The sequence below is a fragment of the Prionailurus bengalensis genome, chromosome B1, assembly GCF_016509475.1.
Source record: "Prionailurus bengalensis isolate Pbe53 chromosome B1, Fcat_Pben_1.1_paternal_pri, whole genome shotgun sequence".
In the NCBI taxonomy this organism is placed as follows: domain Eukaryota; kingdom Metazoa; phylum Chordata; class Mammalia; order Carnivora; family Felidae; genus Prionailurus; species Prionailurus bengalensis.
In genome coordinates this window covers 85,985,449-86,129,627 of record NC_057344.1, presented here as the reverse complement: position 1 = coordinate 86,129,627, position 144,179 = coordinate 85,985,449, and the positions used below count along the sequence as shown (strand labels likewise).

Below are 144,179 nucleotides of genomic sequence, written 5' to 3'. Positions count from 1 at the left end.
GCTGATGGCTCAGAGCCTGGAGCCTGTTTCCGATTCTGTGTCTCCCTCTCTCTCTGCCCCTCCACCGTTCATGCTCTGTCTCTCTCTGTCCCAAAAATAAATAAACGTTGAAAAAAAAATTAAAAAAAAAAGGAATCAGGTTTAGGAGGTTTTAGATACAATTAGTTCTTCTAGACCACCATGCCAAGCAACTTGCCCTCAGATATTTTTATTTCATCTTCCCAACAGATCTTTAGGATAAGCTCTGTAATTCCCATTCCCATAGATGGCCACTTGCAGCACAAGAGCCAGTGGCTCTTATGAGGTGATGTTAAGAGTAGACTATACACCTTTTACATCAACTCCAAAACTGAACCACAGAGATGCTTGCAAGAAATGTTAAAATACAGAGTTGGGTTGTGGCCAGTGATGCTTGTTAGACAAAAATATTAAAATTTATTTCAACAAAAACCTCTTCAGATTGGAGAAACAATGTTCTAAATGAAATTAATACCCTGAAACATAAAAATACAGAGACATCACCTCTAAAGAAACTTCTTTATTTTTTTAAAAAAATTTCTTTTTATGAAGAAACTTCTGTAAGAAGGATGAACTCCAAAATACCTCTGAAGGCCATATCAATTTTCTCCCAAAATGAAAACTACATTGTATTTTCTTCTAATTTGCTGCCTGTTGTACCTAAAGAAACTCAAAACTCACAAGTCTATCATCAAGGATGAGTAACAAGGAATTCTGGGCTCTTTCCATAACTTGAGGACCTGTTTCTTCTACAGCTTTAAGGGGACTTGAACTGACTTAAATTAGTTGTCATCAGACTCTAGACCAGACACAGGCTGTTTCTGAGCAGGGACACAAGCAAAGCCCTCATCCCTTAGTAGCAAGCCTTTCTCTTGCTATCTGCCTTCACGAGAAAAGGAGAAAAACAGCCTGGACAAATCCATGCTTCAAACTAAGGACACTTTGATCTGCTTTTGCTGTGATGAGTGTTACTAACTATCCTGAAAATTTCTAATCTTAACCACTTATTTTAAAACAAACTACAGACAGGTTTTTCCTTCCTTCTGATTGTTGCAAAGTTCAGTGAAACAGTGAAAAAGAAAAGGTAGGACTCCAAAATAGCTACAAAAAAATACCTGGTTGATTTTTAAAAACACGATTGTTATTGTGCCATTTACTTCTACTGATGCTTCTTCCATGCCGGCTAGTGTGGTTCTCTTCCATTTTGACTTATAGGCACCCTATCATTTTATGAGACAGACATTTTGTAGTATTTCCCTGAAATAATTGTGTAAGGGAGGAGGAAGAAAAATGGGAATTTGTCACAGAACTAAAGATTATTCAAGTTAGAGATTTGGGGGAGAGGCAGTCCGTAATGAGCCCTGCGTGTCACTATATGCTCTTGCTGGCATGCTAAGAAGTCTTTATCCAGACCGTTTCTTGGGGTGCATTTGCAGAATGCAACTTTAAGGGTTGAGGTAATGCCTCCCCCTGGTTTAAGAGCAAGCTTGCTTCCACTAGCCGTAAAAGCAATGGACTCCCTGAGTTCAGTATTCCTCCCTGTACTGTAACCCCCTGTGTGTGCAGGCACCTACCTGGGTCCCTCAGCCTCCCCACCGTGGGACTTGGGGAATGTGGAGGACAGAAGCAAGCCAGCGTGAAGCTCACGTTGCTGGTGAACTATCCCTAATAGAGTTCTCGGACTCTGACCAGGCATCTCCTGTCTCCTTCCAGCATTCATGAATTCATAGCAGGCTAACTTGTTAGCCTTTAAGTAACATAAAATCTCAGAGCCTGACAGAGGAACTCTCCCGAGTTGGTTATTTTTAGCATAAACAGTTACTAGGGAAACAAAAGTATGAGAATCATGCTTGTATATTGGAAGTAGGAAAATACATTAGCACTCTTAGCCTTGCTAGTAAGGCATTCTGGTACAAAATATCAGTTTCACTATTACCCTGACACCTATGCATGTCAAAGAATCACTTTGTCTTATTAAAACAGAATCCCCTTTATGCTCCCAGAGCCCAATGATTACTGTTGATTTTAAAGCAAAGTGTTTTATGAAGATGTAGTGGAGCATGCACCCAGCCAAAATGATTAATAATCGTAGATTTGCATATAGAGAACCACAGAAACCCAAAATCTTAAAAGCGGGAATGGAGTGGCACAAAGATCAATCACTGAGGAAAGCTTTCAGGACCTATGGCAGGCCTGTTACTAAGGGCTAGATGGTCAGACACAACCAAACCATCAAAGGTTGACTCTTAAATATGGGAATCTCTGTTATCACTCACTGGTAGTGTTCTTTGATAAATGCAGTGGTATTTTATATAATATTAGAGAAGCAGAATTAACTTTATTACAATCCTTCACTTCAGGAAACAGGAGTCTATAGAAAAGTGACTCATCCCCTACAGATTTATGGTCAATTTCAAATATTTGGATATTCTACAGTATTTAGCTTATAATAAACCCTGAACTAAAATTTTCAACTAGTAAATATACGAAGAATTGAATGGACAAATATAGATTGAGCCAGAGCTGGAACCCAGGCTTCCTCTTATTCAAACCAATGCTTGTTGCAGTGCTGATAGATCAGGCTTTCCAAACCAGTCATTTGCATACCATCATCACACTTTTTGCCACATTAAATTAACCCTTTAATTAACGTTATTTCTGAACATACCTTTGTTTTAGGCAACAACATCTGCAAGTTGAGGGTCGGTTGTATTATTTTTCAATTACAATAAAATATGCAACGATTTTTAGAGGCTAATCTTGCACAGCCAGAGGTATAAGCACCAATCTTTGGGAAACTGATTAAACATTACTTTGTGTAGAGCAAAATGAGCATCAAGACTGCAGAATCATTCCCAGTTACTTTCAGTTTTGCCATAAAGTCCAAAGCTTGATTCCATGAAGACCCTGAAGTCCTTCTGAATTCTCATTTGAGAAATTCTAAAAATACACTGGCAATTTCTTACTTTTTCTCTATTAAACCAATGAATGAAAATAACTCTAATCAAATTAGCCAACTACTGGTTATTATCAAGAAATTATAATGTTGAAAAAAGTATACATGAACAGCTTAATTTACCAAATAGCAGCATGGTATACTCTTAAGTCTAGTTTTGAAATCAAGTTTCAACAAGTAGAGTATATTCTTGACTCACCAAATTTAGGACATCACTCATTCTCCAATGAATTCAATAACCTTTCAAGGGAAAAAAATAAGTAAAAAGGAAAATGTGAGTTCTTATTTAGGAACGAGATGAAACACACTTTGCAAATTAATGAGCTTAAAGTATCAGGGAACACACCTGGCTACACTTGAAAGTTATCAAAATGCCTCCATTTAGCATATTTCACTTTAAAATATCCCCAGAATGTTTAGAACTCTCTAATTGCTTAAGTTAGAAGTTTCATGTTCATGATGAGATTATGTCAGGCTGAAACATCAAAATGATCTTGGAAGTTCTCTACTATTTATCATTTCTTCCTTACATAATACATTGTTCTGTAACAATAGTTTTCAATTTAGAGTTCCCCATTCTTTACGAAGAGTATTTTACTTTTATGCTTTTATTTAGATGGTTATAAATTAATATATGCATATCCCAGATAACAAATGTTCATCTTATAATCAAATATTTCTGTGCAATTTCAGTGGTTTCTATTTGTACATGTATGTTTGCCTTATTCAGAAGAAGGGAATTTTTGTGGCTATTTTTAAACCATTTTTTAATTGAAAAATATAATGCAAATATGGAGCATTTATTTTTATATAAAAATAAATGTATAGCTTAATGAATGGTTTACTCAGGGCTAGTTTGGTAAAATTTCAACTTCCTTTTTCTATCCACTTGGGTGTACTGTTCTTTTTTGTTATATTTTTGTTATTTCAAGGGTTTTTCTTCTTTTTTTTCTTTTTTCTTTTTTTATACGGTATTTTTTTAAGTTTATTTATTTATTTTGAGAGAGAGAGACAGACAGAGCACACAAGTGGAGGAGGGGCAGAGAGAGAGGAAGAGAAAGGAAATCCCAATGTGCGGCTCAAACCCACAAATGAGAGATCTTGACCTAAGCCGAAGTCAAAAGCTGGACACTTAACCGACTGAGCCACCCAGGCCCTATCAAGGGTTTTTTTTCTACATTCAAGGGCAGAACTTAATTATCAGTAACACTGTTTTATCAAATTTGCAATATTTTGTGATTGATATATTGCTAACTTTAGGATTATCATTTGGTACGTTCTCTCTTTTGAGATAGTTTTTCTAAAGACTTCTTTTAAACTCTAAAATATCTTACAAGATATATGTTTGGTTCCAGAATTTTTTAAAAGGCAAATGCTCTAAAATAATCATATTCTACTTGATGACAATCATTTTCTTGCATCTTTTCAGTGATTTTAGCATCCAAAATAAACCATAGATTTTTTTGTCTGTTTTTGAAAATATGTATTTAAAAATTTTTTTTCTTAATGTTCATTCATTTTTAAGAGACAGAAAGAGACAGAGCGTGAGTTGAGGAGTGGCAGAGAGAGAGGGAGACACAGAATCCAAAGCAGGCTCCAGGTTCCAAACTGTCAGCACAGAGCCCTGCATGGGATATGAACCCACAAACTGTGAGATCATGACCCGAGCTGAAGTTGGATGCTTAACCAACTGAGTCACCCAGGTGCCCCTAAAAGTATGTATTTTAAGTGTCCTTTTATCTACAGGTTTTCTTTGCATTCTTTTCCCCACCCAGTGCATTTTATTTTCTTTTTGTTGAAGAAAAGGGCTTTTTGTTTGTTGTTTTTGTCGTTTTCTTGATAGCCAAATTTTGCTAATTTTGTCCAGGTGGTAGATTTACCATATTTCTCTCTGACCTCTGTTTTCCTGTTAAATTGCTACTTTATGGGCTTGATCAGGTCAGGTTGCAATTTCTTTTCCTTTTTTGGTGGGGGCAGGCAGGCAAGACTATTTCATAGGTGGTGGTACATTCTTCTTCCATCAGGAAATAAATGTCGTTTGGTGCGTTCCCTTTGCAATTTAGTGGTATTGGTGCTCTAGATTAGTGTTTCTCAGAGGTCGTTCTCATTGTATCCCAACCCCCAGGGCCTTTGAGACATTATTTTCCTAACCACACCCTCCCCTTATGAAATTGTCTTTGCGAAGCTTGGAAAACCATTATTTCTTCAAGTATTTTTTAGAACCAGACTCTCCTTCCTTTCCTTCTGGGACTCTGATGACACAAGATGGTATCTCTTTTGTTGTCTTTCATTCCTGAGGCTGATTGGTTTGTTTTTCCCTTCATTTTTTCCCCTTTAGTTCAAATTGCACCATTTCTACTGAGGTTTCCTCAAGTTCACCAACTCTTTCCTCTTTCACCTCCATCGTACCACTGATTCTTCAGTTTCACATTTCAGTTACTTTATGTTTCAGTTATAAAGTTTCCATTTGGTTCGTATTCATAGCTTTTATTATGTTACTTATACTCTCAATTGTAACCTCTGTTTCAGGATTTTTCATGATTGCTTGTTCAAATACTTCTTAATAGCTGCCTAAAATCTTTTCTGGATATTTTCAACATTTGTGTCATCTTAGTGTTGGTATCTGTTGACTGTTATACCCATGTGAATTGAGATTTCATAGTTCTTCATAAACTGAATAATTGTGGATTGGATCCTGGACATTTTGACTATTAGATCATGAGACCCTGGGTCTGGTTTAAATCCTATGGAAAACGTTAATAGTTTTGTTTTAGTGGGAATTTGAGTTGGTTAGATTGAGGCAGCAAGTTCCAACCCACACCTTCTTTGGGCTGTGGTTTCAAAGTCACTTCAAATTGGAAAGTCTATGCAGTGCTTTATTTTTACTTAATTCTAATGATCCTGATAATAGTTCAATAAAGTTGGTTTTATGATACTTACTTTACAGATAAAAAGAGAAGTTTGAATTCAGCTATCACTAGCTGTATGATATTGGACAATTTAAGCCTTAAGTTCATCTCCAAAATGGGATGGATAATACCTACATCATTGGATTGTTTGAGAACTGAGTAAAATAACACATGTAGCATATCTAGCATACTTCAAACCCTAAAGAAATCCTGGATAGTCTTCTCATTTAAAAAAAAAAAAATCACTCTCAGGGCTCCTGGGTGGCTCAGTTGGTTGAGCGTCCGACTCTTGATCTTGGCTCAGGTCCTGATCTCACGGTTCATGGGATTGAGGCCCATGCTGGGCTCTGCACTGGTGGCAAGGAGCCTGCTTGGGATTCTCTCGCTCTCGCTCTCTGCCCTGCCCCCACTCTCTCTCTTTCTCTTGCAAAAGAAATAAACATTAAAAAAAAATCAGTTGCAGGGGCACCTGGGTGGCTTAGTCAGTTAAGCATCCGACTTTGACCTCTCCCCCGACTCATGCTCTGTCTCTGTCTCTCTCTCTCAAAAATAAATAAATAAATAAATTTTTAAAATCAATTTCAGTGGGAAAAAATAATATATAATCAAATACAAACAATTTAAGTTACAGAAGATGACTTTTGACAGTCATATACACATGTAACCACCACTCCAATAAAAATATATAGAACATTTCCACTACAACAGAAAGTTCTCTCAGGCCCCTCTGTGGTCAACTCTTATCTGTCCTCAACCCCAGGCAACCACTAATCCAACTATTATAATAAATAAGTTTTGTCTGCTCTAGAGCTTTATATTAATAAAATCATACAGTTTGCACATTTTCTATCTGGCTGTTTTCACTCAGCATAATACACTTCAGATTCATCCATATTGGTAGTTTGTTACTTTCTATTGCTGACAAGCTTTATTCCATTATTTTACTGGGATGTCTTTCCATTATTGATTGAAAGAGTTCTTAGAAATTCTGAGTTCAAGTCCTTTGTTAGATCACGTATTATGATTTTTTTCCCAGTCTATACATTGTCTTCATTTTCAAAATGGTGTCTTTCAAAGAGCAGGGTCACCTGGGTGGATAGGTTGGTTAAGCATCCAAATTGGGCTCAGGTCATGATCTCACAGTTGGTGAGTTCGAGCCCCACATGGGCTCTGTACTGACAGCTCAGAGCCTGGAGCCTGCTTTGCAGATTCTGTGTCTCCCTGTCTCTCTCTGCCCCTCCCCCACTCATGCTCTGTCTCTCTCTTCTTCAAAAATAAACATTAAAAAGAAGAGCAAAAATTATTAATATTTATAACATTAAATTAATCATTTTGTTCTTTTATGTGTGTGTGTGTGGCCTTTCACAAAAAATTCTGCCAACACCAAAGGGATGAAGACTTTTTTCTTTGACCTCTTCTAGAAGATTTACAGTTTAAGCTTTTATGTTGTAATTTATGATCCATTCAGAATTAACAGTTCTCTGTATGCTATAAGGTAGGGATCGAGGTTCATTTTTTTCCCTTCAACTGATATTCAGTTGTTCTAGCACCATTTATGGAAAAAAATGTATCCTTTCTCATGAAAGGTACCATTGTGAAAATCAATTGACCATATTATGTGTGGGTTTATTCCTAGATTCTATTCTATTTCATTTGCCTGTGTGTCTATAACAATACTCCATTTATTTTATTGCTTTAACTTTATAATAAGACTTGAAATAAGGTAGTATAAGTCCTCTAACTTTATGGTTCTATTACAACATTGTTATTCTGTATCTTTTGTTTTTCCATATGAATTTTAGGATCAGCTTTAGACCATAATCTGTGAGAAAAGTGAAAGTTCTGGGGTCAGGAATAACAACTGTTCAGACCCTCTGTCTAGGAGCAATTGTTGGATTCGACCTCCTAAAAACTTGCAAAGGACTTTTGTGTCTATGTTCAGTTTTATGTCTTTTAATGTTTTTGTCTAGTTTTGGAATCAGGGTAACACTGTTCTTATACAATGAATTGGAAAGTGTTCTTTCTTATTTTATTGTCTGGAAGAGTTTGTGTAGAATTTATATACTTACTTAATTTCTAAATTTTTCACAAATATCTTTGTTATTGATTTCTAGTTTAGTTCTTTTGTCAGAAGAGAAAATATTTTATATGATTTCAATGATCTTACTTATTTTTTTAATTTCAATCATTTTAAATGTGTTGAGGTTTGTTTCATGATAGAGAATATGATCCATTTTCTTGAATACTCCATGTACATTTGAAAAGAAGTTATGTTCTAGTGGAATTTTTTATAAGTGCCAACTAGGTGAAATTGGTTGATAGGCTTTTTAAGGTCTTCTATAACAATAGTTCCCAAATTTTCCCGCACTCTGTTGAAATCACCTTTGTATCTTCCCAAAATATCAATGCCTGTATCTGAACCCTTGAGATTGTGACTTAAGAAGTAGGGGGTGTAGCCTGTTCTTTAGAATTCTTAAGAGATTCCCAGGTGATTCTAATGTGCAAGCCAAGCTTGGGACTTGAGTTCCTTACTAATTTTCTTTTTTTATATAATTGAAAAAATTTTAATGTTTTATTTATTTTTGAGAGAGAGAGGGAGTATGTGAGCAGGGGAGGGGCAGAGAGAGAGGAAGACACAGAATCTGAAGCAGGCTCCAGGCTCTGAGCTGTCAGCACAGAGCCCTACACGGGGCTCGAACTCACAAACTGTGAGATCATGACCTGAGCCCAAGTTGGATGCTTAACCAACTGAACCACCCAGGCGCCCCTAATTTTCTGTATATGTGTATTTATTTTACAAATTACAGAGAGGGGAGTGATGAACTCTTCAGCTGCACTGTGGGTTGGTTTCTTATTTCAATCCTACCAGTTTTTGCTTCAGTGCTAGTTTATAGCACTATTAGGATTTTTCATATTCTTTTTAAATTTTTTTTTAACATTTACTCATTTTTGAGAGACAGAGCATGAGCAGGGGAGGGTCAGAGAGAGAGAGGGAGACACAGAATCCAGAGCAGGCTCCAGGCTCTGAACTGTCAGCACAGAGCCTGACATGGGGCTCAAACTCAAGAGCCGTGAGATCATGACCTGAGCCAAAGTCGGATGCCTAACTAACCAAGGTGCCCCTCATTACCACATTTAAAAATGTTGCTTATAAAATAGAATTAGCATATGATCCAGTAATTCTACTTCTGGATATACACCCAAAAGAATTGAAGGCAGGGTCTCAAAGAGATATTTGCACACATCATTGTCATAGTAGCATTCACAATAGCTCAAAGTTGGAAGCAACCCAAGTATCCATTGACAGATGTATAGAAAAACAAAATGTGCTCTATACATAAATGTAATGTTATTCTGTTTTCAAAAGGAAGGAAATTCTGACACATGCCACAATATGGATGACCCTTGAGGATGTTATGATTAGTGAAAAGTCAGTCACAAAAAAATAAATACTGAAAGAGATTCCACATACATGAAGTACCTACAGTAGTCATATTCATAGAGACAGAAAGAATGGCAGTTGCCAGGTGCTGGAGGGAGAGATAAATGAGGAGTTGCTTTTTAATGGGTATAAAGTTTCAGCTTTGCAAGATGAAAAGTGTTCTGGAGACTGGTTGCATGGCAATGTGAATATAATTAACACTATTGAACTGTACAATTTCAAATAGTTAAGATGAGGGGCGCCTGGGTAGCTCAGCCAGTTGAGCATCTGACTCTTGATTTCAGGTCAGGCCATGAACTCTAGGATTGGGGGCTGGAGTCTGACGGGGCTCCATGCTGAGTGTAGAGCCTGCTTGGGATTCTCTCTCTCTCCCTCTACCCCTCTCCCCCTGCTCGTGTACCATGCTCTCTTTCTCTAAAACAAATCAAAAATAAAATAAGAAGATGGTACTTTTTTTGTTATTTGTATTTTATACTATAAACATCATGTATATTTTATGCTCTAACAACAACAAAGTTTCTTTTAATACTTCTTAGTCTTGGTGTTCTGCAGTTTCATCAGGATGTGTCCAGGTATGAAATTCTTTATTTTAAATCTGTTCAAGAATTAAGTGCTTCTTGATTCTGAGCATTCAAATATGCCACAGTCCTGAAAAATTCTTAGTTATTATTCTTTGAATACTGCTCACACCCATTGTCTGTAATTTCTCTTTTTGACACTCCTACTGGATATACACTGGATCTTTCTTATTTTCCATTTATTTAGCTCCTGTGTTGCATTCTAGTATATTTTCTCAAATTATGTCACATAGTTCCAGCCAAATATACAGTTCTCAAATACTGAATGGAAGATTTTTAGATATATATACACATATATATGTATATACATATATATACATATATACACACACATATATGTATATATACACACACACACACACACACACACATATATATATATATATATATATATATATATATATATATACATATATTCTTAAAAGGATTAAGGCGGTATGTCAGCAAACTGAACCCTAAGTGAAAAATCAAGAAACAGGCAGACATAGGCTCACCTCTACAACTCAGGAGAATGTGCCAGAGCCAAAACAATATGGTATTACTACCCTGTACTCAACAAATATTAAACACAAGCAGGATGCTGCTTTGTGTCAAGTGCTAGATATCAATGAATGCTATCAAGCCAGATTACATTACATCCCAAAGCCTGGCCACAGCATTTCACACTGAATGTATGACCTTGAGCAAGACATTTATTTATTCTTAAGCTTCAGTTTCTTTCTGTGGGTTGCTGTGAGAATCAAAATGAGAGAAGGTGAGCGAAAGTTCTATATATCAAAGTACTGTTAAAGTATTTTCTCAATTCTAAAATATTATTAAATGGTCAGGTGCACTATGGATTTAATAATCGTTTGGAAAGGAGGCGGAGAGGAACAATCCACTAGGGGTATTTGGGAAATTTAAAAATATGGAAAAGTTTGCTTTTTGAATTGAGGTACTACAGTATTATACTGGCTTTATCTATCTTTCACGCCCACAAATACCCTTTTCTTAACTCTGAATGATTTCTCTCTCCCCCGGCATTTGGTTTTACCAACCTCCTTCCTGACAGCTGTCAGAATTTTCCACACTGTATTTCTGACCCCAATTTTCAGGCTCCTGCTGAGACTGAAGGGCTGCTTTCCTGGGACTAGCTTTCTCACGCCTAACTTCGCCTCTGTACTGCCATTGGCTGTTGTTTTTCCTGGACCCGCCCACATCAGCCTCAATCCTGATTGGATGCCAACGTCCTTTTGTTATGGCAAAAGGTGGATCCCTGGGCTTCGACAAAGGACGATTGGGGCGTCGTACAGCTAATGCGCAGGCGTGCCTTCTTGAGTGGGGATTGGTGGGAGACGGGGCAGGACGGGGCGGGACAGGGCGGGACTCCCGTTTCCGCGCACGCTCTGTGGGCGCAGAGGGCGGAGCTGCCGGTACCGGTTGGTGAAAGTGTTGGGGCCTGAGGCGTCCTCCCTATCCCTCCCACTCCCAGCGCCTCCAAAGGCAGGTGAGGACAGTCTTGGGCGGCGGAGGGCCTGGCCTCGAGCTATTGGAGTTTGCGGCCACGGTACAGCCAAGGGACTGGAGGGCGGGGTAGACTGGACGCGATCCGGCGCACCAGGGGCCCGGGAAGAGCGGCCTCGGGCCTGGGCATTTGGTGGGCGGAGGAGGCCTGGCTGTTTGCAGAGCCCCTGCGCAACCTCCGTTTCATCTTCTCATTATTGAGCCTAGAGGTTCCTTTGGGGAGGGGCTGCTTTCATCTCTGAGGCGGACGTTCTGCCGCCTTCTCACCGTCTCTTCTGAGTCGAAGGCCGTTGTCCAGCCTCCCGCCCTGATTGGGACGGCGGAGGGGCGTTTGGGTGGAATGGCACCTGGCACGCCTGGACTAGTCCGTGGGTGCTCTGCCGAGAGCCTGCAGGTTGTGGGGAGAGGATGCCAAGGCGGGGAGGGTGGCGAGTGAGCGATAAATAAGGGCTTGGCGACGGCTTTCCAGGGGCTGAAAGCAGCTCCCGGGTTAGTTTCTACTTGGGATTTAGGGTCCTGCTGAGCAAGTTTTGGGGAGTTAGGATTGAAAAGGAGAGAGAAGATACATTTCTGAAAGGCAGGACTTTTGTTACACAATATAGCGAGACCGCTATTATGACGTAACAATGTTAAAATGCTGTGCTGCCAACACCGTAAGTCTGTACCTGAAGATCCAAAGCTGTGCCTATATATTGTTGCCGTACTCAATTGATTAAATTCACGGTAGCTAGTCATTCTCTGGGACTCTAGCTTCCGTTCCTGTCCTCATTGGACCAATCAAATCAATTCCTTAATCTTGTAGAATCTCAAACTGCATTTATCTAACCAGAACAATTCAGAACTTGAAGGAGCCTGAACAGATAAACTCATGTTGAAAGTTGATACAGCTTGAAGGGAATGAAATTTATCTTCAGTTGCTTAGTAAAATATCAAAGGGATTTAACATCAAAGATTGCAAAATATCTGGAAAACTGAGATTAGGGCTGTTATTAAAGTTTTTTTGCCATTATATAGTGGAAAAGCAGGAACTTTATAGTTAGACCTGCCTTCAAATTCTTGGTACAAACATTGGCTGTGAAGTCTAAGGCAGATACATAGCCTTTCTGAGATATAGCATCCACAAACATAAATTACGATGCCCTGTTGATTTGATGAATACGAACTAATAATATATGTAAAGCATTTAGTTGATTAACGCACAGTCAGTTTTAGATGCAGAAAAGTTGGTTGCATGTCAGTCTTAACTCTCAAAATGTTAGGTCTCAGATGTGAGCATACCTGGAATGGTAAACTAGCCTGGGTACTCCTGGCTCTGGCAGTAACTACTTCTGTGATTTTGTGATGTTGGGTAAGCCATTATTACTTTTGGCCTTGGTTTGTTTATTGGTGAAATGAGGCAGCTAGACCAGATGATTTTTCCAAAATTTCTTTTTGTGGCCTGAATTAGAGTCAAAAGGGAGAGAAGATAACAGCTAATATTATTCAATACCTTCTTTGTACAAGGTACCATTGCAAGCACGTTATATGTATGAACTCATTAAATTCTTGACAACAAAACTATGAGGTATATACTCTTATCCTCATTTTACAGATGAGGAAACTGAGGCTGAGGTATAACCTTGCTCGAGGTTCCAGAGCTTATAAATAGCAGAGCTAGGATTTAAATACAGGTAATAAAAATTTATGTTCTTAATCACTGTGCTACACTGCCTCTTAACAGTGGTACTATTCAGGGTACTATAAAAGAAGGTAGAGGTCTACTTTGGTAAAACAGTAGTCTTTGGTCACAAGTGTGTGGGCATGGAAGATAGGTCCGTCCTAATGTTTGTCACACTTCCTGACCCTTGTTCTCTCCATACCTTTTACATCCAGGACTTAAATTATCAAAATAGTTCTAGGTTCTCTTCCACTGACCAAGGCTAGATGAAGATAGGCATCAAAATTTACTGCAATTTGTTTTGTTTTGTTTTGGTTTTAATATGAAATTTATTGTCAGATTGGTTTCCATACAACACCCAGTACTCATCCCGTAAGGTGCCCTCCTCAATGCCCATCACCCACCCTCTCCTCCCTCCCACCCCCCATCAACCCTCAGTTTATTCTCAGTTTTTAAGAGTCTCTTATGTTTTGGCTCTCTCCCTCTCTAACTTTTTTTTTTCCTTCCTATCCCACATGGTCTTCTGTTAAGTTTCTCAGGATCCACATAAGAGTGAAACCATATGGTATCTGTCTTTCTCTGTATGACTTATTTCACTTAGCATAACACTCTCCAGTTCCATCCACGTTGCTACAAAAGGCCATATTTCATTCTTTCTCATTGCCAGGTAGTATTCCATTGTGCATATAAACCACAATTTCTTTATCCATTCATCAGTTGATGGACATTTAGTCTCTTTCCATAATTTGGCTATCGTTGAGCGTGCTGCTATAAACATTGGGGTACAAGTGCCCCTATGCATCAGCACTTGCATCCCTTGGAAAATTTACTGCAATTTTTGAGAAACACTTCTGAGATCCAATCTAGGCTTGAGTCAGAGTTGACAAATCTCAGAACCGTAATCATTTTGGAACTAAGGCAGCCTTAGGAAAAACAGATCAGCCTTAGCACCCCACATTCATTTCAGTGTCCTCACACTTGAGATACTTTGGTCCGGATTTTCTTTTCACATCAGATTTGCATTTATGTATAGGAACAGAAGAATTGACAGTGAACTCTAAAAAGTGCATTTCACATGAAATGGATTGATATGATAGCAACTATAGATTAAAAAACATTTTATAGTTGAAAAACTCAGTCTAATGTGCTAATGTAGACATCATGAAGTTTGAAGATTGATCTTATTTTGAAAGAAAAAATCTGTGGCTAAATTGCTTTGATACAAAGAGCTCAATGAACCTTCTGATCTTATATATAAAATAAATCAGTTTGTTACTCTAAATTTACTGAAAGAACTTGAATATATGCAAGAAAGCATTTTGAGGCCAGGCTATTTAATCATATCATAATAAGAGAAAATTGTTATTTGTCTTTTTTGTTGTTGTGCAGAGGCAGCTGGCAATACTCCTGTCTCTTTTATTAAAGAATCATGAATACCCTTTTGTACAAGGCTGCCACATACAGTAGGGCAGATTTTGCACCGTGCAAGACTCAAGTGCAGTCTTACATGGACTATGATATGAATGGTGTTCTCTCAGGTTGTGTTGTCGATCCCATAGCACTGTCCTTGTGCCTGCCTGGCTTCTGTGGCATTGACACCCCAGTCTTCAGTGTGTGTTTCTAAGCTTCATTTTTCCTCTAATCCCCCTCCACCCCATTTTTCTGCCTTTTTTTCCTTCATTTTTTCAGATGAAGTCAAACTGTTGATAAACCATACTAAGATTTTCTATTGTTTGGTTTACATGTGGCCAAAATTTCAGAAACTGGCTTCATGATTACATTGATCAGTTTGGAACAGTTTGCTTTTGTAGATTTTTTACTTTTCGTGTTAGATTGAAACATAAGCAAGAAAAATATACCATATCCCTATACGAAATCTGATATCAAAGTCATTTGTATTGATTGTATGATTATCTGTTGCTTGGCTTATGTATCTTACAACGCTTCTCATTTGTCATGAAAATTTTGTTTTAGCTGTATTTTTAAAAGCAAATATTAGAGATTTGAAGTACTTTTTGTATATTACTTAGCAGGGGAAATAGCCAAGCTGCAGGCTATTGTTGGCTGAGTACTCTCAAGATCACTTTTGCTTTTGGCTGTGGCCTATGTCATCCCTCCCAGACCTGTGTTAGCCAGGTCAGTGGTTGAAATGGTAGGAGAATTGCAAGTGTCAAATAAAGTTTTCACTGTTAACACTCTTCCTCTTCAGTTGTAAAGAGATATGTTGGTGATTGAATGGAGAGGGATAATTTTTGAAGTGTGGGCTTCGCATATTATAGTAAGTTGAATAAAGAATTTTTGGGGGCGCCTGGGTGGCTCAGTCAGCTGAGTGTGGAACTCTTGATTTCCGCTCAGGTCATGATCTCCTGGTTTCTGAGTTTGAGCCCTGCATCTGGCTCCATGCTGATGGGGCAGGGCCTGAGATATTCCCTCTCTCTCTCTCTCTCTGCCCCTCCCCCACTCACACATGCATGCACACTGTCTCTCAAAATAAATGAAACTTTAAAATAAATAAATAATTTTTAAGAAGAGTTTTAGTAATTAGTCTACTTGGATTTATGTAGATGTACCGATACATATTACATATTAACATATTATGTGTATATATTATTAATATATATTTAATTAATTACATATGTATTCTCAGGTTCCTTGCACTTCAGAGATATTTTATATATATATTACATATGTACATATACTACGTATGTATGTATATATATAATGCACATGTAATATGTATATAACACGTACATATATCACAAATATATGTGTCAACTTTCTCTGAAGTACACAGAACCTGAGAATTAAAACCATGTGAATAACATATGAAGGGGAGAGTAACTAATTCTAGAGAAGTAGAAAGATGTCAGAAGACTTGGGAGTAGATTTATTAAGCATGAAATCAATTTTACATCATTTGTAGCTAGTTAATTCTTTAATAATGCTATGTGTAGGATGTTTAATGTCTTTCTTTTTTAGAATAATACGTGATGTCTTATTTCAGAGATAGTTCATATGTACGTACACTGAGCATTTTATCTTCACATTCATGCCAGTATCTGAAAACTCTTTAATGTGATTCTAGTTCTAGAATGTCGACATCCTTGTTCAGTAGGTCTGGGTTCCACTGTTTAGTATATGGAAGCATAACAATGCTTTGGGTATAAGAGGTGCTCCATAAATAATTTGTTGAAAGAGTAACAATATTGACAGGTCTAAATTGCTTCAGTGAGTAGGTTAGATTGGTGACCAGTAATAATCTGGTTTATTTAATAACTCTTGAACACACCGAATATGAAATGAATGTTAGCTATAGAGCACAACGTATTTCATAAGAATTTTATGCTTTAATATTTTGAAACCTTTTATAGGAACAATAAAATGTTAACGTTTTACTTATTCACATCCTAATTTTGTTTTAACTATAACTAGGATGTAACAGGTTGATATTTTCATTTATCCCACATTAATGTTTCAGATAACTAGTATTTTTCTCTTGAACGTTATCAATAAAAAGTTTTAAACAGTATATATAAAATAATACTTTAATGATGAAAAATATTTTTAAACACATATGTTTTCATCCCTACTATCATCCTTAATAGAAGAGCTTTTTTTATTTTGCTGTTCTCTTTATTTGTATTTATGTATATTTTACATGATTTACATCAATGAATACACCATTTTATAAACATTCTTCTATGTTATTATAGTCATCCTAATTATTTTTAGTACCCACTCAATTAGAAACTACAGTAATTACAGACTGAATGGACAGTTTATGTTGTTTCCAATTTGGTGGGTTGTAAATAAGGTCGAAGTGAAGATTTTATGTATATAATTTTTCCTTCTTTGTAATTTTCCTTAGGCTAAATTTCCAAGAGCAAAATTGCTTAGTAGAAAATATTTAAATGTTTTTATGAGTGTAATTTATTACCATACTGCTTTCTAAGAAGATACATATTTAAAATTTGTGTCTAATATTTTGTATTTGTTCTTCCATAACTTTGCTACTATTGATCATTATCTCCTTTAAAAAATTTTGATAAATGTACAATGGTATGTTATTGCTATATGTGTCGGTTTCTTTTTCTTATTGCAGACGATTCATCAAGGATTTTGTATCCAAGGCCCAAAAGTTTGTTACCCGAGATGATGAATGCTGACATGGATGGTATGTTCTTTATTTTCCTTTTTGTATGTTCCTGGTTTTGTGGATGCTTTTGGCTTAATACAGCAACAGAAAGAACAGAGAAGCAATATTTAGAGGGGTTGGATTTGGCTAATTTACTGACTTATATACTGTCTAGTTCTAGAAAGAATTGATGTTGGCAACACATATCTGCCATGTGGGCATATAACTTTTTCCTTTACAGGGTTCTTGTGTAAGGCAAGTAAGATAACAAAGATGAAACATTTTGTATGACTTTAAGTGCTGCACTACACAAATGGTACCTAACGTTAATTAATAGTCAATGCAAACCTTTGTATTACAGCAGTTGATGCTGAAAATCAGGTGGAACTGGAGGAAAAAACGCGACTTATTAATCAAGTGTTGGAACTTCAACACACACTTGAAGGTGAGCCTCCATTTTGTAGTTTTCTTGAATAACATCCACTTAGTTGAAATTGTAAGCATTTATGTTGCTAAATTTTGTTACCGTGCCCCCAGTTTTTGAAAGTATAAACTTCAAAGTCCATTTCGATAATGTTTTCCCCCTCCTGCCTGCATCTTTGGCTGGTGATTTTAAAGAAGAGGTGTGCTTCAATGAGAAAGTCAAATAGTGTTCTTATGCATCCCTCTGGGTTTAAGGTAATGCTGTTTATTACATGAGAGCCCCCTTTTAAGCATTGTGTTATTACTAAGTCCACTTTAATAAAGCTTATATTAAAATAAAAAGTGTTTTAGCTTCAGAGATTAAAAGTAAATTGATCTGAGGTTTGTTTTCATTTTCTAAATGTCTTGCATAAAATTAATGCTACCAGTGAAACATCTTGTTTTTTTTAATGTTTATTTATTTTTGAGAGGGAGTGCGAGAGTGAGCAGGGGAGAACCAGAGAGGGGGACAGGGGATCTGAAGCAGGCTCTGCACTGACAGCAGCATGCCCAATGTGGGGCTCAAACTCACAAACCCTGAGATTGTGACTTGAGCCAAAGTTGGATGTTCAACCAAGCGAGCCACCCGGGTGTCCTGAAACATCTCGGTTTTTAGTGAAATTAAGAGGTTGTGGGTTTTTTTTTTTTTTTCTTTTGTAACAGCAGGGTGAGCAGATCGTGTCATTTCACTGGCTTCCTATTTCACAGTTAATAAAAGCCAGGTTACTCTCTGGAAACCTGTTACTTTTTACCTTTCAGAGTCAGTCATGTCACACTGTCTGCCTCATACATTCTGCCTCAGACACTGGCCTCCTTGCTGTTCTTTCAGCATGCTTCTACTTAGGGTCTTGAATCTTTCCCTTAGGTGTTTGCGTTCTGTATGGCTCATTTCCTTCCTTTAGGTCTCTGGTCAAATTCCCTTTATCAAAATAGCTATCCCTGACTGTACTATATAAAAGGGCAACTTCAGGGGCTCCTGGGTGGCTCAGTCAGTTGAGCATCCAATTTCAGCTCAGGTCATGATCTCACGGTCTGTGAGTTCGGGCCCTGAGTCAGGCTCTGGGCTGACAGCTCAGAACCTGGAGCCTGCTTCGGATTCTGTGTCTCCCTCTCTCTCTGCTCCTCCCCTGCTCACGCTCTATCTCTGTCTCTCTCAAAAATAAATAAACATTAAAAAAAATTTCAAAGGGCAACTTCCCTTTTGCTTCCTACCACTCTTACCCTTCTTTTTTTTCCTTTTACTTGGGACCCCCTAAATGCACATGTGTTCACATGCATATTAGAATGTAAGCTCTGGGAAGGCAAGGGCTTTTGTTACTGTTGCCTCTAGAACAGTGCCTGACTCTTAGAGGGCACCCAATACTTAGTTGTTAAGTGAATGAATGGAGATGATGTTTTATTTGATCATTAGGAACTGTGTCTTTTGAATTTCTTACTAAGGTAAAAATGCAAAATATTTCATTGCTTGGAAACTGACTTTCTATAGTCCGTGTATAAAGCAAGTTGTATTTGCCTGCCACATTTTCTGAAGCGTTTCTAGCAAACATGTTAGTTTTTATGTTAAGGCATGAACCAAAATTCACATTTTGGTGAAAAAACTGAGTCTGTATTTTTTAGAAATAACCATTTAAAGAAATAACCACCCAACATAAATGCTGTTTACCAAGAATAACATTTAGTCTAATGTGAAATCACTTTTTAAGAATTTTAGCTATTGACCGGCACTCAGTTTACTTTGTTCACCTGAATTCTAAAGTTACTTGAATTTAAAAACAGAAAATTTAAAGATCATGTTATCTATTTTAAGAATGAATCTTAAGTCTTTTATGATATGGAGTCATTGCCATTATTTTATTGATAATGGGCTTTTTTATTTTTAATATAGACCTCTCCGCAAGAGTAGATGCAGTTAAGGAAGAAAATCTGAAGCTAAAATCAGAAAACCAAGTTCTTGGACAATATATAGAAAACCTCATGTCAGCTTCTAGTGTTTTTCAAACAACTGACACAAAAAGCAAAAGAAAGTAAGGGATTGACATCCCTTCTGTTTTATGGAATTGCTGCTGATCTTTTTTTCTTTAAAACTTGGATAGGTTCAAAAAGTTATAGTACTTTTGTTTGTGGCTTAATTGAATATTTATGAAGATAATATCAGATCTAGGCAAAATTAAGAGCATAACAGAAGACTTCCATGAGCTTGTGTATAATATGTTAGTCTATGAAAATGTGCTAATGTATTGTAGAGACTTTATAATTAGAAATGCATATATTTATGAAACTTGAAAATGAATGTTTTATCAAATTTGCTTTGATTTATAGGTTTAGCACTGTCTTTTCTTATAGGCATATTAAGAGATACAAGAAAATAACCACCGTGTTGTGAAAAGTGACCAAAATCATGTACTGAACGCACAGCTTTATGTACCCTGTCTACCATGTTGTGCCTCTTCTCCATTTGCTTCTTCCTTCCCATTTCCCTTCCCCTAAGGAAAAAATTGGTTTCACATTTGTAAAAGTAATTTTACTAGTTAATCATCTGTGAGAGTAACCTGAGCTTGAATTGTTGAAACTTAACCAAAATAAGACGCTTTCTCAGTTAGGGCTTGTCATAGTTAGTAATAAGATAGGATTGTTGGTTTGTCTTTAATTGATTGAAAACAGAGGCCATAAATATGAAGACTTTTCTTTGCAACTGAGTTATCAAATTGGGAAGGTCTGTTGTTAAAAACTTCCTTTTGCACAGCTAATGCACTTGGTATCTGAAAAGATGAGCTCCGGTTATATGTTTGAAATAGAACAGAAATGGGATGGGAAAGGTACTGGGCAAACAGTAGTAACCAGCTCCAAATGTTTTCACTCCAGATTCGTGTGATCTGTGGCACAGACGATATCTTTTGGGGAATATATGAATATGAAAGTAGATTAAATGTGACTAACCCTTAGGTCAACCACACCTAGAAGAGAACAGTTACAAAGAGTTTAGTCTCAAGGTTTCTTTGTGGTACCCAGCAGATCAACTTTTGCAAAATCCCTTGAGGGTGTATTAGTGTCAGAATCATGAACAAAATGGAGGAGTTTTACGTGTATACTAAGTGATATTTTCTCAGTATTTTAATCTCACTACTTCCCCAGAATTTTCTGTAAACCTAACTACTTGGTTTGCAGAGTTTTAGTCACTCTTTGACAGTTTCAAGAAATTTAGTTTGTAGATTCCATTTGGTAAGAAAATTAATATCAGAAGTAATGTTAAAATGTTAAATAGGAAGAGAGATCCGCTAATATAGTTTTGGTTATTAGATTTGGGCTACTTTTAATCATGGAATAATCTTAACGTTTGTATTGGTGTAAGATTCGATGAATGACTTCAGCTGTATGAATATAATAGTTATACTGCAAACATTTTGCATCCCTTTTGTGACCTAATTTACAAACATTTAAACTTGTGTTCCAGTTTTGCTTTACTGTTTAATAAAAACCTGTTTCAGAGATTGTGTGTGTGTTAATATAGTAACTGTGGTGTGTATAATGACGTAGTGGTGTATCCAGGGTTGTTCAAAGCTACAGGATAAGTAGCATATCTTATTTAAGTACCAGTTACTTTATGTTTAGGGGAATATTTTTATTAAAACAAATGTTAGAGGATATTAAGAGGATATTATACATTGATTTTTATTTTTAAAAACATTTTTTTAATGTTTATTTATATTTGAGAGAGAGACACACAGAGCATGAGCAGCGGAGGGGCAGAGAGAGAGGGAGACAACAGAATCTGAAGCAGGCTCCAGGCTCTGAGCTCTCAGCACAGAGCCAGACGCGAGCTCAGACTCAAACCACAAGATCATGACCTGAGCCGAAGTTGGATGCTTAACCAAATGAGCCCACCCAGGTGTCCCTGTACATGAATTTTTAAAATAAAAGCAAAGAATTCAGAGGAAGATCCAAGATTGTCAGGGAAAAGGTGGTTGTAATGTTTAGGTTAGGCTAAGCTCCTGTAGCAAGAATGCATTGATAATATAGAAGTTTTTCTCCCAACTAACGGTTGTGAGGTAAGCATTGCAAGCTAGTGGACTTTGTTCCACATATGACTCGGGGGCTTGAATGGAGGATAGCTCTGCCACTTTCAAACATGGCTTCATGGGACACATTTGCAAGGTTTTAAGTGTTGGGCCTGTTGGCACGTAGGTTTTCTCACATTCCAATGGCATGGAGACTTCATTACATCTAGATGGAGAAGCTGAGAGATGTAGTCTTTGGCTGGAAGCCATATTCCAGCTACAACTTTCTTACCATAGAAGCACATAGAGGATTTTGGTAGCAACTCGCAGCCACAGCCATAGCCCTTTTCTCTTGCTATTATTAAGTCTCTGTGCACAACCTTCTTCCTGCACAAAGAACATACTCAACCCGTCCTTACCAGTTACTGATTCAGCTCAAAATCCAGGATCTCTATTAAGGTCCATCAGTTTTAGATGTGGCTTCTAAATAGTGTGACGACGTCTAAACTGATGGGCAAATTATTTGCTCTCACCCTCACTTCTTCCCATTTATAATGGTGTGGTGAGGTCAGAAAACCCAAATAAAAACTCTCAACTTGGAAAGAGGAATAAAGGGAAATGTATTGATTCAAACCAACTGTGGGATATTTCTGGGAGACCCTGAGAAGAGTCTGTCTCTGATGGTGGAGAAGGAAGTTCCTTGATCAGATCCTGATTCTGCTCTCTGGCAAGGGAGTCCCTTGTTTATTACCCTCAATGGCTTCCAGTCTGGAAAATTATTCCTTATCCATTTCCCTCCAGGGCTCTAAGTAGGGGCTAGGAGTGTGCCCTTAATGGGAGACATGAAAACAGTCCACTTCCTGTTGGCATGAGCTTGGTGCCCATTGTTTTAAGGCCACGCTCACATTTCCTTGGCAGTAAAATTCCCACAAAAATGTAGCTTTTTGGTCTATACAGCTCTAGTTCCACCTGTTAGGAACCACAATCAAGCACTTTTCTAGACCAAATTCTCAAAGTATTTTTCATCACAGGACCCTGCCTCTCTTTAATGGAGGCTACCTTGAGACCAACTGAAAATAAGACTGCTCTGGGAATGCTACACCCAGATTATCACTGCAGGCCTAGATCCCTTTGTGTGGCTTAACCAAGTGGCGGGGAGGTCTTGCTGGGCTTGCCACCCCCACCTCCCACACCTCAAAAATAAAACAATCCTTTTTTGTTATTCAGGGTACAGAGGCACTTGGCTCTTCTAATCCTTTGAGGTTCCTAATACTGGTGTTTATTCCATCTCTGCTTAGAGACTAGTAAATTCTTTCTTGTGATGCCTTGCTAAAAGCATCAAGGACCAGGCAATTCATTGCACATTCTGACTTTTCCAACTGCTACCCATAGAGCTATCATCTCAGTAGGTGACAAAATGTTACCTGAGGGGAGCCTGGGTAGCTTGGTCGGTTAAGCGTCTGACTCTTGATTTCAGCTTAGCTCATGGTCTCCCAGTTTGTGGGTTTGTGGATTCAAGTCCAGTGTCAGGCTCTGTGCTGACAGCATGGAGCCTGCTTGGGATTCTCTGTCTCCCTATCTCTGCCTTCCCCCACTTGCATGCACTCTCTTTCTGAAATAAACATAAAAATATTTTTTAAAAATGTTACCTGAAATACAAGTCCTACCTGCTTGTCATGTGAATGGTAAATCAATGCTATACGTTGTTTTTCTTGTAACAGTATCCTACTTCAGGCTATCAATTTCTGTATTAGAAATATAGATGTGCACAGGAACTGTGTCTAGCTTCTGACATAGACTCTCTTTGACCAAATTTTAAGCAGACCTTTTCAACCGGGCCTCTCATAGGCCCTGTCTTTGGCCTATTGCCAGTTTTCAAAAGAATCCTGCTAAGTCAACTTAGAGAGGATTCCCTCCCCCGCCCCACCCTCTGTATCTGATCACCTTGGTCTGCCTCCAGCAAGAATCGCATTAAGTCAGTTTAGCAAGCATTCCCCTACCCTTGGTGTCTCCTCTTAGCAGTTTTCCATCTATGAACCCTCCCCGCATTCTGCTCAATGACTTTAAATTGCCAGCCATCTTTACTGTATTTGGAGTTGAGCAAAGTGTCTCTCCCCTACTCTGACAGTCTTGGGCACCTATTGTAGCTAGAACAGTCCTCCTCACTGTCTTAACAAGTGTCAGGATACTTTTTTCTGTAATACTTCTAGTGTAAATGCCGGTGGAGTGATGATTGGCAGGGAAAATGAGCATATCCCTTTTCCTCAGTGGCCCCCAGTGGGACTTACCTCAATACTGATAATATTCTATCCAGAATTTGTCCTCTCTGTATTACCTTTGGACTTTATTTGTAGCAAGTTAACTATGGATCACAATCCCTTATCTGGAATTCTTGGGACTAGATGTTTCAGAAATTGGACTTTTTCAGATTCCATAAAGTGTTATATTGTTTTAGGCTGCACTTGTAATCCAACACATTTACATTTTTGTATCAAATATATGAATTTAATAAGCATGATAAATGCTATAAAAAAGCCAGTCAGGGTCAGGTTTGGTTGCCAAATGAATTTTGGTGTCAAGCATGAAAACACTTTTGCTTTTCACAGATTTTTTTGATGTTTTTGAATTATATGTGTAGCAACAAAAATTTTTGCAGAAAAGTAACCAAAATCATCTAAACATGTAACCCCCACCAGTTTATAGTGTCACATTTCTGTTCCTGTCCATTACTCTTCCGTTTGATCTAGTCCTTTTTCCAAAAGATAAATGAGAAGTGAATTATAGAATCCCAAATTAACTTTGCGGTCCAAAACAAAGCAAAATTGATCTTAATTCTTTAGAAAGTAAAACCTTTCTTCACTTTTCCCAGTAACTTTTTCTCTCTTTTGAGGTAACACCCTCTAGTGGTTGTCTGCAGGTATTTCTTCAATCTGAAATTATCAAAATTACCAGCAAAGACAAAGAGATTACTTAAGATCACTTGCAAATTATGAAAGAACAGAAAATATCATTACATTCAAGTTTGTTTAAGAATCCTAAGAGAGACAGGGCACCTGGGTGGCTCAGTCGGTTAAGCATCCGACTTTGGCTCAGGTCATGATCTCACGGTTTGTGATTTGAGCCCCACATCGGGCTCTGTGCTGACAGCTCAGAGTCTGGAGCCTGCTTCAGATTCTGTGTCTCCCGCTCTCTCTGCCCCTCCTGCACTCACACTCTGTCTCTCCCTCAAAAATGAATAAACATTAAAAAAAAATCAGAAGAATGACTTAGCTGACTCTTAGCTACTCTATCTGAAAAACAATACTATAGTTTATTTCTCTTTAAATCATAGAGATTCATGGCATTTAAACCCAAATTTACCATAACAGGAACTTTATACTGGCCTTAGGATCTAATTTACCTTATAATGGAGGTGGATGCTGATGGGTGGTGACAAATAAAGAACATTACAATTAATATATAATGTATTTAACTTGTTTTAGATTCTATATGCGATTCATTGATGGCTTACTTAAATGTTTAGTCTAAGTTATTAAAACTTGAGAATACTCCCAAATTTCACAGAGAATGTAAAATGTATTCAGTTAACAAGCACCACCTATGTGGGAAGATACTACGGTAGGTTAAAAGACCCAATCATCCTACTGCCCATCTTTCTCCAAAACTATACCATGACTCTTCCATGCATGTATATTTCCAGAGACAAACTCCAGATGCATTCTCAAATACATTTCCTCTCCCATCGGCCTACCGCATCTGACATGTTGAATTAAGGATTTTATCTCCTAAATCTTCCACACAATGGAAATCCATGGGAGGTAAAATTTGGGATGATAATATTAAAGTTAATGTAGAAATGCTATTATTCATTTACATAAGAGATATGAGTAGTTATCTGATATTAGCCATGTGACAGTTCATCCCTAAATCCTACTATAGGCACGAATGAAGAGAATGAAAAAACTTTAGATGCCTAAAGTATAATATACTTATGTTTTAACTTTCTAAATAGTTTTCGTTGAATACAAAACTATTTTTGGATTCATGTTCTAAATTTCTAAGATACGTTAAATTCACTGCTAGGGGTTAAATTGTAACACGTAAACAGTTCCATCCTGTGTCTCTTGCAAATGTGTCCTGACTCTTCAAAAAGGCTACTAATTCAAGTAATATGTGTCTTCCTAGAGAAATGACCAATGGAGTCAAAGTTATCTTACAAAGATATTCAAGTGGGTTGCCTGGGTGGCTTAGTCTGTTAAGGGTCCAACTTTGGCTCAGGTCATGATCTCTCAGTTCATGAGTTCGAGCCCCACATTGGGCTCTGTGCTGACAGCTCAGGGCCTGGAGCCTGCTTCAGATTCTGTGTCTCCCTCTCTCTGCCCCTACCCCATTCCCACTGTGTCCCTCTCTCCCTCAAAATAAATAAACGTTAAAAAAACTTTTAAAAAAAGGTATTCAAGGAAAAGGAATCTATTTTAGCCTGCTCAAGTTAAAAAGCCTCTAAAAAGGCCAACTAAAATAAAGAAAAGCAAAATACACTTATTTTTCTTTATTAGAGAAAAGGATAAAATTTAAGTCATTTTTAAACAAAGTCAGATTAGGATGGTAAAAGGAAAAAAGCCATCTTGTTATTAAGGAAGACTCAATGCTTTGTCTACTGCATGGATCTGGTATACGTTTGTTTGTACGGGTTTAAGTTTTGGTTAAACCTATCAGCCATGATACGTCCACGGAGGGTACAGCCACAGGAAGTAGCAGTGAGCTGGCAAAACTGGTTGCTCAGATGTTAGCACTGCAAGCTCATGGGGTTTAACTAAACACTGAAGTTAAAATGAATCTGCAACCAAGAAAGTAAAAAAACAAAACAAAACAAAAAAAACTTTAATCAATATTTAGAAATAAATGTTCACATACAAGACACTTGTTAGGCTAGAAGGTTTCCATAAACTTACGGAAGGATTTATGTCCTGAAGTAGCGGTTTACTTTTGGAAACATTCTCTAGAATCACTCAGTGTGTCTAGTTCATTTGGACATTCCAAATACAAAGTAAGAAAGGGAGTCCTTGCCAGGTTTTTTTGTATAAAGTTCAGGTAGTGTTAAATAAATACAAAATATGGTTAACTATGTATTAAGATTTTCTGCCATCAAATTATGAAAGTCAGTACACAGCAAAGAGAATAAAGCACCTATTTTCACTCTCTAAAATAAGGAGTGAATAGTATTACTGGCTGTTTGGCTTAATTTTAGTAAAAAAGAGAAGACAGACACTCATTTTACTTATACATACGCTCTAACTATACTACTGGGGAGCAGGCTGTATGGGAACTTAGCTGGGGCTTGCCCAAGAATGGGGGTGTATATGTCCATGAAGAAATCCAAAATACTACCCAACTAGTGTGATATTACCGGACTAGTTCCCTAGATAGCTAGCATTAAAGTGGTTCTGTGGTCTCAAAGATTCAGATCCTCTTCCAAAGGGCCTAACCTGTTCCCCAAACATAAAAAGTTCTTAAGATATTTTAAATGGAATGGCACAGCTCCACTATGATGCACTTCTGTGATTTCTGATAACTACTTTAAAAAGAGGAGCAATATCTACTATCTACTTTAGAGACGGCTTTGAAGCCAGATGATATAACAGACTTAAAATGGATTTGAATTTTAGGAAAAAAGCAAGATAAAAATACAAAGCATTGATATTAGAATTTCTTAATGACAAGAAAAAAGAAAATAATTTCAAGCCCCCTCCCCAATAATTTTCCTATTCAAGAGGGTACAATTTAAAGAAGAAAAAATGTTTAAATTTTCTTTTCAAGAGCGATGTATGCATAAGCAATCTTCTGAGCAGGGTAAAAGCCATTCTGGCATAAAACAATTATAAAAGCTGAAAAAACATCTGTACACCATTTTATTTTGATGAAGCTATTATCTTTGTATTCAGATGTAAAATACGATGCACTACTAACCAGTGATTCTGCGAATGACACTTAGACATTTGTTTTGTTGGCTCGTCAACAAAACACCTCTTTAACGGAATCTATAATTTAAGCGAACAATGGACCATAACTATAATTTGACACAACTAGGCAAATGGGGGCCACATACGACACTTTCAGTTGTTGATAGAATCAAACAAGCATGCAGAAACTTTATTGCGTTTAGCTCTGTACAACAGAACACACTCTCGTTTTCGTTGTACAACTGCCGGTTATATTGTCGTCGAGCTGTTTTAAGAGGAAATTCCAGTAACTGATTTTCCAATAGCCGTGAAGCTGCTGCATATTATTTTGCTCTGTACAAACCAAAACTTCTTTCTCCAAACTATTAAAACTCTGTAACGTCTAATGACATTATTCTGTTAAATCTGATATACAACGTGCCACTCTTTTTTATTCTAAATTCAAAGACCAGGTAACTTCAAAGTTTTTTTTTTTTTCCTCCTGAAAAGAAAGACTAAAATAAATGTCTGAAAGAATAACATTGCTAGGTATTAGAAAAATGTGCAGGTGACTCAAGTTCAGATATGGCACACTGATTTTAGAATGCCAAATGTCTCGCTCACGAATTAAAAATACTTGAATTTAGTTTATTCCTTTCGCACTCTTCTTTTGCGTACTGACTTCACTGGCCCATCTCCAGATCCTGTGCTCTCATCTGCTTCCTTCATCTGGAGAAAGAATTATGCAAATGTTTATTTTCATACAATGGGTAACTAGTAGATAGTAGTAAATATTTCTTATTCTTTAAAATGTAACAATCAGGGGCGCCTGGGTGGCTCAGTCGGTTAAGCGTCCGACTTCGGCTCATGATCTCGCGGTCTGCGAGTTCGAGCCCCGCGTCAGCCTCTGGGCTGATGGCTCAGAGCCTGGAGCCTGCTTCCGATTCTGTGTTTCCCTCTCTCTCTGCCCCTCCCCCATTCATGCTGTGTGTCTCTCTCTGTCTCAAAAATAAATAAACGTTAAAAAAAAAAAATTAAAAAAAAATGTAACAATCAAACGCTACCTTATATGTGTTCTTTAATTCATGAAGCTGATCAAAAATGTGTACATAAATTAATGTGTTTTGTTCATCTTTTGGCATGATTACATTTTAGAATAACTCTGCTTACCAAATATGCATCTGACAAGAAATACTGCTAACAACTCTACTCATGATTTTATTTTATCATTTAGAATTTAATCTCAGTGTCATGGTTAACTAAAGGTTGTATGACATTTTCATTGTGGGATAGTCAACACTAACTTCATCACAATAGTTCCATAAGTAATGAATTGCTGAGCTGGATTTATAGAGACTTTTTCAGAACTTCTGGCATACAGTACTTTGAGAAAAATTAGGAGGCAGAAAAGGAAACATCAGATTTATAATTTGGGGTTTTTCTTTCCTTACCCTCCCAGAACAAGCATTCATACATGAATTAAACTTGTGTAACAAAATAAAATAATGAAGGGGGCGCCTGGGTGGCTCAGTTGGTTAAGCATCTGACTTCAGCTCAGGTCATGATCTCATAGTCTGTGAGTTTCAGCCCTGCATTGGATGATCTCGAGCCCTGCTTCACATGAGCCCTGCTTCTCTCTCTCTCTCTCTCTCTCTCTCTCTCTGCCCCTTGTGGGATTCTCTTTCTCTCTCCCTCTCTCTCTCTGCCTCTCACTCATTTGCCCCCCCTTCTCAAAAAAAAAAAAAAAAAATGAAGGTATTATATGGTGTTATACAAAACACTTACTACTTTTCAAGGTCATACTATATAAAAAGTTGGCTAATTTTAGCTCACTGACATAAAAGAAGAGTAAAAGACAAAGACAGAATTCAGGTTTTTTTGTTTTGTTTTGTTTTTCTAAAAGCGAGAGAGCAAGCAGGGGAGGGGCAGAGAGAGAAGGAGAGAGAGAATCCTAACCAAGCGCCACACCCAGCATGGAGCCCAACGTGGGACTCCATCCCACAACCGTAAGATTGTGACCTGAGCCAAAATCAAAAGCCAGATGCTTAACCGACTGAGCCGCCCAGGTGCCCCAAGATATTTTTAAAGGTGCACAAAATATTTTGTGAAGAAAATATAACTAGACACATATTCAAATGAATGAGTGCAAGTATTATTATTATTAAGAGAGTGACAGGGGAAACAATGACTATTTAAAATCCTATCCTGCAGGAAATTATCTTCACCCAGCTTCCTCTAGATACAGATATTCAGACTAAGGTTCCCCTAAAACCTCACGAGGCAATGAAGACCAGTCACCAAGTATATATACTGAATAAGCTTTAGAAAACAGGTAACAATGAAACAAGTTTGAGAGTTCTTCAAACTCACAAAATAGAAACTTTATGTCATCCCATGTAGTAGACCAGGCAAAACTGTGCTTTTACCCTACCAGCACTGAGTAATGAGGGTGGTGAGGATGGTGACTGGGGTAAGATCACGTAGCTCCTAAGGGCTAGCAAACAGAGAAAATAGGCCTTTGGTACATGCTGGGCAAAAAGAGAAAGCTCTGGTTCTGACTCATATCCTGGATGGTTTCGGATTCCATAACTGCCTAAAAAGAGGCACTGTGGAAAGTTCTGTTATATATCAGGATACAAAAAGGGGTAGACGGATCAAATTAATGGGAAAACTAGTTTATTAAAGCTTTGAAAAAAAACAAACCACCGTATCAGGCAGATAATACTCAACTACTCAATGAATGAAATATTACAAAATGTGACAATAAATTATTCAGACAAAAAGAATGTTTTTACAATAGGTGTAAAGAAAACTGTCTTATAATAAACAGAATTACCTTTTAAATATTCAAGTGGTCTGTTTATAATCATTTTCAACAGAATACTTTAATGATAAAGTCATAATATTTTACAGATGCAGCTCTCTGGATTTTGTAAACCCCACACTTTATGCTGTTTCTTATCAGGGGTTAAGATGATTAAATTATTTTCTTGCCTTCTTTATGGATACATTTTATTTATTTATTTTTAATTTAAAAAAAATTTTTTTAACATTTATTTATTTTTGAGACAGAGAGAGACAGAGCATGAATGGGGGAGGGTCAGAGAGAGGGAGACACAGAATCTGAAACAGGCTCCAGGCTCCGAGCTGTCAGCACAGAGCCCGACGCGGGGCTTGAACTCACGGACCGCGAGATCATGACCTGAGCCGAAGTCGGCCGCCCAACCGACTGAGCCACCCAGGCGCCCCTATGGATACATTTTAAAAACAATATGGAGGCTCCTATGAAACCTGGGATAAACACGGAAAAAATTCTCCACAAACCAGACTGCTTTTACTAAAATAGTTGATGGATAACAATCATACATAAAAAATGGTTTATCTTCCGTTAAAGAGCTGCTTACCTCATCCTCTGATCCAGATTTATTTGATTTATTACCTTCGTCTTGTCCTTCAATGATTTCAATTTCTTCTTCACTCTTTTCCTCAGGTTCACCTTCCTCTTCTAGAATATAGATTTTTATTACAGGCAAAGACTTGAATTAGAATTTTGCTACTGAGAAGTATTGTATGTAGTAAGAGGGATTTATTTAGATTCCAATATTTAAAAGCAATTTCTACTATTAGAAATTTCTAAAAATTAATGCAAACACTCATTATTTTACCATATTTTATAAATAAATCATCATATTTAAGGGAAGGGACAGGCTTAAGAAATTCTTAAGCATTTAGTTTACATGTAATATGAAAAGCAAATGTATCTGTGTGTATGTGTATATATATGGACACACATTGTCATATATATAATATATGTAAATATACATGTGTGTGTATTTTTTTGAGAGTACGATTTTTAAGTCAACTCTTTCATCAACTCTTAAGTTAAAAACAGTGCTCAAGGCGTAATTTAAGTTGTAGGGGGCTCAATCTGGAACCTGACTTGGGACACCTGGCAAATATCAATAGTTTTATTTCTACCTAGATGAGTGAAAGAAAGTCTCAATGGAGACCCACCAAAAAGCCTCAGTTCTTCAGTTCTAACATCTTTAGGAGTTTTAGTGTAGGGTGGGAAGGAGACATATAATTCAGCAATCCTTCTGGGACATTAAATTACTCATTCTGTATGATAGACTATCTGATAGACGACAGCCACTGAAAGACTTGCTATTGAATTTGTTTCCGCAATCACCTGCCTTAAACCTAGTCCTCTCCTTGAGAGGCTGTGCTCTCTGTACCTCCCATCTCATCTATGTTCTTGGAGGTAAGAAAAGTCCCTGCAAAAAGCTAGGACACACTGGATCCAGGCTCCCAAGCAACTGAAAGATAGCTAAATCTCTTTCTTCTTAGAGAACAAAAACTGTAAGCAGATGGCTATCAGGGTGCAAACCCAGGCCAGGGGCCATCACTCCTCTCTGCCCCAGGCATGCACCTTCTGGGGATTCAGAAGGTACATATTTGACAATAAGCAAGTGCAACAGCTATTGTTTACTAGATAATCTGCTCTTTTTACAAGCTTTGCTGTGGGGGGGGGGGGGGAGGGAAGGACTCCCGTTATAACTCTATATCATTATCCTACCTTTTTCAAGACTTTCACCATCACTTTGCTTTTTTTCTTCTCCCAAGTCGACTGGTTTCTCCAGGATGGCTTTCTTTTCCTTCACTTCTTGCTCTAGTGCTCCCTTTGTTTGTGGTTTACATATGTCAGTTTTTTTATACTCTGACTCTTCATATTTTTTCTGTAGTAGTTTAACAGAAGCTATTTTTAGTGAAAGCAAAGCCCTATTTTTTAAAAAGTTTTTTTTTTTGCAATAACTGATATTAAACATAGTGAACACAGTAAAAACTTACAGGAAATTTATTTAGCTTATTACTCTTAAGAAATCACTTGCTCAATTCATAGGACTCCTACATACTAAGAGATTTATTTTAAGTTGAAGGAAATTCAATTTCTTTACCTTGACTTTTCTTGGCCAACAAAATAAAGCAATTAATGCTACTGGAAGCCCTGCCGTCACAAGATAAATGAGCCAAAGCCATGGGCGCTCTTCAGCAGCTACCATTAACTGTTTAAATACACCAGGCTATAGAAGAAATAGGCATAAACATGAAATTCAGATTTTATGAACATTCATTAGGAAATACAATCTATTAAAAACAACTTACTTTATGTAGGTGTTTCATATTAAGAAGTGATGAACTTCTAAGTGAAAAATACTTTATTTTCCCATCTTATGCACTGTACAATTTAAACTCTATTAGCATGTATCACTGTTTGAAACTTTGTAGTAGAAGATATGTTACTACGTAGGTAGAAATTACTAACTTACCAGCAAGAATTATGACAATTTTATTTTTTAGTAAACTTCAGGATAGAACTCCTCTCTATGGATGTATTCTCTTTCATTTAGAAGTATATAATGCTCTGATAACTATTTATTTATTTATTTATTTATGAGAGAGAGAGAGAGAGAGAGAGAGAGACAGCAAGGGAGAGACACAGAGAGAGGGAGACACAGAATCCGAAGCAGTCTCTGCATTGTCAATGCAGAGCCCAACGCACGGCTCAAACCCACACAGCGAGATCATGTCCTGAGCCAAAATCAAGAGTTGGATGCTTAACCAACTGAGCCACCAGGTGCCCCTCATTCTTTACTTTTAAAGAACTTATTAATAAGATCAACCTGGGAATTACTGGGTTTTCTTTTTTATTAACAAATTTCATACACAAGGAAATTGTTTCTCTTATTAAAATAAAATATAAATTCATTAAAAGCTTTAGTTAAGAAAGTTTCAAAGTGAAAATCTCTTTACCTACTCTTTTGATGGCTTTTGCTAATGTCCAAAGAAACCAAACGTGAGGTACTTTTCTTTACAGTAATTGATTTTAAAGATAAATTCTCCAAGATGCATTGTGTTGAAATACTTAATGTTTCTAAATAGTGTTAAGATTTGGGTAAAAAATACTGGAACACAATTTAATAATAATAAATTTTAAAGTTCCCTGTACTCCTCTAAGTGAAAAGTAGTTACAATGAATAAAGAATAATATTTAGATTACTGTTACTACTTAGGCCTTGAATTGATAAGGTGACAAAGATATTAAGTAGTCTCCTTATAAATAGCAAGTAAGCAATTAAATCACATTATGCTATCATAATTTAATGAATGAAAAATGTACACACATACAGTTCATTATATAGTTCATGATGAAGTTATAATATAGTAAAGCTAAGTATTTTATCTACATAAAATTATTTAAGTATATTTCTTTGGCATTTACTAATGACTACATATTTATTTACCTTTTAGGGCCATTTGTATAACCTATAACCAGGACGAAGTCTTATTATTATTCTATGGTAAATACTGTACCTCATTAGCATTTGCTATCATTATTTTCACTCCCCAACCATCTGCAGCCCAGCGATCTGCTATTTCCTTTTCTGAACAGATAATAAAATTATCAAAGTAGATATTAGAGGTCATAGACCAAAGCTCTAAACCAAGAGCACGGAAAGAAGTCAGAAGAAATGGATGATCATCCTCAAAATAATCTGGGTTAGGAATTTTTCGAGGACTCCAGATTCCCTGGAAGAAAAAATAATTAAAGACATTTTCAAATAAAACAATGTCATTATAAATGCTATTCAAGAAGTTGTTGCTGTTGAATGAAATCAGCAGTACTATTTGGAGAAAAAAGAAAATCTTATCTGATGTTAATTCATCAGCAAGTCATTGGAAAGAAAAACTTTTCTTCTCATTCTGTACACAATATTCCCTATGAATAAAACTGACTTTAAACTCCAAAAACGGCAAAGTGAAAATCCAACACACAAAGAAACTTGAGTAATTAAATTTCACAAGTGATACCATTATAGACAATATTTTTTACCTTTAGCAAAGTTATTAAAAGCAAGAAGTCATTAAAATTGCCCAAATCAGAGAGATTACTGTATGCTAAATATGAAGCCATTCCTTTAACATATACCAATGATGGGTATGGATATGTTTTTCTGCACCTCAGAAAAAAATTCAACATAAAAGTTCCACAAATCTTAAATGATTAAACTCAGCCAAATCAAAAAAATTCAACAATATGATTACTGACTCACTCACTCTTCCATCATGTATGTCTATTCTGCACCAGGCACTATGCCAGATACTAGGGATAGAGTGATGATCAAGAGAGACATGGTTCCTCTATTATTAAATTTAAAGTAGTGAAAGAGACAGACATTTAAAAAGTTACCAAAATAAGCATTCTGTGATAAATGCTATGAAAAAAAACCTCACAGGCAACAATTAGAATATGCAATTGCCTATGTATAATAAATGTTAGAAAATGTCAATGAATAATTAGATAAAACTACAGGGTTAAATGCATAACATAGAGATTCGACCCCAAAATCCAGGCACACTCAAAAGACATCTGATATTATTGAAAAAAAGCCAAAGTTTAATAACACCAGAAAATAAGGAGTACATCAATTAAGCACAGGCATCAATTACTAAAATGTACAATGTGAGGTCTCCTGATCAGAACTCATTTCTTATATTTAATTCTAAACTGGAACTTGGTTCCAGAGTGATCATCGATTAACAGAGAAAAATATAGTATGAAGTGACTAATGTTTAGTCCTTAATATTATTCCTCCAGAAAATTACATAAAGAATATTTTACTTTTCTTTTTTTAAAGTAGACTATGCCCAATGTGGGGCTTGTACTTATGTGACCCCAACAGTCACATGCTCTATGCACTGAGCTGGCCACTGCCCCAAGAATACTTTACTTTTTTTTTTTTTTTTAATGCAGACTTAGACTCAGTAGGTTTGAGACCTGAGATTCTGCATTTCTTTTTGTTTGTTTATTTATTTAAAAGTTTATTTATTGTGTGTGAGAGAGAGAGAGAACGAGTAGGGGAGGGGCAGAGAGAGAGGGAGAGAAAAAGAATCCCAAGTAGGCTCTGCACTGTCCGTGCACAGCCTGATGCGGGGCTCAAACTCATGAACCCATGAGACCATGACCTGAGCTGAAATCAAGAGTTAGACGCTTGACCCACTGAGCCACCCAGGCACCCCAAAGTTTATCTATTTTGAGAGAGAGAGAGTATGAGCAGGAGAGGGGCAGAGCAGTTCTAAGCAGTCTCCATGCCCTCAGCACAGAGCCCCACACGGGGCTCGATCCCATAAACCATGGGAGATGGACCCCAGCTGAAATCAAGAGTCAGATTCCCAAATGACTGAGCCACCTAGGCGCCCCAAGAGTACTCTACTTTTTAAAATAAATTAGGGGCACCTGGGTGACTCAGTTAAGCGTCTGACTTCAGCTCAGGTCATGATCTCATGGTTCATGAGTTCGAGCCCCGTGTCCGTCTCTGTGCTGACAGCTCAGAGCCTAGAGCCTGCTTCAGAGTCTGTGTCTCCCTCTCTGTCTGCCCCTCCCCTGCTCACACTCTGTCTCTTTCTCAAAACATAAATAAACATTAAAAAATGTTTTAAATAAATAAATTAGTTGGAGTCTATTTTCTTTTACTTTTTTTTTTTTTTTAAGTTTCTTTATTCTGTGGGAGAGTGAGAGAGAGTGACTGTGCACGTACTGGGGAGGGACAGAGAGCGAGGGAGAGAGAGAATCCCAAGCAGGTTCTGTGCTGTCAGTGCAGAGCCCCATGTGGGGCTTGAACTCACGAACCTTGAGATAATGACCTGAACTGAAACAAAAGCCAGACACTTAACCAACTGAGTGCCACCCAGGCACCCCTCCTTTGGCTTAAGATAGCTAAAGTATACCATTACAAATCAAATTTCTAAAAGTTAACACAGCATTATCAATAACTAAATATATAATAGAAATATCACAGCATTTTAAACTTTACTATGGAATTGGAAGAAGTGGGTTATTACCTGGTAGTTAGGATTATCTATCATTGGAGGTCTCCACACTCCTTTGTATTTGGGGTTATCTATCATGGGAGGTGTCCACTCACCACACCCAATTTGACATGCTGGATTAGAAATACGAGGTGCCTCCCATTCTCCATCCATGTCTTCATTCCTTAGGAAATTAGAACAAAGCAAATATAGTAACCTCACGTCTCTCCTGTCAGTCAGTCAGTAACAAAAAGCAAGTAAGAAATGGATGAAATTGACAGCTGAGGATGAAGAGTGTTTGTTTACCAGTCATCAGGTTTCTCAGCATTAGGATCTGGAATAAATTTTGGTTCATCATCAAGCCAGCCATCAGGCTTCACAGCACTTAAATCTTCTATTTGGGCAGGTTCACTTTCATCCCTGAAAATACAGTATTTTGTGTCAAGTATTAGTTATTCAAAAAGTTTAAAAATGCATATGTTACAGAAGTCAGAAGATACCAAAAGGTATTTCCTACCCTTCTGTCTTTGTGTCTACTATCTCCCCATTTCTCATCCACCAAAATCTTCTGCTAACTTGTTACTTTCTTGTGTATATATTCCCTGTTGTGCCCCATGCATACATGCACATAGGTATATACTGGGTTTTTTTACACAAATGATAGCATTCTATACAGAGTATGTTTTTGTTTACTTAAAAATTCATCAATTCATCAACAAACACATATTAGAAGCCTACTATGTGCCAAGACTGCTCTGTGAGCCCTGTTTTATATAATATATATCTGCTTCATTCTTAACTGTTGTACAGTTTTCTAATTTGTGGCGATACCATAATTTATTTAGACTACTCTTGAGGGACATTTAGTATTTCTAAAAATTTACTATTACAAATAATTCTATAATGAATATCCTGGAATATATTAGAAATTAACGTGAAATTAGCTGTCTGAATTGAAAATATTTTTTCCTGTTTCTCATGTATTTTTTGATATAGTTTATGATAGGTGTTTTTTTGGTTATACTCAATTCATTTTCTGTAGTTGAAATTTATTAATATTTTCTTTTATGATTCTTAAATTTTATGTCATATTAGGAAAGGTCTTCCTTACTCTAATATTATTCTTTTTTAAACTCTCCATATTTAATTCTATTACTTTTATATTTTCATTAAAAATTATACCTAGAAAATAAATTCTCAAGTATATAAACATAATCATAGTAAGTACTGAATAAAACTACTAGTATAATTTTCATCTTTATAGAAAAGTACAAATTTTAAACAAGAGGTTACATGTAATTTTTCAAACAGATCTACTAACAAAATAAACTCAAATAATCAACTCTCTATATGTAAAGACTTATACTTGCCTGCTATCACTTTTGAGTCTCTCAGGGCTCAGAGTAACTAGAATTTAAAATTTAAGGGAGCATTTCCTTTATCAGTTTATAAAACAAATTCTAACATGCATCACCAATCAGAAAGAGCTTATTAGTAGCAGTTTCTTTCATTTCAGGGCAAACTTACTTCCCAGGCTTACTCTTTATAGGTAAAGAAATATGAAACAATGGAAGAAAATCCACATGGAGGGAGGTACTCCTACCATTTCTGAAAGTATGAATTCATGAAAATTATGCATTAATAGTGACTTTTTATTTATTAAAAACAACCATACTGTTATTTCTTCCTTGCAGAAGTTACTTCCCTATGATACTATTTGCTTGAATGCAAAGACATTTTTATGATAAATCAGGATCTCTCTTTATCTACAAGAGAATTAACAAGGAAACACTTTTGGTTATCCAGGAGCAACACTCAATTTCTGAGTCAGTAGTAACCCCAATGTTTACACACAAGAGCTTGAAGAAATGGAGTCGACACTTTCTAAAATGAAGCAGAGAGAGAAAAATTGGCTTAAAAAAGTGAACAGACACTCAGTGACCTGTGAGACAACATAAAGCAGTCTTACATTTACTTGGTGTCTCAAAAAGAGAGATGGAGAGGCACATATAAATATTTACAGAAATAAAGGCTAGGAGGTGCCTGGATGGCTCAGTCAGTTGGTGAGTGGCCCACTCCTGATTTTGGCTCAGGTCATGATCCCAGGGTCATGGGATTGAGCCCTGCATTGGGCCCCCTGCACTGTGTGTGGAGCCTGCTTAGGATTCTCTCTCCCTCAGCCCCATTCCCCCACTTGGCCGCACTCTCTCGCTCTAAAAGTGAAATGGAAAAAATACTGAAAAAAAAATGAGGACAAGTATTATCCAAAGTTGATACAAACTATACAGTCACATTCCAAAAAGCTGGAAAGCAAGGCAAGCATACACACACACACACACACACACACACACACAACCACACCACAACACTATCTAATTGTTGAAAACTAGTAACAATAAATCTTAACACCAAACAGAAAAAAAAATTATATATTAGGTAAAGGAGAAAAAGGATGAGAATAACAACTGACTTCTCATTGGAAACAACGCAAGCCTCAAGACAACTCAAGAAATGACTTTAAAAATAATTATCAACCTATAATGGTGAAAACACCTTTCAAAAATTAAGGAAAATAGGGGTACCTGGGTGGCTCAGTTGGCTAAGAGTCCCACTTTGGCTCAGGTCATGATCTCACGGTCAGTGAGTTCGAGCCCCACGTCGGGCTCTGTGCTGACAGCTCAGAGCCTGGAGCCTGCTTTGGATTCTGTGTCTCCCTCTCTCTCTGTCCCTCCCCTGCTCATGCTCGCTCTCTCTCTCTCTCTCTCTCTCTCTCTCTCTCTCTCTCTCTTTCTCTCAAAAATAAATAAACATTTTAAAAAATTAAGGAAAATAAAGAAATTTTCAGATACCTAAAAGTTGAGAGGATTCAATGACAGCAGACATGTACCAATACATTGAGAGAATTTTTATCAGGCAGAAGAAAAATAGTAACAGATGAAAATATGTATCTACACAAAAAGAGTATCCTAAGTGGTAACTATGTGGGTAAATAAAACAACTTTTCCCCTAATAACTGTCTGACTAAAATATACTGAGTGAAGAATAAATGTGTGTGGCCTTCATAGGATAGACATAAATGTATGATAATAGCACAAAGAATGGAGGAGAAAATGACAAGACCCTGATAAGATTAACTTAGACATAAAGTGATATAATATTAGTTGAGAGTAGACTGAAGTCAGTTAGAAATGCAAAATTCTGTAAACCCTAGAGCAACCACTAAAACAATAAACCACAGAGGAAAAGGCAATATGCCAACAGGAAAGAAAGAATACAAGACTAAAAATAAAATAAAACAAAATAACTCAATCTAAAAGAAGTCAGGAAAAATATTTTATAAAGTACCACAGAATATATGGGACAAACAACACAAGTGGCAAGAAAACAAGTATGTTTCCATCCAATCATATTAATAATTACATTAAATGTAGACAATTTAAAACACTCCAATTAAAACACACGAACCACATATAGGTTGCCTACAAGAAAATGACTTTAAAAATAAAGGCATATATAGGTTAAACAAAGGAAAATATTCAATGGAAATATGATTTAAAAGAAACCAGAAGTGTTTGTTGACTTAGTATAAGACTAAGTAGACATCAAGACAAGAGTATTACAAGAGTTTATAAAGAAGGATATTATTCTATAATTAAAAAATGGTTAGTTCCTCAAGAGGTCATGAAGTACTACGAATAGAAATAGTGACAGATCTTCAAATACATGAAGCAAAACTAACAGAACTCAAAGGGGATACCAATCCATCAAAAGATTAAAAGAAAAATTTTTTTTTTCAACGTTTATTTATTTTTGGGACAGAGAGAGACAGAGCATGAATGGGGGAGGGGCAGAGAGAGAGGGAGACACAGAATCGGAAACAGGCTCCAGGCTCTGAGCCATCAGCCCAGAGCCCGACGCGGGGCTCGAACTCAGGGACCGCGAGATCGTGACCTGGCTGAAGTCGGACGCTTAACCGACTGCGCCACCCAGGCGCCCCAATCAAAAGATTTTAAAACTCTTCTCTCAGTAAGAGAATAGACTGAAAACCAGTAAATATGTAGATGCTTTCAACAACCCTGATGCAACTGACATTTGTAAATTTTCTGACCACAGAATTAAAAATTTGGAGTCAAAATGAAAATCATATCTGGAAAATCCATAAATAATTGCCAACAAAGCAACACATTTAAAAACACATGGATTAAAGAAAAAAATCACTAATGAAATTAGAAAACGGTATGAACTGAATGTTATTGTAAGTGACATATATTTGTAAAACACACTTAAAGCAGTGTTTAGAGAAAATTTACAGCTGCTTCTGTCAGAAAAGATTTTCTAAATAAGGCCAAAAAAAAAAAAAAATGAAGCAAATTAAGTCCAAAGTAAGAAGAAGGAAACAAATAACAAAATTTAACAAAGGTCAATAGAGGGAAAAAAAAATAAAACAAAAGCCAGTTCTTCAAAAAGGTCAATAAAATCGATAAACCTGTAGCTAGATTCATCAAGAAAAAAACACAAATTACCATATTATTAGTAAAATAAAAGTTATCATCATAGATCATTATAGACATTAATGATGATAAGAGGTGCTGGCACAATTAGACATCCTTATTTTTAAAAACTGATCTTGATTTAGATCTCACACTATATACAATTAACTTAGAACAGAGTTTTAGTCAAAATTATTTGTCTAGGAAAAAAAAAAGCAAATCTTTGTGGCACTCATTTGGGCAAAGATTTCTTAGGTAAGACAATCAAATCATGAATCATCAAAGACAAATATCTCACTGTTCCCGAGTTCAAGCCCCGTGTTGGGCTCTGTGCTGACAGCTCAGAGCCTGGAGCCAATTTCAAGTTCTGTGTCTCCCTCTCTCTCTCTGCCCCTCCCCTGCTTGCACTCTTTCTCTCAAAAATAAACATTAAAAAAAAAAATTTAAGAATCCAGCAAATATAAAAAGGGCAACACTTGCTGACCAAGTGGACTGCAAGTTTAGTCTAGTATTGAAAATCAATCAATATAATTCACCATACTAAGCGAATAAAAGAGGGGCACCTGGGTGGCTCAGTTAGTTCAGTGTCTGACTCTTGATTTTGGTTCAGGTCATGATCTCACCGTCAGGGGATCGAGCCCTACGTTGGGCTCCACGCGGAGCATGGAGTCTGCTTAAGATTCTCTATTACCCTGTCCCCCCTTACTTTCTTTCTCTAAAATTTTTTAAAAAAGAAGAAAAGAGAAAACCCACATGGTCATCTCAATGCATGCACAAAAGTACTTTACAAAATCCAACACCCAATCATGGAAAAAAACAAAACTCTTAGTAAACTAAGAAAAGAACTTTTAAAAATCATACTTAGTGGGGCACCTGGGTTGCTTAATCAGTTAAGCATCTTACTTCAGCTTAGGTCATGATCTTGAGGTTTCTGAGTTCAAGCCCTGTATCGGGCTCTGTGCTGACAGCTCAGAACCTGGAGCCTGCTTTATATTCTGTGTCTCCCTCTCTCTCTGCCCCTCTCCCACTCACACTCTGTTTCTCTCTCTCTCTCTCTCAAAAATAAATAGCAAAACCATACTTAATATTTACACCTTTGTGTAGTTCCCTCCTAAATGTACCAGGCAGAGTTAGTCTTGTGACAAACAGAATACAGCTGAAGTGATGACACGTCACTTCTGAGATTAGGTTATAAAAAGATGTTACAAGTCCTGTGGCTGTGCTCTCTCCTCCTCTGGGGTCACTCCCTCTGGGGAGGGGGGGCATCAGCTACGTCATGAGCACACTAAGGAGAGGCCCAAGTGGCAAGGCACTGAAACTTCTTGACAACAGCCACGTTAGCCAGTTAAAAAACAAAGCAGATCCTCCAGTAGCCAGAGTCAGACCTTCAGATGAATGCTGAACTCTGACCTCAGGAGAGAGCCTGAGCCAGAACCAGTAGGCTAGCCACACCCAGATTCCTGATCCTTAGGAACTCTGTGAGTTAGAGTGAGTTAGCAGGCATCTCTCACCATCTGAACTCAAAGCTATGGGAACTCAGGAACTGAATACATTTCTTTTAAGGCAAATACTCATAATCCTATAGAATGAAAACAACACAAATACTCAGCTAAGGGATTTAGTACGAGTGAATCCTATATGGCTTTAGAAGATGCTGAACATATGTCTATTTTAAAACCAGTAATCATTAACTGAAAAAATTAACTATATAAGATGTGCACACACATACATGATAAAGATCAAACTAGGAATTAAAATTAAAGTGTCGGTGTCTTAGATTCATGGAATGCCCCCCACCCACAGCATTGGAAACATAAAAAAAAATATTGAAAAAATGTTGAAAAAATATTAATTAAAATGAAAATTAAGATAATTAAAAGGCAAGGAAATACAAAGTCTATTTTAGAAAATTATTTCACCCCAAATAGTCAAAATAAGTAATTTTGATGTTAAAGGAATATGTTTCACTGGTTGTAAACTTCACTTATATGTAATATCTCATTACTGAATTATACCAACTAATGCTTTGCTACTGAATTCTTTGCTTACCAGTCTTCTGGTTTGACAGCAGAAAGATCAGGGATTTTTGCTCTTTCATCCCATTCATCAGGCTTTTTGTCACTGGGATCTTCAATTTCTTTGGGAGGATTGATAGGAGGAACCACATCTTCTAGTAGGCTTCCTTGGTTTACAACTATTTGATCAATTAATACTTCAAATGTGTCATCTGGATTCATCACTAAAGACCAATTTAAATAAATAACACCTATAATGACTGACATTTTAAAAATAATCTTCTAAATAAAAAACTACCCTAAATTTCATGAGTAGAATTTTTTATTAACCAGAAATAGAGGAATTATAATCAAATATTAAATCAAAATATGCTGAGATCACTAGGTACAGTGCTTCCTAAAACCAAAAGGAAAAATTTGTCTTAAGTAATAATTTAATAAAATGCTCCATTACTTCTCAAATAAGGAATATCCAATAGCTAACTCAGTTTGGGACTCACACAACCAGTGAGCTTCACTTTTTTATTATCACAGAAGTCAACCCAATCTTCTTCAGTATTTTAAAATAACTTTTTTGAAACTATCTCAAACTTCAAAACTTGCAAGTACACTATGAAGAACTTTATTTTTTCATGAACCACTTGAAATTAATTTACTAACCTCATACACATCATCCCTGAATGTTTTAATGTATATTTCCTACAAACAAGGACATTCTCCTATATAACTTCAATCTAGTCACCCAAAGCAGGAAATTAACATTGATGCATGACTACCATTTCCTAGAAAATTTTCAAGTTAATGATATTTCAAATTCAATGATGCATACACTGTAGTGTAAAATATCTTAAGGTTGATGGAAAATATTCAAGTCTACACATATGTTTGTTTGGAGGTGAATGTTAGCTCTCTAAAAGTACCCAAGCCAGGGGCACCTGGATAGCTCAGTTGGTTAAGCATCTGACTCTTGATTTCAGATCAGGTCATAATCTCACAGTTGTGAGATCAAGCCCAGCATGGAGCTTGCTTAAGATTCTCTCTTTCCAGGGGCACCTGGGTGGCTGATTTGGTTAAGCATCTGACTTCGGCTCAGATCATGATCTCACAGCTCTTGAGTTCAAGCCCCATGTCGGGCTCTGTGCGGACAGCTCGGAGCCTGGAGCCTGCTTCAGATTCTGTGTCTCTCTCTCTCTGCCCCTTCCCCATCCCCACTCATGCTCTGTCTCTCTCTCAAAAATAAACATTAAAAAAGTTAAAAAAAAAAAAAGAGATTCACTCTCTCCTTCTCCTTCTGCTCCTCCCCCATCTCTAAAACTAATTAACTAACTATCCAAGCCAAGTTTCATAAAGGACCCCTTATCCATTGTAATGACAAAATAAAAGCTCTCTCCACTGTAAACTTGGGTGGTATGGTCACTGGGTAAATTTTAGATCTTTGGAAGGAATGTTAGATGAAAATAGATGTCTAACATGTGCTTTTCAGTAAGCTAAAGAAGTAGGAGCTATCAATGAATGTCAGGATTGTCCTGACTTAGTTAGTAAGCGGGCTACCACGTTCTGAAGAAATAGTTCTAAAGCAAGAACAATCTCTAGAGGTTTCAGTAAAAACAATGCCAAATTACTTATACCAAAATCAAATACTGTAATTTATATACAAATTCATATAATGCAACACTCTGTGTTTTCTCCCTTTTTTCTCCAATATTTCCTCTTCTACTGCAGCTGAGATTATAAAACTATATTACTACATAGGGAAAAAGTCAAGATTTAAGCAGAGCTAAGAGTAAGATCTTAAATGTAAAAAAGTACTAGATTCTTCCTAATTCAAAAAAGGCATTTCTCAAGAAAAATCTTGAAAAGAATGTTCTGAATAAATTCTGCAACTGAAATGTTTAAAAATTACCGTGAAAAAACAAAAAAGCACATGACAAATCTTAATATGTGAAAAGACACCTTTGTCTAAAACTGTATTAAAATATTTTAAATGAATTTACAATAAAAGACATTGGATTTTATGCCTTTAAAGGTGTACTCTGTAAAGTTCTTAGAACAACTATAAAATAATGTTACAAAAATATATTAGTAGTACAGGAAAAAATTAAAAAAAATTTTTTTTAACATTTATTTATTATTGAGAGACAGAGGGACACAGAGCATGATCAGGGGAGGGGTAGAGGGAGGGGGAGACACAGAATCTGAAGTAGGCTCCAGGCTCTGAGCTGTCAGCACAGAGCTGACGTGGGGCTCAAACTCACAAACTGCGAGATCATGACCTGAGCCAAAGGCAGTCAGTCACCCAACCAACTGAGCCACCCAGGCACCCCTACAGGAAAAATTTTTAAAGTCATTCAATAATCCTAGTACTACAAAGTTTTTGTGTATAGTAGTAAGAAAGCAAGTGTTTAAGAGTCAGCCTTGAATTTCAATTCTAGATCTACCAATTACTTTTATTTCCTAGAGCGAGTTACTTAACCTAAGTTAAGGTACAATAGAAAGAAACTGTTCACCTCACATGATGGTTCTAAACCAAGTACCTAGCACAGAGCATGGTATGTATCAGGTGACTAATGACAATTAGTTCTTTTTTTTTCCTGGTCTTTCTATTTGCTTGCATAATTTGCCTAGTGGCCCCTACAATAATCTACTTCCACTTTATATCTCATTTTCTTTTAACATTTTAATATTGTAAACATTTTCCCTTGTTGCTAAATATTTTCATAGTTATCATTTTTGTACTGCATATAAAATTCCTACTATAACATTTGGGTTGCTTTAAATTTACAGTATTATTTCCACACATAGCTCATTTTCTTTCTTTTGGATTATTTTCTTTGGATAAATTCCCTAAAATGGAATTGTGGTTTCAAAACACATAATCCTCTTACAGTCTTTGATATATTATACCAAGTTGCTTTTCCCCAAATTTGTACAAAGTCTAATGAAATTTATTTGTTCTATTCTAGTTATAACTTCTCATTACTTTTACTTTACGTTCCCCAAAGCATCCAGTTCTATTTTCCAACTTTAGAAAAAGCTCTTTGATATAAATGCGGACATTAAAAATAAAATTGGTCATTGCCTTGGCAGACAACTTCAATGTTTCTGCAACTGAAGTCTTTGGAAAGAGAACTGAAATATCTTAGTCTTGGATAGAGCTGTCCTTCAGATTCTGACACGCTGTGATCTTAAATAATCATCGACACATCAAAGCTCCATAACTGTATGTACTTGGGAAGAGGAGAATCAATTCCTTACAACGTTCCTCCCACTCAATGTCTATGCAAACTCCTATTTACAAAGTAAAGCTAAGTACGTTAATATAATGGTTGCTCAATACTTTCCCTTTCCAAGTTTAAATATGTGCCACAACTACCATGAGGTAGGAAGTAACAATAATTCAACTACTTGTAAAGTCCAAGTTTCTTAGCTTGGCATCAAGGACTTTTTCCTTTTTAATCTTTTCTATTCTTATAGTACCACTAATGTCCTATCACCTCAAATTTCCTTTTCTTCTCCTATCTTCCAGGTTCCATCTACATTTCAAGACTAGTTAATATATAATCTCTAAGTTTTCTCTGGGGGCGCCTGGGTGGCTCAGTTGGTTGAGCATCCAACTTTGGCTCAGGTCATGATCTCGCAGCCTGTGAGTTCAAGCCCCACGTCAGGCTCTGTGCTGACAGCTCAGAGCCTGGAGCCTACTTCAGATTCTGTGTCTCCTTCTCTCTCTGCCCTTCCCCCACTCATGCTCCCACTCTCTCTCTCTCTCTCTCTCTTTCTCAAATAAATAAACATTAAAAAAAATTAAAGATAAAAAAACAAAACGTTTTCTCTGTGTCTACAAACTGGAAGTAATATTGATTTTGAACTCTTAACTGTACCTCATCTGCACCTCTCATATGGCATTTTACTTTCTACCTGCACTATATGCATTATAATTATCCTAAAAAGATAAGCGCCTCAAGGGTAGGATCAATGTTTATTTCTCCCAAATCCCTTGCCATGAAATAAAGGTAGTCAGCAAATATTTTTGAATTAATGAATGAATTAAAAGGATATACCAAGGGTATAAAGATGAGTCTTCCTGTCTGTAAAGAACTTTTTAAGGTCTACATCTGGAGGTTTGGCATGTTTCTCTTCAAAAACTCCAGTTTTGGGATGTTTATGTCTGAAGATAAAATGAAGTTTATAATCTTCTCCACATTTATCTGGTCCAAACATAATGGTATAGGATGTTTTATCATAAAAGTTTTCCTTCAAAGAGAGATGAGTGTAGGGATTAGTCCAGAATTAGAGTATTTAATGAATTTTTCTATTCTATCCAACCGGGTAGAGGTTATGAAGATCTATTGAATGGTAATTCACCAAAGAATCATTTGACACAAGTGACAATAAAGGATGTGGAAAAAAGTTTTACTTCAAAAATAGATTTTTTAAAAATGCACATGCTACTTCTTGAAGATGTAGGAGATGCTGAAACCACCCTAGCAACATCTTAATAAACTTGAATTACTTTATTAAATGAAATCTGAACTATTAATATTTTGTTCAGAAAATTTAAGCATAGAGAAAAGCACACTAATGACCTTAATGATTACCCATTACTATTTTTCAAGAAGATACCAGAAAATGACCTTCCTGAGCACATGATGAAGAGAGACTCAGACATAAAAACAGACACAGAGACATGCTCCCTATCTTACTACCAGTAATTTCTCTTTATCTGGCATGGCCTATTGGTTCAAAGCATGGGATCCGTTGTCAGATAGTGGGATGCAAATGCTACCACTGCCACTTAACCAGCTGTATATGGCCCTGAACAAATTTCTTAGTTTTGCTATAGTCCTGTTTCATCACCTCTCAAGTATGGAGATAATAATAGTACCTACCTTAAAGGTTTCTCTGAGGACTTACTGAGTTAATCAGGTAAAGTGCTTAGAAAAATACCTGGCACTTAATTTCATTATGTCATTATAGCTTTGAGTGACAGTCACCTTTCAATACCCAAAACCTTCAACATATACTACAAACGGCCTCCCCTTTACCTAACTCTATTATGTTTCACGGCCTCGGCATAGCCATGCATTCTAACAAATATCTCATTGATGCCTCATTTATCTTATGTCCATTATATGCAGAAGCCCTGATACAGCCCCCTATAGGAGAATGCTACAAGAAACACCTCCAACCTTCAAAACAGTGCTAATACACTTGCTTCATTATGAAAATATTTTTAACCTGTTATTTTTGGGGACTGCCAACTCCTGAACTGGCCCACCTTTTATATTTGGTGGTTTGACCATTTTGTTTTACTGCTTTGCTCCATTATTTTACTTCTGTGAACAAACTTATGATTCTTAATTTGTAAAGAAAATAACTCTAAGCTGATCTTCCCATGACATTTATAAGCACCATGTTATTTTTTTACTTATAGACACAGCAAACTATTATTTTGCTAAAGATTACAAAACTGATGCCATCAAGTAACATAGCTGCATATGAAACTGGAAGGCGCACTCTGAAAGCTATACAGACTCATTTGGACAAAGATTTTTAAGGTTCTTTTCAATTTCAGTTAAAATAAAAATTTCAGCTTTATCAATTGCTTCTTAAAAATATTATAAACTTTAATACGGTTTTCTTAAACATTAAAATATCATACCAGATTCAAACCATCAGTGTCTGCTAGGAGTTTAATGTATGCACCTCCACAATCAATACCATCTTGAAAATTTACTTCATATCTAAATGAAGGGAAAAAGAATCATACTGCTGATAAATAAAAAATTACTAATCGCTCTTCAAACCGAATGTATTATTCTCAATTCATTTAAACATAAATGTTTTACATTACCAGAAGCTCATATAAAGCATATCCACAACGTGTAGGGAATAAGCAGACATGCTTTTTCTATGCACATTCTTAAAATATTAATAGAATGATTATAATCAACTATAGAAAAGTCAGCCAACTTGTTGCCATAATTTTTTCCATCAAAACTGCTGAATTAAGAATAAGATACTTTAAAACTAGAACAGGAAACTTCAAAGTCAGATAAGGTGTACACTATACATATTTCTTTATAAACTAAAAAACAAAAACTATGAGGACGATAGCTACAGCAATAGATTTCTAAGAAATTGCTGATAGATCTTAGATACCCAGTTCACTAATCTGTATTGTAGTTCAACTACACCTACATGTTAAATAGCTCCTCCATTTAATTAAATACTTCCAGCAAAGAGATTTCATAATCTCAGTCAATAACCTGGAGTACTTCACACCTCAATGGCCAGGAAATGCAGAAAAACAACTGGAAGAATGAACCGACATGAGAGCCTTTTCATGGATTTGCAACACCGTGTCATTTCCAGCAAGAGTTTTTTGTTATTTTGTTTTTTTAAAGAAAATAATCTTTCTTAGGCAAAGACGTAGGCATATCGAGCAGTATTTAGGAGAGATTTTTGGTAAAGTAATGAATTACATGTGAAATGATCAATGAAATGGCCCTCACAGTGAAAAACAGTAAAAACCAAAATGGTTGTGATTTGGCTTGATGAATTAAAAGAAAAAGAAATGAGAACTAGAGAAGTAACAGAAACCAGTGATAATTTTAAGAAAGGACTGTAGTTTCATATGTTTCTAAAAAAAACTTTAGTGACACAAAAGTTAAAAAAAAAAAAAGCATATGAAACTTTGACAGTTTGAACCCAATTAGTGTATGTATTTTGCACCGAAAAGAACAAAGGAAATATAGTAAAACTTTAAGTGACTCTGAGTTGCCAGATTATGGTGATCTTTCCCCGCTAATTTCCACTCTGCTTTGTTTCTCAAGAAGTCTACAACAGTGGTTACAAGCATGTAATTTGGAGCCAGAAAGACCTGAGATTTATTCCCGATTCTGCCACTTACTCTAGTGACACCTAGGAAAGGCAAGTTATTCAAGCTCACAGACCTCAAAGGACAGTGATGATTAAATAATACCATGTACAGCAAAGGCCAGATGTCCAAACTGTTAGCTTCTCTTATGACCAGAAGAAAGGGTCTGTTTTGTTCTTTTTCATTTTTTAAATAAAGGACAATCTGTTTTCCTCAAACCTTGCCCTTATATTTATTTTAAGCAGTAGCTGTAAAAGAGATTTTTTTTTTCTCATGGAACATGTTTTTAAAGATTGTAAAGTAAAAGAAATGGTCCATGGTGTGAATGAAAGGTAAATATTAACTATTTTAGGTAAAATAAAAAGATACTTTTATTATAGGTGATCTAAGGACGAAGGGTTCTGTGAGAAGGTAAGAACTGAAAAAAAAACAATTCTGTAAAGTGTCTCTATAAATATATAGTTTTGTTGTTGTATTATGTCTAGACCCAATTGTTACATCTATTTCTTACACTGCAAACTTTCAGAGTTTTCAAATCATTAACTTGTGCATATTATAAATAATTCACAATGGATTAGAGATGAGTGAAATGTGTATCATATAGCCTGACAGCTGTTATTCTTTAATCACAGGAAAAATGAGGATATATTAGGGTATATGGCAACCTGATTCTCTTTTAGAGTATCATTTCCCATACCGTCTTATGAAACAGTAATTATCATTAGGGGGAAAGAATTCTGTAGTCAAGTATGTCTGGAAAACAAAGTATTAAAGTTAGAAAAAGGTTTTTACATGTAGAAGTTCTCAAAACCTTTAACGGGCAAGCAAATATGCTTCCTTATGTCGAAAGTTAGGATATTCTTAGTTTCTAACACTTATATGACCACATAACACATATTACACAAATTGTACACAATTTGGGAAAAGCAGGTTTTGAGCAAAGTTATATTATAAATCCACAGTATTTATAGTAGTTAATATAAAATTTCTTTATTTGTCCCATTTCATCAGTATTAAGACATTCACTCTCCTTCTCCAAATTGTTTGTAAGCATAGCAAAGACTGCTATTCAATTCTTGGCCCCCTTCTTCCTTTTCGAGGATATAATTTCACAATTACTTTAATATTTCTTCTAGACTTATTACCTAATCTTTGCTTCTACTTTTGCTTACTTGCCTAGTGGTGATTTATACTTTCTGAAAATACTATATTTGATTCATTTTACTCTGAAAATATTAAATTCTATATTATTTCCCTTGATCTTTTCATTTAAGCCACAAAGGGTCAAAATAGAAAGTGATATTATATTCACCTAAGTTTCAACAGAATAGGATTACTTTCAAACTTTTTTAAATTTTTTTTTTCAACGTTTATTTATTTTTGGGACAGAGAGAGACAGAGCATGAACGGGGGAGGGGCAGAGAGAGAGGGAGACACAGAATCGGAAACAGGCTCCAGGCTCTGAGCCATCAGCCCAGAGGCTGACGCGGGGCTCAAACTCACGGACCACGAGATCGTGACCTGGCTGAAGTCGGACGCTTAACCGACTGCGCCACCCAGGCGCCCCAGGATTACTTTCAAACTTTAAGAAAAAAGGAAAAACCAAACCCTGAATAATGATAAATAATATCAAGCTCAAATATTAGTTCCAATAAGTAACTGTAAAAATATTTTTAATTTGCTAAAATAATAATCATATGCTCTTTGACATTATTCAAAAATTTAAATTTATTGACATGCATGACAATGCAGCTAAGTCAAGACAACACAAGTGAAAAATTAAGCCAATGATGCCAAATGCCATGTTTTAAAAATTTTCTAAAACACAGAATGGCATTTTATACTATGTGGAGAACATGTTAAACATGTTAACAAAAATACTGAAGGGGTTCTAGAGTGATAAACTTCATAGTTAATGATACTTCTTTGTGTTGTAATTAACTTTGGGTAGCCAAATCTTCTAACATAAGGTAGACAATAACATTTATACATTTCCTTTTCTTTGCTTTTAATTTGAATTTTTTGACTTTGTAATTGTATTCATATAAGTGGATTTTGTTTTGTATCAGTTTTATATAGGTGAAACTTGAGGAATTTATACCTGACAGTGTACATGTAAGCAACATCATAATAAAATTAGTTTATGTCACACTATGGGGGAGTGAAGGATTGTGAAAACATGTGCCCTTTAAAAGGGGTCTATGCTGGGGCGCCTGGGTGGCTCAGTCGGTTGAGTGTCTGACTTCAGCTCAGGTCACGATCTCAGTTTGTGAGTTCGAGCCCCGCATCAGGCTCTGTGCTGACAGCTCAGAGCCTGGAGCCTGCTTTGGATTCTGTGTCCCCCTCTCTCTCTGTCCTTCCCCCATTCATAGCTCTGTTCTCTCTCAAAAATAAAAATAACCATTAAAAAATGCTTAAGAGGGGTCGATGCTTAGAAGACACTGATCCATATATGTGTATCTTTTTTAAAATAAATTTGTTTCCTTTGAATCTTATCACTGGTTTAGCAGCAATATTTATGGTTCTATTCTGAATATACTGAGATTAATATCTTAACAGTAAGTAATTTTAAGAAAAGAGCTAAAATAAAAATGGTGATTTTATTATGTATTATACAGTCTACGGTGGCAGAATTTTTTATATTACAGTACATATTATAAAACTTTTAAATTAACCTTCCTTTAACTCAAAACCTCAGAGTGCCTATGCATATTTATGCCTTCTGTATTTAAGTAAGTGAAACTGAAAAGGAAATCTGGGCTTTTATACCCATTTTATACCCTTCATAGCTATATTCAGAAGCCAAATTATACAAAACTAACATACATTTCAGAGAAAGTACTGTAAAACATAATAAAACTTACTGAACAATCAAAGGTTTATCAGCAAAAATGAAGGGTTTTGCTAATGTTGCAGATATCGCATGATGCTTTGCTTGAGATTTCAACACGAGCCCTCTGTCACCAGGTATTCGGTTTTCTTTCAATTCTTCTATTTCCCATCTTCCTAAAATATAAAGCAAAGCAAATTAAACGAAAACCAAAAACAATGACTTATGAATTATTTATCAGCAGTGGTGACTAGTAAGATTTTTTTATGAAGGCTGATTTGCGAAAAATAGAACAAAATTTGAAAAACAGGAAATAATATCTGCAATTGTATGCATGCCCACTCTTTTTTTTTATCTTAGTAGAGAATAGTTTCATTTTCTTAGCTAAAATTAGATTGTATTTCTCCGACTTTTTAATCAATGAAATTACAAAATGTGGTTTGTAGCATGATCTAGCAATGCTGTATTTTTTTTTAATGTTTATTTATTCTTGAGACAGAGACAGAGCGTGAACAGGGGACGGGCAGAGAGAGAGAGGGAGACACAGGATCTGAAGCAGGCTCCAGGCTCTGAGCTGTCAGAGGGCTAGAATCACAGATTGTGAGATCATGACCTGAGCCGAAGTCGGACGCTTAACCGACGGAGCCACCTAGGCACCCCATCCATGCTGTATTTTTAAAATGATAAATTTTATTTTTATTTTTTTAAGTTTATTTATTTATTTTGAGAGAGACAGAGACAGCACGAGAGGGGCAGGAGCAGCGACAGAGAGAGAGAAAGAATCCTAAGCAGGCTCTGCACTGTCAGCACAGAGCCTGACACAGGGCTAGAACCCATGAACTATGAGATCATGATCTGAGCCAAAACCAAGAGCTGGACAGATGTTTAACCGATTTGAGCCACCCAGGCACCCCTAAAATGATATATTTTAAAATTACATAGGAGATAAAGAGTATCCTTAACACAAAATAAGCAGTTTGCGTCGGTCTGTTTTGCAATATATGATACTCATCAGCTGCTTTCTTTACTTTGCAAAAGGTATTGTGGGGATTTAAATTTTATCTTGAAAACTGTATGCCCAATAAACACAAATTAAGGTCACTGTTCTCAGGCTAGGCCAATTAGCTCTCAGAACTTTTGGCCAAGAAAGTAGCAAGCACTGGATAAGCACTAAGCTATAATAATGGCAAAGTTGCATTCGCTCCTCTCTGGGCTGGGATTTTCCATGTTTAAGATCAGACAGCTCCTGGAATTACATTTGGGGCTACAAACGTTGTAAAGTTCCATGGGTTGCCGGTAGCCCAAAAGTTGCATGTTGGATTTTTCTCCTTTTTTCTCTTTAGAATAGAAAATAACCAACTTCTATTAATTTGTATAAAATGTTCTAGCTTTGAAAATTATAGGTACTGTCAATTCCCAATGAAACTCAATTTAGCAAAAACTAGCTATTTTTCAGCATTATACCAACTTGGAATATTTATTAACAGGCACTTATGAATCATAAATGCTCTTTATATCACTTGTTTTCCTTTCTAAAACAAAAAACAAAACAAAACAATAGTGCAGGAACCTGAACAATCATGAATCAGAGAGAAATAATTTTTGGTCTGTCTATCACTGTGCAGAATTTATTGAGTCTTATAAAATCCATTTTTAAAAGTTCATAGGTTTCTTTTCCTTTTCTCTCCCTCATTTGGTTATACTATACCTTTCTAAAAAAGATGAATTCATTTGATATTTATTCTCTCACATTGATGATAAATTGTATTATCACTACTAACCTGTGGTTTGACCAAAATCAAAGGTCTTCTTTTAAGGAATAACAACTTCATCTTTAGGATTTTCAGGATATTTATAGCAAAGAATTTTTTAAACTATCTTGTCTTCTTTTTTTTGCAATTATGCACATATATTTATCAGCTATGAAAAAGGTACCATCTAGTGCTTTAATTTTAGAAAACTTGTGACAGGGTAATTATTGCCCAATGACAAGAGGTTTTTCCAATTCCAAATAAATAATAACTTTCTATTAATTTATCACTTAGCCAAATTCTAGACAATACCAGTGAATATATATTCTGATATAAATAAAATTTTAAAAAGAATTCATACAGTTTAAGGGGCATCTGGGTGGCTCAGTTGGTTAAGTGTCAGATTCTTGATTTTGGCTCAGGTCATGATACCGTAGTTTGGTTCCTGCTTGGGATTCTCTTTGTCCCTCCCAGTTCATGTAGGGGCGTGCACCTTCTCTGTCTCTCTCAAAATAAATAAACAAACATTTTTCTTTAAAAAGGAATTCACAGCTTTTATATCCTAAAAGTTGGTTACTTAAAGAACTGGTATTTATTAAACATTTGTACTTTTATTAATAACTTAATCTAAAAATGTAAATAGGTCTACTCCAAATGCAAACTCTACATCCCAGCACATGTTTCACAGATCTGCTTACTCCTGAAAAGCTCAGAATGAGCTTTATTCAAGTGGCACTTGACAGAAGCTGTCATTAACTACTGTGAATAATAAATTCTCTTGCAAAAGAACATAATATCAATCTCAACTACCACTTTTTTTTTTTAATGTTTATTTATTTTTGAGAGAGAGAGACAGAGCATGAGCAGGGAAGGGGCAGAGAGAGAAAGGGAGACACAGAATCTGAAACAGGTCCCAGGCTCCGAGTGTCAGCACAGAGTCCAATGCAGGGCTTGAATCCATGGACTGTGAGATCATGACCTGAGCTGAAGTCAGATGCTTAACTGACTGAGCCACCCAGGTGCCCCTCCACTAACCAATTTATAAACAACACTGCTACTATCAATATCCAAAACACCATTTTTAGCATCTAGAACTTTGATTCCATATTTTTCAAAGTTGCTTTCAAGACACTGGTAAAAATCATTCAAAAACTATACTAAATCTAATATGTGAGAAAATTATTTTTATGGATATTTATGTTTAATGAGACTACAGACCAAACTTCAGTGCTAAGAAGCTTGGTTTTTTTGTTTGTTTGTTTGTTTGCTTCCTTGTTTGATTTTAATGTTAAGCTAAAGAAAAGACTCATTTAAATGTTAAAAGACACTTTTGTCCATCAAGAAACAGAGATTTAAACTCACTTGTAAGATAGAGTATATCTTAATTTTAGGAAACTAAAATACAAATGTGAAACAATTATCTACCCAAAGTTCTTGAAAAAACTGTAAAGTAGTCTAAACATAGTTTTTTTTTAAGATTTTTTTTTTTTTTAAGTAATCTCTACACTCAACATGGGGCTCAAACATACGGCTCTGAGATCAAGAGTTGCATGCTCTACTGACTGAGCCAGCCAGGTGCCCCTAAACCTAGGTGTGTTAAGCCAAACATTCTGTTTGATAATGTGTATCTCTGCGGGCATATTTTAGGTCATGTTACACATCTGCAGACTTCCTGCTTCTTTGGGTGAAATTATTCTTTTCTCTAAATGGATTTGGACTGAATGCAATATTGCTTGATCTGTGCATATGGCAGAGTTCTTTTTGGAGAATATAAACACAAAAAAACCCAGAGGAGTTCTGAGGATGGAGAACACTGCAAAGAAAGACATGCAGGCATGATTTTCATCTCACATTAAAACAAACTATGAAAAGGAATTAGATAGCTGACATCCAACACAAGCTATTATCTGTTTTGTTACTGTTCTCATGTATCTGCCTGTTGGAGTCTGAGTGTGAGGTCATACCCTTATGGGTATGAGGTCCTCTGAGAGAAAGAGAACTCCCACTACCAGTCACTATGAGAAGAGGCTGATCTTGCTTTAGCATACAACCAAGGAAGAGGCTGATTTTAGACTAAAAGGAAAAAAGTTCTTTTGTCGTCCTATTAGGGAAGAAAAGATGACCCCTGCATATAGGACATTTTTTTCCTATGGCTAAGCTTGAAGATAATCCTATCAGAGAACCAATGAAAGTAGACATTAAGGCCTGGAGATATGGGCTCCAGGAGTAGCCACGTAACTAGTAGCTCTCATTAATTACCCTGTTTCACACTTGCTAAGAGGATCTTGCCCTGACTTACAACCTGATCTAGGTGCGCCCATGCTGGAGTTGAACCACCACAGAACAGCAGTAGCCTGGGAAATACTGCTGCAGGAAATGCAGTGACTAACTGCACTGAAGTAAAAATTCAACTCTTTCGAGTCAGGAAACCAGATGGTGGCTTAAGTATGGGTCACCCAGAGACCTCCAGAAATATCAGAAAGGAGATATAAGGCTGAACATTCTATTGTGGAAGCATGACGGAGCCCCAGACCTCATATATTATATATATATTATATATATAATAGAAATTTAATTTTAAAAGGTAGTGAACTCTGGATCATACTGGTTATATTGAATATTTAAATAAATATTTTACCATCATATATGGAAATCTCCTCATCTGCATCATCTTTCTTAGCTTTTGATAAGACCCACCTATAAATAAAGATGAAACCAAATACATATCATTAAAAGTAAAGCCAGCAATTTATAGACACAACATATATTAGAAACACAACAAAAGATTACCCAATAGTCACTTCTCATTAAAAACTAAATGCTTAGAGGCTAAATAAGGATGCCCATACATAATCTCACAAGGCTAGAGTCCAAACACATTTGGAATCCACAATTTACTAGCTGTATGATCACACATCAGATAAACTAAGCCTCAGTTTCCTCACCTGTAAGGCAATAAAGCTATGGAGATAAATATAGTACTGACCTACCTACTTGGGACAGTGTCTGGCATATAAAAATCAATAAATAGTGGCATTTACTTTTTTTAGCAATATTTAGGATGGGACAGTAATTTGAATTTGTCATCTGAAGTTAGATCATTAATATCAGTCCTTAGGAATGAAGAAATGGTATAATTTTTTTCCTTTATATTTGTAATTCATTTGCATATTTTCTTTGTATAAATGAATAACTCTCCAAGTTAAACACTTCTATCAATAACAAAATGGTACTGGTTTACAGTGCCAAATAGAATACTTAAAAATTTTTTATAGTTCTGTAGTAGAGGCAATATTCATAGGCCAATAACTTTAAAAATGCTAATTAAATCAAAGAAAACATTCTCTTGAATGAATACTCACCCAGCCAACCTTCCACTATCAAAAGTTTCTGTAAAATATACTTCTCCTATAGGTTGAGGTGTTTTATATTTAATCTAGAAAATAGATTTTTTAAAATCTAAAGTTATTCATCTTCACAAATACTTTAAATAATCTCACTAGTTAAGAACCTAATATGCAATGCACATATAGGTAAAACAGATAAAAGGTGACATGACCTCAAAACTTTGCATCCTAGTGTGATAAGGTACAAGAGAATATAAAAGATACAATGATGAGAAAAATACCGTAAATGCAAATAAAGAATACACTGAGTCCTTCCAACACAGGAAAGATGGGAAAAAGCTCTACTAGAGAAAGCCTCATGACACAGCTGGCATGGCCTTGAAAGGATTCTAACAGGTGACAACATTTGGGAATATAAATCATTAAAGACAGAGGACAGAGCATGGTCTAACGTATGTAAGATGAAAAACTTAGTAAGCATGTAGACAAGTTTAATATCAACTCTTAAATTCCACTGTTACATGATAGAGGATGGAGATACCATTTTGAGAGATTAGGGACCCAGAGAAGAGAAAGATTCAATACAGAAAGCACTGTAAAGCAATTATCTGCAAAGAATGGTTTCAAGTGTTCTGTAGTGTTAGCTGGTATGATGATGACAGTGATACTGGTGGTGGTTATATGGTGGCTCTTTTAATCCTCATAATACTTCTATGAGCAAAATACCCATTTTACATATGATGAAACTGCATGAGAGAGGCCAAGTAACTTGCCCACTGTGGCACAGTTAGATAGTTTTGGGACATGATATGAACTAAGGCTGTTTGGCTCCAAAGCTTATACACTTAACCATTATGCTGTATAGAACATATCAGCAAAAACAATTTAAAAGATTAGAAATAATTTATTGACAAATTACCAAAACGTAATTTGAATTGATGAACAAATAAAATTTTGCCTAAAGTAATAGATCAGTCTGGGTCGTTTCTGAATCAAGCTCTGTAATTTTATGTATATGATTATGCGATTTCTTTTTTCAGCCTTTAGGTAAAAGAATTCAGAAGTACTTTCTCTATTCACTGTCTCTACCCTAACCTGAGAGTACTTTTCCTGTCTATTTAAGGGGGGTGGATAGTAATAATCAAACACAATTCCACATAATTACTGACAGGGTCAAAATTCTATCAAAATTGCCAATTTTTCTTTCTTTCTTTTTTTTTTTAATTTTACTTATTTATTTATTTTTTTGGGACAGAGAGAGACAGAACATGAACAGGCAAGGGACAGAGAGAGAGGGAGACACAGAATCGGAAACAGGCTCCAGGCTCTGAGCCATCAGCCCAGAGCCCGACGCGGGGCTCGAACTCACGGACCGCGAGATCGTGACCTGGCTGAAGTCGGACGCTTAACCGACTGCACCACCCAGGCGCCCCCTATTTTTTTTAATGTTTATTTATTTTTGAGAGAGAGAAAGAGCGCGAGCGGGGTAGGGGCAGAGAGAAAGGGAGACACAGAATCCGAAGCAGGCTCCAGGCTCCAAGATGTCAGCACAGCGCCCGACACAGGGCTTGAACTCACAGACGTGAGATCATGACCTGAGCTGAAGTTGGACGCCCAATGGACTGAGCCACCCAGGTGCCCCTGAAATTGCCAATTTTTCATGAAGTTTACTGAATTACAACTTTACTGTTCTCTATATTTTTATGGACTGGCAAAATGGACAATGGTACCACGAGGCTTCTTTCTATTAGATCACTCTTTAAATCACCAGAAGTTTATATTGCCCTTTATTTACATTTTACTGTGTCTAGATTACTTTTACTACATGCTTATAATACTATAAAATTAGAAGCATCAGAAATTGTTCTTTCCCTTTTCCAACCATTTTTTTCAACTATCACCTAATACAGTGAAAATGGCAGGTATCTCTCAATTCATTTCAAGTTTTAACTTCCAAAGACTGTTGTAGTAGCTGTATCTCAATTAATCATCAGCACTTTGATTACTTAACTTTCTGTAGATCGCAGAACTAGGTTTTAAAAGAAATGTACTCATGGAGTTTAAAATTTAAAAGAGAAAGAATAATCACCTTAAACAGCTAAACAACACTTTCATTTGCAAATAAAAAATTCTAAAATAAGTGAGGTGAAGTCTATAACAATAATATATTTAAGCAGTTGCTGACACAATACAATTGATGCATTCTTACCATCAAAAATATTTCTGAAAAATTTCCTGATCGTCCCAATATTATCTATGAATATTCCTCAGTGTAAAAGTTCTTCTGGATTGACAAGATGTACAAAAATCTCCGCAAGGTTTTTCAGACTTCTGTTAGTCACCACCTCAAAACATATCTTAACAATGATGAGCCAGAAATGCAGGTGAGCCTTATTAAATGTCTACCTCATTATCACCTCCCTTTCTAATTCATCCTCCTATTTAGCATCTTCTTTCCTCAGAGAAATAAGAAAAACGACTTATTTTATCTCTAGAACTGCAAATTACACTACCTTATCTTTTATCTGAAGAGGGCCAGCAGTGTCCAAAATAAGACTGAAAACCTTTCTCTTAGAAATGCTTAGCGCTCTTTAGTCAGTGACAAATTCCTATTTTGATAATAAAAATCTTCTGCATATTTACTTAGTAATAAAACTGTGCTAGGTGCAATGCATAAATTTCTGTAATACATGAGAATTCTAAAACATGGCAAGAAATAGTTAGAAAAAAAGCAGTGTTTTTCTATTTATTTAGAAAATGACTACTATTAAAACTGAAATGAATCTTAGAGGTCACTCTCCTCTATATTCTGTGAAGGAATAATTTACAACTCATTTTGCAGTAACCTTACCTCTGAGGAGAGTTCACCTTCATTAACATCAATTTCTTCTGAATTTTCATCAAAATCTTCCATCTCACCACCATCATCCATAAATTCTGCATTAATTGAGATGAACAGAAGACCCAAATATAGCCAAAATCTTTGGAAATACATACTGATTACCTGTGAAATTAAGAGTTATCAGTGAAAAGAAAAGTTGTGAAAAATATGGAAGTACACTTACAAAGAAATAGTTTCTCTTTAATACCTCTTTTGTTCTAGGATAGCTTCATTAATGGCGGTATTTAAATTATACTTTGAATAAATAAAATACAAACTTCAACTCCTACAGGACACAGATTCTACAGCTACACACCTGCCTCTAAAAACAAAGAACCAAGAGCACAAAACCTAAAGAGATAAGCAACAGTGATTGCCAAACTCAAATATTATGTGGACTCCTTTAAAAGAAAGAAAAGGTTGGGGTTGGCACATGGTTGGCTCAGCAGATTAAGCATCTGATTCTTGATTTTGGCTCCCATCATGATCTCAAGGTTCGTGAGATCCACTGGGCTCTGTGCTGACAGCATGGAGCCTGCTTGGAATTCTCTCTCTGCCCCTCCCCTGCTCTCTCACACTCTGTCTCCCTCTCTCTCGCTCTCAAAATAAACAAGTAAACATTAAAAAAAATCATGGTTCTCAAATTTATTACAATCTTGCTTAAGTATATATAAACATACAACTGAAGTTTCATAATTATAAAACCAAAGTATGTTTACATATAAACACCAAAAACCTAAAGAAAAATTTTTTTATCATAATTTCACGTAAGTCTTTTACTGAATCAAATCACAGCTAAAGACAAATAAATATGGGCTTACTGCAATCAGGTTGACTGTATTAGATAAACTTCTTTTACATTTATCATAATACTTTGATGACTCAATAATCTAACCATTTCTCTAAGTACTGCAAAATGTCTGTTCATTATTATAGCATTACTTGAGTAGAAATCAAATATAATTTGGCTGCCTTTTGGCAGAAATACATGATTTGTATGTCTTGCTCTATTCTCATTAACATGTTAAAATTCAAGTTTTATTTTTTGGTGCCAATGGCCTTTTAAACACAAAGTAAATGTGGATACTGAACTCGTGTGGCAGTCCTTGGTTATAAGGTGGTCAGAGATCCAGATGATCCATAGTACAGTTCTATTACTTTTTTCCCCCAGTTACCATCATTATGAAAGCTTTTTTTTTAAATTTTTTTAATCTTTATTTATTTTTGAGAGAGAGATAGCATGTGAGCAGGGGAGGAGCAGAGAGACAGGGAGACACAGAATAGGAAGAAGGCTCCAGGCTCCAAGTTGTCATCACAGAGCCCGACACGGGGCTTGAACTCATGAACCGTGAGACCATGACCTGAGCCGAAGTCAGACGCTTAACTGACTGGGCCACCCAGGGGCCCCATGAAAACTTTTTTTAAAAGTAAATTCTTATCACTCTTAGATCTTTCAGAACGTTTCTATAGACCTACATTGGTCCGCTTTAGAAACACTGGTATGAGATTAGCAATTTACATCCACCAGAATGGCTATAATCAAAAAGAGAAAGTAACAACTCCTGAGAGGATATAAAGAAATTGGCACCTTTATACATTGCTGGTAGGAATGTATAATGATGTAAGTTTTGGAAGATAGTATGTCAGTCCTTTAAAATGTTAAAAATAGAATTACCCTATAACCTAGCAATTCCACTACTAGGTATCTGCCAGAGAGAAATAAAAACATATATCTACACAAAAACTTAAATATGGATGCTTAAAGAAACATTTTCATAATTAGCCAAAAGGTACAAACAACACAAATATCCATCTACTAATGGTTAGACAAAATATGGGCTATCTATACAATAAAATATTACTTAGCAATAAAACTGAATGGTATACTGATATGTTCAAGATAGATGAATCTCAAAAAACATGCTGAGTGAAAGAAGCCCGTAATAAAAGACCACATATTGTATGATCCCATTGAAAAGAAATAGGTAAATTTATAGAAACAGAAAATAGATTCAGTGAGTGCCTAGGGAAAGGAATTGGAAGAAAGGGTTAAGGGAGGTAAGGTTTTTGGGGAGGTAATGAAAATGTTCTAAAATTGGATATGGTAATGGTTACATAACTCTGTTAAGTATATTAAAACCCATTGACTTTTACACATTAAACAAGTGAACTTGAAAGTGCAAATACTGTATTAATAAAGTTGTTCTTAGAAAATAAACATTATAAAAAGTTTTTTTTCCCATACAGTTAGCCCAACTAATTAGAACCTTTCTTTTTTTTTTTTTTTAAATCCCCATCCCCTATATCTCCCATCCACCCACCCACCTTCCCTCTGGTAACAATCTGTTCTGTATAGTTAAAAGCCTGTTCCTTGGTTTGTCTCTCCTCACATGGTGAGATCACATGGTATTTGTGAGATCACAAATGGTATTTGTCTTTCTCTGACTGCCTTATTTCATTCAGCATAATACTCTCTTGTTCTATCAGTGTTGTTGCAAATGGCAAGATTTCATTCCTTTTTATGGCTAATATTCCATTGTATATATATATACCACAACTTCTTTATCACTCATCCATCAATGGACACTTGGGCTGTTTCCATGGTTTGGCTACATCCCATGAAGTAGTGTTTTTGTGTTTTGGGGGTAAATACCCACTAGTGTGATTACTGGATCATAGGGTAGTTCTACTTTTGATTTTTTGAGGAAACTCCATACTGTTTTCCACAATGACTGCACCAATTTTTATTCCCACAAACAGTGCAAAAGGGTTCCTTTTTCTCCACATCCTTGCCAATGCTTGTTTCTTGTATTTTTGATTTTAGCCATTCTGACAGGTATGAGATGATATCTCATTGTAATTTGATTTGCATTTCCCTGATGATGAGTGATACAGAGTATCTTCTCATGTGTCTGTTGGCCATCTGTATGTCTTTTTTTGAGGAAATGTCTGTTCATGTTTTGTGTCCATTTTTAAGTAGATTGTTTTTTGAGTGTTGAGTTGTATCAGTTCTTTGTATATTCTGGATCCTAACCCTTTATCACATGTCATTTGCAAAGATCTTCTCCCATTCCATAGGTTGCCTTTTAGTTTTAGTTTCCTTCACTGTGCAGAAACTTCTAATTGTGATGTAGTCCCAACAGTTTTTGCTTTTATTTCCCTTGCCTCAAGAGACATATCTAGAAAAAATGTTGCTATAGCTGATGTCAGAGAGATTACTGCCTATACTCCCTTCAAAAACTTTTATGGTTTCAGGTCTTTAATCCATTTTGAGTTTGTTATTGTGTATGGTGAAAGAAAATGGTCCAGTTTCATTCTTTTGCATGTGGCTGTACAGTTTTCCCAACACCATTTGTTGAAAAGACTTTTCCTATTATATATTCATTCCTTCTTTATTAAAGATTACTTGACCATATAACTGTGGATTTATTTCTGGGTTTTCTGTTCTATTCCATTGATCAATGTGTCTATTTTTATGCCAGCACCAAACTGTTTTAATTACTACCACTTTGTAATATAACTTGAAGTCTGGAATTGTGATACTTCCAGTTTTGTTTGTCAAGGTTGTTTTGGCTATTTGAGGTCCTTTCTGGTTCCATACAAATTTTAAGATTGTTTTTCTAGTTCTGTGAAAATCGCTCTTGGCATTTTTATAGGGATTGCTTAAATCTGTAGATTGTTTTGGGTAGTATAGGGCCTTTTTAACAATATTTGTTCTTCTAACCCATGAGCATGGAATGTCTTTCCATTTCTTTGAGTCATACTGAATTTCTTTCATCAATGTTTTCTAGTTTTCAGAGTATAGGTCTTTCACTTCTTTGGTTATGTTTATTCCTAGATATTTTATTGTTTTTGGTGTAATTGTAAATGGAATGGTCTTCTTAATTTCACTTTCTGCTGCTTCATTATTAGCATATAGGAATGCAACATATTTCTATACATTGATTTTGTATCCCGCAAATTTAATGAATTCATTTATCAGTTCTAGTAGATTTTGGTGGAGTCTTTCAGGTTTTCTATATATAGTTATCATGTCACCTGCAAATACTGAAAGTTTTGCTTCTTCCTTACCATTTTGGATGCCCTTTATTTTTTTATGTTGTCTAATTGCTGTGGCTAGAACTTTCGGTATTACATTGAATAAAAGTGGTGAGAGTGAACATCCTTGTCTTGCTCCTGACCTTAGGGGGAAAGCTCTGTTTTTCATCATTGAGCACTGTGTTGGCTATGGGTTTTTAATATAAAATCTCTATTATTTTGAGATATGTTCCCTCTAGAACTACTTTGCAGAGGTTTTTTTTTATCATGAATTGATGTTGTACTCTGTCAAATTATTTTTCTGCATCTGTTGAAATGATATGGTTTTCATCCTTTCTCTTATTGATGTGACGTTATCATGTTGATTGTTCTGCAAGTATTGAACCACCCTTGCATCCTAAGAATAAATCCCACTTGATCATGGTGTATTATTTTTTTAAATATATTCTTGAATTCAGTTTGCTAATATTTTGTTGAGGATTTTTGCACCTATATTTATGAAAGATGTTGGCCTGTAGTTCTGTCTTTTCTTGTGGTGTCTTTATCTGGTTTTGGTAGCAGGGTGGTACTGGCCTCATAGAATGAATTTGGAAGTTTTCCTTCCTGTTATATTTTTTGAAATAGTTTGAGAAGGGCTATTACTCTTCTTTAAATGTTTGGTAGAATTTGGGGCACCTGGGTGGCTCAGCCAGTTAAGAGTCCAACTCTTGGTTTTGGCTCAGGTCAAGATCTCACAGCTCGTGGGTTCAAGCCCTGCATCCAGCCCCACGTCCAGCTTGCATTGAGTCCCATGTCGGGCTCCAGGATCCATGCTGCCACTGCTAGTGCAGAGCCTGCTTGGGGTTGTCTAACTCCTCTCCCTCTTTGCCCCTCCCCTGCTCACACACTCTCTTTCTCTCTCTCAAAATAAATAAACTTAAAAAAAAAAAGACTTTTCAATGTTTGGTAGAATTTGCCTGTGAGGCCGTCTGGTACTATATTTTGTTTGTTGGGAGTTTTTTGATTACTGATTCAATTTCACTGCTGGTAATTAGTCTGTTCAAATTTTCTATTTCTTCCCGTTTTAGTCTTGGTAGGCTACATATTTGTTTCTAGGAATTTATCCATTTCTTCTAAGTTGTCCAATTTGTTGGCATATGGGTTTTTATAATATTGTTACAACTGTTTGTATTTCTGTGGTGTCAGTTGTTATTTCTCCTCTTTCATTAGTAATTTTGTTTATCTTCTTTATTTTTTTACTGAGTCTTGCTAGAGGCTTATCAATTTTGTTGATCATTTCAAAGAACCAGCTTCTGGTTTCACTGAGTTGTGATTAGAACTTTCTCTAATGAGATCAAAACTTTATGTGAATATGTGGGCCAGTTGGCCTTGATTTCTTCTAAGGGACACTGAATATAACACTAAAGCTTACTTTGAAAAATGTGTGTTTTTTTTCTATGACACCATTGAAATTTACAATAGGAATATTCTATATTAAAAAGTGTGTCAATATCACCATCTTTATGGACAAAGACAACACAAAAAATGATGCATGCTGTTATTTGTTGGAAGAGTTTGAGAACTCTCTGAATCATAAAAAAGAGGTGTAACTGAGAAAGTAAATTTAAAGAGATCAATTGGACTCAATAACCATAGGTAGGTTTATTTAAAAATTTTTGTACTTATTGACAGAGAAATGAGTGCACTGCAAATTGCTTATTAATTGTTAAAATTCTAAAGCTTCAGGTGTGCCTGGGTGGCTTAGTTGGTTAAGTTGCCAACTCTTGATTTTGGCTCAGGTCATGATCTCATGGTTCATGAGATCAAGCCCCACATTGGGATCTGTGCTGACAGCAAAGAGCCTGCTTAGGATTCTCTCTCTCTCTCTCTCTCTCTCTCTCTCTCTCTCTCTCTGCCCCTCCCCGATGCATGCATGCATGCTCACATGTGCTCTCTCTCCCTCTCTCTCAAAATAAATAAACATTTAAAAAAATTATAATAATTCTAAAAGCTTCATTGTTCTAAAGTTTTACAAGCCTTGCATATTTACATAATGTAGTAAAGTCTTTTGCTTGAGTTACTATTTGAGTAAAACAGAAATGCATAAAATAACAGTAATAATGAACATTAGTATCACTGGTGGCCCATATCTCCTCCTTTAAAATTAAAACACACTTTAGTTTCCTAATAGTTTGTCCAAAAAAATATTCTAAGTGCTTTGTTTGAGCTCTGGTGTATTGGGCTGTTGGGAAAAGTTAAGGTGAAACCAAGCAGGCAGTGCTCTCTCTGGAATCCTATTCTCACATCAACCAGGGCAATCCCCATTCTATTTTCTATATTATAGTTCTTCCTAACTTTCCCTCAGAAATAAACAGTTGGCAAAGCTTCATGAAAAAAAGTTTCGAAAATCTTTTATCTTAAAATCTGTCTCTTCTCTAAAGTTCTAGGACTATGATCATGCATTTGCATAAAAGGAGGAGCCAAATTAATCTCTGCAGCCCAGGACGTGAATAGGATAGGCATTATTACTTCCCATCTACAAATTGAAAACAGATTTTAAAACTTGGTCAAAGTCACATGGGTTGAAAATGTAAAACAAGATCAGAATCTAGAACTGTACATTAATATACCATGCTACCTCTAAATTTAATCTTATCCCACTGCATTATTATATGCTTTTTGATAAAGCAACAGAAAGAAATTACAAAAATAGTAACAGCATATGTTTTCAAAATTCTTGAAAATTTCTCAAATTTAGGTTATTAGCATTACGTTATTAAGATATTTACCCAGAAATGAATACATGACCTTACTACAGAAGTGAAATACTTAAAAATAAATTGCTATTGGTCACAAACCATTCTGTAGCCAATGCAGTTCTATAGATAATAGTCTCCATTTAAAAATGATGTAGTTCAAGGTTGTTGCTGCTGTTCATTCCTTTTTTAAAAAAATCAGAAATATAGACCTAATAGTTTCTGTTTAATTCTTGAGTGCTCTGTTATTATTCAATGATGCACCAGCTGACAACTGAGAATTAAATCATGAAGGTCAGGGGCGCCTGGATGGCTCAGTCATTAAGCATCTGACTTCGACTCAGGTCATGATCTCACAGTTTGCAAGTAAGAGTCTCACATAGGTTCACAGAGCTCCAGCCCTGTCTTGGGTGAATATGAGCCCCACTTTGGGTAAAACATGAGCTCCAGATGAGCCCCAATTTCCTCTCTCTCTCTCTCCCCCCCCCCTTTTGGATTCTCTCTCTCTGCCCCTCGCTCACTTGCACGTTCTCTGTGTCAAAAAAAAAAATCATGGTCACAGTATTACTGGAAAGATATCACACTATGGTACCAATAATCATCAAGCTTCAAACAAAACTATGAAGTTTGTCACATATTTCTTAAAGGAAGTGGTAAAATATGGCCAGGTCTGTATTGGAACTTTGAGAGGCCTGACAATGGGGTACTACCACAAAACACAAGTAACTAATTTGTGTAAAGACATGTTTTTAATTGTGGTAGAATACGCAACATAAAAGCTACCATTTAAACCAATTTTAACTGTTCAATTCAGTAGTGCATTTACACCATTGTATAACCAATCTCCAGAACTCTCTTCATCTTGTACAGCTAATAACTCTATACCATTAAGCAACAATGTTCTCATTCATCCTCCCTCAAACCCCTGGCAACCATCATTCCTTTACTAGTTCTTACATTTTTTTTGGTATAGTCTTTAAGGTTTTTTCTACATATAACATCATGTTATCTATGAATAAATTTTATTTCTTCCTTTTTAATTTTATTTCTTTTTCTTGCCTAATTGCTCCTTCCAGGACTCCCAATAATATGTTGAATAGAAGTGTCAAAAACAGACATACTTGTTTTGTTCTAGTTCTTAGAGGAAAAGCTTTCAGTCATTCACCATTGAGTATGGTGTTAGCTGTTGGCTTTTTACATACGGCCTTTATTATGTTGTTACTATTAAAGGTAGTTTCTTTCTATACATAGTTTGAGTGTCCATCATATAAAGGTGCTGAATCGTGTCAATTGCTGTTTCTGCATCAATTGAGATAATCATGCCCCCCCTCCATTTTCATAATGTATTATAGTACATTGATTAATTTTCGTATGTTGAAACATCCTTGCATGCTGGGAATAAATCCCACTTGTTCATGGTGCATAATCTTTTTAATATACTTCTGAATTCTGTTTGCTAGTATTTTGTTAAGGATTGTGGCATCAACATTCATTAGGGATATTGGTCTGTAGTTTTCTTGTAGTTTCTTTGTCTGGCTTTGGTATCAGGGTAACACTACCCTCATGGAATGAGTTTGGAAGTGTTCCTTCCTCTTCAATTTGTCAAAAGAATTAGAGGAGGATTGGTAATAATTTTTCTTTCAATGTTCGGTAGACAAATAGACTTTATTTGCTCCTAGGCTTTTATTTGTTGGAAGGTTTTTGATTACTGATTCAATCTCCTTTCTAGTTATAGATCTTTTCAGATTTTCTATTTCATCATGATTTAGTCTTAATAGATTCTATGTTCTAGGAGTTTATCCTTTTCATCTAGATTAACCAGATGTTGGCATATAATTGTTCATAGTATTCTCTTACAGTCCTTTTTATATCTATCTACACAATCAGGTGTAATGTCCTCTCTTTCACTTCTGATTTTAGTTGAGTCTTTTTTTTTCTTACTCAGTATAGCTAAAGCTTGGTTAATTTTGTTGATCTTTTCAAAAAACCAACTCTTAGTTTCAGTGATTTTCTCTATTGCTTATCTACTCTCTATTCCATTTCTCTCTCTCATCTAATCTTTATTATTTCTTTCCTTCTTCTAGTATTGGTTTTTCTAGTTCTTTAAGGTCTAAAGTTAGGTTGTGAATTTTAGATCTTTATTTTTTAATGTAAACATCAACAGCTATAAATTTCCCTTTTTGCAAAACTTTCACTGTATCTCATAAGTTTTGGTATGTTGCATTTCTGTTTTCACTTATCTCAAGATATTTTCTATGTTGCATTTCTGTTTTCACTTATCTCAAGATATTTTCTAATTTCCTTATGATTTCCTCTTTGGCCTTTTGGTATGTTTAAGAGTGTGTTGTTTAATTTCCACATATTTGTGGATTTTCCTGGTTTCCTTCTGCTATTGATTTCTCATTTCATTACATTATAATTTGGAAAAAATACCATGTATGATTTCAGTTTTTAAAAAAATTATTAAGATATGTTCTTTGGCCTAACATATGGTCTATCCTACAAAATATTCCATGTATACTTAAGAAAAAATAATTATTTTGGGGAGCCTGGGTGGCTCACTTAGTTAAGTGTCTGACCCTTGGTTTTAGCTCAGGTCATACTCTCACGGTTTCATGAGTTTGAGCCCCATATTGAGCTCTGCACTGGCAGTGTGAAGCCTGCTTAGGATTTTCTCTCTTCCTGTCTCTGCCCTTGTCCCAACTTGTACTATCTCTGTCTCTTTTAAAATAAATAAATAAGTGTAAAAAAAAGAAAAATAATGTATTTGTATCAATATTCATCAGGAATATTGGTCTGTACTTTTCTTGTAGTGTCTTTGCCTAGCTTTGGTGTCTGAGTAATACTGTCCTCATAAAATGACTCTGAAAGTATTCTCTCCTCTTTGATTTTTTGGAACAGTTTGAGGAAGACTGATATTAATATTTATTTCAATTGATTGGTATTAATTTTTCTTACTGTTATTAGATAGAGTGTTCTGTATATGTCTATTAGGTCCAGTTGGTGTATAGTATTGTTCAAGTCCTCTATTTCCTTATTGATTTAAATGGTTATATGATTTTAGTGTAGCCAGCACTTGTTTATATGGTATAAGGTAAAACATGTAATGCTGATACTATCCCCTCTGCCCCCGGTTATAAACATATAAAAAATTGTAGGCCCAGGGTTCTAAGCTTCCTGTGTATTCCTTACTCCACACAGATTGCTGAAATCACTAAATAGTATTTGTGCCTTCATAAGGTAGAAGGGAGGCCCTAGAGAAATCCGTCTATTGTCATGTACCCGTCATCTCATGTATGTTCTCTGCACTGCTTCTGCACTGATTCAATAACAAATTACAGCACATGTGACTTTGGCCAAGTATGAGATGCCATTCTCGCTCATCTCTGAAACCAAGACCAAGCAGCCTGATCTACCTCGAAGCGTTTCATCAACATTACCTAAAAGCCCTATTGAATCTCCACTGTGAGCCCACAGTCACAAATTATAAAGTGCAGCTCGTTTACTGGTATTGAAGTAATGCTCACTCCCACATCGAAGGTAGCTGCTGCTAGAGCACGAAAACAAAAAACAATCACAGGATACCCAATGATTGTTTTAAAGCGTGAGAGACATTGTTGGCTGATCACCATGCCCAAGGGACATGACTGGACTACATTTTCCTTGGCGTTAGGTGAGACCCCAGAAAAGCCAATGACATAGTTGTAGACTGAGTCTGAAGGCCTGAGAGCCAAAAGTCAATGGTAAAAGTTCAAGCCTGAAAGCCAGCAGGCTCGGGACGCAAACACAACTAATGTTTCAGTTCGAGTCCAAAGACAGAAAAAGACTGAAGTCCCAGCTCAAACAGTCAGGCAGGAGGAATTCCCTCTTCCTCACCAGAGGGTCAGCCTTTCTGTTCAATTCAGGCCTTCATCTGACTGGATGAAGTACCCACACTGGGAAGAGCAATCTGCTTTCCTCAGCCTGTCACTCAAATTTTAACCTCATCCAAAAACACCCTCACATACACACCCAGAATAACGTTTAAACGTACCTGGTCACCTTGTGGTTCAGTCAAGTTGGCACACTCCTCCAGAATGCCCACAACCAGAAATTGTGTTAGGTCTCTGAGATAGTTTTATTTTCTATTGGAGCACTACCTTGACTAATACATACTTTTAACTAACACCAGGCATTTTTTTTTTCTAAATCAGAAAAACCTAGAAATAATGAAAATACCTCAAGCAATACAGCACAACAGTAGAAAAAGAACCATAAGAGCAGAAATAATAGTTGAAAATACAACTTTCTGGGAGTTCGGACACTGCAGTACTACAAAACATTTCAAGAAGTCTGGATCTGATCCTAGAAGGTGAGAAACTACCGAGGTCTGAGATTAATGAAATGAACAAAGATGAAATCCTGGATATAAAAATATTACTTTGGTTATACTAGGCTCATTTTCAAAATAATGTTTATATAAATATTATAAAAATATACTTACCTATGTATTTAGGATTTATACTACTTCTACATAGTTCCAAAGAATAGCTTGAGGTATCATGCAAAACAAAAAAACAGACAAAAGTTGCTGAGGACTGGTACTCCTTCTCATTTCTGTATTCCCAGTACCCAAGAGTGCTGGCATGTGATAGGAACAGATACATGTGTATAGAATCAATGAATGAATGCATATGTAAGAGGGGGAAAAAAAGCCAGGTGGCAGAGGGACTAGACGTTAGTAAGCAACAAACTAGGATGAGTTTCTTGTTGAGGGAGTACGCAGCAATAAATTTAGCAAAAAGATTTTTACACAATTAGAGGAAAGCAAAAATAAAATGAGGGAGCTTTCATTGTCTACAAAAGTCTACGAGATCCTTAAAGAGAAAAATCCTCTTTTAGAATTAACTGCTAGAAAAATGTATGGACTGAATCCCTACATAATAAATGTCTTTATTGTCTTCAGAGAAAAACAGTTATGTCAATACTTCTAACATTGGCCTCCTAAAGTTTGTTAGAACATTGGTAAAACTTAACACAGCAAACGTATTTCTATAGAGAAAAGAGATAATGGTCCAGAAAGTTTGCAATTTTATGATCTAATTTAATATGGGGAAATTAATCATATTTTTAAGTTCTATTCTATATCTATTAAGAAACATCTCTTCATATGAGTTATTTCAGAATCTTGCTACAGACAGCATTTTAACCACCCAATTCATAATTTACTAGGAAAGATAGTGAACAAAAAGATCAAATTAAGAGGTTTTGTGTTACCGTATCGCAAAAATAAAACTGGACAAATTCTCACCAAAATTAGAGGGCATTCTTAGAGTTTTCTATGTAACACATAGAAAATTCACTTTGAAAGATCACAAATGAGGTAGAGAGGCAGGTAATAGCGGCATCTTAGAAGGCAGCCTTCTTCCAAAGAAGCTGCAAGATTCCATTTGAAATGCAGTTATTTTCTCACAGAAGAAACGAGCATGCTTCAGAATAAGCTGCATCAGGGATTTATTAATCGTGATGGCTGATGTGTCCAGAAATTCAGGGAAGGTTAGCCAATAGATAATAAAATTCATCATTCACAAATTCATTTAACAACTATTTATGATTGCCAATTATGTGCCAGGAACTATGTTAGACGCTGAATTTACAGTAATTAGCAAAACATACATAGAAAGGCCTTGATCTGAAAGAGCTTCTAGTCTAGGATGGAAAGCAGACATCAAACGAATAACCCAGGTATTACAGGTAAACTATAATACAGAAAAGTAAATAAGTTCTGGGGTGCCTGGCTGACTCAGACGGTGGAGCATGAGACTCTTGATCTCAGGGTTGTGAGTTCGAGCCCCACTCTGGGTATAGAGATTACTTAAAAATAAAATCTTTAAAAAAAGAAAAGTAAATAAGTTCTAAGAGTTGGTAACTGGGAAACTGAATTTGCATAGTAGGGGAAAGGTCAGAGAAAGCCTCCTTGAGAAAGTTACATTTAAGGTGTGATGTAAAGGATAGAGAGGGGTGATTTCCCTAGGCCAAGGACAAAGGAAGCAGCAGCACGTGATGAAGGAACTGAAAGGGGAAGAGTGGAGCAAGAAGAGTAAGAAGTGCTGTCTCGAGTACATACTATTTTACAAACGTCATTCTAGTCTTTGCAGCACTCTGTGGTGAAGGCATTAGCATCCCATTATACATAAGCAAAGCAAGGCTCAGGGAGATAGGTAACTTACCTAAGAATACAGACTGCCACTAAATAGAAGGGGCAAGACTCAAAGTTAGGTCTAGTTTCAGGCTATACATTCCTTTTACTCAGGCTCTAAGATTAGAACAAATGACATTAAAGTTCTAGGCCTGGGGTGCCTGGGTGGCTCAATCAGTTAAGCATCCGACTTCGGCTCAGGTCATGATCTCACTGCTCATGGGTCAAGCCCCGCATTGGGCTTTACACTGACAGTTCAGAGCCTGGAGCCTGCTTCAGATTCTATGTCACCTTCTCTCTCTGCCCCTCCCCTGCTTGTGCTCCCTCTCTCTCTCAAAAATAATAATTAAATAACTATTAAAAAAATAAAGTTCTAAGCCTATTAAATATAAAGTTAAATATTTTCTCTTCCATCCTTTAGACATATATTTTGGTTTCTGTGGGTTTTTTACTTGAAAATCCCTTTTTTATGTGTATCCAAACTATGACTTATGCATATATAGTTTAAATGGCTTTTAAAATCTTTCCAGCAAAGATTTTAAAGCAGCTTAAGCCTATATAAAAATATAAAAACTAACAACTTCATGGTAATACCTTACATTACTATGACCCTTTAAAATTTTACAGTGCTCATATAAATTTTAAGACATTTAAGAAGATAATTGGCTTACTATCGGAACTATAATTATCACATGCCAGATAACATAAATGTATCTAGGTATCTCCTCTCCTTAACAAAGCTAGAAGGTATGTTTTCATTAACTGTTAATAATACTTCTACTTTCCTACGGTATACAGAATAATGACCCCCCCCCCAAAGATATTTACACCCTAATCCTTGGGTCTTGTGAATGTTACCTCATATAGAAAAAGGGCTTTAAAGATGGAATTAAGGTTGCTAATTAGCTGACCCTAAAATAGAGGGACTATGCTGGATTATCCAGGTGGGCCCAATTTAATTACATGGGCCCTTAAAAGTAGAAGAGAAAGTCCTTGAGAGATGGGTAGAAGAGATTTGAAGAGTAAGAGGAACTTCACCCACCAGAGAGACCTTGTAGACGGAGGAAGGGGGCCGTAAGCCAAGCAATGTGAATAGTCTCTAGAAGCTGAAAACAGCCCTCAGCTGACTGTCAACAAACAGGAACCTTAGTCCTACAGCCACAAGAAACAGAGTTCTGCCACCAACCTGAATGAACAAGGAAGCAGAACTTTCCCAGAGCTTCTAGTAAACAGTGATGCCTGGCCTACGCCTTGATGTTAGCTCCGTGAGACTGTGTCAGACTTCTGGCCTATAGAACTGTGAGAAAATAAATCTGTATTGCTTTAAGATCCTACATTTGTGGGATAAGTTCTGGCAGCAATGAAAACTAATACTTTTATCATTCCTGAGCTTCTTGATTCAACTTCTTTGAAACTGATGCTACTAACAAAGTCATTTTTAATTCTATTGCCTACTGTTCTCCTGACTGCTTTCTTCTTGGAGTCATCTCCTCCCTTGGTTTTTACGTCCCTGTTCCTGATTCTTGATTCTCTTCATCTTCTCTGCCCCCTTCATGGGCACTTTCTCCAATCTTCTGTAAATGTTGCTATTCCTTAGGGTTCCATCCCCAGGCTCTCTTCTTACATTATATATACTCTTGATTTCTACCTATAAAAGCTAGGTAAGGACTCCCAAATCTTACCCACAGCTCAAAAAGCACTCATTTTTTTTTTTACAAATATAATTTATTGTCAAGTTGGCTTACATACAACACCCAGTGCTCATCCCAACAAGTGTCCTCCTCAATGCCCATCACCCACTTTCCCCTCTCCCCCACCTCCCCATCCACCCTCAGTTTGTTCTCTGTATTTGAGTCTCTTGTGGTTTACCTCCCCCCCTCCTTGTTTGTAACTATTTTTTTTTTTCCCAAGCACTCCTTGATTTCAAATCACTATCCATCTTCAAGGGTGTCCCAAAGCTTCTGCTAATTTGAACGTGGGCTTTCCACCCAAATCTGCTTCTCTTATCTCCTGAACGCTCTGCTTCCATTAACCATACCTCCAGTCAGCTAAATCAGTCAAGTTACTTTGTCATTATCATAAGACTATTGTTTCTTACTGATCCCCTATGCCATTGGCAACTGAACGCATTTGGGCATTTCTTAAATGCCTCAGTCTATACCCACGACACAGCCTGATTTAGGAACCTATCATTTCTGAAGAGGATCAACAAACTCCCACTTTGCCTCTTCACTTCCAGTCTTGCCAATCTCCAAATCTATCCTCTCTACCTTCTCTCTAGCATGAGTTTTCGAAAACAAGTCTTACTGTTTATAAAAATGTACAGTAGTTCTTCATAGTGCTCAGCATAAATTCTGTCCTTTTCAAACTCCTTTCTTTCTCTCCAACACTCAACTCTGTAACACATTAATACTTTTCTGTACGCTGTATCTTATAACTGAGAGGCCCTTCTGCTGTTCAGCTTCACTGAGGACTCCCCCAACACTGGTATGCCTCAAAAGTGGTGTTTCAAAGTCACTATTTTTAAAGTCTTAGTTGTCCTGCAGCTTCAGGAGGAACCCAACTACAAGATGATATAACAGAAAGTTATACACTGAACTTGGCACTATCACACCAAGCTTCTAGTTCTATTATTAAAAAGGCAAGAGGTTAAAACTGCTCTGGGCTTGTTTTGTTTTTCATTTTGCCAAGTGAAAGAGTTAAACTACATGATTTAAAGGTCTATTAAAATGGACAATTTTAGCTTCTAATTAAGAGCACTAAAACTCGGTCCTGCAAAGCAGTAAGGCTAACTTATAACACTGTTCAATTTCTAGAGATCCATCAACATACTTGCATCATTCATACACAATTAACTTTATCAACTAGATAATATAATTATCTTTGTTTAATTAAAAAATGTTTATTTATGGGGCACCTGGGTGGCTCAGTTGGTTAAGTGTCTGACTTCAGCTCAAGTCATGATCTCACAGTCTGTGAGTTCGAGCCCCGCGTCGGGCTCTGTGCTGACAGCTCAGAGTCTGGAGCCTGTTTCAGATTCTGTGTCTCTCTCTCTGTCTGCCCCTCCCCTGCTCAGGCTCTGTCTCTCTCTGTCTCAAAAATAAGTAAAAACATTAAAAATTTTTTTTTGTAATGTTTATTTATTTTTGAGGGGTGGGGAGGGGCAGAAAATCCCAAGCAGGCTCCACGCTGTCATTACAGAGCCAGAGATGGGGCCGACTCACCAACCATGATATCATGAACTGAGCCAGGATCAAGAGTCCCAAGCTTAACCAACTGAGCCACCCAGGTAACCCTAATATCGATTATCTTGTTCCAAGGCATCAGGGATAGGTCTACATGGTACTGGAAGACCAAACCAATTAAATATGAAGGCAAAACTGTAAAGTGAAGAGAGGCTAACTTAAGGTGACCAAAAGGAAGGATACCTCGAGTGATTAAATGACATAGAGTGGTGTAAAAACTTTAAGAAATTTTTTCTTAAAAAAATTTCTTTAAATTTTTTTTTTAATGTTTACTTATTATTGAAAGACAGAGACAGTGTGAGCAGGGGAGGGGCAGAGAGAGAGGGAGACACAGAATCAGAAGCGGGCTCCAGGCTCCGAGCTGTCAGCACAGAGCGCGATGCGGCCTCGAACCCACGAACCGTGAGATCATGACCTGAGCCGTAGTCGGACACTTAACCGACTGAGCCACCCAGGCGCCCCTCTTAAAAAGTTTTTAAGTAAATCTTACGACTACATCAGGGTTTTGATGGCTTTTATGCAGCAAAATTTTCAAAAAAAATTAACTCTTCTAATTTGAGACTTCTTCCCATGGCCATTCAATTTACTTTCTCGCTTCTTGCACCACCCCCTCCCCTTCTGAGCTTTATTGACACTTGATTTTAAATCCCAAGCAAATGCCTTCTTGTTACTTGGGCGATGCTAAAATAATATCAGCTAAAATGTCTTGATTGATCGTAAGCAGGCTTTAGGCGATAATGAGTCTATAGTAATTAGGGCTTCACTGGATTCAACCCAACTCTTTTGCTCAGTCCCTGGAGGCACACACCGGGCTCCAAGCAGCGCATCTAGGGAGTGGCCAGGAATTACAGGCCACCACTACCGAGAGGGTTGAATCTGTTTGTTTTACAAAGCTGGGAATTGCGTAAACTGAGCCTTTTTTGTTATTGCTCACGATTTTAAAACTAGTGGGTGGGGTGAGCCGCGCCCTGACACGCCCCGGCCTTCCACACACCCCTCGGGAGCGCGCACCGGGGCTCGAGCTTGGAATGGGGCTGAAATGGTAACCGCTGGAATAACGGACTCGGTTCGCTGGGGCCGCGCAAGCCTTGGAGGCAGAGAACACCAGCCTCCTCGGCGCCCCAGCCCCCGCCTCAGCGCAGCAGGTGGACACAGCGGTTCGGGAGGACCCAACGGACCCGATGTGGCATCAACTCCCTCCGCCCTTGGTGGCTTTTCTCCTCCCGAGGACAGGACAGCCCACCCAAGAACCTCGCTCGGGACACCTCCATCCCAGAACTCAAGAACCACTCCCTCACCTGGCCCCAACCTGTTCAGCCTGGCAGGTCGCCAAAGAAAGGGGTGCGGCCCAGGAATCCCCGCCCTGGGCGTAAATGCAATGACTCCCGATTCCTCACTCTAGCCGGAGCGCAAAGGGCAGTAGGAAAGTGGCGTACTGCCCACGCACCTGTCTTGCGGGCCCGTTTTCAGCAGTGGCAGCTCAGATGTCCGAGTCGCTGCCACTTGGTCCCCGAGTCTCCCCAGACCAATCCCGCCGGCGGCCGCCCAGAAGCGACTGCTAACTGCGCATGCGCGAGCGGCCGCAGGCAGGGAGGAGGCGGCGGCCCGCGCGCACCTGCGTGGAGGCTCAACTGGCGCGGAGGGGTCGCTGCCCAGCGAGGGGAGGCTGCAGCTGCGGGGCCCGCCGTAAGGCGCGCCCTTGGGCCTCGCGCCCGCTCGGAGGTCCAGGAGTGAAGTGGGCTGGCCGGGCACGAATTCCTCCCTCTTAGCCCGAAGAGTTTCTCCTCCCTGCCCTCTCTGCAATCAGAGGGGTAGTGCCTGCTATTGCACATAAATGGATCCTGAGTTTTATATAACTCACATTTTTGAACAGTGTCCAGTTAGTACCCCAAGCCTTTCCTAGAGTTCTAGATGTTAAAAGAGGTCGTTGTGCTCAGCAGGGAGGCTTCCTATTTCGTGTGGGTGTGTGGTTAAGTATAGACGTATTAAATGTTAACGTAACACATTTTCTTTCTAAAATTGCTAATATTTATTGTGTTCTCTGTACTCCAGGGGTTTTACATTATTTTATTTAACCATCACAACCCTAGTGAAGGAACTAAAGATAATTACTTGCCTGAATCTATGATTAACAAATGGTGGAAATAGGGTTTAAATCCAGGCCCATCTCTCTCATAGTGTGTACTTTTAACCAAACACACCAAAATTAAAAATACAACATAAAGGTAGTATTGAATATCAAGTTTCTTTGCCTCATGGATAGTGGATCATACATATTTTTCTAATATTTTATAGCAAATCTTGACTGAATTAGAATGTTTGGGATGTATAGTAGGCATATGTTTAACTGTTTTAAAAAATGCTGAACAAGCTTCCAAAATGGCTGTTTTACATCCCCACCAGAATGTATGAGAATTCCAGTTACACTGCATTTTCACTATTGCATAGTATGGTCAATCTTAGTCTTTCTAGAGACCAATCAATGATGTCTCAATGTGGTTTTAAATGCTATGTAGTTTTCTTATGCATACCAAATCCTCTCCTTAGGACTTCTATCATTTTGTATTTCCAGTGTATGAGAGTGTTTATTTTCCACATAACCTTACCCAACAGAATGCATTGTCAAGCATTTGAATTTTTGTCAACCTCATGACTGATATCTCAGTGTAGTTTCAATTAAAAAAAAATTAATGTTTATTTTTGAAAGAGAGAGCACAAGCAGGAGAGGGACAGAGAGAAAGAAAGAGGTAGATACAGAATCTGAAACAGTCTCCAGGCTCTAAACTGTCAGCACAGAGCCTGTCACAGGGCTTGAACTCTGGAATGGCAAGATCACAACCTGAGCTAAAATCCAGCACTTTAACTGAGCCACCCAGGCGCCTGCCCTGGTTTTGATTTTTACTTGTGAGGTCGGATAAATTTTTACGCATAAGGACAATGTTTCCTTTTTATTGCGTCCAGATTTTGAGTCATTGAATACCTTTCCCTACTCCAGGTTCATCTATATTTTAATACTCATATAATTTTATTATTTCTTTTTTATTATAGTTTTTTATACTATTATACTATTATACTTTATTATACTTTTTATTATAAGTTTATTATTTGAAGTTTATTTTTCTGTAACATGTAATTATTTCTTTAAATGGCTATCTAGTTGCCCCAATATCATCAGAATATCTCTTTGCCCAGTGATTTAAGATACTGCTTTTATCATTTACTAAATATCCATATTTACTTGGGTATATTTCTGGACTTTCGATTCTATTTCACTGATTTGTGTAGTGCTAGCACAAAGTATCACACTATTTTAATTATAGAGGCTTTGAAAAATGTTTTAGTATCTGGTTGTTTCAGATGCCCTCTTAGCACTTCCTTTTCAGTGCTTTTCTAGATATTCCTGAATGGGTTTTTTTTTTTCCATATGAATTTGAATATCAATATGCCAACCTCCAGGAAAAAAAGGATTGTTCGCGTTATTTATTGGAATCACAATGAAATTTTAAGTTAACTTAGGAAGAACTAATATTTTGATGAGATATCCTGTCCAAGAAGAGAGAGGTCTATTTGCTTGAGTCTCCTCTTGCATCTTTAGGAGAGTTTCATAGCCTTCCTCATATAGGTTTTACACAGTAGTTTACCTTTAGATCAACTTTATTGAGATTTACATACAATAAATATCATTCATTTAAAGTTTACAATTTGACAGGTGTATGTATACACCTTTGAAATCACTTCCACAATCAAAATACAGGATATTTCCATCACTTTCAAACGGTTTCCTGGTTTTGTACATTTCTTCCTAGGTTTGTTCCTGAATCTTTTTCACTGCTGTTATAAAAGAGATTTTCTCATTCATCACATAATCTAAGGATTTATTTTCACTTTTAAGAAGTTACTCATTTATATATATATATATTATATATACATATATATATGTAATTTTTTTTTTGAGAGAGAGTGCACACATGAGCAGGAGTGGGGGAGGGGGAAGTAGAGGAAGGGAGAATCTGAGAATCTCAAGCAGGCTCCATGTCCAGCACAGAGCCCGACGTGGGGCTTGATCCCACGACCCTGAGATCATGACCTGAGCTGAAATCAAGAGTCTGACATTTAACTGACTGAGCCACCCAGGCACCCAAGTAGTTAATGATTTTTGAATGCCAAATTTATATCCTGATTCCTTGCTAAATTATTTTATTTGAATTAGTTTTGTTATTAAGTCCCCTGACTTCTTCAAGCAGAATTTTACTTATTTTCCAATTCTTATGCCTATAATCTTTTTTTGTTATCAAATTTCACTGGCTAACATTGCCAGAACAATTTAACAGTCCTGAAGATAGCAGGGGATCATTTGCTCTGTTTTCTGATGTTAGTAGAAATGCCTCCAGTGTTTCCCCATTAAATAAAGAACCATTTTTAGGATTGAGGTACATACCTTGTATTTATGATTGTCAGATTTAGCAAATTAAAATACACAACACCCCATGAGATTCTAATTTCATATAAACAAGTAATTTTTTAGACATACTTTTAGACATGCATTTTTCATATGTGTTTTTTATCTGGCCCTTAATTTTATCATGTTAAGAAAGTATCCATTCATTGCAATTTTCTTCAATATTCTTATTGAAAATAGGTCTTCCCTTTTTTCAAAGGCTTTTTTCAGCATCTATGGAAGTAATCATTTGATTCTTCTCCTTAGACCTATTAGTAAGAATCCTACCCAGATTTTTGCACCTCTGGTATTAAAAAAACCAGGTCATGGTATGTTGTTTTCTTAACGTGGCTTGGGAATTTATTTCTAATATTGCATTTAAGATTTTTGCATCAGTTGTCATAAATGGTATAGGTCTGTGGTTTTCTTTTTTGTGCTATCATTATTAGGACCAGGTATTCATGTTATACTTACATCATTAAAAGAATTTGTGAATTTTCCTTTATTTGCATACTCTGAAACAATGTTAAAACATTGGGACTATCTGGTTTCTAGGAGTTTAGTTAAGTTCCTCTGTGCAATCATCTGGGCCTGGTGGCTCTTTGTGCTTATAATTTCTCAATAAATTTCTGTTTCTTCTATGAAAATTTATTGGTTTAAACTTTCTGTCTCACATCTCCAAAGGCAAGGGAATTAAAAGCAAAAATGAACTATAGGGACCTCATGAAGATAAAAAGCTTCTGCACTGCAAAGGAAACAATCAACAAAACTAAAAGGCAACTGACAGAATGGGAAAAGGTATTTGCAAATGACATATCGGACAAAGGGCTAGTATCCAAAATCTATAAGGAACTCACCAAACGCCACACCCGAAAAACAAATAATCCAGTGAAGAAATGGGCAGAAAACATGAATAGACACTTCTCTAAAGAAGACATCCAGATGGCCAACAGGCACATGAAAAGATGCTCAACTCACTGCTCCTCAGGGAAATACAAATCAAAACCACACTGAGATATCACCCCATGCCAGTCAGAGTGGCTAAAATAAACAAATCAGGAGCCTGTAGATGCTGGAGAGGATGTGGAGAAACAGGAACCCTCTTGCACTGTTGGTGGCAATGCAAACTGGTGCAGCTGGTCTGGAAAACAGTGTGGAGGTTCCTCAAAAAATTAAAAATAGATCTACCCTATGACCCAGAAATAGCACTGCTAGGAATTTACCCAAGGGATACAGGCACTTGTACCCCAATGTTTATAGCAGCACTCTCAACAATAGCCAAATTATGGAAACAGCCTAAATGTCCATCAACTGATGAATGGATAAAGAAATTGTGATTTATATACACAATGGAATACTACTTGGCAATGAGAAAGAATGAAATATGGCCCTTTGTAGCAACATGGATTGAACTGGAGAGTGTTATGTAAGTGAAATAAGTCATAAAGAGAAAGACAGATACCATATGTTTTCGCTCTTATGTGGATCCTGAGAAACTTAACAGAAGACCATGGGGGAGGGAAAGGAAAAAAAAAAAGTTAGAGAGGGAGGGAGGCAAACCATAAGAGACTCTTAAAAACTGAGAATAAACTGAGGGTTGATGGGGGGGGTGGGAGGGAGGGGAAAGTGGTTGATGGACATTGAGGAAGGCACCTATTGGGATGAGCACTCGGTGTTGTATGGAAACCAATTGGACAATAAATTTCGTATTTAAAAAAAATTTTTTTTAAACTTTGTCTTTACTCACATCAATTTTGGTAAACTGCATTCTAAGAAATCCTCATTTTATCTGGGCTTTTAGAAAGAAAACTAGTATCAGCAAAACAAAAACCTATCAGCTCACATAAACTTCCTCATAATTTGTTGCCTATGACTGGCTATTAATAAGACAACATCTAAAAATGTAATTAGTTTTCATAGGAAAATCCCTGCCCAGATAATTACTGAAATTCTGCCACAGGGTGGACGGTCCATATTAAGAGTGTACAACAAACCCTGAGATACTTTTATACACCTATGTTGGTAGAGGGTTAACTCTCTCCCTCTCCCCAAGAGTGTAGTCACATTTACTATTACTGCTAATATTAGTTATATTACCATGTTACTGTTTACTTCAATGGTAAATAGTGGAGTTGTTGGTAGCTTATCTCAATACTTGAATTTTTTGTAAAAGGGAATTTTACCTATCATGTCTCCAAAGTTTGCAGAGCTTCTATTTACTTCAAAAGTAGTGTTTGAGGGGGGGAAAAAAAGATTTCAGTAGAAATTTGTCTGAATGTGGTTTCTACAAACTCATCTGTTATATTGAGCCAAGGGCATAAATATATCATGTGCTTTCATACATATGCTTGAGGGAAAGTGACTTTTAAAAGCAAAATCAGTATGAATGTTATAAAACAATGCCCAAAACAGCCAATAAGTGCTATTTGCTCTGCTATATCCCAGATGAGTGTCAGGGATTCTCCAAATCACCCCTTTCTCAGACACCTCAGTCCAGGGACCATGGGTGAGGAGTGAAATGGTCCAAACGTCCAGCAATTGGGCAGAAGAGATGGGGATGGAAACTGGGGGTGTCTCTCCTGGCTACACTATGAACATTTTCTGGAAATGCTTTGTGTTGACTGCCAAAATTCTCTGTTCTGGAATCATTTCATTAAGGGCAACAGTTATTGTGTTGAATCTTTAAGGCTTCTCTTCAACTTCTTTTTTTTTTCTTCTAGCATCTGCCACAGGTAACATCCATATAATGTCTTTTCTTCTTCTCCCCCCACCAATCACCCTAACCCAGATTCACTGAAATATACTTGACATGTTGCTTCTTCTTTTCTAAAAGAGGAGACTGAAATGGACACATGTGAACAGTTCATCTTTCATATTCTTTTTATATGTTGGTATGTGACACAGTTCATACTGAGGTAAATATGTAAAGTTTTGGCACTCAAGGATAGGTAATACACAATAGGAAGTACAATTTTCATATTTTATTGATGAATAAGAAGGAAGAAGAAATATCTCTTATTATCTCTCAAAATAAATAAAATAAAACTCAACAGAATAACAAGAAGAATAGTGGAGTTTAATAGACTCCTATAAGAAACTGATAATCAAGCAGACAAAAATTAGGAAGAATTTTAAAAACCTGAATAAGTAAATTAAAAAGCCTGATATAAGAGAATTCTGCACCCAATAATTGGGAATATTTAAGAAGACGTTTTCAAAGCACAAAGCACATTTATAAGAAACAAATGAATGCAACATATTTAAAAGGGAGTCTACAGACACTATACATTCTTTTCAAATTCACATGAAACATAAGCATTCTTAATAATTCTCAAATCTCACCACACAGATAAAAATCCACTAAGAACAATGTAATTAAATGAGAAATCAACAGTAAAAGATGGCAAAAACCAACATATTTGAAGAAAAAAAAAAAAAAAAGAAAACACTCCCAAATAACCCATGAGCTAAGAAAGTAATAATAAGAGAAATTACAAAATCTTTTAGAACTGAATGACTATCGGAATACATAAATATCAAGAGGTTGGTAAACCAGTTCAAACAGCACTTTAGGGGTAGGTTTATAGTTTTAAATGCACTTATTTAAAAGACAAGAAGATATTGTGGCACTGCCAGACCCAGGCTTAAATTGTGCTTTCTTTAGATGTCCTAACAAAATGGATAAGAACATATACAAATTTACACAGAACCTGTCCATGACAAGTTTGTGAACTATTAGCTATTTATTAAGATTATGTGATAGCATAACTACGTCAACAAAATTCATTTCTCAATTTTCAAAAACTTCTCTGCTTTTACTATTTTTTTAATTAAATTATAATAGTAAGGGTACAAACATCATGAATAAACACTGTAATTTTCCTTGACATAAGAGGGAGCTTAACACTTTCAAACCTACAAGTGTGTTAATTTCTGAATTCTCTTCTATATAATTATGCATTTTCATTATTATAATTTCTGAAAGATGCCATGAGAAATCAGGCTTTTCTGAGGTTCCAATGTATTACAGAATTTTTCTTGTTATGCTTATTATCTTCATATTTTCTGAAATAAAAACAAGAAATGTATAGTATCTAGAAAATTAATTAAATAGAAATTAATTAATTCACAAGGATATAATTATTTTTATGAAAAATTTTGATAACATTCTTTATTCTATCCTTTTGACCACTCTTTTACCTTATAAGTAGAGAAGAATATTTAAATTGGCAAATACATGATTCTTAAGATGTATTAGACAATATCAATTTTTATACCATCATGGTGTTAAAATTATTGAAAGTAGATTTCCATCACTGGGATACCTGGGATTATCACTAAAGCCAACCAACTGTTATAGATAAGGTACAAATATTTTTAAATAAACTCTACACCTAACATGGGGCTCGAATTCACAACCCCGAGATTAAGAGTTGCATGCTCTACTGAGCCAGCCAGATGTCCCTAATATGACAATATCCAGATATCTTTAAACATTCACTTTATTTTTATAATTTAAAATATAAATAAATATAGGAAAGATTTAACATTGAAACATAAACATAAAATTGAAACATAATAATCTTTTAACACTAATATATGAAAGAAAATCAGAGACTAAATATAAAATTAGAACTGGAGAAATTTTGCTGTGAATGCAAGAAAATATGAGTACTACATTTCATATTAAATTAGCTTTGAATTTCTTATTAGTCAAAGGGAACAAAAATACCCACAATGGGCCAAAGAAATCATGACTACTCCTTGGGAAAGAATATCCTTTTTCTAATTAAGAGAAAGTTGTCACATGTATCTTTACATTAAAAAAAAACAAAACAAAACTTTAAATAATAGTCTTGAAAAACATGCAAATATGCCATATGTTGTTATTCAGTAAAAGTCAAAGGCATAAACTCAAATAATTCAATTAAAGCATTTTGATGGGAGATATCTATCTACCTCCTTTCCCTCCATCACCTCCAACGAGGCTTAGTAGATTTAGCAACAGCAATAAAACAAATGGGTCACACATACAAAAAAAAGTGATTGTTTAACTAAATTCAAAGTTAATTAAGTATCCTGTATCTTATTTGGTAACCCTACTTCAACACATTGAAACACTTTGCCCTATGCTCAGTGAGCCACAGTAAAACAAAAATACCTTTTCATGTAGGATGCAGCGCTGGCAAATTATAAAAACACACTATTCTCTTGCTTACCAACTAATAGAAAAACTAAGTATCTTATTTGAGTTTTCAGAAATTATTCATACAGAAATATTTTAGTTGTTTCTAAATCTCTTTTATGTTTATTATAGACGTAGAACATGAAATGATAAAGAACATTTAAATTGATGGCAGGCAAAATTTTTAAAAATTTAAAACTTAGAATATTCATCACCAAGATAAATGTTTTATTAAATTATTATTATTATTATTATTTTTGAACTGCAAGGCTGTTTTGAAAAGGCTGCAAGGCCTTTTCGCCCCAGGCAACTGATACACATAGTCTTCTCTAAGGAAAGCTGAATGAGCCACCCAGATGTAACTAGCAACTAGGGCAGGCACTGGGTGAACCTATGTCCTAGAACAAAGCTCTTTGGGACATAGGTTGCGATGTTGGTGCCCCTTCACTCAAACCACTGGGAAAACAAAAAATGGAAAAAAAACACTCCAACAGAAAACAATCACAGCCTAGTCACCCACATACTCTACAACAGAGTTTTTTTCTTTAAATGTTTATTCATTGTGCAAGAGTGCACACACGCACGTGTGAAAGGGGTGGGGCTGGGGACAGAGGATCTGAAGTGGGCTCTGTGCTGACAGCAGAGGGGCTCGAATTCATGAACCATAAGGTCATGACCTCAGCCGGAGTCGGAGCTTAACCGACTTATGGTGGCCATAAGCCAACAAATTCTATCCATGTACCAAAAACTCTCAGGAAGCCTCATTCCTTTCAATTTTATAAAGGAATATGAAGATAAATGCAGTGTGGGGAAAGGAGTGGGGAGGGAGAGGAATTAAAATTACCCATATTTGCCACCAGACAACCAAGAATCACTAAATATTTGAGGAAAGTGTGTAACCTAACAGACAGATCAAAATAGACAAGCAGATTTTTCTGGTCACAGAAAAAACAGCGCATTCAGAATGCAGAAGAGAACTTTAAAAATGTTTCATAAGGGGCACTTGGATGGCTCAGTAGGTTAAGCATCTGACTTCGGGTCAGGGTATGATCTCATGGTTCGTGAGTTCAAGAACCACATCAGGCTCACTGCTGTCAGCACAGAGCCTGCTTTGGCTTCTCTGTCCCACTCTCTCTCTGCCTGTCTCCTTCCTGCACTCTCTCTGTCTCTCTCAAAATAAATAAATAAACTTAAAAAAAAATAAAAATGTTTCATAAAGAGATCTAATAGTATTCTGAGATTTGAGAATAATTGTATCCACAACACAAGTAGATGCTAGGGAAAAAGGAATAAAATAAAAATAAAGTAAACATTCATTAGAAAAGCTAGTCAAGGAATCCACCTAGTGCATAGAAAAACCAATGATAGAACATAGTAAATAAAAGCTATGACATATAGAAGATCAATTCAGTAAACTTAATATTTGATTATTCTTTCAGAAAAGAAAACTCAGAAAAGAAAGGGGCAAAATAATCAATGTCATAATATCCCATCAACTGAATGAATATTTGCATCTCCTTCCTCAAATTCGTATGTTGAAGCCTAAATCCTCAATGTATTTGGAAATATAGCCTTTGGCCTTTGGGAGATAATTAGGTCAAAAAGGTGGAATGTTCATGAATGACTTCAGTGCCTTTATAATGGGATAAAGAGACCAGACCTTTCTCTACTCTTGGCCATGTGAGGATATAGTCAGAAGACAGCTGTCTACAAACCAGGAAGTGGGCTCTCACCAAAAGCCCCCATGCTGGCATCCTAATCTTGGACTTCCCAGCTTCTACAAATGTGATAAATAAATTTCTGTTGTTTAAGCCACCCAGTTTGTGTTTTTTTTTTTGTGTGCGTGTGTTTTGTTTTTTGTTATGGCAGCCCAAACTGACTAAAACATAATAAAAATGAATAAGTATCTAAATTTTCATCTATACTGCAGGAAAAATAATGTGGACACATAAAAATTAGCAGCATAAGTGTATTATTTAGCAATATAAAGAAAACTACCAAGCATTTAAGCCAGAATGATTAAATGTCCTTGCCTCTGGTGAGTCAGATAAGGATGGGGAAAATGCAGAGGATTGTTGCTCTTTTTATTAATGTTCAGCCGGATATATGTATATTGCTTAATAAATATAAACAAAGCTAAAAATCTGATACGATTGAATTTTATTCCATTTTGAAACGCACCCTTTGGAAAATGGAAGGGGTAACCCATTCTGCAGCTCTTTCATCAGTTTGGAAACACCTAATTTTAAATATCTAAAAATGTTAGCAAAAGGACAGTTCCCGATTTCCCTGAAATTGTTTTTGATAGGGAAATCTGGTTGCAGTGGAGGGTGCTGAAGGCATTTCAAATTCCTAATGTGGGAGGGACAAAATGAGGTGGTGGTGGTCTCTTGCTGTTCTTGCAGGAAAGAAGGGAGACCTTCCGAAAGGAGCTTGTTAGAAAGACAGGTGACTGAGAGGGTAACAGATAAAGAAGTTGCCTGGGAAATTTGTTACCTGCGCTACCTTCTTCAAATTTTGCTGACCTCAGTCCCACTAAAAAAATAAAACAAACAAACAAACAAACAACATGATGCAGGTCTAATTGAACTCACAGAATGCAGGGTTATCTTCATGGAAATGCACATTTTCATGGTGAAGTGGTATGTATATAAATAATGCATACTTTTGGTTATATACTATGTGCCTTTTTAATTTATTTTTATTTTTTTTAAGATTTTGATGATTTTTATTAGTAGTTTTATTTATTTTTTAATTTACATCCAAGTTAGTTAGCATATGGTGCAATAATGATTTCAGGAGTACATTCCTTAATGCCCCTTACCCACTTAGCCCATCCTCCCTCCCACAACCCCTCCAGCAACCCTCTGTTCTCTATATTTAAGAGTCTCTTATGTTTTGTCCCCCTCCCTGTTTTTATATTATTTTTGCTTCCCTTCCCTTATGTTCATCTGTTTTGTATCTTAAAGTCCTCATATGAATGAAGTCATATGATATTTGTCTTTCTCCAACTGACTAATTTCGCTTAGCCTAATACCCTCTAGTTCCATTCACATAGTTGCAGATTGTGCCCCTTTTACCGTTGAAGTATCAAATGTTAATTCTGCATGAACACCCTTCCATCCATAGAAATCATTCCGAGGGAGTGTCAGATGGAAAGCATATGAGACCAGATGAGAAGGGGAGGATTTCAAATTCCAAAACACACTGGCACCAGCTACTAAAAAGGTGAGAGTAGCTCTAAGGATGACCCAAACTCAAGAGACAGTGGATATAGGGGAAGAGGCAAGGGCCCTGGGGTTAACTGCAGAGTCACAGTTGGAATATATGTGCTTATGCAGAGCAGCAGACATCAGAAACGACCATTCCCCAGCAGAGGCACTGGGTGCGGGTGTTTCCAGTGGAGAAGCAAGAAGGGTCTTCCCTACTGAGAAAAAAAAGCTTGTGTGCACAGGGAGCAGCAGTAGACTGCCCCATTCCTCCCACCAATAGTGGAGGAAGGCGACAGAAAACAGAGTCAGCATTCACAGACGAAACAAACAGAGAGTCTCAACAAGCAGGAAACAAAATCTCAATTCAGCGGAAAACTGAGGTCAGTCAAGGAAACAGATGCCACTGGAGGTATTCTGAATAAAGAAGTAGACTTAATGTAGATGGAGCAAACTGGAAGTGAACCCAATTGTTGGAAGGATTGGGGGAGCAAAGGTCAAGAAGGCACGTTCAGGAAATCTGGAAGTACGAGGGTCATATGGAAACCACGGCAGATGATCTCAGCTGCCTGGCAGCAAGTGTGATCTCAATTTCCTGTCCACAGCAGGCAACTGTTACCTTCTCTGCTGTCTTCCACATCTACTGGGACTATCTCTCACTGACAGAATCTAACATGGCACTTTGTGGGGAAAGATATTCTGTACTGCATGAGTTTTCCCCTGAGAAACAGGGGAGATGGAGAGAAGGATGGCGATGATGCAGAACTAACAATAAGCATAGAAAGTGGTTAAAATAACGAATTACACATATACTAATGTGCTAATGTTTAAGTGTAACTAATTGTCTCAGAGATAGGAAGGGTACTGTGTACATAAAAAGAATCAGCTGAAAGTCCTGGAAATTAAAATTTTGTTTTTGGAAGTTAAAAAACAAATAGGCCAAAGAGTCAAAGTTCAAGAATGAACTAGTAGGCTGCCTAATAAAGACGGTGAATCAGGCACAAGTATTTACTTTCACTCTTTCTAGAAGTCACACTTAACCTTCAGGGTCAGTTAAAAATACAGGATCTTACAAACAGAATGGGAGGGGAAACAATGGCAACAGAATGGAGGTCTGTGAAAGCTGTATGGAAACAGAAGTACCATCTGCAGCAGAGAAACCCCCCTACTGCTAAAAATGGAGGTGAAGATGGGGCAAAACTGTGAGACTGGCTTGCAAGTCTGAGGTAGTTGAAGCTCTAAATACCCTCTTCCGCCCCATGGAGCGAAGTGATGATCTTCTCTTCACTCTTGAAGGGTAATTCTCTGAAAACGCAAACATAGGGTATCTAGACTCAAACCAGGGTAAGGATAACAATGATAAACAAGACAAATAAGTGAATATTGACAAAGTGAACACCGAAACCCCTACTATCTTTGCCTACTGGGCTCCCAGATTCTCTAGCAATTTAATTAGCCCATGAGGCAAAACTTAGAGACACGAACAGATGATTCCTTAGGGAAAGAGCCTAGCCACTCCTCCCCAGACAGTGAAACTGACAGGTTCAGCCATGTGCTCAGGGCCTCCAACCACCTTTCTCCTTTTGAACATACAATCTATGATCACTACATACCTGAGGAAATCCTTCAACTTGAAGAACAGAGACCAAAAACAACAATAACAACAACAACAACAACCCAACTTGGAGGAAATAGAAACTATGCAGGAATAAGAAGCTTAAAAAAATATTTTAAAAATATTAAAATCCTCAGAGGGTTAAGTAGAAGTATTTCAATCATAAAATAAAAACCAAGGGTTATAAAAGAGGACAATGACATTAGGAGAACAAAAGGAGTTCTTCAGACATTAAAGCTACAATAGCAAAAACAAACAACCAAACCAACCAATCAATGAAAACTGCCCTGCTTCCCAAAAAACAAAACAAAACAAAAAAAGCACTCATAAAAAGAATATAAGGCAAAATTCAGAAAAACTTTCAGAGAGTGAAGCAAATAGAAAGAAAATAGGAAGGAGAAAGTAAGAGACAGAGAGAACATCAATCTAAGGAATCTTACATTTGAAATAGGGTTCCTTAAAAAGAGCATAGAAAACAGAGGGAGAAATTTATCAACAAAATAATTTCTGAATATTTTCCAGAATCGAAACATGAGTTTTCATATTAAAAAGCCCTACCAAATATTAAGCACAATAGATAAAAATAGACCTATCCTATCATCATTAAATTGTAGAATCTCAAATAGAAGAAAAGTTTTAAAGATCTACGGATGGGAAGATTGGTCTGATACCAAGGAACAGGAATTAGAATGGCTTTAACTACTTTTCATCAGTTACAGTCTTGAATACCTTAAAAAATCAGAATTCAGAATCCTTTGCCTACCCAACCTAACAATTAAGTTTGATAGACTGCAGTCATTTTAAGATGTTTTAGTTTTCCAAGAATTTACCTGCTACACAATCTTTCTCAAGAAATTACCAGGAAGAGGGGAGTGTGCTTTACTAAAACAAATGAGTTGACCAAGAATGATACAGATTTGAGATATAGAAAACAGGAAAATCAACTGCCTGGTTCCTAAGATATATGCTAGAACTGGTCAGAGGCTGCAGGAGAGAGATTTTTCAAGGTTAGGAAGTGGTAGAAATGCAGAAAAGCATTCAACAATATTCAACATTCAGCCATGATTTTTAAAATGTTTCAATACATCAGGAACAGATTTAGATAATTTGCAGGGAATCTGAGGATGAATTAGTGATAAGTACATTGAAATAAAGCAAACTTAAAACAAAAAAAGCTGCATAATAAAGGAAAAATAGAGCATACCATGCAGTTTAAGTGTAAACAGGTTTTATATTCTCATTATGAAATCATTGAATACTGAACTAAGCAATGACATAACTATATGGACAGAGTGGAGGTTTGAGTGGAGTGACCTGTATCAAGGTGAAAGTTTTTCATTCATTGAAAGGCACTGTTAAGAAAATGAAAGAGCAAGTCATAAGCAGAGACCATGTATGTACAAACAAAAGTAAACAGGTGAACAACCCACTTTTTTAAATGGGCAAATACTCAGACATTTCAAAAACTATATACTACATTTCATTAAAATCCATATTTGGTAAATATCTATATTTCATTATACACACACACACACACACACACACACACATACATACATGCATACATACAGCTAGTACATGAAAAGATGCTCAACATCATTTGCCATCAAAGAAATACAAATTAAAATCATAATAAGATGTCAGGATCTGCCTTTTCTAGAATTCCACATTGAATCACAGAGTATACAGTCTTTTGCATCTGGCTTTTTTCATTTAGCTTTAGAGATTCATCCATAGTGTTGCATCTATTGATAAGAATGAAGCTTCAAACTGAGATCTATTGTCTCCAAATTCATTGTATGTGTACAGTATATGATAACAAGGAAAATACTCATCATTCTCAAACAAAATATTAGAGAGTATATCAGAAAGTTATATGTATAAAGTTTTAAAAATACACAAAATATGATTATAAAATAAAGCTAATAAATATCTGATAATTTTCTATATATTTATATCAATTTTTATACTTACCACTATATTATCAAAGGCTTAATTTTTTATATGAGATAGTCTCTTAGCCACTATGAAGAAAGTTGAGAACTAAGACTAATCCTCATTATGTCATTTTTTCCAAAGACTGATGCTGATCATTTTTAAAGAAGGTACTCGAATTATGAAACTCCTAATAATAAATATCCTGTTAGAAAATTTTAAAATAATATGATTAAATAATTATAATAATTAAAGTAATATATATTTTAAATATATACAATCCACATTGGACATGTCACTAAATTGTTATTTATTTCTATTTTACATGGTGTGAGGTATAAAAAGGTAAAAAGCTAGGTTATAACATTAAAATATGAGTGATTAGATAAATATTCTACTTAATCGGTTGTAAATTTACAAAGGTAAGGTTAAAACAGCTCATCAAGCAAAAAAATACAATGGAAGAAAAGAGTTCCATTATAACAGCACCAACAAATAGAATGGTATAGACCAATTTCTTTCTGCATCACCTGCAGCTATGTTTTATGTATTTTTATGGTGTTATTTTTTGCATGCAGATTCATAAATTTTCAATATACCAGACACTTGTCTGTTTTGCTTAATGAATACTTTCAATCTAGAATTTCACCTTGCATAATAGCTAATAGCTAACATCTACTAAATTCACACTATGTTTCAGGCAGTGTTCCAAAGAACTCAGTACAATAAATATATAGAGATAAGGAGTAGAAAAGGTGGAAGGAGGGCTGATCATAAGTAATGAATGAAATGATGAGAGTATGTGCACGTGCATTTCTCTCATTTCAACTGCCAAAGATTAAAGCAATCATTTGCTTTGTTGTGTGAAGAAATGAAGGGAGAGATGTCAATAGTATTTCAAAGGTGGAAAACATCTTAAGGATCATCGAATTTAAACTTCTTCTTACAGACTGAAGAGAGCACAGAGGACATAGGTCACCATAACTAAAAACTAGGTGTTTTGACTCTGAAGTCTTTGCTTCTTCTACCCTACCGAGATGCTAATTCAATTATAAATAACATTGTTTCCAAAAATGATGGAAAATTTAAGAATGATAAAAACCAAACAATACCAAAAAATCAAATTTTTGTTGATACAATAAATAGTGATCTGAAATAAGAATGTTGATACATCTAAATTAAATAATAGGGACATTTTATTTGGAAATATTCTTGTCTAATTTTAAATATTAGACTAAAATAGTGAGTATATTATGATTTTTTTTTCAACGTTTTTTTAATTTTATTTTTGGGACAGAGAGAGACAGAGCATGAACAGGGGAGGGGCAGAGGGAGAGGGAGACACAGAATCGGAAACAGGCTCCAGGCTCCGAGCCATCAGCCCAGAGCCTGACGCGGGGCTCGAACTCATGGACCGTGAGATCGTGACCTGGCTGAAGACGGGCGCTTAACCGACTGCGCCACCCAGGCGCCCCTATGATTTTTAAAACATGTTTTTAGTCATTACTTGAATTGCACAGCTGTTACATAATAGTAAGGCAAAGAAGTTAACATAGGCTAGATTTTTCTAACCATGACAGACAACTTGGGTCTTGAAAAGATGATTGCTCTTCACAACATATAGCTATCGTAAGATGAACTATGTTTAAACAACCATATTTCACAGTCTCTCTCATGTTTCCATCTCTCCTTTCCTAAACAATATTTTATAAGTTCACAAGACATTATATATTACTCAAGTAACATTTCAAAATCTTACTTTGGAATATTGTTCTCTTCCAGAGAATGACGACTGTATACCCACATGCTGGAAAAGAGAAGGTTTATATCGAATACGAATTTGCTTATTTCGTTCTGCACATTTTTCCTGGGGAAAAAGAGAAACAATAATCTTCTGTAACAACCCAAATACTCCTTTTTATTGCTTTTATGGATGGAAGAATTCTGTATTATATTAGCTTTTGCCAGAGTTCTATTTTAATACTTAAACATTAAATAAAACTTTATTACTTAGATTTTTCTTCATAAGAATAATAAAAGTTGAGGTACAAAAAGGTGTTAGTTAAAGCATGCATTTTCTTGAACTCTGCCATAGAAAATCAGGCTACTGCTGTACCAACTATAATTTTCCACTCCCTTCTTGTTATTTCAACAACATAAATGAATTTTTTTTTTCTATCCATTCTCTCAGACTATATTATTCTTTGTCTTTTCATATTAATTAATTCCTACACTGTTACACCCCCCTCAATGTATTAAGTAGAAAAAAAAATGATTAAAACAACCAATATTATGCTTTATAGAAAAAAGATTTGGTTAATCTCATTAAAAATAAAAATAAGAAAGATGACCTGTGAAACCACCCCTTAATATTACAAGCAAACATTTGAAATTATTATGATCACTGAGAATTACTTTACATACTGTATACTTAAAAATTCATAAAAATCCATCTCAAATTTATATACTCAATATATTCAAGTATAATTAACATAGTGTTGTATCAATTTCAGGTACACAATATAATGATTCAACAATTCTATATATTTCTTAGTGCTCATCAAGATAACTGTTCTCTTAATCCCCTTCACCTATTTCTTCTATCTCCCCACCCACCTCCCGCTCTGGCAACCACCAGTTTGTTCTCTATATTTAAGGTTCTGTTTGTCAATCTCTTCGTTTGTTTGGTTTCTGAAATTCCCCATGAGTAAAATATTATGGTATTTGTATTTCTCTGATTTATTTTACTTAGTATTATACCCTCTAGGTCCACCCATGTTGTTGCAAATGGCAAGATTTCATTCTTTTTTATGGCTGAGTAATTTTCCATTGTATATATACCACACCTTTATCCACTCCTCTCTTGATGGATACTTGGGTTGCTTCCATATCTTGACTATTGTAAATAATGCTGCAATAAACACAGGGGTGCATATATCTTTTCCAATTAGTATTTTGTTTTCTCTGGGTAGATATCCAATATTGGAATTACTAAGTCATATGGTAATTCTATTTTTAATTTTTTGAGGAGACTCCATACTGTTTTCCACAGTGGCTTCACCAATTTGCATTCCCACCAATAGTGCACAAGGGTTCCTTTTTCTCCACATCCTTGTCAACACGTTATTTCTTGTCTTTTCTATTTTAGCCATTCGAACAGGTGTGAGGTGCTATTTCATTGTGGTTCTGATTTGCATTTCCCTAATAATGAGTGATGTTGAGCATCTTTTCATGTGTCTGTTGGTCATCTGTATGGCTTCTTTGGAAAGTATTCATGTTATCTGCCCATTCTTTAATCGGATTAGTTGGGAGTTTTTTGGTGCTGAGTTGTATAAGTTATTTATATATTTTGGATATTAACCCTTTATCTGATATATTATTTGCAAATATCTTCTGCCACTTGGTAGATTGCATTTTTGCAATCTTTAAACAGCAGGCTTACTTAAATGTATTTCTACGCAGCACAAACATGTAGGAAAGTATTATATTAAAGGATTGTTTTTATAACTGTAAAGTATTTAAATAATCTAGAGTTAATTTAATTTGAAACTAAGGTCAGATAAAATTAGTTGAGGAGTTAAAAACCAGCAAATATGATAATATTTGCTAAGCTATTAATAGAAGTTCCAATGAGATGGCATTATCAAATGTTGGCTTCCCACAAAATGCCCCTTTAGCTCTGCTAAAGGAAAGCTGAGTTAATTGCTTATTGCAGTAAGGGAGAAACTACCTTAGCAGTGTCTACTCAAGTGTTGTGCTTATTTTTTAATTGGGTTATTTTCCTGTTATTGAGTTTTGGGAATTTTATATATATTGTGAATACAAGTCCTTGTTGTATATGGAATTTACAAATATTTCTTCATAGTCTGTGGTATGTTATCCTCTAACAGTAAAATTTACAGTACAAAAGATTTGAATTTGATGAAATCTAATTTAGTAATTTAAAAAAATGGATCATAGTTTTAGTATCATGTCTAAGAACTCTTCTCCTGGATCCTGAAGATATTTTTTTACACTTCTAAAGGTTTTAAAGTTTTTTTTATATTTAGATAGGTGATCTACTTTGAAATAATGTTTTTATCAAGCAAGATGTTTAGGTTGATATGTAGGTAGGTACATATATACATACCAACATTACATATCAACCTAAACATCTTGCTTACATACATACCTATCTGCATATCACATTTACACACATCCAATCCATGATCATGGTATGTCTATTTCTTTCATCAGCATTTTTAGGTTTTCAGCATATAATCTACATATCTTGTTAGTACACACACACACTCATACATATGTATCATGATAGTCTCTATTATTGATAATTTGTTTTTGAGTCTTCTTTGTCAATCTTCTTGTTGGTTTTCTTGCTCTTTTCAAAGAACTACTTTTATGTTTTCAATTTTGTTGCTTTCTGACTTCATAGCTAATATTTTCTTACTTCTGCTTGATTTGGGTTGATTTTATTCTCTATTTCTAGTTTCTTAAAGTGGAAGCTGAGATTATTAATGCAAAATCTTTCTTCTCTTCTAAGGTAAAGATTTCTTCTAGGATAAATTTCTCCTTAAGCAGTGCTTTAGCTGAATCTCACAAATTTTGATAGGTTGTATTTTCATTTCATTCTATTCAAAGTATTTTCTAATTTCCTTTGAGACTTCCTCTTTCATTCATGGTTTATTCAGGAGTGTATTGTTTAAATTCCAAGTGCTTGCAGATTTTCAGTTATCTTTCGGTTATTAATTTCTTCTTTTTAAATGTTTATTTATTTTGAGAGAGAGAGCGAGCAGGGGAGGGGCAGAGAGAAAGGGAGACAGAGAATCCCAAGGAGGCTCTGCACTTCAGCACAGAGCCTGATGCAGGGCTCGAACTCACGAATCACAAGATCATGACCTGAGCTGAGGTCAGATGCTTAACAATTGAGCCACCTAGGAGTCCCCATGTGTATTTTATTTTTTTATTTTTATTTAAAAAAAATTTTTTTTAACGTTTATTTATTTTTGAGACAGAGAGAGACAGAGCATGAATAGGGGAGGGTCAGAGAGAGGGAGACACAGAATCTGAAACAGGCCCCAGGCTCTGAGCTGTCAGCACAGAGCCCGACGCGGGGCTCGAACTCACGGACCGTGAGATCATGACCTGAGCTGAAGTCGGCCGCTTAACCGACTGAGCCACCCAGGCGCACCCCCATGTATTTTAAAATAATGTGTTTTGTATTGCTGTTGGACGTAGTGCTTTTTAAATATCAATTAAATCCAGATGGTAGATGGTGTTGTTCAATTCTTTTATCTCATTGCTGATTTTCTATGCACCAGTTCTGTTCTTGAGAGAGGAGTGTTGAAGTCTCCAACTATACTTGTAGACTAATCTATTTCTCTCTTTAATTCTGTCATCTTTTGCTGCATGTATTTGAGTCTCTCTTATTAGATGCATACACTTTTAGTATTGTTATATCTTCTTGGTGATTTGACTCTTTTAGTATCTTTCTTGATCCCTGGTCAAATTTTTTGGGTTTTGGCACCAAAGTCTACTTTGATATTAATATAGCTAGTACAAATTTCTTTTTGTTATTGTCTGCAAGGTATTTATTTTTCCATCTTTTACTTTTAACCTATGTATTTCATTATATTTTAACTGAGTACAGACAGCAATAATTGCATAGTGTTTTTTAATCCATTCTGATGAACTATCTCTTAGCTGGTATATTTTGACATATTTAATTTGCATCTATCATTTTATTATTGTTTGTCACTTTTCTTCCACTTTTCACTAAATTTGTGGCCTCTCATTATTTGATGTAGTAGGTATAAGTGTCAGTAAAAATTCTGGATACCAGAACTTAAAAACTAATGCACTCATCAGGTTTAGTTCTGTAAACAAATTTCAGGGAATTACATTAGACAGATAGTATTTTCCTAAAATAGTTTTTATTTACAAAGTAAAGAAATACTCACAGGAGTCTCTCCTGGGTTACACATCTTTACCTGAAAAATGTCCCCCAAAAGCAAATCTACGGGTTTATCTTTGTAGAACATTAAAAAAAAACGCACAAAGTCAGTTAAGTCCTCAGATTTAAATAGCTTTCCTACGAAGAAAAAGTAAACAAATCCAAATAACTCGAGTGTTTATACCATATATTATAAAATAACCCTTATATATAGTTGTTCATTCTATTAACAAGAGAAAGGACCAAAAAATCATTAAAAATTAAATATATCCTTATATAAGTATATCCTTAAAGCATTCATGAAGTTAAGGATAATAAAATAATATATCTGCTTAAGTATTACAGATTACCACTTCTGGGAGAGAGAAGTGTGAAGCAGGTTTAGAATAGTGAATACCCTCAGGAAACCAATTTTGATAACCAATGAGGATCAATTTCTAAGTCTTGTGAAAGATACAAATACATAAAATGAAATGTACAGAAGCTATAATTTTTACTTAATTTTGTAGAAGCGGATCTATAACCTGACTTTTGTAGAATTTTATCAATCTACCACATTTTTTATGTTTAGTATTTAATTTTGATTAAAATATAGCATTATTTCAATATTTGAGCATCATTTTATAAGAATTAAAAAAATTTTTTTTAACATTCATTCATTTTTGAAAGGCAGAGAGAGACAGAGCACGAATGAGGGAGGGGCAGGAGAGAGGGAGACACAGAAACAGAAGCAGGCTCCAGGCTCTGAGCTGTCAGCACAGAGCCCAACGCGGGCTTGAACTCACGGACCGCGAGATCATGACCTGAGACAAAGTCGGCTGCTTAACCGACTGAGCCACCCAGGCACCCCTCATTTTATAAGAATTTTATTTCTATCTTATATTTGTGATACTTAAAGATTTGCTATACTTTAAAGTAGGATATTTCCTTAGGTCCAATTGCTTTCTTCTAATATACTGCATCTTTGATTTTAAAATGAAGTTGAAGGTATAAGATTCAGGTAAATGTTAAAGTAAATAGTGTAAAATACACCTATTTAATAAATATGATAGTAGGAAGTAATCATGCTTCCTTTTCTTTACTAGGAGTTGAATCTGTATGAGTTATTTAATCAAATGTATAGTTATATTTTAATTTTTTGGTTTTTATATAGTAACCAAAGTAAGTGATTTAATGATGGAAATAGTTGAATCAATATTTGTCTCTTCCTTATCTGCTGTCAGCATGCTGTAAAATTCTATTTAGCAAACTCATGTTTTTGGTAATATTGAGTAAGAAAATTGTTAGTTTTATAACAACACTAACAACAAAAAACAAAGGTGTTGTAAACTTAAGCTTAAATAAGACTTCAGGATTACATATACAATGCTCCTTGTTCAGTGTGCTCTTGGTCAGAATGTGAATACTCTCCAGCCTTCTCACACCGGGCTTTGGTGAGAAAGATACAAAAAATTTAAAATTTTCGCAGTAATGTATCAACAAAATTACTTCCTCTTCAAGCTTATCAGGTATTGCTGTTACCTATAATTTTTCCTCGTATTTAAATCAAAGCTGAGCATAAACCTTTGGGGTTTCAAAATTGGATTCTGCAATACTTGACAGAAAGTATGGAAAAGAAAGTTATCAAGTAAGTATATGAATAACAGATTTCACTAGCAATCAGAGAAATTCTTAACACTCCTCCCAATGGCAAAAATAAATAAATAAAAAATGATGTAATAGAATCACATGTTGTCGGGGCGCCTGGGTGGCGCAGTCGGTTAAGCGTCCGACTTCAGCCAGGTCACGATCTCACGCTCCGTGAGTTCGAGCCCCGCGTCGGGCTCTGGGCTGATGGCTCAGAGCCTGGAGCCTGCTTCCGATTCTGTGTCTCCCTCTCTCTCTGCCCCTCCCCCATTCATGCTCTGTCTCTCTCTGTCCCAAAAATAAATAAACGTTGAAAAAAAAAAATTTAAAAAATAGAATCACATGTTGTCAAGCATATGGGGAGGTGGGAACTCATACGCACTGCTTAGGGGACTATAAACTGTACAGCCAATCTGCAAAGTAATCTGGCATGACTTAGAGACACAGTCATATTCACCCTCAGTGGTCCTGATCCAGGGGACAAAATATGTCACTTCATTTCTTTGTGGCAGCAGAGAGTTGGGAGCAAAGTTGACCACTTTGAGGACGGAGAAGTCAAATGGATTATTATGTGGGGCATATGCAACAGCAGTAAGAAACAATAAACTAAATTGACACAAATCAACATGTTGACAGTTTGAAAATCTAGTTTTGAGGACAAAAATGTTAAGGGGCATGAAGAGGGTTATCACATCACCATTTATGTAAATTTTAAACAGACAAAAACATGATAAACACCAATATAAGCATATTTATATGTATACTTTGTTCTAAACATTTTAAAATGTCTATTATTTATTTTCGAGAGCGAGAGACAGACAAAGCACAAGCAGGGGAGGGGAAAAGAGAGGGGAGTCACAGAATCTGAAGCAGGTTCCAGGCTCTGAGCTGTCAGCATAGAGCCCGATGCGGGGCTTGAACTCACAAACTGTGAGATCGTGACCTGAGCAGAGGTCTGAAGGTTCACCGACTGAGCCACCTAGGTGCCCCTATATGTACACTTTGAACATATTAGAATGGAAGCCTACTGGGGGGTGGGAGGAAGTGGGAGTAGGGACTGGGCATAAAATGAAAGAACAAAGTAAAAGAGGGCTCCTGTATGAAAGCAAGGATGATATGCACCATGGAATGAGGGTGGTAATTCAACTTGCCACCTCAAGGTTCAAACAAAAGAAAAAGTATAGGAGGGAGGGTAGAAAGAGTGGAAGGAAGAAGAAAGAAAGTCTATAAAAGAATTTTTTTTTAAATCCCACGATTGGCCCAATTTTAGGCATTCTTCCATGGTGGGTATGATTCACATATTTTTATACTTTTCTAAGTATGTCACATTTGGCATACTGGAAATTACCAGGAATTTAGAGTACGGTAGTCCTAAATCAGAATTCCTTTCTTACAACTTTAACTCTTTGAGTTTTCATGTAAAATAGAGCAGTACCCCTTAGTCACTGAGTTAACATGTGGGCCAGACTTGCAGCAAGCATTTAGCAAGTAGTAGCTTTCTTACATTTTCATCACATGTATAGGCTGCTTATTTATATTGTCTATCTCGGAAAGATTGGTTTAAAAATACATTTACTGAAACTCAAGATACCTGAATTTGATCTTACTGTTAAATTAACAGTATCTTTACAGAAATCATGCCATTCCTTTCCATTAAGTAACAAACTAGTAAGTTTTTAAGAAAGTTTAGGATTATTGTGTGCTAGAAAATACAAGGCTTACCTATGAATCCAAGAATTGAAAACTCAATATAAAACCAATTATTTGAAGTGATATTATGCACAAAATCTGTGATTTTTGTAAAGTACCTCTTTTTAGCTATGATATCATCTTCTAGCTGGAAAAAAACAAAAGTCATTAGTTCCTTTGATGCTTCCATTGAATAAATTGCATTTGCTTGAGAACTGAAAATACTTTCTCAATAGAATACACTGAAAAACCAGTTTTTATGAGGTTAGTTTATTTTTAGTTCAGTTCACTGAGGGTATTTACTATTAGTTAGTTTTCACTTTGAGATTCTGAGACTAGAGATGAGGTTTCTTTCCTAAGTAGTAATATGCAACACTCAATCTAAATCCTCATTGAAAAAAATCTATTTATCCGAATCTATTTACATCCTTACAAATACTTCCGTTCCCAGTTTAAGCCTCACTAGCTTTATGTTTGAGATGATAGGCGCCAGGTCCTGTCACCAGAGAACCAGGGACCGTGCTTGGCAATGAGATGACGAAAGGGAACTGGCAGTCTCATCCACAACTAGCTGGGTAGATGAATGTTGGTACACATAAGCCTAAGAATAGTTCTCCATAAGAGAGGGGGAAAGAGAAACTAGAATTTTCTCCTAAAAAAATATTTATTTATTTATTTTGAGAGAGAGAGAGAGGGAGAGGAAGAGCACGAGCGAGGGGGGGGGGGGGTGGCGCGGGGCGCGAAAGAGAGAGGGAGACAAGACAATCCCAGGCAGGTTCTGTGCTGGCAGCATGGAGACCAACTTGAAACTCCATCTCATGAACTGTGACATCATGACCTAAGCCGAAATCAAGAGTCAGACGCTTAACATACTGAGGCACCCAGGCTCCCCTAGAATTTTCTTTTTTTAATTTCATACATATTATGGGTAATCTATACAATAAGAGGGCCTCCTAAATGATTCAGAAAAATGTGGAAATCCACAAGCAAGTTACCAGAGCACAAACTAGAATCACATTGTTTCAAATTGGGAAGAATACATTGGGTGGATCTCATGTTTCTGTTAACCAGAAATCAAAAGGATCTTTTTTTTTTCTTCCGGTAAAAGAGAAACACCTTGCTTCAGGCTTTTTTCTAACGTTTCTCTCATCTCCAGTGGTATCTTACAAACTCTTCTTAACAACAGCACATTGTCACATATAGTGAAGTATATACTCACGGCTGAAACATAACACTCTTTATTTAACAATATGCCAGAATTCAGGGGATCCAAACTATATACAGTTTATTTATTTAAGAAATACAGTAAGGCACTGTAGAAGTGGGTAGAACATAAAATACAAGAGGAGACAATGTAGGGTACCAATGGCGTATATTAAGTGTTTAAAATGTTTGTTTAATGTAATAAATTTGCGGGGAGAGAAATGTAGGGAGCATAATTTCTATTTTTTTCTAATTTGAGAAGTTCTTTTCAGTTTGCTTCAGGTAACTATGATTTCCTCTGTTAATAGTAAACCCCACTAGAAGACTTAGTTCAAATCAACTTTCAACTTCCTTTTGGCATTTTCTTTGGCATTTTCTTATTTTCTGAATACAAAGTAAGGTGGAGGAATACAAGCAGGAAGGAAGGAAAACATAATACTTCCACTTTAAATTATACATATATATATCAAGGTCTTACCTGTAAATAATACATGGCCTTTGGTTGGGCATAAAGCATCAAAAAACAAAAATCCAGTACTTGTTTGATGCGCCAACTAAAGATAAATAATAAAATCTGTTAATATTTGTCATTATTACATAATTATTTATAAGCACACCAGTAATTAAACACAAACTTTGTTTAGCCCTTTGCTAACATGGAGTACTGTCTACAGTAAGTGAAATTGAGTGTTACACTGAAAAGTTACACCAAAAAGGTTCCCATCTTCATTTAGTGGCCGATATCTGCCATCGCTAAACTAGAATAAGCACAATCTATTAATTTTACGTTTTGGTCAGTTAATTTTTGATCTGTACAAGAAAGTTAATATCCTTTCTCATCTTAGGTCTCGTTCAAATAAAAGTAAGAAGAAACTTGGTTCTAATTTAACACTAAGCTAGATGCAAGGCCAGTTCCTTAAGATACAAAGAACAATACACAATGCACCTCTCGCCCTTCTGGGTTTCATAATCTTCTATGAAAATATGGAAAAGTAATAAGATCAGAATGATTAGATAAGTGATATACAAAGACGTTGGCAATGATGATGTAACATAAGACAGGGCGGGTGGAGCAGGGAGCAGGGCATTCAGTGAGAGGACCAGTATCGCAAAGACATGAAGCATGTGAGAGAGCCTGCCACCTCAGATCTACAGCACCAAGAATGGATGGAAAAGAAGCTGATGATGGTAAGGTGGGAAGAGACCAGATCATGAAGGAAACTTTGCACTTGCTCTCCTATGATTCTTCTGTCTACACTATGGAGAATAAATTGGAAGACAGGCTAGGTGAGGCTTAGGGAAAGCAAATAGATCATTAATCGCCTGAAGCAGAGGAATGGTCCAGAGCAGAGGAATGGTCCAGACCAGAGGAATGGGAAGGAGAGGGATGATGCAGAGAAATATTTTTTTTTAATAAATGTTTATTCATTTTTGAAAGAGAGAGTGTGAGCAGGAGAGGGGCAGAGAGAGAGGGAAACAGAATATCTAAAGCAGGCTCCACACTGACAACAGCGAGACAGATGCAGGGCTCGAACTCACCAACTGTGAGATCATGACCTTAGCTGAAGTCGGGACATTCAACTGACTGAGCCACCCAGGCGCTCCAAGAGAGATTTTTTTTTTAAAGAAGAAATGATAGAGACATAAAGGGCAGAAGGAAAAACAGGATCTAGAATGCCTCCCAGCTTTATGACTCTAAAAACTGACTACTTAATTAAAACAAAATCCTTAAGAGATTTCCAGATTCTGACATACCATTTATTATTGTAAAACAAAACAGAGCTAAATGAGTTTCCTGGGATAAGATGTTTTTTTCTGAATTCTGGCATTTCTTTACTCTATTAAGTTTTGAGGAACCGAATTACTTCATTTCTTATAATACCTTCCACATTTATAATCAAACAGTAGTGTTCCTTTGTACACATACAAACCTTTTAATTGTTCAAAATTCTTTCATAAATACTATACTATCATATTTTATTCTCACCATGATTTTTCCAAATATACAACATAGATTTTATTATACACACCAGAAAGTGGAAGCAGCTAAGAAAACAAAGGCTAAATTGCCAGGATGACCAACAAACAGAAAAGCTGGAATTAGAAGGCACGTGTAATAATTTATAACCCCAGGCTTTTTTCCCCCATCATTATGCCCTTGCTAATTATCAGCTGAACATGTGAACACTGATAATCCAGTGCTGGTGGTAAATGTTTTCTGGGGAGTGGGGTGGGGATGAACCACGATTTGTAGCTTCTGCCCATTTCCATAGTGTAGTTGCTCCTACCATCACTGATTTCATGCTACCAACCTGACATCGCTGGACACAGACTGGGAAGGCACACACATAGTCATTCTTGCAAGAACTGACTGTGAAATGGGATCTATTAGATGCTGGTTCCAACAGTACATCTGATGAAGTTTGTTATTTGAGAATACTGTCTTCTAATACATCATACCTAATTTTTTTAAATGTTTATCTATTTTTGAGAGAAAGACCGAGTGCGAATGGAGGAGGGACAGAGAGAGAGAGGGAGACACAGAATCTGAAGCAGGCTCCAGGCTCTGAGCTGTCAGCACAGAGCCCAGCACGGGGCTTGATCTCACAGACTGTTCGATCATGACCTGAGCTGAAGTCAGACACTTAACCGACTGAGCCACCCGGGTGCCCTGATACCTCTCTAATTTTCCTGAGTCCTCAGTTGACTGCTTGATGTGTAACATGTTTGGATAAAAAAAGGCAGGTATTGAAATGACTTCCAAGGATCCAGACTTCAGCTGCCTTTTGAATCTGTAAACAGAAGTGGAAGTTTGTAATTGAATATTTGATTTACCAAATGAACAAATACTTAAAAAGAATGTCTTCATGCACGTCCATGTAATATTTTTATTCAAATTATTTCACAGGTTGATACATGATATCCACATTATGAAACTAATACTTTTTAGCTAAACTATTTCTTTTATAAATTAGTGCACAATATAACAAAAAGTTAAAATATACAATATAAAATTAATTTATTTTCATAAAAATTATAGGCACTTTAAGTTTTTGCAAGTTTACAACCATATATATATATATATACACTAAAAGATTCAAAATAATGAAACTAGTGAGTTAGCCTAGAACATTAGGTGATTTTTAAAAATGCATAGTTTTGGGGTACCTGGGTGGCTCATTCAGTAAAGCGTTTGACTCTTAGTTTGGGCTCAGGTCACGATCTCACAGTTTGTGAGTTTGAGCCCTGCGTCAGGTTCTGCGCTGACAGCACACGGCCTGCTTAGGATTCTCTCTCTCCATCTTTCTCTGTCCTTTCCCCCATCTCTTCTCTCTCTCTCTTTCAGTAAATAAATAAACTTAAAAAATAAAAAAATGCATACTTTTGAGTTTAATAAGATTCCTACTGGATAACAGACTCATCACAGCAAGCAAAGATTAAAGGTGACTCTTGTCCACATTCATTGGATGACTATGTATGCTTTTTATAATCTTTATTTTGTTGAGTGGAGGGATGGGATAAATGGATGATGGGTTTTGGGGAAGGCCCTTGTTGGGATGAGCACTGAGTGTTAAAAGTTAAGCGCCGAATCATTAAATTCTACTCCTGAAACTCTCATCACACCATATGTTAACTAACATACAATGTATGTTGGATTTAAATAAAATAAAAATATATATTAAAATTGAAGAAAATTAAAAATTAAAAAAAATTCTAAGTTAATATTTATAGACCATCATTAAAATACACAGCACACGGCTCACAAAAGCTGTTATACAAATCTTCCACCATCAGGGTAAAGGGTGGGACACCAGGTAGAGCCTTTTGAATGATTTTCCTTTAGAGAGAATACGACTTTAAGTGGGATTTATGTTTAGGCATTACATTATTTATTAAAATGTTAAAGTCTCAAGAAAATGTTTGTTTTTTACTAATAGGTGAAAAAGCAGGGCAGAGTTTTACATGCACAATCTCAATTATGTGCAAAAAAGGCAGTTCTCACTTTGCACAATTCCAATACGAATGAATCTCAGTTACCATGTATTAGATAACACATCTCCCTCAACAACACTGTTGGAATTTGAGTCATCATGCTATATTCACCGCGAATAATTCCATAAAGTACAAACTTGCTTCGGGCTCTTCAGCCCACATGCCGTTACACAAATAACAAATGCACATCATCATCTCACCCCTTCTTCCAAAGTCTGTTGGCGCCTGATCACAGTGCTTGTGTCGCCTTCTTGTGACATTAGAATGCAGACAATTTTATTCCTTTTGTTTGCTTTTAAAATGGTTTCCAAATGTTTGAAATTGGTGTGTATCATGAGCATGGGGTGGCAGCATGTGCTACCGAGAATGTGGGGTTTGAACCCAGAAAAGGGTCTCTGCTAATTTTGCTTCCATCACTTACAAACTTTAACCAGCCATTTACTTGCTCTAACCTTCAGTTTCCTCATCTGTAAACGTAGCATAGCCATACACTCCCTTCCAGGGAAAGAACTGTTCTACAGGTAACTGGATTCTAACGAGGCTCTATGCATCAGTGGAAGAGTTTCTGGTTATTTGTTTGTTTGTTGACTTATTATCTATTTAGGTGGGAGTGTAAATGGGGAAGTGCAGGAGATGAAAGTCTTCCTGAATCCTCTGATTTTATGGTGTATCAACTGGAAAGATTTTTAAACACTAATTTTAGTATGTTCCTTGGAGGGTAGAAAATGCTGGATCAAAGAAAAGAATGAGGAATTCTGCTTGCTTTGGGGTAAAAATTAGTAACACAATACCTACATTTTAAAAAAGTAAAATTGCATAACTTTGTACAGCAATTTAGAATAGCAGAGGTACGTGAAAATAACATTAAGTTGCAGCATATACAATCATCAAAAACTAGGATTGCAGAAGCTTATAAATTTTGTCCTCTAGAAAATTTCACGCAAAGTCTCAAAACAACAAAGGCCCAGTTACAAATAATTTCTATCTTGACGGTATAATTTCCCATTACTGATAAAGAGAAAGATTCCAGGCTCATTTTTTTTTCAGTCTGTCTTAAGCAAGACCCTTGAATCTTGTGTGGTGACATCTTTCTAGGATTCTTTAAACCTTTTCTAGCTTATTAGGTTATGTATAACATCAAAAGTCCTGGAGATAATGATACCAGAATTGCGAATTGCCAATGACTAGAGAAAATAGTATAATTGTATGTTGTTGCCATTATAAATGAATAATTTTACCTTACAGTCATAAAAGTATGGAAACCATACAGCTTTACAGTTTTATATAAAGCACATAGCTACATACAGTTTCATATAAGGTTTTATATAACCTTAGTTGGGTCCTTTAACAATTACTATATAGTCTCAAATTTAGGGTCAATAACATATAGAGCAATCTCTCATTAACCCCAATAAGAAGACCTAGAAAGAAGGTTTTGAGCTAAATTAAATACAGAAAAATGTAGGCATATAAATGAGAAGTATTGAGTCTACATTAAAATTTTAAATTATAGTTTTATTCTAGTCTCACAAAAAATAAAACTGTATCCCAACCCTTCATGCTGTATTGTTAACATTAATATCCTTATCATCATGCGAATCTTTTTGAATCATCTAATACAGTTCTCTGATACACATGATCTTCAAGCCTGGCTAAAATACCAGTTAGTGACATTGTCTTTGTACATTTTATAGCAAAACGTAAGTATCCCTATACACCAAGTAATATTTTTGTGATCTCCACAAGTAACCATATACTAGAATTCGTTTTTAAAGTCATCTTCAAAAGTTTTGCAATTATGCAAAGACATCCCCAGGAATTGTTTATAAACCTCTACCTTCTTTGTAACGGATCCTATTAAGACTCCCTTATAAGGACCAACCTAGTATAGACTGAAGTCATTTCAGGCTAATGTGTACTCTCCAAATAGTGGATTATTATGCAGAGTAAAGCAACCAAGAGAGCATATCCTGGATTAGGAGAACATTTCAAGTATGAGGCAACTTTTCTCCTGGGCAATCTTTTTTGGGAAAAAAACAGACATATATGGGTGTTTTCATTAATCTTGCCCAGCTCTATCTCCCTCCATACACAACATCTACTTCGAGGCTTCACTACCATTCTCCAGTTCAAGCTCACTGCCAATAAATCCCTCATTCTCAACATACTATTTTTCTTTCACAGGGAATAGCCGTTAAGGATGGAATTCTTTAGTTTCACCCTCCTTTCTCAAACTAATTATTTTTTTCTGCTCCTTCACCTATTCTTATTGTTTTCCCCCTTATCGTAGCTTAGTCCTGCCTAAAACTCCTTCCACACGTGCCTGGTATCCACTGCCCCTAGACCTTGTCCATCAGCTTCCTCCCATGGATGAGATCACATATAAAACCACTCCCGGAGCCCCCATCTCCAGACCTCCCCTAACACAAGTTTTCCTTCAGGCTGCTGTGTTTAACTTTACTCCCCATCCATCAAGCTTGTTGAAAATAGTCTAATTCAATTCTTTAAACTTTTATTATGAAAATTACCACACACACACAAAAGTGGGAATACAACGAATCCCAAATCATCTGATTTCAACAACCATTATTTTTTTTTTTAACCACACTTGTTTCATCCATACTGCCCACTTTTTGTTGTTGAAGTTTTTAAAAACAAATCCTGGATATCATTTCTTACCCTTAAATTCTTCAGTGTCAAAATCAAAAAAGGGCATTTATTCACATAACTGCATGCCATTATCACACCTTACAAGACTAAGAATAGTTATGTAATATCACATAATATTCAGCTGATAACTCACATGTCCCCAGGAGCCTGACAAGTATTCAGTGGGGGAGGTGGAGTGTTCAAATAAGCATCCACATAAGATCCCCTCGTTGTAATCTGTTACCTCTTGCTTCTTTTCTAAATTTACTACCCAGACCGATCATTTCAGTTTCTCTTTTATTCTTGTTCTCAAACAAGTCTTATTGAAAGAACGGGGTCACCTGTCTTACAGCATGTCCTCCGTCCTCATTCTGGTGGCTACTCCAGACTGCTTCCTTTGTTCACTGTGTAGACGCCAAACTTGGATTTAAAGTAGATGTCGTATTTTGTGTTTGTGTTGTGTTATACTTTGGAGAGTGGTGGGCAATAATTCCCTAGAGTTGTTTCATGGTGTATTTCATTTACATCACAACAGAAGGCACAAACTGTCTCGCTGTCTCACTTCCAGGGGTGCTGTGACTGATCACAGGTTCAGGTGGGGGCACTTGACCCCCTCCTGCGGATTGCCCATGTGCCCTCAGCCCCCATTCTCACACTTCTGTTCTCCCAGGTATTATAGGGGGAGGGTTCCTGCACGCCACAATCCCAGGCCCCCTTGCTAGACACCTTCCACATAGGTTCTGCCCGTGGGAGGCAGTATCAAGAGACTGGAAGGCAGTCAACAAGGAGGGTAATCTTCCTACTTTCAGGTTCTGGTGAAGGCCACAGCAGCAACAGGATAGAGTAGCAGGAAGCGACGGAGAACTGGAGATCCCAGCTGAGCAAGGCGGCACAGCTCAAACCTGCGATCGTGGCTCTTTCAACAACACAGCAGCAGATGCAGCCCAACATCAGATCCTGCGGTATATATACTCCTGTCTCCCTTCATGCTTCTCCCATTTCCTTTCTTCTCTCTTTGGTTCTCTCAGCCCCTGTAAACACTTTTTGACCAGTTCTTTGTATCAAATTCTATCTGAATTACCAAAGGTTTTCCTGTTTGGATGCTGGCTAGTACACCTTCCTTGTAAAGCTCCCCATCACTTAATGACATGCCTGACTCAGTTGTTTTCAAAATGGTGATTTTCTAATTCTATTCATTCTACACTTATTAGCTGGAATTCTTTTGACTAAAATAACTTTGCCTCATCCCCTTGAGCTATTTGGTGAGGAAACAAACAAACAAAAAACCACAGAACTCTTTGCTGTCTAAGCCAAACACGTCCAGTAGCCAGATTCAGCTGGAAGGCCATGTTTTGCAACTCTGGGCTGTGGAATCAAGTGCCTATTCCTTAGCATGGTATCCAAGACTCCTCATGATCTTACTACAGCCAGTCTTAACTCCCACTGATACTTCTTCCTCAAGCCCAAATATCCACACCTCAGGATATACTTATATTTCCAAAACTCTAGCATACTCCTGTTTGGCCTTGCTGCCTTCTCAAGCAATTCTCTTTGCCAGGCATTCCCTTTCTCTTTGGATCTACCTGAAGAAGATCTACTCACACCTTTAGACTCAGCCCGTTACTTACTTCTCAGGAAGGACCTTCTTGATATCTTGCAGGCAGAATAAAATACTTCCTCCTCTACATGTTCTCATATTGCTCTCCCCATACCAATGCGAAACACCAGCTTCCTTGTTGTGATTTGTTTTTTACCAGTTGTATCACCCACGTGAACATAAACATCTAACAGGCTGGGACCAATTCCATAGGGTCTTGCTGGATGAATCACCTCATGTACATTCGTCAGCATGTGCTTGCTTCTCCTGGGCTGCGTCCAGTAGGAGATCATAAGCAGAGGCGGAGAATGTAACTTCATATGGTAAGGAACACAAGATCGCTTAAAAAATAATCTAGTAGGCTTCTCTCAGAAGAAGTGGATTTCAGGGAGAATAGATATAACAATCATAACATGAAAAAGATGAATTTTATGAGGCAGATAACCTACAAAATTGGGGAAAGTTGTAAGCTATACTTCATCACAGCTTAGAACTACCCTTAGTTCTAAGTAGTTCCATCTACACAGCTACACTCATCAAGAAGAATATGATCACTAATAAAATAATTGGGCAGAAAAAATAAAAGAAAAAAATGAAAGAACAGCTATTTTTAAGCTTATCGACAGCACTCACCTTTTTGTAATCATGTCAACAACAGATTTTAAATAATCTTCATTTCTCTGAAAATGAGAAAAATATTTTACTGAAATTAAGCATGCCTCATAGTTTTACTGATACGTTTGCTACATGTAAATCTAGTTTATGTGTGGAATGTCATTGTGTCCTAAGAATTTTTTTATTTTTTCACTTTCTATAAAAGAATTTAAAATATCCTTGTGTCTAAAAGACCTGACTGGAATACTTAAAATATTTCATTCTTCCTTTGTCACAATACAAAATATCACTATACATTATTTGCACTTAAAAATTTGTATGCAAAAACCTATGTATCTAAAACAGTTTTGTGCTAAAAATGGGATGGCTTATTTCTAAGGACTGCTCTTTTTAAAAAAAATTTTTTAGAGGCACATCGGGTGGCTCAGTCGGTTAAGCATCCAACTTCAGTTCAGGTCATGATCTTGTGGTTCGTGAGTTTGAGCCCCATGTCGGGTTCTGTGCTGACAGCTCAGAGCCTGGAGCCTGCTTCACATTCTGTGTCTCCTTCTCTCTCTGGGTCTCCCCCCCACCTGAAATTTAAACATTAAAAAGAAGTTTAAAAAAATTTTTTTAAGTTTATTTATTTATTTATTTATTTTTTTAATTTTTTTTTAACGTTTATTTATTTTTGGGACAGAGAGAGACAGAGCATGAACGGGGGAGGGGCAGAGAGAGAGGGAGACACAGAATCGGAAACAGGCTCCAGGCTCCGAGCCATCAGCCCAGAGCCTGACGCGGGGCTCGAACTCACGGACCGCGAGATCGTGACCTGGCTGAAGTCGGACGCTTAACCGACTGCGCCACCCAGGCGCCCCTAAGTTTATTTATTTTGAGAGAGAGAGAGAGAGAGAGAGAGAGAGAGAGAACACACACGCATGTGTGAGCAACGGTAGAGAAAGGAGAGAGAGATTCCCAAGCAAACTCTGTGCTGTCAGAGCCCGATGTGGGGCTCATTCTAAAGAACCCATGAGATCATGACCTGAGCTGAGATCAAGATTTGGACGCTTAACCAAGTGAGCCACCCAGGTGCCCCTAAGAACTGCTCTTTTTGAAGATGTCTTCATTTTGTGAGTATTATATGGTACTAAATGTACCTCAATATTATACCACAGTTTTCCAGACAGTATTACTCAGCCTAATTCCCAAATTTTTGCCCATTAACAAACCTTATTTGCCTACTCTTCATCAAATGCTGCGCTAGATTAGATGGCAGACCTACTTGTAAATATCTTTCGGTAGTTTATTCTCAGATGGCATTTTTTTTTTTTTACAAAAGTGATGGCATTTAAATGATATTGCTTCAGGGCCACAAGCACTCTCAAAACAAAATTCTGAAGAATGTCTGAATGATGACAATTGTATTGTCAAATCTGAGTACCCTGAAATGTATATAGTCAGATTGTTTACTTAAAAATATCTGTCATAAGGAACACCTGGGTGGCTCAGTCAGTTGAGCATGACTCTTGATTTCCATCGAGGTCATGAACTCGGGATGCCTGAGATCAAGCCCTGCTGGGCATGACGCCTGCTTCGGATTCTCTTTCTCCCTCTCTTTCTGCCCTTCCCCACGCGCACTCTTCCTCTCCCTCTCTCTCTCAAAATACATAAACGTTAAAAAATATATATCTGTCATGATACAGATAACTCTATGACAGTACTTAAGGTTCTTAAGATAACCATACACTGAATCACCAGCTATTTGTTACATACTGAAACATATTACTTATTTTTTTTAAGTAGGCTCCATGCCCAGCGTGGAGCCCAACAAGGGGCTTGAACCCATGACCCCGAGATCAAGACCTGAACTGAGATCAAAAGTTAGATGCTAAACTGACTGAGCCACCCAGGTTCCCTGAAACATATTACATTTTAAACATAGTACTAAAGTTACACTTCTTAAACATTCTACATTCCATTTTAAAATCTGTCCCTAATATTTTATCATTGGTCTAAACATTTTATAAAGGCATATGTGCATGTGTCAGCAGCAAAGAAATGAAGATTGTAATATGTAATATACAGAAATGTGGCAAAACATTTTGGAGATTATGTATATTCTTCCAATATTAAGAAACTAAACTTGGACAGAATGACTATTTAATCTTTTACTTATATTTTCCTATTAGTTCTTCTATTGCTTATTTTGAGTTTTTTTCTGCATTCAAAGACATGTTTATTATAGAAAATTCAAAAGAAAGGACAAAGGATCCCTACATCTCCTACTATCCAGAGATAACCATTATTTATATTTTGGAGACCATTATTCCAAGGTTTGCTCATTTTTTTTCTTTATACATTTCATCTATCTGTATATCTTTTTTTACTTCTTTCCTTCCTTCTATCTCATTTTACATAGATAACATTATGTTAAATGAGATGCTTAACAACTTTTTTCCCACTCAACAGTATGATAGGGACATAATTTCATGTCAGCGAATATAGATATTCATTCTCTTTTCAATGGTTACAATTGCACTGCAGATTATCACAATGTAGACAAGTATTTAGCCAGCCTCTTATTGATAGACATTTTTGGTGGTTTCCAATATTATGCTTTTAAAAAGCAATTGTGCACTGAAAATCCTTGAAACAATTACTTATTGAACACTTACTATGTGTCATGCATCATTCCAAATACTTTAAATACAGTAGCTAATTGACAAAACAACACTGTGACATAGGTAATATTATGATGCCTGTTTTCAGAGAAAGAAAGTGAAGCATAGAGAAGTGAAGGAACTTGTTCAAGTTCACAAGCCAGGAAGCAGAGAAATCTAGATCGAGTCTGTGTTCTCAACGACTATAGATACTGTCACATACTGTCATATTTTTATTATTTTGGAATTCTTCCTAATTATCTCTTTAGGATAACTTCCCAGAATTGAGATTTCTGAGACAAAGGATATAGACATTTTAAATCTAACACAAACTCCCAAATTCCCCTCCAAAAGGTTTTATGGTATTAATATTTACGCAGTGCTTTATAGTTTTACATGGCATTAGAGGCAAGATAGAGAATCTATTAGACATAGACTTGAATCTGCTGTATTAATTACTGGGCAAGCTACTTACTTTCTATAAAGCCCCGGATTTTTCACCTGTAAAATCAGGAGAGCTATACCTATTTTACAAGGATGTAATGCAGGCTACAAATAAGGTATATAAAAATGGTCCACAATCCTTGAGATACAGAAAGGAGTGCTTCAATATTCATGGTAGTTATTGTTACTTAATTTAACAGAAATTACCTCTTGATTCATATGGCAACCTTTTATTGGGCTGGGCAGGGTTTTTGTTTTTGTTTTTGTTTTCTACTGTAGCTTCAATTTTGATGTTCTGTTTATAAATATAATTTCTGTACCATGTAGTACACAGGGCTCCTAGTAACATATTTAACAATGCAATCTTATTTCTCTGCATGTAACCATTATCTTTTCTTTTTAGGTTGACATATTTAATTTTCTCAGTGGTGCCAAACAAGTTTCAAATACATTGTCTGCTATCCAAAACTGGCATCTATGAATTGCTTTTTTAAATTTGAGAAAAACATCTGAAACTATACAGTGATTACCGTGGAGGAAGGGTATTTGGAGAGCTACTTATTTTTCATACGTACATCTGCAACCGAGACAATCACCACAGAGTCCTTCTCTTCTGAGAGAGTCATCCTGGAGACAACAGAATTCAGGGTTTGCTTCAGGTAACTTTGATTTCCTCTGCTAACAGTGGAAATACCCAGCGCAAAAGAGACTGCAGACATAGGTGCATGGAATCATCATTTTGAACCACAGAGAAAAAACATAATTTATCATTAATGTCTATGCTTATCACTATGCTTGGGTTAGTTGTATGGTCAAAAAAGAGTGTCTGAAACTGTATTACAAAAATAATCCAAACTACTATTAATTTTTATTACAAAGTTCATTTTGTGCTTAAGCAAATTCCAATTTGCAATGGATTCTTAGTAAATGCATTAAGTAGTCTCCAAGATTTTCTCATGTTGGAGGGTTTCAGTGTAGTGAAAAATAAAAGTAACCACTCTCTGTTTATTATAGCTTTTACCTAACTGGATACAAAATGTGACACACTGGCCGATTGTCTACTCTTCCTAAGAACACACTGGAACCCAAAACAGGAAAAATACTATGAAATATTTTCATCTGTGGAAAAAAAAATGTACGAAGTAATTTCCAAGTGACTTGATGGAATGAATCCATGCCCCTGAGTTACTTTTATTGCCCAATATTGACTGGAACACTGGTGGAACAGACCTCATGCCATCCTAAATAGCTACCAAGATTGTTATCACTGAAGTCTGCGCAAACTCAACACCAGTGCCTGGCTGTATGAACTTGGGCAAGATACACAGCCTCTCCAGCCTCAGTTTCCCCTCCGTTAAGACAGGGATAAGCACTTCTAGAATGGCTAAGTGAGGAACTTAGCAATAATAGAACTTGGCAATAATAGAAACAGGGGGAAAACATGTTGAAACAATCAGGGCTCTGGTATACAACAAACTGAGAAGCATTTATGTAACAAAAAATTATTGAACTTTGGTGAGAACAGTAAGAATCAGTATTTCCCTGACTACTATTGAGTTGAACATATTTTCATATGTTTATAGGTCTTTGGATATTCTTTTGTAAAATCTCTGTTTAAGCTCTTACCTGTTTCCCTATTAGAGTTGTCTGGATTTCTCTTATCTATTGATGCACTTTATAGATTCTGAATATAAATGCTCTGTCAGTTATGTGTATTACAAATATCAATTCCTATTCTGTGTTCCCTTTTCAACTTTTTACCTCTTGATGAACAGAAATTTTTAATTTTAATATAATTTATCCGCCTATTATTTTATAGTTAGTGTTTTGATTCCTGTTGAGAAATCTTCATTTATCTTTAAGTCATAACAGATATTCTCCTAAATAACTCTTTGCCTTTTATATATAGGCTTACAGCGCATCTGGAACTGATTTTTATGGGTGGTGTGAGGCAGGAATCAAGTTTCAAATTTGGGATCCACTCTAAAATGCAATTGCTGAAAGGGCGTCTGGGTGGCTCAGTCTGTTGGGCATCCGACTTTGGCTCAGGTCATGATGTTGTGGTTCGTGAGTCTGAGCCCCACATCAGGCTCTGTGCTGACAGCTCAGAGCCTGGAGCCTGCTTCGGATTCTGTGTCTCCCTCTCTCTCTGCCCCTTGCCCATCTCTCTCTTGCTCTCTCTCTCTCTCTCAAAAATAAATAAACATAACAAAAAAACTAAAAAATAAAATGCAATTGCTGGAATGACTTCCAGTGCCTTAGGATAAGGAATGTGTTTACAAACATTTACAAGGCCTTTAGTGACCTGGTCCCAACCTACGTCTTCTATTTCAACTGTCTACAAATCATCTTTCAGCTTCATAAACTGACCAAAGAGGACTCTCTCACCTCCAAATCGTTGCACATATACCATTCCTTCTCTGCCTAGAACATTCTTCTTCAGGCTCCTTGTGCCAATTCTACTCATTCTTTCTAAATGAGGCTGAGTGTACCAGCTATATATTTGTCTTACATAGTACTTATCATCCTTTTTGTTATTAGAATACATCATAACAGCAATATATTTGGAGTGAATAAGTGAATGGCCAATCCCCTTTATTATTTGGCCTCTGCTTCATGTCTCACTGCCCCAAACTTCCAGCTCCAATTGGGCACATATGTCACACTTTTTCTCTAGGCCCTCTTGCTGTTACTGTTAGACCTCTCCTTTCCTTTTCTTTTACCTGGATGAACATCCTCTACTTTTCCACTGTCCATCACGTGCTTTTTCCCCATTCAGCCTATTCCAATTCTTTCCACCCTTCATGTCTCAGTTTAGATGCCACTTCGTCCAGAAAGTCTGCCCTAATTCCCCAAGTATGGATTACCTGCCCCACCTTGCATTTCCCTTGTCATAGCACTGTCACTTTATACTGCAATTGTTTTCTCACACGTCTCTAGGAGGATGAGGGTCACGTCTTGCCCACCACTATTTCCCAGGGCTTAGTAAAGACCTGGTAGAGGCTAGTCCCTTGAGGACATGGAGGACTGCACAAAGAAGTTGTTAGCTAAGCTGAAAAGTCATATTGGATAAAGACTTCCATGACAAATGAGTTGTGGTTGACAGGAGGTGGTATGTTCATTACAGGCAGTGATTAGCATGTGCTAATCACTTGGCCTATCTGTGGGGACTATAAGTGGTTTGGGGTTGCTGGAAAGGAAGAGAAGTGGCAAAATTTGAGATTTGAAAGATATGGTCTATTGTGCATATACCATGTCAAGGAGCTAACATCCTAAATATACTGACGATCCAGCAAAGGACTTTAAGCAAGAGTTGAGCATGATATACATTTTAGTACATAGCTCTGAGGAGGATATGAAGAATGGATTGACTTTAGTAACACTAAAACCATGAGAAAAATTACAAGTCTATTACACTGGGCAAGAAATGAAAGCTCAAGGAGAATAGTTATAGAGGGTAGAGAGCAGAAATTGTTTGGGATATACTCAGAATACAGAATAAATAAGCCTGATGACAGATTCCCCAGTAGACCTGGCTATAGTCTTCAGTGCTTTTACAAATGTCTTATGTATTAGGGTCTATTAGTTACTGGGCTTCTGCTTATCTTTGCTGATGTTTATTCAAGGGTGTGCTTATTCTTGGTATCCAATATTTTATATGTAATGGGTTTCTATGTAATGAATTTTTGTTCTATGACTTTCACCTCATCCTCCTGTTACCTATAGCTTTTGTGTAGCACACACTTTCTCATATGTACACACAGATACACATGCATGTATATGTACACATTTACATGCCACACTCAAAATACTCCTAAGAGGGAACCTGACACTCAAGTGTGACCTCAGGAAGTACCTTAATATCTCCAAACCTCAACTTTCTTAGGCGTAAAAGAGAGATAATCGTATTGGGTTGTGAGGATCGAATGAGATAATGAAAGAAAACATACTCAGTATATGGAACACTGTGAGAATTCAGATGTTAAACACCGCCGTCTGGCATCCCCATCCCAACACAACAGGCTTGGCAGAGGCATGTGATATCAAACAATCCTACATATTCCCAAGGAACTACCTAGATCAAACAGAGATCAATGAGCTTTTTCTGTAAAGGACCAGATAGTAAACATTTTTGTCTCTCAGGCCATACTGTCACTGTCGCAACTCTGCCACTGTGGTGGGAGAACAACCATAGACAAGTAACAATGAACACTGACCAGGTCCATCAAAACCTTATTTTAAAATAGCAGATTTGGCCCAAGGGCTGTAATTTCCTGCCGCTGGCCTAGAGTGACTCACTCATTAGAATGACTGAGGTTTGTGAGAATGGCAAGCACTCAGACTCGCCCTAATATCCCTGCTTCCAACTTAAATGTTTTTTCTCTTCTTTAATACCTGCTGAGGTTAAATTCATTATTTCAGGCTTAGCTCAAACATCACCTCTTCTGTAAAGACTTTGCTGACCTTGGTCCCCAGAAAGATGGGGAATAGGAAGACAACTGAATAAGAATGCACTTATCAAAACCAAGGGAGATAAGGGTTGCCAGATGCTTCATATAAGTCACATCTGCATGTGACTTATAATGACTTGTTTTTTAAAACATCTGTATTAAAATTGAATTTGAGTTCAAGTCTCTAAATATCTACTGAACTAGTTTCTTCTTCCAGATAATGTACTGATTTCTGGCAGTCCAAATTAATGCCACATAGGCTGGTGGTCTACGTATCAGAGTATTGTATCAATGGATTACATTTTAAAACATAAAAGCATGCATAATAATAGAGAAGTGTTCAAAAAAACTTAAAAGCTTGTCCCCCAAGATCAAAATATCTATATTTGATTTTCTAAATCTAAGTTTGCTTACCACCTGTTTTCTCTTTGCCAATGATTACATCAGGATAAATTCTGCCCACTTTCCTTAGATGAGGGAAAAAGAACTTTAGGACTTCAAATGTATTATTAGACACTGTTTCATCCTTACCCAATGTATTCATTTTCTTCTCAACTGAAAAAGAGAAAAAAATAGGGTTTCTAAGTTCATGACTATAGAGATTTTTCTCTCTTTGGTACAATTTTCATAATGTAATTATCAGATTAATTCAGTATTCAATATATAAGAGAAATAATATTAAATGTGAATTAATAAAATCATTTGGCTATAATTTATAGCTCAAATGTTATTTATTCCTATTTCTTTAAACTTGTAAGAACAGATAATACATGTGATCTTAGCCAAAAGGCCTAGAAGTGATGATTCATATTTATTTAAAAAGTGATATTTAAGTCTAGCACCCTGAGCTACATAACCAGAGACTAACAGAATTGTCAGTTCCAAATGAAGTATAATGGAAACATGCTATAATTGATCTGATCTGCTATTCAGATTAATATCACATTAAAGTTTGTATCTATAACTTTGTTTTGTAGCTCAACATTTAATTACTCTACTTGTACCATTCATTTGAATATACCTCTACAAATTTGAAACAGAAGAACAAAATTAAAAGACTCACATTATCTAATTTAATTCATAATACATAATACAGTAATCAAGACAGCGTAATATTGGGGTGGCTGGGTGGCTCAGTCAGTGAAGCATCCGACTCTTGATTTAGGTTCAGGTCACGATCTCACGGTTTGTGGGATCGAGCCCCATATCAGGTTCTGCGCTGACAATGTGGAGCCTGCTTAGGATTCTCTCTGCCTCTCTCTCTGCCCCTCCTCTGGTCTCTCTCTCTCTCTCTCTCTCTCTCTCTCTCTCTCTCAAAATAAATAAATAAGACAAAAAAAAAAGACAGCATGGTATTACATTAAAAAGAGATACACAGACCAATGGAATAGAATAGAGAATCCAGAAATATACCCATATAAATATTGTCAGTTGATTAAAAAAAAAGTACAAAGGTAATTCAATGCAGAAAGGACAATCTTTTTGACAAACGGTGCTAGAATACTTGGACACTCACATGAAAAAGACTGAATCCTGACCTATACTTCATACCATTTATAAAAACCAACTCAAAGACTTCATAGACCTAAATGTAAAGCCAAGACTATAAAATTAAAAACAAACATATAAAAGAAAATCTTCATGACCATGTTGTAGGTAGAGTTCTTAAAGATAACACAAAAACACAATAAAAAAGAAGAAAAATTGACAAATTAAGACTTCATCACAATTAAAAATGTTTGCTTTCTGAAGGACATGACAAGGAGAAGGAAAAGACTAGCTACAGATTGGGAGAAAACATTTCCAAATCACATATCCATCCGATATGTATTCAGGATATATATATATATATATATATATATATATATATATGCGCTAAAGAAAATTCTCGTCAAACAAAAAAACCTATATATGAATGTTTATGTACTTGTAATCGCCAAAAAATGAAAACCCAAATGTCCTTCAATTGACAAAAGAATAAACAAACTGCATCCAATCTACAACCATATAATGAAACGCTACCCAGCAATATAAAGGCAACAATTGGTCACATAACAACTAAGTGATTACCTGCAAAGAAAGCATATGTGTATCAATAGTATCATACAATTTATATATGTATCAATAGTATCATACAATTTTCTATAATACATAACAAAAAAGTAAAATACATGCTTTGATGTAGCTATATATAACATTCAATGCGTGCCTGTGTGTGTGCATGCACATGTGTGCATGTATATGGTTTATATATAAATTGGTCACGTAACAACTAAGTGAAAGAAATTAGTCTCCAGGGATTACACACTATATGATTCCATTTGTATGGCATCCTGGAAAAGGGAAAACTATAAGAACAGAGAACTAATAAGTGGTTGCAAGGAATTAAGAGCAGGGAGTACCTGGCTACAAAAGGAGAAACAGAGGCAGGACTTTTTATCCTGGAGAAATGGGAGCCAGTGCAGGATGATATACAGCAGAGTGAGCATTCACTGTCTATGGTGGAAATAGACAGGTGGGAACAAGTCTGGAGAGGGAAAAATAGAAGTGTTAGCAGTCATTCAGATGAAATATGAAGATGCCCTCACTAGAGCAGCAGAGATGGTGATAGGAAAATGTGGACAGATTTGTGAAGTACATAGGATTACCAACCTACAGGATTGCTTGCTGACTGAAATGGAAATAAGCAAGAGGGAGAGGGGAGGGGTCAGAGTGACCCTCAGGGCAATGGCTGTGTCTTTTGGATGGAACACGAAGGCGGTGCATTTCACACAGAAAACACAGGAAGACCATTTCTGGGCTACAGAGAAGAGGCGCATCAGTGCTATCTCTTACCTGATTTTTGTATGTCTCACAATAAAAGAGCAAGTACTAATTTAGTTCTAGTGGTTGGGGAGAAATGTCCTAAAATCAGAAAGCAGAAAATCTAAATTTCCAAACATAAAACACAAAACACAAAACCAACAAACAAACCACGACACACAAAAACAAAAGTAACACAAACCTAAGTCTGTGGACGTATTTTCTCTCTGTGTCATTTCATACTTCATTTTACTCAAGGCATTGATCAGCTCTTGGCGATTTCTTTCAGTTTTATTTTTTAAACGTAGAATTTTCTCCTTAAATTCCAAAATATGGTTTCTACAATTAATTAATTGATTACCTGCAAAGAAAGCATATGTGTACATGCTCATATATGTATCAGTACTATCATACAATTTTCTGTAATACATAACAAAAAAGTAAAATATATGCTTTGATGTAGCTATATATAACACTCTGTGTGCCTGTGTGTGTGTGTGTGTGTGCATGCACATGTGTGCATGTATATAGTTTATATATAAATATGTACATATGATACACATAAAAGGTTGGAGAAAGAGTAAGACATTAAAATAGTACTATCTGGAAGGTGGAATTATTATAAATAGTTTCTGCTTTATAACTCTGTGCTATTTAATATTTTCCAAATTTTTCATTTTGTGCACATATTAGATTTGTAATTAAAGGAAAAAACCAATTGAGCCAAAATACTGGCTTTTAAGAATTTATCTGAAGAAAACGACCAGAAATATATACACAGATTTGGCTCAAAGGATGTTTAATATGGGCAGCATTACTTATTATTGTAAGAAAATAAGAAACAACCATAATGCCCAACAATGGAAATATGTTAAATAAAGTACAGAATATCCTTTTTTTTTTAAGTTTATTTCGAGAAAGAGAGACAGAGAATGAGACAGAGAGAGAGAGAGAGAGAACGAGTGAGGGAGGGGCAGAGAGAGAGAGAGAGTGGGAGAGAGAGAATGAATCCCAAGCAGGTTCCACACTGTTGGTGCAGAGCTTGACATGGGCTTAATGTCACAAATCATGAGATCATGACCCGAGCCGAAATCAAGAGTTCAATACTTAACCTACTGAGCCACCCCGGTGCCTCCAGAATATCCTTTTAAAAGTTATATTGGCTCTGGTATTAAATCATATATAACTGAATCCTAGTTTTGCCACTTAACACCCAAGTGACCTTGGACAAGCTATTTAATGCTTGTTTTAGCCTATGTTCCTTCATATGCAAATGGATAAAAATCCCTGCCCCACGCCTGGGTAGCAAAGTTGGTTAAGCATCCAATTTCTTGATTTCAGCACAGGTCATGATCTCACAGTTTATGGGATCGAGCCCTGAGTTGGGCTCTGTGCTGACGGTGCAGGGCCTGCTTGGGATACTCTCTCTCTCTCCTCTGTCTCTCTCTTCCTCCCCCATTCACACATACATTCTCTCTCAAAATAAATAAATAAACTTAAAAAAAAATTCTTGCCCCAGAGTTGGGAAGAAGAAATGCAATAACGCATGTAAACCATGTGGGAAAGCACATGAAAAAAATGCTTTGATAAATGTGTGAGAAATTACTTATCAATGGGCTACTTTTTATTCATTTATCAATGCAATACTATGCAGCTATGAAAATCATCTTATATAAGAACATTATATTTAATGTTGCACAAACAACTGATTTTTGTTGTTTTATTTAATGTTTATTTATTTATTTTGAAAGAGTGAGAGAGCATGAACAGAGGAGGGCAGAGAGAGGGAGACAGAGAATCCCAAGCAGGCTCCTTGCTGTCAGTGCAGAGCCTGATGTGGGACTTGAATTCACAAACCGTGAGATCATGACCTGAGCTGAAATCAAGAGTCAGACGCTTAACTGACGGAACCACCCAGGTGCCCCAAAACAACTGTTTTTTAAAAACAAAACTGTACATAAAATCATTTCCTTTTTTCAAAAAAAATGTACAGATAGTAAAAAAGAAAAAGTATACAAGTTTACATGCTGTTAATATATAATCTTTAGTTTGTTGAATCACTTTTTGTTTCCTATTTTTATAAAATTCTTTTGTTCTATCATGCTGCATTGCTTCTATAATCAGAAAAAAAGTTAACAAATAAAATAATTAAACACCTTTTATGTGCCACCTACTGTGTGTCAAGGGACATACAGCAATAAAAAAAGATATGGTAGTTCTTGCCTTCAGGAAGTTTATAGGCTAATTGGTACAACTAAATTAATTGATAATTTAAATCATTGTGAGATTTCGGATGTTACAAATTTCCTTCTCCTTATTAGGGTTTTAACTTATTGGGTACACATAGATAACACCAGCCCCAAACACTGGCTGTCAGTTTTATTTGGGGCTGCCTGACAATGGGTACATTGCAGTGTGTGCTGGGATGTCCTATTTCCCTATCCAAGTTAACTTACCCCCACCCCATTATCAAAAGAGCTGCTGGACAACAGTGGGGCCACACCCACAAAGGGGGTGACTTGTCACATGTGCTCACTACTTTGGGGGAAAAAGCAGGGAGAACTGGCCCTTCTTTCATAGAGTACATAAGAGATGTTATAAGAGAAAGAGTCCAGAGATGGCCCAAGTTGCCTTTTTAAGGAAGCCATTCTGCCCCCCTGTCAGTGTGGTCTATAGAAGTCGAGTCTGACCAATTTCCCCATTCAGATGAATCTCTCTGTCTTCTGAGAGAGGTAATGAGCTTCTGAGAGAAGGCCCAAGTGGTCACTTTAAAATGGTCTTTCTAGAACGAAATGAAAGATGTCCCCATAAAAGAAAATATGAGCACAGCTGAATAAGGTTTCAGCCCCTAACTTGTAGTGATAATAGTATGCATAGAGGACAGAGCCCAGACAGCGGGGGGGGTGGTGGGGGGGGGGTGGGGGTGGGGGGGGTGGCAGGGGGCAGGGGGAGAAGACAGAGAAGCATTCTGGAGGATGTGCTGCCTGAGGGGACTCTGGAAGGAGTGTGAGTTAGGCAGTCAAGAGAAGCAAGGGAAATGTTCTATTTGGAACACTGTGTGCAAAATGCAAGGAAGCATTCAAAACATGGTCTCTATACCCCTAGAAGCTATTCAGTATCTCAAGGATAATAGTGGGAAAATTCAGAGGTGAAAACAGGAATCTGGTTCTGCTGATCGTTTTGATAAGCCATGATAAAGACCTTGAAGTTTTCCCTATACACCAGTGTTTCTCAAACTTTCTTCTAAAAACCCTCTAATGGCAGTAAATTTGAATAAAAGCGATGTGGGTGGAGGCGTAACCTGAAATAGCCCACCACAGTCATGAAATGTCTGTGAAGTTCTTTTAAAATGTGTGCAGTTTTGCAGCCCATTCTACGGTATATATTTGTTTTGTTTTGTTTTTCGGTTAAGTAATTTTCAGGGGTGCCTGGGTAGCTCAATCAGTTACACGTCAGACTCTCAATTCCGGCCCAGGTCATGATCTCGCAGTTCTTGAGTTCAAACCTCCTTGTCCAGTTCTGCAATGACATTATGGAGCCTGATTGGGATTCTCTCTCTCTTTGCCCCTCCCCTGCTCTCACGCACGCATGCTCTCTCTCTCAAAAGAAACCTTATACAAAAATTTTTAAAAATGATTTAATATTTGCCTATATTGTGAAATGGTCACCACAATAAATCTAGTTAAAATGTATTTGTTTTAATATAAAGATAATGGATGGAGTCATGTTCTGCCCTCCTCCCAACCTTTTTTTCCGATGACTTTACATACCTTGGAACATCACTACAGGCTACCACTTCAGTTGAGAAACACGGCTGAAGACTATCATGTGCAACGTGTGTTTTAGAAAGATCATTCTGGGGGTGCCTGGGTGGCTCAGCTGGTTAAGTGTCTGACCCGCTCAGGTCGTGATCTCACAGTTCCTGGGTTCAAGCCCTGCGTCAGGCTCTGTACTGATGGCTCGGAGCCTGGAGCCTGCTTTGGATTCTGTGTCTCCCTCTCTCTCTGCCCCTCCGCTGCTTGTGCTCTGTCTTGCTCTTTCTCAAAAGTAAATAAAAAACATTAAAAAAATTTTTTTCAGAAAGATCATTCTCGTAGCCATATATTGTTTCAGGAAGGCAAAACTGAGGCCAGAGAAACCACCATTTAGGAAACTACAGTGATAGCAGTTTCATGTGAGAGATGACCAAAGAATAAGCCATAGCAGAAAGGACTAGGAAGTAGGGGTTAAGATGAGAAATATCTGAGAACTTTCATTGGAAAGACTTTGCACTGACTGAAAGAGGGAGACTAGAATCCCTGCTAGGCTTCAGACATGACCACTAGATTTCTTCAGTCTGAATTGGGGGAACAGGAAAAGAGCAATTGTGATGCTTTTGAGGTTTCCAAATATGTGGCAAACATTTGAAGTTCAAGGGAGATATTAGGCTTTGAAGTTTAAGGGAGAGATTAGGGCTGGCATTATAGTGAGAGCAAAAGTAAGATTCACTTACAAAATGGAGTAAGAAAATGTAGTGATAAAAATACTGTCCCAGTCTTATCTCCTGCATGTTTCCTTTGTCCCTGCCTTGGCGCACATCAGCCTTAGCCTAGGGCAGAGGGTTCAGTCTTTGAAATCCAGCAGGGTGCCTAAGTGTCTGGTTCCCAGAAGTCTTGGATCCCCGGCCATGGGCAAAAGTGGCCCCTCTTGACAGCACTGTATGTCCATCTTGCTGGTTCCACTTACCTTTCAGATATGACAGCTTGGAACAAAACTTGTGTCTTGCCTGAATTCTACCTAACTGAAGATAGGAAGCAACTAGTAAACTGTAATATTCTAATACCTCCCTGCCAAGGCTCAATGGACCATCCACCCCAAGATACAACAGAGGGAAGTGAACCTGCTGCTTTGCTGCTCTCTAATAGGATGTTTTGTTTCTCCCCTTTGGGTTGGAGGGAGCCCCATCGCTCCTGTGCTCAATTGGCAGCCAGCTCCATCTCTAGGGTCTGTCACAACACCTCTCCGTCTCCAGTTACCTGTCACTGAATCTCTCAAATGCAACAGTTTCATGTTATATGGATTATCCTGCCAACAGGGACACCCATCAATAGAATAACACAAACAAACAAGTTGATTTGGGCTTTATGGATGGTTGGGCTGGCTGAAACAGGGCTGTGGAGGTTTAGGGAAAGACCCAACTGGCTGGCTAATCATCGCAGAGAATTGTGTAATTATGAGGAGTTCTGGCAGTCCTCGGCAATGTGTTGTACCCCACCCATGCACAAGTCCCTGGCCTTTTATGATACAACCAGCAGAACTCAAGGCTCTACACCTGCAGTCTTCACTAGTGACTGGCTGGTGGCACAAGATATATGGTGTCTTCCCTCCATCCACCTCCAAGGGAAGGCCAGACAAGAGTGAAAGACAAATGACAAGGGTGAAAAGGCACTGTCAGATCCAAGCCACAATTTCATCTGCACATTTCAATCACTCAGTCACGATTAGATGGAGGACTTGCTGCTCTGAACTAATTTTTTCTCAGCAGCCTTGTGAAGGCCTCCTAATTTGGGCCCCCGAATTGATCCAGCTGACCCAGTGAATAGGCAGATGTCTGGGACCGGTCAGTTTACTGGTTGGCAATTTGTGTGGGTTGTCACTGCCCTCACAGTGCAATACTAGGAATTTTGCATATTCTCTACAGATGGAAAGACGGGGCTATAGCTGAGAGATCACAAACCATTTGGTTTCAGTAGACAGTGGGGTGTGAAGAATAGAAGCAACTTGCTGTTTCTTCCTGCAACACGGTGACGAAGTGTTCAGAATTCATTTACGATTCCAAGGAAAGCCTGAGTTTTTCTTTGGGCAGGACTGCTCTTGTCAGGGGCTTCTACAGCTCACTAGCCAGAACAGTTGCCTGGCCACTCAATTCATTCACATGTTTAACAAATATTTATTAAACTAAATAATGTTACATGTCCTGTGGGTATCACAATGCACAGAACAGACAGAACTCCTGGTCCCCTTGGAACTTACATCCTACTGGAAGGAAAAAAAAAGAATAAGTGAATTATACATTTTATTAGAAAGATGGTAAGTACAAGAAAAATATAAAGCAGGGAAAAAGGATACAGAGTGTTGATGACGGCTGGGTTGGGGAGGTTTTAACTGTCAACAGGGTGATCAGAGAAGGCTTTTCTAAGGAGGTAACATGTGAGCACAGACAGGAACAAAGTAAAGGAAGGAATGCTGCAAGTAACTCTGGTGCAGCGGGAAGAGCATGTGCAAAAGCCCCGAGGCAGGAGTGCACCCATTACTTCCAGAAATAGCATGCAGCCCAGTGTGGTTGAAGCAAAATGAATGACAGGAAGAGTAGCAGGTGATAAAATCACAAAGCCACCGTTGTAAGGACTTTAGCTTTTACTTGAAACAAAGCGGAGACCCAACAGAAGTCCGTAAGCACAGACTCAAATAATCTGAATTACATCAGGACAGGTTCCTTCTATCTGCTGTGTGAAAAACAGAATTAGAGAAACTGAGACTGAAGAAGGGAGATCAGGGGAGAGATGTCTGTGGCTTAGAAAATAGTTAGGATAAGTGGTGAGGAATGGTTTAATTTTGGACATATTTTGAAGGGAAAGAAAATAGAATTTGCTGACATTGAATGTAGGACATGAAAAAAGAGACAATGATATTCTGAGCAACTAGAAGAAGGGAACAGTCATTTACTATGATGGAGAAGGTGAAGGGAGCAAGCTTTGGTGCGAATTCTAGGAGTCTGGCTGGAGATGTATGAGATTTGAGGTGCTTCTCACACATCTCAGTAGGTAGCTCCACACATGAGTCTGGCAGGAGGACTGGCCTGACCTGGACATATACATTTAGAGAGCCCTGTTTAGATTCAGGAGATCACTAGGGGAATGGGGATGAGTAGAGAAGAGATGAGGTCCAAGGGCTAAATCCTGGGGCACCCCAAGTTACAGGGTGAATAAATGAGAGAAGACAGTAACAAAGCTAAGACGGATTAGCCGGTGAGGCAAGAGGAAACTCGCATGTGTGTGAAATCCTGGAAACCAAGTGAGGAAAGTGTTTCAAGAAGACGAAAGGCATCAACTGTCAACTGCTGCTGAACAGGACGAGGGGGATGAGGACGGGGTGGACGGTGACTCAGCAGTGTGCAGTCGTCAGTGGCTGCGCAGCAGTGAAGTGAAAGCCTAGAGCTGGATGGGTTCAGGAGAAAGCAGGAGGAGAGGGCTTAGAGACAGGGCATCTAGACAACTCTTTCGAGGAGTTTTGCCATGAGCGGGGGTAGGATGATGGGCAGTAACTAGGGTGGGAGTGGAAGCGAGAGACAGAGAGAGAGAGTTCTTCATTTTCCTTCATAGGATGGGAAAGAAACACAATGTTTGTATACAGATGGATGTGATCTGGGAAAAGGGAGAAAACTGGAGATACGTGTGAAAGTAGACAAGAGGGAATGGCATCCGGTATGCGAGGGGAAGGTGGGCTTCAGCCAGAAGCACAGATAGTTGCAGCCATAATGGGACAGAACTCAGGGTGCCTGGCCCTTAGCTACCCCAACGATGGTGGGATTTCCACTGACTATGGAACTTCTGGAAGCTCTCTTCCCATTGCTTCTAGTTGTCAGTGAAATAGGAAGTACGGTCATCAGCTGAGAGTGAGGGGAGGAGAAGGTACTGGGGCCTGAAGAGAAAGAAGTATGGAATAGTTTCCTGGGAGAGCAGGAGGGCAGACAGGACAGGGAAATGTAGCATGGTTCTGATGCAGCCTCCGGGGCCTGCCGGAGTGCAGGGGGTCATGAATTCGAAGTGAGACCGTCACTGTGGCTGTTTATTTCACTCCAGCCACATTCAGTCATCAGGAGGCAGATGCAGAGTAAAAGGAGGACAGGATTTCACCAGGGTGTGATTTAGCCAAGTGGATATAACTGACAAAGAACCAAGGGACTTGAGCGTGTACACTAGGGAGCTGTTATAATGATCGTCCACGGAATCGAAACCTGATGAGGAAGAACACAGTGAGGGGGAGGCATGTGAAAAGGTAGATGAATCAACAGATTGTAGGTCTCGGTGTGTCAAAAGATTACAGTAGTTGGGGTGCTAAAGACAACGGCCTGGAAATTTGGGAGGTGGTGGTCAGAGATTTGGTTGCATGAAATGGAGATTACGGAAACATGGCAATTATTGCTAATGAGGGAGAGTGACCCGAGAGTTTAAAGATGATTGCAGAAGGAGAGAAAGTGGGGTATCACTTGATATCATCAGGGTAAATAATGAGGCATCTTGGGAAGAAAGGTGAGAGAAAGATTTGGAAGCAACAATGAGAGGGAAGGCGGGCATCTACCCTACCTTGAGTACAAACGGTGTGGGAGAGAAAACACCACTCTTTGAGAACAGTGTCCTCAGGCAAGTGTCCTCAGTGTCTCAGAAGCAGTGTCCTCAGGCAAGAGCTAATTTCAGTGAAAGAAAGAGGGCAAAAGAAACTTTAAGGGATGAAGACATAGACAATGCTCATAATGGCCGTGAGCTCTAGTGAGCAGTCAAGGCTTTTGGGCATTGGGAAGGCTGGGGAGTAGAACTGGAAAGGCGGGGGGCACAATGTGTAGAACCATGTGTGGATTAGAGTCCAGAAGAGGATTAACGTGGGAGTCAGGGGCTGGGATAAAGGGCTTAATGAGATCAACCTTGATCGTCTCAACGTAGAATGTGGGACAACATTGTGAGCGTTGGGAAGACAGACGGATGTGTATCTATCTTGTCAGGGGCTCCAGGAACACCGCTGTTCTTTCTTGAGCTTTATTGATGGAGGTGTGAGGGCGAAGGGTGGGTGTCTTACTCTGACCATTAGGGTCTCTGGGACTCTCTTTTGCCCCTGAGGACAGAGGCATTGAGACTGGGAGGAGAGGTCTTAACTCTGAGCACATGCAGCTCCCTATTGAATTAGCTGCAGTCTTGGAAGTCAAGTAATTTTGGGTGATGCATTGCAGGCCCAAACAATATCACAGCTCTGTAAGTGAAAAAGAGGCTGAGTTTGCACATGGATGAGCAATCCGTGGTGTTTGCCATAGTCAGGGAGATAAGAGATAGCCCAAAGAAGTTGGGAGCCTATAATGGGTGTGTGTGTGTGTGTGTGTGTGTGTGTGTGTGTGTCTGCCTGTCTGTCTCATCTCCTCTTCCCTCTTTCTCTCACTTTCCTTCATTCCTTCTCCATGAAGTTGCTACAGTAACACAAGACTCAGGAGCCAATTCTGCCTAATGAATAATGAAGAGCAATGAGTTGGAAGGAACCCAAAGCCTTGAATGAAGTTAGGGAGAAGAGTCTCCCTACCAGCCTATTATTTAAATGTTAAACCGCTGCTGTTTTGGATACCTGTTAACACATTGGAACTTGCATTCTAATGGATACAAAGCAACTAGAATATGGCCCAGAGAAAATAAGGGAACAGGGGCCCCAACTGGCTCAGTCAGAAGAGTACCATCTTGGGGTCATGAGTTCCTGCTTCATGTGGAGAGTAGAGATTACTTAAATAAATAAAACTTTTGAAAAAAGACAAGAAGAAAAGAAGGGAACAGAGCAGCTTCCAATCTTGGCTGCTTTGTTAAAATATTTAAACATTTAATTAGATAAGCAATTCATAGGTTGAAACACACACACACACACACACACGATAATCACCTCTAATGTTTTGTTTTACATGGTTCTAGACTTTAACCTACTTTTTTTTCTGTCATATAAAAATCAGATAGAATAATGCAGGGGAAAAGGCATTAAGTTAAAGTGATTCCCTTTAGGCTGAAAAAGGTATAATCTATGATGAAAACAACATAGTTATTTTTTAAGTAGTCAAATACCAAAATACATAAAGAAAAAACTATTAGAGACAAGAATATAGGATATTGTATTTCAATTAGGAAAAGCATAGGAAATGGCTAACAGTTTGGATAGAAAAAAGGTAAATTCACAGTTTGGAAAATAAATTTCAGGTGGTTTTTTTTTAATTAGGGTAAAAGATGAAACTGTAAAAGTGATGGTGGTATTTTTGGGTAGAAACACGTAATACTTTTTTCATTCATCTGCCTCGTATGAACCAAGGGCACACACTGTCCAGCCAGTGTCAAAACTGGATAATGCCACTCCCCTGCTCAAAATCCTCCAGAGATTTCTCCTCACACTTAGTAAAATCAGCAAAGCCCTCACCATGACAGGATCAGTCCTCTGACCCTCCCTGGCTTCATCTCCTACCTGTTCTGCCCCACTCAGAGGGAGCTCAGCTCCAGCCACATTGGTGGCTGTTCCTCACAGGAATCACCCTCCTACCTTGGGGCTTTGACTTTTGCAATTTCCTGAGCAGGCAATGTTTGTCCCCCAGATATTGATATGGCTAGAGTTTTCCAATTTCATTCAGTTTTCTGTTAAAATGTTACCTCCTCTGAGAAGCCTACCCTGCCACCCTACATGAAACAGTACCCCTTTCTCACTCCTCTTACCCTTCCCCATCCCCAAATTTCTCATCACTACCAGACTTTCTATTATGTATATGCTGTTGGGGTTTTTTGTTTGTTTGTTTTTGTTTTTTGTATTTACTGTTTTTATGTGTCTCTCCAGAGCTCTTTAGAATGCAAGCTTGAGAATAGCAAGAATTTGGGGGGTTTTGGTACTAAATTCCCAATGTTCGAAACAGTAATAGGCATATAGCCCCTCACAAATATATGCTGAAATGAATGAACAAATTAATGCATGGACTTGCCAACATAGTAACTGAGTGATTTTTTAAAAAAAAATTTTTAATGTTTGTTTATTTTTGACAGAGAGACAAAGACAGAGAGAGAGAGAGAGAGAGAGAGAGAGAGAGAGAGAGAGAGAATGAGTGGGGGAGGGGCAGAGAGAGAAAGGGAGACACAGAATCTGAAGCAGGCTCCAGGCTCTGAGCTGTCAGCACAGAGCCTGAGGTGGAGCTCGAACTCACAGACGGAGAGATCATGACCTGAGCCGAAGTCGGACGCTCAACTGACTGAGCCACCCAGGTGCCCCTTTTTTAATTTTTTAAATGTTTATTTATTTGAGTGATTTTTAAACTGAATTGTGCTTTAATCAAAAGAACTGCAGCTATCCCAGATAAATCTTGAATATTCATAAGGTAGATACTGCTTGAAGATTTTTACAAACTTTAGAAGTAGACATAGTTTAACCAGTATAACACTATTCCTGGGGCTCCTGGAGTGATACGCTCTTTGCAAATTGGATCATGTGTTTGAAATTGATACATCATGGGTGATGCAACATGTCTAAGCTTCCCCAATGTAAGTCAGTCCCTGAGGGATCAATTTGGTAAACATGAAAAGAAAGAGTTTTCTCTAGAGGAAACAGTATTTGCAGAAACATCCATGCAAAAAAGGTAAAAGAGATATTCCCTAGTCTTACATCTGCTTCTTATATATTTTTACTTGATAATTCAACAAGAAAAATATTTATATTATTTGTGTATTCATTCAGGTATTTTGTGAGGATGAAATGTTATAAAAATATGTTGCAAAGGTTTGAAATTAATAATAATATGATGTTTTGAGTCAATTGTGGTGAAATTATAAAAACAGACACCAGTCCATGTGTGCAATGGGCCAATGTGACTTCCACCCATCAGAAAGGGGCCAGGTGAGGTCCTAAGTACCACTGACTTTTGCAAGAGTCTGAGGCACAGCCCCCCAGTAGAAATAAAACGTAAGACTCTTTTGTAATTTAAAATTTTCTGTAGCCACATTTAAAAAAGTAAGAAGAAGCAAGGTAATTGTAAAGAATATATTTAATGTAATTCAATATACCTGAAACATATAATTACCATAAAAAATAATTAATGGAATAGTTTACATTCTATTTGTACTAAGTAGACTAAATCCTGTGTATATTTTATACTTGTAGTACATCTTCATTTGCATGCTAAATTTTAATGGTAACTGACCTGCAGTCTTACCAAAACAATAAAACTTTGCTTAGTGGAGAAATATTTTGCACTGCTTCAATCCTTACATTTAAATTAGTTAAAATAAAACAAAATTTAAAATTCAGTGCCTCAGTTGCACTAACCATATTTCAAGTGCTCAACAGCCACCTAGTTAGGGGTCACCATACTGGACAGCAGGTCTATGGCACCAGCTGTGAGGTTATTACAAATGCAGTATCTCACGGGGCACCTGGGTGGCTCAGTCAGTTAAGCATCTGAATCTTGGTTTTGGCTCAGGTCATGATCTCGCAGTTCTGTGAGTTCAAGCAGACTGTTAGTGCAGAGCTTGCTTGGGATTCTCTCTCTCTCTTCTCTCTGCCCCTCCCCTGCTCGTGTTCTCTTTCTCTCTCCCTCTCTTTCTCAAAATAAATAAAAAATAAACTTGAAAAAAAAAGGGAAATGCAGTATTTCAAACTGCACCCCAGACTTACTGAGTCAGAATCTGAACTTCAATAAGATTCACAGGTGACTGGTATGCACGTTCAAATTTGAGAAGCACTGTTATCAGTCTCTTTAATTGTTTTATCTTTCTCATCATTGGCTTTACCATAGTGTAGATCATTATTGCTTCTGGTTGCGCTATTGTAACTGCCTCTTAATTAGTCTCTCACCGCCAATCCACACTTAATCTTCTGGAAATACTTCCCAAAGACTTTAAATGGTTCTCTGAATGTTTACTGAATAAAGTCCAAACTGCTTGCCTTAGTATGCAAGGTCCTATCCATATGGCCATGACCTGACTTTCCCAGTCTGTTTCATTCACTAAATACCTCCAGCAATGAGAAGCATCCCAGGGTCTGCATTCTTTCTGCCATGTAATACTTACCACGTGTCATTTCACTGAGCTATGTGAAAGGTAAACAAACATGGATAAGTCAGGTTCCTGCTCTAAATTACCTGACAAGACATGGGGGAAGGAGCGTATATTTAAACAACCAGTTAATGTAACTGTGAAAACAGAGTTAACTCAAATACAGAGGCAAAGGGAGGCAGAAATGCTTAACTAGTAAGGAAGACTGAGGAGTGGGGGAGGGAGGGAAAAAGGTCTCAGAGCAGAGGAAATATTTGAGAATTTGAAGAATGTATAGAATTTTTGCAACACAGCAAAGGGCAGAGAAGGCCATTTCAAACTAAGAAAATAACAACATAAATGCATAAATATGAAATGGCAAGACGTTCTGAGGGGAAAGCAAGTAATTCACTCGGGGTAGAAAGAAAGGAAAACGAACGGCATGAAGTGAAAGTATTGGCAGACCACTTCAAATTTATTATTCATTTATTTGTACCGAACATGGTTCCAAAGAAAGACTATCTGAGGCAGCTGGTAGGAGATGAAGTTAAAAAGGTACAATACATTTTGGATTATTCCAGTCCACATAGACTGCAATAATCAAATTACACTACGAACCATGAGCTTTGAACTCTCTCTGAGTGGTCCCTCTGTGCATGAGATTTTTATGATGAACTATTTCAGACATTGCAAAGAGTATGTAAAACAGTCTGAGACAAGAATGAACATCCATGAAGTCACTACCTTAGACTTAAAAATATTCTGTCTGTTTCCTTCCAAGATCATGTTCCCCTTCCTCCCCACTCCCAGATCAGCAGAATTTTGAATTTTGTATTAATCATCCATTGCTTTTAAGTTTTACCACTTTTGCAAGCTGATTCACATTTGTTTTTAGACATTAGTCAAAAAATAATACTTTATGTATTCTTCTATACTTGTTCCTTTTGCTTAATTTATGTTTTTGAAATCAATCCAGGGGCGCTTGGGTGGCTCAGTCGGTTGAGCGTCCGACTTCAGCTCAGGTCATCATCTCACGGTCCGTGAGTTCGAGCCCCACGTCAGGCTCTGTGCTGACAGCTCAGAGCCTGGAGCCTGTTTCAGATTCTGTGTCTCCCTCTCTCTCTGACCCTCCCCCGCTCATGCTCTGTCTCTCTCTGTCTCAAGAGTAAATAAACATTAAAAAAAAAAAATTAAAAAAAAAAAAGAAAAAAAAGAAATCAATCCATACTGGTAAGTCAAGCTCTAGTTCATTCATTTTTACTACATTAAATGTGCCATTGTTTTGAACATACAACAACATATTTACCTCTTCTACCCTTGCTGAACACTTACAAAAAATGCAACCAAGAATACACCACATATGTATGTTCAAGAATTTCCCTTGGATATATCTGGTGGTAGGGACGTTATTTTAAACACTGAACAACGTGTATGGCCTGGGTACTGATCACCAAGAAGAGGACTTGGCCATAAACCACTGAGTAAAGCTGCGCACCAGTGTCAGCCCTGACTAGCAGAAAAATTGCTAGGACAGAGGAAATGCACGTCACAGAATGAAAGTGATTGAATGTATACGCCCCACTCCCAAGGGGAGTGTGTGTAAATTCCTGCACTTCCATATCCTCACCAAATGTCTGATTTCCTAAATTTAAAAATCTGAAAGGTATGAAAGGGTATCTTGTGTTTTTAACTTGCATTTCCTTAATTGCTAATGAAGTCCTCCATGTTTATTCAACATTTATGTTACACTTGCCCTTAGAGCCTACTTTGCTGATAACAATATAGCTATACCAACCTTCTTTTGGTTCAGGTTGCTGATATAAATTTTTCCATCCCTTTCCCAACATTTCCAGGTCTTTGAAGTTCAAATGTATCCCTTGTAAACAACGTTAAGTTTGGTTTTGTTTTTATATCCAGTCAGAAAATACTGTAATTTCCTCTTTGGAGCATTTACTATAATGAGTGATATTGTTATGCATTATTTTGCTATTAGTTTAGTAGTCAGACTAGATTTCAACCTGAGTCCTTGACTTATTGCAGTCTCATACAAATTCTTACATTCTCACTTTTCAACAGTGCTGCTAGTCTGTACCATTTAACTCCACTGACCCCTCTCCTATCTTGTGATTGTTGTCATGCATTGTTGTTCTAGATATACTTTAAATTCCACAAGACATTCCAATTATTGTCTTTTTCTTTAATTTTTTTTTAACGTTTATTCATTTTTGAGAGAGAGAGAGACAGAGCATGAACAGGGGAGGGGCAGAGAGAGAGGGAAACACAGAATCTGAAACAGGCTTCAGGCTCTGAGCTGTCAGCACAGAGCCCGACGCGGGGCTCGAACTCACGGACCGTGAGATCATGACCTGAGCCGAAGTCGGATGCTTAACCGACCAAGCCACCCAGGCGCCCCTCCAATTATTGTCTTGAATGGACCCCATTTGCATCCTGGACTCTGCTGATGTAGAGCTACAGCTGGGACCACTCTCCTCACCACTTCTGCTCCATGGCATTCTGTACGCATATTCTCACAAGGTCATACACTTTGGTATTTATGTACATACTACAACACATATAGTTACAACAGTATATACTATGTACTTATCCCGCTTGGATGGGATGGAGGCTGCTTTCCCTCTACCAACGGTAGAAAGTGAGACCCCAAGAAATTCATTTATAAAGTTTGGGTGCTCCAGAATGAGCCCTCTTTCCACCAAGTCAATGGCTGGAGAGCATTTCTACCCTGAAAATTGCTGAACTGCCAAACTAACAAAATGTCTCATGCTGACAGATGAAAAGGGGCAGGAGAGTGGGAGAGAAATTGCTAAGCTAAGAGAAAACATCTGTGAAGTACCCTGCATGCAGCTAGAAATGGCAAAGATGCATGAGTCAGCTATGGCTCAAGTGCATACTGCAGGTCCTGAAGAGGGCCACCTGCTAGGCAACAAAGTCCTAGCAACAAGAGGCTGTGGCAAGGGCAGCACGAGGAAGGGGGCCCTCAGGCAGATGGATACCCCACACCAGGGAATGGGAAGTGAGGAGACCCCAGCAGATCTCAGAAGTAGTCACAAACTACTGCGTAAGAGTCAGCACTGGATTTCTGCCACACATAAGCACTCTCCAGAGAGACCGAAACCATCAGGCTGCCATCATGCAAGGAAACCTCTGTCCCTGCACCCCTTCCCACCCCAATACCACAGGGGTACAGAGCAAGGGTGGAGGAAGGGTGCAGCAGATTATATTTTCCAAAGATGGCTACAACAGTATCTCCCACAGCAAATGCTCTTCTGCAGTCACCCGTCAAGAGTTATTCAGTTTCTCTGTTCCCTCGATTCTGGGCGAACCCATGATGGTTTTAAACAGACAGCAGGGGCGCCTGGGTAGCTCAGTCGGTTAAGCGGCCGACTTCGGCTCCGGTCATGATCTCGCGGTCTGTGAGTTCGAGCCCCACGTCGGGCTCTGTGCTGACAGCTCAGAGCCTGGAGCCTGTTTCGGATTCTGTGTCTCCCTCTCTCTGACCCTCCCCCGTTCATGCTCTGTCTCTCTCTGTCTCAAAAATAAATAAACGTTAAAAAAAAAAAAAACAGACCAGCAGACCACGGCAGAAGTAAGGCAGTACTAATTTGGGGGGCAGTTTCCTAACTGGCTTGGAAACTAACACTTCCTGCCTTTTGAAGGGTAGTTGCCTTATAAAAAGTAAAACTCTGCTGAGACCACAATGCTATGAGGAGCCCAGGCCAAGTGGAGAGGCCATGGAGGATAAGCCACCATGTGGGGAGACAAGAGAAATGCCAGAGTGAGAAAGCCTCTTAGGAGATCCTCCAGCCCCAAGGACCCCAGCGATACCACTGCAGATCACAAATCGCTCAGCAGAGCTCATCCTAAATTTCTGATTTAAATTTCTTTGTAAACCAAGAGTTAAACAAAATTATTGTTTTTAAGCCACTAAGATTTGGGGAAGTTTTACACCAATCCCAGGACAAGTGTCTCAGAACACATCTTTCTTCTCTTGCCACGGAGTTTTCCTAGAACCACAAGACTGGTCTGTCCCATAGGAAAAGGAAAAGAAAGCCCTTAATTAACTATGAGGTTAAAGTTCTAAAAAGAATGGGATAGGGTCTCTAGTAACAGGAATGAGACTGTTTGAATAACCAAAAATAAACAAAAGAGATACAGAATACGTCTTAAATATCACTATGAATCTCTGTGCCAACAGAATAGGGTGTTTGATGGAACGTGCATGGGCAATTATTGGAAAAACAAAAGTCACTCATATTTATAACCCTCACAAGTTGAACTGCTTTTAAAAATCAGTTACAAGGGGTATGGGGTGGCGCCTGGATGATTCAGTTGGTTAAGGGTCTGACTCAGGTCATGACCTCATGGTCCGTGGGATCAAGTCCCACATCGGGCTCTTTGCTATTAGCTTGGGATCCTCTCTCCTCTCTATGACCCTCCCCTGTTTGTACTCTCTTTCTCTCTCTCTCTCTCTCTCTCTCTCTCTCTCTCTCTCTCTCTCTCATTAAATGAATATTTTTAAAAAGTCAATTACAGGGGTGCCTGGGTGGCTCAGTTGGTTGAGCATCCAGCTCTTGGTTTCAGCTCAGGTCATGGTCTCACAGTTTCGTGAGTTCAAGCTCTGCATCTGGCTCTGTGCTGGCAGCACGGAGCTGCTTGGGATTCTCTCTCCCTCCCTCTCTTTCTGCCCCTTCCCTGCTCACACAGTCTCTGTCTCTCTCAAAATAAGTAAACTTAAAGTAAATCAATTACATATGTCTGTAAGAGTACTGGCATTTATTTTAAAGTGTCTTAAAAATGCATTCTGATTGTTTCTATATTCTCAAGTGAACTGAGTACCATATGCTTCCTATCATTTCAGTGTTCTTGCTTTCATATTTACACTGTACAAATTCTTTTGATTTTTAATAACTTTATACATACAAAAGAAAAATGTGGAATACATAGGTAAGCTCTGTAGCATAATGTGAAATGAACCCAGGTAACCTATCACCCAAGCTACTAACTAGAACACCGCCCAGTGCCTTTGCTTCCAAGAGTGGATCCCTGTCCCATCCCATGTCACTAATGTCACTACTCTCCTGAGCTGTTTATTGTTCCTTTGCTTTTGAGTACAGTTTTTATCAACTTATATATGTCCCTTCACTATGTGCTATTTAGTTTGGCTTGTTCCTGGACTCTGTGTGCTGACATCCGGTCTTCATGTGCCCCTTCTAGATCCTCTTTGGTTTGATTAAAACCAGAAGTCTGCTACTTGTCCCAGACTTCCTTACCAGCCATGCTCTCATCACATTTTGCCAAGGGGAGGCAGTTGTGCCAGACTGGAGGCTGCAAAAAGGTGGAGGCCTCCTGCTTCTGGTGGTTCCTCCACCGAACTGCTAGCTCCTGCTGGAGTGTCAGATGTTCAGGCAGCAGCAGGCCAACTGCAGCCCCACTATTGCCAATGGGAGTGGCAGGCCAGGGCTGGCTTTTCCAGGGAGGTAGCTTTTCCATGGGCAGTGGCACTAAATGCTGCATTACCCAGAAACACACTCAGGAGAGGATCTGGAATTGGTTATCTGCCCTACATGGGCTTATGTGCCCTACTTGGGCTTAAATGCAGGGATAGCCTACCACCTGCCAGAGAAGACGCGATACTGGAAGTCTGGGACAGGCACTGGCAAAACACTTATCTAAGTGGTCTTCTGTGCTTGACCGGGAAGTGCCTTCTCAGACTGTAGCCTGCAGAGGAAGTGGCTGCGGCATTCACCAATAATATAGGAATGAGGACTTTAAGGATTACAAGTGGATGGGTGTTTCTTCCTGTACTGAAGAACTTCATGAGCATTTCTGACACTGTGAAACTCTCCTCCTTGAAATATTTTCTTGGCTCTCTCAGTTTCCTAGTTTTTCCTTGACTTTGAAATGTTAGTATTCCCCAGGGCTCAGTCTTTGGAATCTTTCCTTATCTATGTCAACTCCCTATATGATCTCATCCAATCTCGTAGCTTTAAATACTGTATGCTGACAGCTCTCCAATTTTTGTCCCCAGTCCTGACCCAGAATGACATAGCCAATCTCCTATTAATACTTTCATTGGGATGTCTAATAGGCGCCATGGAAATACTCATTTCACCCCGATCTGCCCTTGTCCCAGCCTTCACCATTCCAGTACATGGCACCTCCACTTCTCCAGTTGTCTGAAGTCCACAGTTTCATTTTAATAATATTAACTGTATTAAAATGCCTTCTGAGGTTACTAAAGTGAATTGCCTTCCAAAATTGCTAGAAAAAGGAGTTTATGTTTTGCTTTCTCATTATGAGTTATGATTTATTTATTTTTGTTATAAAAGTGCAAATTGTTTATTGTCCTGAAGTACATAAAAACACATTTGGCTAACGTTCCTTATAGAAAATGAAACAGAGAGAAAGTGTACAAAATGATCAAATATTAGTAGCATAAATCAGATCAATTAATACACATGTCTAATCTCTGAAACAAACGGAATAGAATGTCGATATTGTGTGTACCTGACAAAATTAAGTGTTAATTAGAGGAATAAACCACTTCCACACTTGATCCTTGACACTACCACCAAGGTTACTTTGTGTGAACTTGAGTCATAAGTGTGTTTAGTAAGAATGAAAATTCGGTGTGCCTGGGTGGCTCAGTCCAGTAGGCCTCCCACTCTTGATTCTGGCTCAGGTCATGATCTCACAGTGTGTAAGTTTGAGCCCCAGGTCAGGCTCTGTGCTGACAGCATGGAGCCTGCTTGGGATTCTCTCTCTCCCTCTCTCTCTCCCTGCCCCTCCTCCTGCTTGTGTGCTCTCTAAATAAATAAATAAACAAACATTAAAAAAATGAATGAAAATTTAACCTGAAACAACCTAAGAGCAATCGTGGAAGACTTAATATGTTTACAGGGATTCTTGAGCTTAAATTCAAAATCCAATTATATGGACGCTAAAATGTTACACTAGACATTGGATAAGAAGAGCTGGAAGATAAAATACAGGAAATCTAGTTAAAACTTATTTTTAAATTAAGTTTTTAAAACTTAATTTTTAAATTATAATTTTAATAATTAATTTAACTAATTAATTAATTTAATTAATTAATTAGTTAAATTAATTAATTAATTTTTAAAACTTATTTTTAAAAAGAGAGCGAGCGAGTGGGAGAGAGGGGCAGAGGGAAAGAGAATCCTAAGCAGGTTCCAAGCTCGGCGCCAAGCAGGTGGGGGTGGGAGGGCTTGATCCCACAACCCTGGGATCACGACCTGAGCCAAAATCAAGGGTCAGACGGATGCTCAACTGACTGACTACGCCACCCAGGAGTCCTACCTCCCACCTCAACCCCCGTGCAATGTTCATACTAAAAACTTACTCATTGTTTATCTAAAGTTCAAATTTCACTGGGCAAATTTCAAATTGAGAACCCCATAAACAAAATGAATTAAAATCTTGGTGTTTCAAAGTTGCAACGCAAGACACATGGCCCACTTGAGAATGTTCGGCTGCTATACCAGTGCTCTAAGTTGTCTCTCTCCATCATCTCACCCCTTTTCGGCTTCGCAAAAAAATACTCTCGGGAGCCTTCAAAGGTGGCTCCATAATCTAACGGTGGAACACGAAAGTGGAAAGGGTTCTTAAGTCGGACATTCACCCGTTTCTGGAAACGATGGGAAAGAGGAAGACGCTGGTGGCGGCAGGGAATCAGGGAACACCCTGGGCCGTTGAACCTTGGGAGGGAAACCGAGTGCGCAGGCAAGAGGGCGTCGGGAGGTCCCCGCAGGCCAATCGGTTAGCGCGCGCGCCTGGCGGGGGTCGCCGCCGCTGGGGTAAACTAGGGGCGTCCGTTATAGCTTAACCGCCGGTCGGACAGGAGCCTGGGGTCGGGGGTAGGGCTACAATTGTAAAACACCTTATAGGAGAGTGGGTGACAGTGTCAGGCTCTCACGTCGCCCCCCTTCTCTTCCACCCGGCCGCCCCGGCAATCCCGGAGCCCCGAAGCCGAAGGGGCGGCAAAGGGGGCAGAGAAGCCACCCTCAGCTTACTAGTTTGAGTCATCCTGGAGATGCAGAAGCAGGAGAAGCTGAAAAGCACGAAGGCGGCCAGCGCGATCAGCACGTTCACGTGCTTAGTCCTCATGGAGCCGGCCTGACGCGGGCGACGGCGGCGCGGCGAGTGGGGACAACAAGCAGCGCCCCCCGCAGCGGAGGATGAGCGCGCGCCGCCGCGCCTGCGCCTCTGGACGCGCGCTCCCGCGCCCCCTTGCCCTCCCTGTGTCGGTGAAGACCTCAGCACGCCTGTCCTTCGGCTCAGCACTTAGCATCCCGAACCCCTTGCTAGGACTAAGGGTAGTTAAATGCCATCAACTATGGGAAAGCTCTGCACTGCTTGGCACAGTGGTGGGTGCTCAGTAACTGTTAATTTATTTTCCTGTAGCAGTGACTTTTGTGCCAGACCCTAGGCTAAGCAGTTTGCATGTATTAGCTGGGTAAATCCTCA

General features: G+C 37.3%; 3 protein-coding genes and 1 pseudogene across 6 annotated transcripts; 1 reads left to right on the top strand and 3 right to left on the bottom strand.

The window, feature by feature from the left end:
• The first annotated feature begins 11,183 nt into the window (after positions 1-11,183).
• Positions 11,184-21,148, top strand: SCOC (short coiled-coil protein). The gene is given in 5 exon segments (XM_043603923.1): positions 11,184-11,279; positions 11,281-11,389; positions 17,166-17,237; positions 17,560-17,643; positions 19,546-21,148. Coding segments are annotated over 5 exon segments (489 nt in total). The 5' UTR covers positions 11,184-11,198; the 3' UTR covers positions 19,689-21,148.
• A 6,631-nt stretch (positions 21,149-27,779) lies between these two features.
• Positions 27,780-78,414, bottom strand: CLGN (calmegin). The gene is made up of 15 exons (XM_043603910.1): positions 78,297-78,414; positions 60,624-60,776; positions 57,788-57,861; positions 57,064-57,122; positions 52,709-52,850; positions 48,627-48,708; positions 47,026-47,218; positions 43,002-43,191; positions 36,769-36,882; positions 36,496-36,646; positions 33,967-34,182; positions 32,550-32,675; positions 32,171-32,330; positions 30,999-31,099; positions 27,780-28,323 (listed from the first exon to the last, which is right to left on the bottom strand). The coding sequence occupies exons 2-15, from the start codon at positions 60,765-60,767 to the stop codon at positions 28,243-28,245; spliced, it is 1,833 nt and encodes a 610-aa protein (XP_043459845.1). The 5' UTR covers positions 60,768-60,776; positions 78,297-78,414; the 3' UTR covers positions 27,780-28,242.
• A 5,839-nt stretch (positions 78,415-84,253) lies between these two features.
• MGAT4D (MGAT4 family member D) lies at positions 84,254-143,889 on the bottom strand. Of its 4 annotated transcripts, none has more exons than XR_006295385.1 (12): positions 143,726-143,889; positions 123,089-123,247; positions 120,499-120,639; positions 116,209-116,342; positions 112,569-112,615; positions 106,375-106,488; positions 104,175-104,250; positions 102,527-102,641; positions 99,186-99,316; positions 94,991-95,098; positions 93,271-93,436; positions 84,254-85,352 (listed from the first exon to the last, which is right to left on the bottom strand). XR_006295385.1 is itself a non-coding variant. In XM_043568357.1 (11 exons), the coding sequence occupies exons 1-11, from the start codon at positions 143,817-143,819 to the stop codon at positions 85,344-85,346; spliced, it is 1,128 nt and encodes a 375-aa protein (XP_043424292.1). In that variant the 5' UTR covers positions 143,820-143,889; the 3' UTR covers positions 84,254-85,343. The 4 variants fall into 4 exon arrangements, 1 of the variants encoding a protein (XP_043424292.1); XR_006295386.1 differs by having other exon boundaries at positions 99,186-99,253; XR_006295387.1 differs by lacking the exon at positions 106,375-106,488.
• LOC122479310 lies at positions 120,764-120,886 on the bottom strand (annotated as a pseudogene).
• Positions 143,890-144,179: the final 290 nt, after the last annotated feature.

What these genes read in the sequence shown, in the direction of transcription:
- MGAT4D (XM_043568357.1), bottom strand. Translation starts at nt 143,819, where the DNA reads ATGAGGACTAAGCACGTGAACGTGCTGATCGCGCTGGCCGCCTTCGTG. An exon ending in AAATACGTCCACAGACTTAG is followed by an intron (nt 120,640 to 123,088) that starts GTTTGTGTTACT and finishes TCTCTTTTTCAG; the next exon opens with TTGAGAAGAAAATGAATACA. An exon ending in AGGCCATGTATTATTTACAG is followed by an intron (nt 102,642 to 104,174) that starts GTAAGACCTTGA and finishes GTTTTTTTCCAG; the next exon opens with CTAGAAGATGATATCATAGC.
- CLGN (XM_043603910.1), bottom strand. Translation starts at nt 60,767, where the DNA reads ATGTATTTCCAAAGATTTTGGCTATATTTGGGTCTTCTGTTCATCTCA. An exon ending in GCTGAGAAACCTGATGACTG is followed by an intron (nt 36,647 to 36,768) that starts GTAAACAAACAC and finishes TAATTTCCTAAG; the next exon opens with GAATGAAGACATGGATGGAG. An exon ending in TAGATAATCCTAACTACCAG is followed by an intron (nt 34,183 to 36,495) that starts GTAATAACCCAC and finishes TTTTTCTTCCAG; the next exon opens with GGAATCTGGAGTCCTCGAAA.